General features: G+C 37.1%; 1 protein-coding gene across 1 annotated transcript; it reads right to left on the bottom strand.

Annotated features, from left to right (window-relative positions):
• Positions 1–39,224: 39,224 nt before the first annotated feature.
• Positions 39,225–100,679, bottom strand: LOC145984155 (uncharacterized). Its single transcript, XM_083117634.1, has 3 exons — positions 100,594–100,679; positions 82,760–82,875; positions 39,225–45,410 (listed from the first exon to the last, which is right to left on the bottom strand). The coding sequence occupies exon 3, from the start codon at positions 45,336–45,338 to the stop codon at positions 41,865–41,867; it is 3,474 nt and encodes a 1,157-aa protein (XP_082973760.1). The 5' UTR covers positions 45,339–45,410; positions 82,760–82,875; positions 100,594–100,679; the 3' UTR covers positions 39,225–41,864.
• Positions 100,680–101,829: the final 1,150 nt, after the last annotated feature.

Below are 101,829 nucleotides of genomic sequence, written 5' to 3'. Positions count from 1 at the left end.
CCTGTTTCACTCAACTTTCAGAATTCCAAATGTATGAAAATTCTAGCTCGATCGTTTCAACATTGTCTCCTTGTATTTTTGTGATGCTTCAAACAAAAAAAAATAGAAAATTTGTTACAGATTTTGGTTTCTGAACTTCCATTAATCCAACATGTCAGAAGTTTCGGGGGGGGTTTGAACCCTAGAAACCCCCCCTCTAAATACGGCCATGCCCGTGGCGGAGTGGTTAGCACATCGTGCTACGATGCCAGGTGTGCCGGATTCGAATTCCGGACTGAGCATGGGTGTTTGTTGTGTCCATTGATCAATTTAATCATATCATCACTCATCCCAATCTTCGCAATTAGGCAAATGTGGCAGAAGAGCAAAGTAAAATGAACCAAATCAATCGAAATTTCACTCGCAATGCATGAAAATGAGATCTCAAGCACTCCGTGATCCTACCGGAATCTCACGTTTACAGAAGCTAACTATGAAACCACTTCTCGGATCAAACTGTTCTTCGAACTAGCTGACAGTCATCAATTGTCGACCAATCAACACAGTAGGGCAAAAAGAAGCAGATGTTTCTTGAAAATGAGTGGAAAGTTACCAAGGAAGGATATAAAGTCGATACATTACAAAGGCTTATTATGGCCTTTCCCTACATTGCAGGTTATGAGCACAAGGGTTGAGTGTGGGAATCTGAAGGAACTTCGACATCTTTGTCATTCATCTCCCGCCAGAAAAGGGACAAACAGTAGAATTTTGTCTCTTGCAATTTGAAAAGCCTATGTCCATGCTGAACCATAAAGTAATTAATCCAGAAAGTCCTAGCTACCTGCAGTGCGTTTCGGCGCGGCCGATAACCAGAGCCAGATGAAGAGAAGATTTTGTGGAAGGGGATGACCTGGCTTAGGCCCCCTGGTGTGCATGAAGGGAAAGTGTGTTTTCAAAAGGTCCCCGACTTCCCAGAAAGGGACGGCCCATAAAATCACTGCATTTCCTACCAAATGCACCCGTTTGTCTTCAACCAAAGTGGAGTCTTTTGTCAACATGGTGCCAATCAGAGTTCCTTTCTGCCAAGGTCGTTGCACCTATGAATCGGCTCTTCAGCTTGAGTGGCAAAAGACATGTTGTACGGAGGAAAGTTGCACCGGAAAAATTACCTTCTTAAATACGATGAAACCTGTAAAACATCCACAGATATTTATTTGGGGGTGGTCCCTCTGACAAAACATCAATATTCTCAAAATTCTTCGAACGGACTGTGTAAAACATTGCAATACTCCAAAAACTGAACCTGCTCTGCAACACAAGGAAAATGCCTCATTTAGCAATTAGTGTGCCTTTGTTAAGTTGGTAACTTCAGTATGGCACTACATTTTAAATAATGCTGATGGAATAAATCAATAAAGTTCGTTAAATGACAACGACTCCTTACCACAAGAATATAATTATTCTTTACGGATATCCCCTATAACGGTTGGATGTTCGACGTGCTGACCCCACGTCACCCCATTACTGGTTAAAGATCTCCGCACCTCTAGGTAGGATTGTGGGAGGGAGACTGGCAGTCGGGAGATAGACATAGGCCCTACCAGGGCTGTCGAACCACGTGTTATTATTTATTTATAGATGCTTAAATATATGTGCAACCTCATGTCTTTCCAGTAACTTATTTCAAGGGTTGTACTTGACTCAACAAAATAAGCTTACTATGTGAGGCAGATTCATAGGAACCAAAAATACCCAAAATAATAACAACAACAATAATAATTTACTTCAAAATTACAAAAATGTATTTACTTCTTCTTGTTTAAATTTTCGATTCTTCGAAAAGTTTGTTAAGGAGTTGAGTTGAGTTGGTGTTTTTAAGTCCATTTTATGCACAGTAAGGCTAATCGGGACTGGACCTACAGTTTAAAGTAAGATCCGGACCACTGTGTACCTCCACCCATGTATCGAACCCGGGACCCCTCGATTACAAGGCAACAACGCTATCACTGTGCCATCGGGGAGGCATCGTTTGTTAAGAAGAATTCTGAAAATCGGTCTTCACGATATCGAGAAAAATATGCGACTCGAGAAATCGTACAGTTTGTGAAGATAATTACTTTTAACACGTTGCGTGTTTTAGACTGTTTCAATAGTAGAATAGATATTTGATGCGAATAATACCCGGAGATATGAGGCATCCTGCCACCATTATACTTATTTAGAGTGTATTGCACTCTGATTCGGGACCAGTTGTAACTGTTTGCATATATATGGTTTACCGCTGCACAAGCGGTCGTTCTTCAATCTACTCAAGCTTAAAACATTGTTTGGACGCAACGGCAACACTCAGCGCCCAACCCTGCCTGTTGTTGACCTGCGACTGCTAGGGGTGAAAAGACCTCTCCCTCAAAATTCCGAGAAAGGACGAAGTTCTAGGTTCCTACACTGACATCCACTATAGCTAGAACCAGGAAAACGAGAAAGAAATGTGATTTTGGGTTCGTGACACTCAAATTAAGAACAGTGTTTCTAACTGAAAGAAAAAATTACTGAAAAACTATTTTGCAATATTTGTCATGAAAGTAAAATTTCAGCAAATGTAGAACAGTTTGCCGGGGCCACGTGAACGTTTCGGGGGGCCAGTGGCCCCCGGGCCCCCCTAACGACGTCCTTGACTGCTGCTCACGTGCTTCGTGCGTGTTTTCATCAAGTCACGAGAAAACTATTGCTTGTAAAATTGGTTACTGACCAAGTTTTCTAAAATATATTTTAAACTTATATTTATCGAAATTTACCATAAACCATGTAGTGCAAAATAAGAATTTTCACATTCTTCACTTTACTTATAACGCCTATTTTTACTTTATTTTCCATAAAGCAATTTCAGTCTGTGTTTCATTTCTGTTACGCAAATTATGATAAAATATTTTTGTGCAGATAAGAGAAAATACACTGAGAAGATTACATCAGTTGCACAGTACATTTCATATCACATACTGAAATATATTTTGAATTTTGTACTGCGAAAAAAGCTGCGCCATCTCTTGGTTCACAACCTCATCACTAGGGATCCTATCGAGACGAGACATGGCAGTCTTGGTTTCGTTCTCGTTGAGAGTTGTAAATGTCTGTCTCGCGTTTATTTGTAAATGCCTCGTTGACAGTCTCGTCTCGGTTTCGGAGGGCAATTCTCGTTCTTGTCTCAAATCTCGAAAAAGATAAAATTGACAACTTATGCAAAGGCTTATCGTACAAACTTTCACAGTGCATAGTGACCATAAAGACAAAACAAGTTTTCTTAATTTTTTTTTGTTTGTTTGACTCCTCGTTTCAACGCTACGAGCCTTCTAAAACTTGATATTATCCTGCTTATACGTGTATATGCAAACCAAACTGCCGATTTAGAATTACCACGAATGAACTGGCGTTGTAATTATTATACACAAAATTCATAATTTAACTGAGGTACTCACATGTTCCAGGTTTGACTCGAGCTGGGCATGACTGTTCCTTTGTGAATGTCCTTTCATTGAAGTGGAAGTTCGTTTGGTGGAAGGGGGGGGGGGGGTTGCTCGAGCCTTTGGGGACAGTTGGCCTAAGGGGATACTTCTATTGTTAACGTTAGTGTTGCTCACGAGACGAGACATTTCCCGTCTCATCTCATAAAAGGAGACTGGAAAAGAGAATGTTTCGAAATGAGACGGCACAGACCAAAGTTTCGTCTCGTCTTGAGGGCAGGTTGGGTAATACTTAGATTGTGCTGGTTGGTGTTGGTGGCAGTTGGGGGTGGGAGAGTTTCTCCTGCCCCCCCCCCCCCCGACTTCGAATACTGCTCGTAGTCATTGTCGCGATTACCCAAAAGAGGGAAGAAATGTAACATTAGAGAAGATACATACTAACCATTAAACAATATGACGGAAAAGCGACGTAAAAGTATGAAAAATACATAAATTTGCCATGTATATATTAACTGAAGAAAACTGTCGTTTACTGTAGGAAATTAAAAAACTCCGCGTACTTTTTTTTTTTCACCATATCACCTCTTATATTGAAGAAATTGGCGTGTAGACCCGAGTGCTCTAAACGCAGGGTGCGAAATCCAGGGGGCCAATCCCCCCCCCCAACCATTGATCTTGTCCTGAAATTTCCCCCACCAATCTCTTCCGGGGAGGAGAGTTTTTGTTTTAACAAGAAACATAAAAAAATAATTTGGGATTCGAATATATTTGACTGGAATAATATCGAAAACGTACAAAAGGAACGGACATCAAAGAGCCTCATCTCTAAGGACACTGAACACAGCTATCCCCAGAACACAGAAATAAGACCGACTTGTTATTTCTTCAGTTCTCATCGGCTTTCGTAACAACCGCGAAGTACAGGGTCCTCCGTTCAGCCTTAGGAGCCTTGCCGGCGGCACGCTTAACATCCGCCCGGACGCCAACTCCCGTCAAATCGCGTGCGATATCTCCGCTATGGAAACAGCTAGCTCCGAAATAACTTCAAGTTCTCAGAATTATAGTTACAATTACATTCGAAATAAGCACGTTAATTGTCACAGGGTATGTTGGAAATGTTGTCCTCGTGCATCACTCGTTTTTCGCACGGTTTTAGGAAATTTGTGGGCTGTTCCCGGAGATTTGTTTTAAATTTTATGCAATAATAGGCTAACAATTTGCCATAAAATGCCTTTTCTTGTTCCTTGGCCAGATAATGTAGGGGTTTATGTTTAAAAATCTCTCGTGACATTTCTGAGTGGTATTTATTGATTGATTAATTGAGTTGGTGTTTTAAGTTCACTTTATGCACAGTAAGGCTAATCGGGACTGGACCTACAGTTTAAAGTGGGATCCGAACCACTGTGCCTCCACTGGGTATGGAGCCCGGGACCCCTTGATCACAAGGCGACGATGTAACCACTACACCATCGAGGAGGAGCGTAGAGGTAACGTCGTCGCATTGTAATCAAGGGGTCCCGGGTTCGATACCCGGTAGAGGCACAGTGGTTCGGATCCACTTTAAAAACAGTAGGTCCAGTCCCGATTAGCCTTACTGTGCATAAAGTGGACTTAAAACAACAAATCAATCAATCAATCAAAAACCATCGAGGAGGCACAAAAGTTGTAAAACAAAGAATGCATTGGCGTCCCGTGAAGTTATTTGTGTCTTATTAAATCAATATTGAATACAGCCTGGAAAAAAATTGGCTCCCAACATTTTCTTGCTCGCGTCATTGTTCTCTGTAATGCATTGTAAATTACCAGAACCACTATGTGCCTGAATGAGTGGTATTCATGTTTCACAGGTATAGTGTTATTTTGTGACTGTTTTAGTCACAAGTGCTTCTTTCGAAGATTACAGCTTTTTTCAGTGTTTAATCCATGAAAATAATGAAAAATGTTCAGCACGTTTAATTGGATTTGATTTAATTTATTTTACTTCGTGTTTTGTGCCACTTTTTGCTAATTTGCGACGTGAGTGATGTGATGAAATTGATGAATGAACAGTCACAAACATCCATGCCCAGGCCAGGGATCGAACCTGGGACCCCTGGCGTCGTAGCGCGATGTGCAGAATGATTAGTACCTATTTTATATTTTGTTCTTATTTGCCTGCTTATTTTGCGAGTTTTTAGTGCCTATCAATCCTCATCCTGTTTATAAGCCCTTATTTAACCTCCCTTAGATTTGTAACAGTGATGACCGTGGATGGTGTAAATAATATAGGACACTGAAAAGTCTCATGTAAAAATTATGTAACATTTTGAAAAAAAAGGTTAGTAATTAAACTTGCGAGAATTCTTTCAGTCTTTAATGATGAAAACTTTTCTTAATCGCAGAGACTTTATTTCTAAAAAAAAAAAGAAGGAAATATAACAGGCAAATTAATGTGTGGGTTCGAGCTCCACAAGCTCATTTAAGTTGACGCCACTGGCACTGTCCCCTATTTTTGTTTCATTAAACTACAATAATTTCTTTACGCTGGGTGTACTTCTGCCTTCATGGCAATAGTGGTGTCGAAAGCGTAGGGACGGGAGGGCACGGCCCTTAATAATTAAGAAAAAATATTTTGGAAGTTGGCAGATCGGACTCTCAGAGATGCCAATTTTTACTGTTATGACCTACTATGTTACGATAATTATTGCAAATTCATTCCTGCAACAAATACAGTTACAATCATTAAAGTGTCAGTTACAATTATAATCAAAATAAGCACGTACCTTGTCACAAGAGATGCTGCAAATGTTGTCATGATGCATCCACACGGTTTTGGCATGTTTTTATTCATTTACACGCAACAGTCCAGCTTCCGAAATTGCTACAGTTTCTCTCCTGATATTCTTCTTCTGCATTGACTTTATTTTACAATTTCCCCCATATATAAACATCTTACTAACGCTAACCGGTAAGTCAGGGTGACAAAAGAGGAACGGGACAAGAAGCCACGTTAGTTTAGGCATTGAGATGTCGCGGGTTCGAGTTACGAGATGAGCGCGAAACACTTACGTCCATGTAGCCATGCACACTGAATCGGTTGATTTCGCTAAATTTGGCGGGAAACTGGGAAATGGCACAACATGCGATAAAAATGTGAGAGAAACATTGCAGAAATGCGAGATTGTTAAAGAAAGTTAAATTTAAACAAGGCTGCAAATCTGAAACTTAGAAAGTACAACAATGGAACAAAAGCTCTCTCTCTCATTGATTTGAATTTTTTTGAATTTTGAATTTGATTTTAAAATTGTGGGAGCGTCAGCACTTAGGCTATTTTGCTCCCGTCACATTATACGGGGTCCAGCCCCTTATCATTACAAAGAACAACTCTAATGTTGCAGAATTAAAAATCTTAACATGTTCTGACTTCTGTTAAAAGCTGAGGCTGTAAGCGGGCACTCAGCACACATAAGGACAACAGGACAATACAAACAAAATTATACTGGCCATGGGGCCAGTCGCCAGAGCCTCGTTAGTCTTCAGTCCAGGGTGTACTAACGTGGAAGTGAGGTTGACATTTGGGTGTACTTCGTGGAAGGTCACCCCTTACACCCCTCTCTCTCATTGATGAAAAACGACAGATGAAGGAAGACACTTCTTGTGATCAAAATGTGATAAAAGTATTGTAGGCCAGTGAGTTATTTTCTAAGAAAATTAAATTTGGAAAAGGCTAGATATCCATTTTCATAACGAGTTCAACAATGAACGAACGGTTCCATTGTTGCTGGGAAAGGAGAGTTAAAGTCACAGTGTGTGATCAAAATATGATAAAAATATTGCAGGATAGTGAGGTTTTATTTAAAGGAAAATTAAATTTAGAAAAGACTAGATAGCTTTTTTTCAAAACGAGTTAAATAATGGACGATAGGTCCCATTTCTGCTCGAAAAGGAGAGATAAAGTCACAATTGTTTTATCAAAATGTGATGAAAGAATAGTTTCTTTTCAAATAAAATTAAATTTAGAAAGATAGGCTAGATATTCTTATTCAAAATGATTTCACAACGGAAGTAAGGTTGTTCCCTGTAAATGGAACCTTGCTTTGTTAGAGAAGAATATTAATCGTGGATCAATTACCCCACCACTAACATTCCCCTTAATTCATTTACAGAAATTTAACCGACTCTCGTTCTCAATTTGTTCACAAGATTTCGCACGGTATTTCTGTGTGGAACAGGCACACCTGGGAATTCTGTTGAAAATAGTCTACGAAGAATTTGTAATCAGATACGAATCGTACATAAAAACGTTTCGTTGCATTGGTTGATTGAGTTGATGTTTTAAATCCACTTAAAGGCTAATCGGTACTGGACCTACAGCTTAAAGTGGTATCCGAACCAGTATGCGCCTCCACCGGGAATCGAACCCGGGATCCTTTGATTACAAGGCACCATCGGGGAGGCCCTACATTTTGTTGTAATGTGTGCGTGTGTGCCATTATTAAAACTATAGCAAGACACAAATAACACTTGGAACACTATATGCTTAATAAACACTGTATAAAACAATAGAAAATCGCCAGAACACTTGTAACACGTACCCACTTTCAAAATACGACTGAACTGAGATCGCAAAGTTACTGGAATGGGGCTAAGAAAGAAATCCACAAGTTATGCTCAAAGCCATGTGTTTCAGTTGGCACTCTGGCGCCACGAGGTGTTAGGAAACTAAGTTCCCTTTTAGCGTGTCTTGTTACCAAAGCTACGCGAAATTTCCTAAAAAACATGCCAAAAACGAGTGGATGCACGAGAACAACATTTTCAACATCCCCCGTGACAATTAACGTGCTTATTTCGAATGTAATTGTAACTATAATTGTGAGAACTTGAAATCATTTCGAAGCTATCGGCTTTCATGGCGGAGATATTGTAGGGGATTTGACGGGAGTTGGCGTCCGGGCGGCCGTTAAGCGTACACCGTCAAGGCGCTCAAGGCTGAACGGAGGACCCTGTATATAAATATATTAATAAAACACAAAACACGTATTAGCATTTATATGTGGATTTTATACAGGAAACTATTATCTTCTCTTAATGTCTCTTAATTTTTGTCCCTCCGTCCTTAGGCAAATCATTGTTCATAGCATCAGTAGTAGCTACATTAAAATCTTCAATTCGCAATTACTTTTGAATGAAGGACTGTCGATATAATATATTGTATAATTTAATTTCATTATTTAATAATTGACACTTATATAATGACATTATACAGGGTGCTCGGAAATTTCCCTTACAAACATCTAGGGCTAGTAGAAGGGACTGAGTAGACAATATTTGGAATAGGGACCCATGTCCGGAAACGTACCGTTTCCGTGCTACAACCATGACAATGTGTCGGATGTGGATGTGCCTGTGTTGGACGACAAACGAGCTCTCCCTAAGTCGTGTCGTATTAATATGGCGGGGCGTGTTTTCAGCGCAACGCTAGCCACGCAACTTTGAAAGTCTCGTTTTTGCCTTAAACTGGAGGCAGAGAAACGCGAAAACTTGAAGGGGCCATTTTTCCAGGGTGTAGTTTTTAAAATTGTTGTAAAAGAATTGAGTGGAAATGTCCATTGTGATGTGTGTAACTTCTAAACATTTCTTGACATTATCGTTGGATAAAATTTATGTTAATTGGAGGGGTAAGGAAATCTGACGCGAGTGGTTGTTTTATACACAGGTACTGCCTGAGCAGCTAGCAACAGCTATAGCAGCTTGGTGTTACATGCTAAAAGCATCAAACCTACTTGCATATGCATCTGATAGCAGAAATAAACATCTGAAAATGTTAGACTGGTTAAATTTGATTAATTTCTCCTCTCAGATGCAAGTGTGAGTAGGTTAGGTATGTCAGGGTTTGGTGCTTTTAGCATACTCTAAGTTGCTGTCGCTAGCTGCTCGTAGATAATGCTTTTTTTTTTGTGCCAAGTCGTGGCAATACTAGTCTATCTTCTTGGCAACAGACAATGAATGACTGTCTGCTGAGAAATCCATACATAACATGGGACATGAAAATCGTTCTGAAAGAAGTCACAAGTAAGCCTATCTTTTATGTTTCCATGGTATGTGCATTCAGTCAGAAATCAAATTCATATGTACAAATGTAACATGAAAATATTTTATTTATCAATTAGAAGTTGGGCCAAGTTCAAGCAATTTTTGAGCACAAAAACATTCAAAAGTTTATTCTAATAATTACTTTAACATATTGGCTGTAAATATAAATTGTCATTCCCCTTGATAAACGATTTGTTTTCATATCTACTTGAAAATCTAAACACAGTAGATGTTTCAAACCACCCATCCACCTGCTGGAAAAAGTAGACAGAATTTTCAGCAGGGCTACTTGTGCATAAAATGGAGTAAAAAGAAACAGTTGGAAGGGGGTTAAGAAAATATAATGCCAAGCAACTAAAAATGGGACATTTGTGAAAGAAGAAAATTGAGTTTTCATGAGATATTCAGCGGGTGGATAAATTAATGCTTTCTTACTCCCTGCATTATAGATAATGGCAAACCCAGGCAAGGGTCTGTTGTAAGAGCGGCCCTCGAGGTCGAAGCACACCCGCTCTACCAGATATGATTTTATTATTTTCAATTTTAAATTTTGGGTGCGTCAGCACTAAGGCTATTTTGCACCCATCACACAATACGGCGTCCAGCCCCTTGCCATAACTAAAATAGCATAACTGTAATGCCGTGTTGTAACTAAAATCTTAAAATTTTGTGACTGGTTAAAAGCTGAGGCTGTAAAGGACTCAGCACACATAAGGACAAAAAAACAGGACAACACACACAAAATTATACTGGCCAAAGTGCCAGTCGCCAGAGCCTCGTTCGTCTGCAAAATGCAGTCCAGGGTATATTGCGTGGAAGTGAGGTTGACTTTTGGGCACCTATGTGGAAGGTACCCCTTACACCCCATATGATTTTTTTATTATTGTTATTATTATTATTTATTACCAAAAGTATTACTTTGATTATATTGCATATCCAGCCTAAGCTTTGCTTGCATAATGATCATATTGGGTTTTTTATACCATTCTTGATTACAGCATACCTTCTGTTTAATTTCAATCTGCTGTATATTTCACTCTCAAGCCAAGTATCTCAAATTCTGAATCCAAAGTTAACAAAATTATTGGTACACACTGATTCTTGTAATATATAATACAGATATACTGTATACAACCTTCAAGTATCTGTTTGTATGTGCCATAAGTTGATATTTTCTTAAAAAGATACATGCAATGTATTTTTGTGATTTGAATTTTAAGGTTTTTAAACTTTTTATTTCAGTATCAGATTCAGGAAGAATTGCATTTGCACCACACCATACTAGTTGGGCTACAACTCTACAAAGAAGTGTTTGGAAGATATTTTTTTTTATCATGTTTTAAGATTGGTTGTAGGAATTTTTTGAATTGTAATAAATGTTCATGATTCTTGAATGAAAGGATGCATTTGATTATTGTTCAGAGCAGAATGACATGTATATATAAGTGTAGACCTGGAATCCCTAAGGAAATATATGCATGAGTTAAGAAAGACCTTTTCTGTTCCATATAAAGTTGGTCCTGGTGTTATTATTACAATTTCATCTACAGGTGGCTAGTAGAGCTCAGGGAAACATTTTCTGATTAAGAAATAAGTTATTACAATGTGTTGCAATGTATCTGTTTCTGGAATATTCAAATTTCTGAATACATTGTTACATACAATGGCTACATACAGTGGAACATTGATAACTCGAACTTGAGGGGGAAAAAAATCGAGGTATCAAGGATTTCGACTTACCAAGGTTCGAGTTATGGAGAGACAAAATTGCCGACTTTGAGTTTACTACACTTGGAATTATTGAGGTCTGTGGGACTAAAACTTCGAGTTATAGAGGTGATTAGAATTTAACTTCGACTCATAGAGGTTTTCCATAGTCTACCTTCGAGTTATTGAGCTCGAACGGCATCCCATAAAATTTGTCTTATCAAGGTTTCATTCGAGTTGTTGAGGTTCGAGTTATCAAGGTTCCTGTATTACAAAATTCACGACTATTCCAGAAAGAATTGGAGCTGATTTTTCATGTGTATGGCATGAAGCTGACATGCCTTTTGAAGGGTTGCAAAAAGTCTGAACTTTTTTTTTTTAACTTTATGTATTAATTAATTATGCATAAAAAAAAATAGTAATAGTTTGATTATGGCTATGAAACATATGAAATAAATCTTAAATTAGTTGTCAACTGCTGGATCTAATGAACGTCAGGGCAATGTCTAATGAATACTTAGTCACAGGAGCAGCTTGATGCAAGGCACACTCAGTAAGAACGTAATTAATATTTTTTTTAATAATGACAAATGCACATAGTTTCAACAAACTTCTCAATTACGTACTGTTTCATTCACAAGTTCACTACACATTACTAAGAATGAATGACAGCACAGTAGATTATAATTTAAGCAAAAGGGAAAAGAATGATGTGCACTTTTTTACAAAAGTTCAATTATAAACATCAACGTCATTAAATTTTCTCACATATAAGAATATAATTTCCAAGAACCCTTGGTTAGAGGGGGTTTCACTGTATAGTTTAAAGTAATTTACATTTCATGTGCTATATCCCCAAGCAGGTCTAAGTTTGTGTTTGGCTGCTTTGGTGCCCTAATAGATTGGGTTGTCGACTGATCATCTTGTCACCAAACGTTCGTAACATGGCACCACAAACGTAAATCCAGAGAATTGGAGCCACGAATTAGTAACACACTGCTATTTCCACCAGCTAGACAGTAGGAAGCAGGAGTTCTCACCCAGGGATTGCATTAAGACGAATCTCAATCCTTCAGAAGTGAAATAGGGAGGCAGACACCTACTGACAGAATAAAAATTATAGATACTCGAGTTTGGACTCCAATTAAAAATTAACCAGTAGACATAAAAACAAGTTGCAGAAAAATTTAGCTTTATCGATTCTGCATTATTCTATGCTAACAGTTTTGTTTAGAAGGCCTTTGATTTTTAATCATTGTGAGAGCAAAAACGTGCCTTTGTTTTGTTTGTTTTACAAATGATTGCTGTATTGTATGTAGGTCTACTGAATAATTTTTAAATGGAGTCCAAACTGGAGTATCTATAATTTTTATTCCGACAATAATTGTACACGTCAATCCAAATTAAATTAAAATGTCCAAAAATTTAATATTGGTTCAGACACATTACATACAAATTTGCACGAAATGAAAATCATATTGGTGGGTCTTGCTCGCTCCTGGCAGTGATAAGTAAAACATTTCATGACAATACGTGCACTGCCTTTACTTTAATGAGTGAGATTGGCTCATATGGCGGTTGTAACAGGTTCTTGCTTCAAATCCTAGCAGGCTATAGACGTTATTTACATGACTAGCCAACAGTGTTGAAAAGCAATAAAAAATATGCTACATTTAAGTTGTTTTTATTATTATGTGGAAGCTGCTCATTTTAATAAATATTATAATGGTTGTTACATATGTTTGAAGGAAGACGATCTTTAAAAATATTCATTACTCAATAAAATAATGACGGAATTTCTTGTAAAGATGGAAATGACTTTTTAATGAGATATCTATCTAATTGTGCAATACTAGCAATGGGGATGGTAGGAAAGGTTTTGCTTGATTGATTGATTTAGTTTATTTTACTTCGCGTTTTGTGCCTCTTGTCTAATTTGCGAAGATGGGGATGAGTGATGAAATGATGAAATTGATGAATGGACATTCACAAACAACCAAGCCCGACCGGGATTCGAACCCGGGACCCTTGGCGTCACAGCGCGATGTGCTAACCACTCGGCCACAGGGTCGGGCAGGTAGGAAAGGATTATGAACTGAAATTAAGTGTTCTTTTCTCATACGACAACCATGCATATGTATTGCTGCCACAACACTCTGTTTCAGAAGTGATTTGAATGAGCTGCCATAAATTGCTGCCACAACACTTCGTTGCAAGAGTGGTTTGAATGAATTGCTGCCACAACAGTTTGTTGCTGAAAAACCTTCGCCGCTTCATTTCTCGTGAAATTCTAGCCTGATTTGATATATCACATCACCCCCTTTCCTTTGAAATGTTTGCGTTGAATTCAATATGGCGGTCAACAATATGCCGGACCTGTGCTTGACACACACAGCTAGGGATCTCCCTGTGCCTAACCTATTTCTTTCATGACCAGGATAACTCCTTTACATTTTGTAGGGAGTGTTAAGGGACTTTTGACTCGTCATAGTTCATGTAATGAGGCTTTTATCAGTCACAAAGTTACACATATTATCTTCTGATCCTATTGCAGTCCCAGAATGATTTTTTGATGTGTTTTAGAGTGTGGCATGAGGTAGCAAATATATTTTTTTTCACTATTTTTGGTGATGACATGTTTTGAGATATTCAAGGTCAAAGGTCAAGGTCACGTGACAAAATTATATTTTTATCTAAAGGTAGGCTTGTGATATATTACCGGAAAGCTTGTTCAATTCCCTGTACAATAAGCTTTATTTGAGCTTCCTAGGCGAAATAGGGACGGTGTTACAGCACATTTAGTATAGCTAAGCGGGCTCAAAAAGGAGAATTTATGCGAATTTTGACCTTGAATAATTTAACAATTACAAGACGCACGAGACTCAAAATTTTCATAGTTACTAAGTTCCATACATAGTTTTAACTCCCCAAATTTCATGAAACTCGGAGATGGTCAGGTTTGAAATTGCACATATCTGTGTTGATTTGGCATGGAATGACTCCACAGCTACTGAGGGGGGACTGAAAGGCAGTCGCACCGAGCGCAAGAAACAAGTTTGTAGTGTTCTTTGAAAATATTGTGCATAATTTTTCATAATAATGTCGAATACAAGATACCAAGTAACGACTAACGAATGATAACATGCCTAGAGGATACCCTCCCCAATGGCACAGTGGCAGCGTTGTGGCCTTGTAATCAAGGGTCCCAGGTTCGATACCCGGTGGAGGCACATGGTGGTTCAGATCCCACTTTAAACTGTAGGTCCAGTCCCTATTAGCCTTCCTGTGCATAAAGTGGACTTAAAACACCAAATCAATCATTCCTAGAGGAGTTTTAAAATTTGGGAAAAGTGATATGAAGTATTACTAGACATAAATATATTCTCAGTGTTAAATAATAATGCTATTATATTATCCACTATTTGGTAGTGCATTTTATTTCAAGCACACAGTCGACCTTCGTGGCGGAGTGGTAATCACACCGCGATACGACGCCAGAGGTCCCGGGTTCGAATCAAGCCTGGTCTTGGGTGTTTGCTGTGAGTGCCCCATGACCCAGGCCCATACCCAGGATTTTTAGAGGGGGGCAAGCCCGAAACCGTGGTGATGATTATATATATATATATATATATATATATATATTGTAAATAACATGAAATTTGTTCTGAACCTGTAAAAATTATTATTGATTATAAGAAAATATATTGAAGTGTGACTCAATTTATAACTAGGGAATCTTAGATTCACAAGGGATGTAACTAATTTGAGCAATGCGAGAGCTTTCATTTTATAATGTCAAATTGCCTTATTTGTCAAGAAGAGAGGAAAGAAGAGGATGACAGAGCTAATTGCTCTCCACACTTATCTAGATCCGATCGAGATGTTGTTATTCCAAGTACGTATTGTCCTTGGCAGTGACGTGCGGTGATGTCGACACTTGAGGTAGCAATCACTGGTGTGCCCAAGGGAAGTTGGTGTGGGTCATAATCCCCCTCCCCTCTTTTGGGCCCAGTATTCCTAAAAATAGAACGTCAAAGAAAGGAAAGGATTGCAAAATGAGGAAGGACTACTGAAAAGAAGCACACGTTAATCCCACCCACTTTCGAAAATCCAAAACATGTTGATTTGACTATTAAGCCAGAGATCCCGGATTCGAACCCCGACCTGGGCATGGGTGTTATTTGTGTTTGTCCCTTCATCAATTTTATCGTATCATCTTGATGATTAGCCAAAAGTGTAGGAAAAGCGAAGTGAAACAAACCAAATGAAACAATCAATCAATGATTTGATTTATGCTATTTAGCGTCGCTGTCATATTTGGTTAATCGCGAAGATGGTACAATACAATTAATGAAGAGACAAACACAAAAAAACACCAATGCCGAGGTCGGGGTTCGAACCCGGAACTCCTGGTGTCATAGCGTGGAGTGATAACCACTACCCCGCGGTTGGTTGATTTGGTGTTTAAGTCCACTTTATGTACATAAAAGCTAATCGGGGCTGGACCCACAGTTTAAAGTTGAATAAAAAACACTATGTGCGTTCACCTAGTACCGATCCGGGGGTACTTGCACTCCCCCACGGAGGTCGGCCGACAACAAAGATGAGTGGAAAGCTCTAACTATTCGGATACGTGGGTATCGGTAAAGAAAACTGCGTATTTACTCAGTGGTATGTAAATTTCAATTGGATTTTTGAAACACCATATTTGCATATGATTAACGTTTTTACCCGTTTTTATTGGAGGCCAAATTATTAGTATATTTAAATAAAACACTACTAAAACGAGAGCGAGAGAGAGTGTGAGCAAATATTTGTTATTTAATCATTATATATTCCATATTTGAAAAAAGGAAAAGAAACCATAACATTTTTGTCTGCACATAATACAAGTACGTTCCCATTTATATACAAATAAAACTACATCCCATATTATACATACATATTGTACAACGTTTAAAAGGTTGTGTAAATACAGAGAACATAAGTACTGCAGAAAATTTTCCCCTGAGTTCTTTAGAAGATTTACAAAGGAATCGAAGGGAAACCTATCCCTATCTGTCCTATAGGAGATAGACTGGAGGACCTTAAACCACGGGCTTTCAACCATGGGAGCGGGGGGTGAGGGGGCAAGGGAGGTACAGGAAGAAATCTTCCCTTTCCCTTCGGGCGGTTGTCTATACCTGGATCTGGTAAGGCGGAAATAGAGCCAGCTAGGGTATTCAGCCATGCCAGCTGATCACATCGAGAGGCGAGAAGCGCGTGGAAAGAAATGTTGCATATGAACTGAGGCTTCAAGATAATAAATTTTTGAAAATAATTAGAGACGTGAGATTGATTGATCTATCTCTGCTAGATTAGCTACTCCTCAGTGCACGTCACTGGTCCTTGGTACGAGGTGCAACCTACTGAGGTGTCTCGCACCTTAGGTTATTCGTGTCTCGACACGATCCCGCACTCACTTTACTGTACGAATTCTTAATCCCAACTGAGGCCGAGTTTGACCTTGTACGATGTTTTATACTCATTTCTTAACCTTTGTTCTTACCTTTCAATGAAAGGACAAAAGCCTCTATCCTGAGTGGAAAATCCCTACAGGATGTGGCGAGGCCAGAATTACATACTCAGCGGTATGCAGCTTTGTCAGTGAATAATCGGATCTTAGGTTAGAAGTGGAGAGATGGAAAAGAATAACTTTTACAGATTCGGCTCTGTCTCTTCTTCAATATATATAATAAGCCGGCATAGCACATACACTGTACAACACGAACATAATTGAAGACTACGTGTAAAATTGGTAAACGCTGTAAGTGCCACAATTCAAACACCGTTTTCCACGTTAAACTGTGAAATGTGCAATGCTTTTTAAAGTGGTAAACGTGAAATGTGGCTGGTAGCCATCTAAGTAGTTCAAAAGGCGTGTGAAGAGGTCGCTAGTGTGCACGTTCTTACGGGATGTGCGGAACGATGTGATTTTCCAACACTTTCGGTTTTGGCACTTAGAACGTTTACCACTTCTAGTCCTCAATTAATGAGTAACCTTTATGTAACTTATGGCCATAAGTAAATGTTTGTCGGGATCCCTTACCTTTTGTCGTCACTTATGCGGTGCACTTCCTCACATACACTGTTCCTATTTTAGATTGAAGGGGTGGTTGTGGTCCGTTGTTGGAGGGAATAAAGGGGGCACTGGTCACTTCTCCAGGTCTCGGATTATTTTTACTTCCCTTAGGCTGGCTGACGTTCCGGCTACATGGTGTGATTTGTTTTATTATTGTTCAGTAAACACACGGAAGTAGTTCAATTTACACAAGATCAAAACACAGCTCCTCTCGCTGTACGGTGCTGTCATCTGTCCACCAATCGCACTTCACCTACTTTGGTGGCTGATGTTTCTGTACGCACATACACAGAGTTTTCCCAGACCTTCTCTACTAGGTGGAGGGACAGAAAATGAGATACTTTAAGAAGACATTAGTTTTCTACGAAATTAACATGCTATGTTTTATTCCCGACAAAAGGAGGTGAGAAATGGAGGAGAAATACCAGTTCGGTATAATTTCTATGTTCCAGGTGTCTAGGGTGACAATGACCTTCGCAGCTACGGCTCAATTTCCTACTAGTCAAATTTAATATAATTTTAAAATCTTATCAATGACTGTAGAAGTACGTTTTTACCCCATGCTGTTACCAGCCCTAAAGAGAGAAAAGAGAGAGAGAGAGAGAGAGAGAGAGAGAGAATAAGAGATCTATTCAACATTCACAGACATACAGAAATCATTCTTTGTTCTTTCTTCTTCGTATGTGTTTATGATATTATTCTTAGTATAGAATGTTTGAAGTCAAAACTAATTGCTTATCTTTGTTGTTATAACACAAACTCTTACCCTCAGAAAATTTTGATGGGGGAAAATTTTAATAGAACAAGATCTTTGGGGGAAAGGTGGGAGATCCCCCTTCCGTCGTGGGAATTCGTACCCTGTAACCACCAACGCTATGGCATGATCCTTATAGTGAAGAACATGTCTGAATGTGAATGAACCAAAAAAAAGGGCATTTCCTCATCAAGACTGCAGTTCGAAAGAAAGTCAGAACAGGGAGTAAAAATGGTGAACTGTCCCTACCAAATTGGGACGTTTGGTACCTTTGCATAAATGGTATTAAACTAAAATTAATAAATATAGGAGACTGTAACCTCGTCCGTGTTATTTTTGTAGGTTTTTATAGGTTCACATTAAAATATTTCATGTCTCGAGAGGGGCATGGCGCCCTTGCCCCCCCCTACTTGGGTACGGGCCTGCCTTCACCAATTTCATCATATCATCACTCACTCTCATCTTAGAGATTAGCCTTCATCTTCTTCTTCTTATGGCGCTACAGTCCACTGATGAACCTTGGCCTCCTCTGTGATTTGTCTCCATCTATCTCTACCTTTTGCCACAACTTTCCAATTTCTATGCTGGAGCTTCCGAACATCCTCATCCACTCCATCCACCCATCTTAATTTAGGCCTTCCTCGCTTCCTTTGTCCACCTGGGCTATCCAACATCACTCTCTTTGCAGGGTCACTATCACTCATGCGTATCACATGACCTGCCCATCTTAATCCAGCAGCCTTTATTACACCAATAACTGTTGGTTCTTGATATAAGTCGTAGAGCTCCTTATTAAATCGCTTTCTCCATTTTCCATTCTCACATACTGGTCCCAATATTCTTCGTAATATCTTTCTTTCAAAGGTCTCTACCAGCTGTTCATCTTTCCTTGAACTGGTCCAAGTTTCCGCAGCATAGATCAATACAGGTCTTATCAGTGTCTTGTAAAGTGTTAACTTAGTTCTTCTGGACAATATGGTGCTCTTAAAATGTCTCTGTAGTCCATAATAGGCCCTATTCGCTGCTATAAGTCGTGCCTTTACTTCCTCCTGTGAACCATTTTCATGTGTCACAACAGAACCCAGGTAGATAAAGGCATCCACTCTATCAAAGGTATAATTAGCCATTGTTATGGTCGGTGATGGATTATATCCGTGTGCTTTGCCTGCTGCCATGTACTTAGTCTTCCCTTCATTCACCACCAATCCCATCTTCTTTCCTTCCCTTTCTATGGCCAGAAATGCTTCTTGTACTGCATGTAGAGATCTTCCTACTATGTCCACATCATCTGCATATGCAAGTATCTGGATTGACTTATAATATATGGTACCCCTAATTTGCACCCGAGCTTCCCGTATAACCTTCTCTAAGGCAATGTTAAACAACAAACAGGACAGCACATCGCCTTGTCTTAGTCCATTTTCTATTTCAACAGGTTCTGAGAGTTGTCCTCCTACTCTTATATTACTATTGGAGCCCTCCATAGTTATCCTCACCATTCTTATTAATCCTATTGGAATTCCAAGATCTTTCATTGCCAGATATAGTTGGGTCCTGTTTATACTATCGTATGCAGATTTAAAATCAAGAAATAGATGGTGCGTTCCTATCCCAAACTCCAGAGTTTTCTCCAGTATTTGCCTTAAGGTGAATATCTGGTTAATTGTAGATTTTCCTGGCCTGAACCCACATTGATATGGTCCAATGCACTTTTCTACATATGGCAGTAGTCTTTTATATATAATTCTTGCAAATACTTTATATGCAACGTTCAACAATGTAATTCCACGATAGTTTGCACACTCCATCATGTCCCCTTTCTTGTGGATAGGTACTATGATACCAGTCCTCCATTCACTTGGCATCTGTCCCTTTTTCCAGATTATGTTTATTATTTCCTTCAAGCCACTAATGACACTCTCGCCTCCATGCTTAAGGAGCTCTGCTTGCAAGTTATCTATACCAGGTGCTTTACTATTTTTCAATATCTTGACTGCCTCCCATACTTCATCTAACTTTGGACTTTCTATGCCCTCTTCTCCTTCCTCTTCTTCATTTAACACTTCTTCGAGCATATCTGCACTGCCATTCAATACATCATTAAAATGCCTTCTCCATCTTTCTAAAATTTCACTACTGTCACTAATTATATCGCCTGTTTCATTTCTACAGACTGTTGTCCTTGGTTTAAAAACATCTTTTGTATTATTTACCAGCTTATACATCTGTGTTTATGATATTATTCTTAGTATAGAATGTTTGAAGTCAAAACTAATTGCTTATCTTTGTTGTTATAACACAAACTCTTACACTCAGAAAATTTTGATGGGGGAAAATTTTAATAGAACAAGATCTTTGGGGGAAAGGTGGGAGATCCCCCTTCCTTCGTGGGAATTCGTACCCTGTAACCACCAACGCTATGGCATGATCCTTATAGTGAAGAACATGTCTGAATGTGAATGAACCAAAAAAAAAAGGGCATTTCCTCATCAAGACTGCAGTTCGAAAGAAAGTCAGAACAGGGAGTAAAAATGGTGAACTGTCCCTACCAAATTGGGACGTTCGGTACCTTCGCATAAATGGTATTAAACTAAAATTAATAAATATAGGAGACTGTAACCTCGACCGTGTTATTTTTGTAGGTTTTTATAGGTTCACATTAAAATATTTCATGTCTCGAGAGGGGCCATGGCGCCCTTGCCCCCCCCCCCCTACTTGGGTACGGGCCTGCCTTCACCAATTTCATCATATCATCACTCACTCTCATCTTAGAGATTAGCCAAAAGTGGCAAAAAAACAAAGTAAAATGAACAAAATCAATCAATTAAAGCACACGTAATTTTTGTAATATTTTCTTTAGAAATATCATTCACGGTATACTCTAACATAATAATTACCCTCAATAGTCTACATACAGAAACACATTGTAAATTACCCAGAGAAAAGGAAAGAAATAATGACAACTGCACATTTGGTTTGAAAGAGAAAGAAGAGATCTGTTGTTGCGGTAGGAGCTTTTCAATCCACGAGAATTACATTTGTATCAAGCACGGAAAGCGCCAAAGGCTATTTCTACGGCTCAGACTGAGCGAATCCTTGTCACTCAAATTAATTTCCCCCTCATATGAACTGCTAAAATCATCAGTATTTTCTGTCATTCCGTACTGCTGTATACAGAATGGAAAACATTTTTACGTACACAGTAATATGTGGAGCATTGTTATTATGTAGTAAAAAAATATTAAAGTTTACATATACTAGTACTATTTAAATGCACATTTGATTTTAGAACAACTTAGGATACGAAATGTAATCATTACATTCACATGTAAGAGTGCTGGCAATGGTTAGGTGGCAGAACACCTCCAGGCTCAACCTCGCCTGCTCAATAAAGACAATTCATTATTATTATTATACTAGCTGATTACCCGGCCTTGCCCGGGTATTTATTTATCCTAATCTTGTATTAGACAGGAAAATAATGAATTCCAACTATAGTGTAAAATGTAACTAATTTTAATGTGTTCGTGAATGTCACCAATTAGCTTAGCGACTCCGAAAACTATGGATTCGACACTAGCCTAGGTTATTTTTGACATTTTTTTCTCCCCCTCTCACCCCACATGCCGATAGGTGATGAACTTGGAGTTGAATCGCATTGAAAACTATGGATTCCATTTGCAACACAGCCTGAATGTTAGACAACCCGAGAAACACTATCCTTGTGCGGATTGCATAGTCACGGATGTCAGTTTGTGCGGAATTTAATATCGGTGGTTCTCGATTATTTATACATGTCACCCACCCCACCCCTAGGGATGCCAGGGGTGTCTTGCCCCAAAATATTATTTCCAGATTGCAAGTGATACGTGTACCAAGTTTGGTTGAAATTGCTCCAGGCGTTCGAGAGTTATGCCGGAACAAACAAATATACACACCCACGAAAAAAAACCACACATACACATACATACATTTTTATATATATAGATGGTTGAAATTGATCCAGGCGTTCGAGAGTTATGCCGGTTGCTATCATAAAAAAATTTAGACAAGATTGAACACTAGAAAGAAAAAAATCGAACATGTTTATAAGAAGTAAGTACTCTATCCCCCGGAAATTCTACCATAGCCGACCTATGATATTTCGTCCCCCTCCAAATTCATAGATAAGATTGTCTACAGGGACGTCTGATCTTATCTTGGAGTGGGGGGGCAGGTTTTCAAATCTATCAATCAGTTTTTAAAATCTCATATACGTATATATATATATATATATATATATATATATATATATATATATATTATTAAACAGCTATATTTATATATAAATAATAAATATATACTTATTGAATGAATATACGTATGAATATCCACAGTGACGAAGCCTCATAAGAGAAGGCCCAGAGACCTCTATTACGGAATATTTTATTACTTATAATTCCATTAAACGGCGCTTAAGACATGAAAACTGAAATTTTAGGTCTTACGATATTTACCGAAAATTTCCACCCCAGCCTAGTACTCAATCTTTGCATGCAGTGAAGCATGATGATATTGAGGCGTTCCTTTAATGATTAGTAACATAACTGAAAACGCACTACTTTTAAAAGGGTGCGAAGTACACGTGCAAACGTATTGAGAAAATCCATGTTTCTGAAGCTTTCTGATCGATGTGTTGCAAAGAAAGTTACCCGTGACAGTGTTCTCATTTACCATTTCATCATTTTATAAATCTTAGTATAATTTTAACAAAAACGTCGCATACTAAAGAAGAATTACATGAATGAAAGAGTTAAAAGGAAATAATTTAATGATAACTTTACTTTATTTTACTTCACTTTTCTACCATTTTTGGCTGATCGCGAAGGCAGTCGATGAGATTGGGGCAATATGGTATATTTTATTTGGTAAGCGCTATATTTTTCATATTTCAACATATAAAACATTTCAGATTCTAAAATGGCGTAACAAAACGATTCTTTCACCTTTTACTAATATTTTCAAATCCCAGACTGCTATGCAGAGATTAAGATAAAGAAATAAAACTATCAGTAATTTTAGAGTATTGATCTGTAATTATCGTAGCAGCTAGGTACTTTGTATTGCGTTTGAATGAAATCAGTTTGAGCTTTACATGTCTTTTCAGATCAATGGCCCCTCTTAGATGTTTCAGATTTGAGAGAAGAACCTAAGACTGAAGGCGATAACCCCCCCCACACACACACACACTAACCCCCAGCCCCGAGATGTCTAAAATATCGATCGTTCCTCGACCTTGCCACCTAAAACTAACCTTCCAACATAAAAATATATCACCCGTGAACATAAGAACGAACGGTGTAACCTCTCTCCGAGGTCTAAAACTAAGCCATCAGCCCTAAACATGACGTTTAAAATAATACAGTAAACTTTTAATAAATCTAAATGACTAAGAAATAAAACTTCCCCCCTTCCCACGAGAGGGTATGGTTCATACACTCCAAAGTTTGCAGCGTTAAAGCCCAAAAGGGCAGAGAACTAATGGTGCTTCGGAACGATACTTGTCTGTCTCTAGTCTCGTCTTTTTATGTTCTTTCACACAGAAAATATAAATTAGTAAAGAAAACGTAAGGAGAGAAGTAAAACTTACCAATCTCTTGATTCTACAAGTATATCAGGCGACTGATTGCAGTGCACTGATGCGCGATCTTGCAGTCGGTCTACTTTCTGCAAATGATTTAAATGTATATAAACTATATATACACAGTTATATCGCTTGGTGTGGAAGGAAATCCAAACTCATCACTACAATTTGCAGAGTAAATGCCGAAACACGTCTTCCGCAGTTATTCTACTCTGAACAATGACCGGGTCGTCTGACCAAGTCAAAATTTGGAAAGGGAAGGGGAGATTAGCTTATATTCCTTTCCCGGATTCTCTGGAGTAAGAGAACGCGAACGCGTTCTCTGCGCATGTTGAAGGGTGTGCGCCTCGTCCAATGAACGCGCGGATGGGAGGGGCATCCACGGGAGGGGGCGACTCGACTGCTCATTCGCGGGCCAGTAGTTCTGTAGTAAACATGTCAGCTCGTAAGTCTACGGGAACTCTGCATTCAGGAGAGTGCCTCATAGTGTTGAATGTGTTCGAGAACAACTTGTTTGAAAAGTTTAAAACACTTGGCTTTGTTTTTTTACAAATGTTTAAAACAAAGTGTTTTAAACATGTTTTTCAGACTTGTTTAAAACACATTTTGATACATGATGTTTCATAGTTTGTGGTTATTTGCATGTTTTTTGAAAATGTACTTTTTAATTTTTTTCTGTTCTTCGTAGCATCAAAAGACAAATAAATGTGCAATATTATTTGTTATTTGTGTAAATCAATATACTGGCCATTGTTAAGAATAAAAAATGAAATTGGCATCAGAAAGCGTTTTGCTTTACGGCCGTTACACCGCGTAGCACTTCATTGCTTTCATCAGGCACCCTTCCCCACCTAGTCTGGCTCCGCCCACAAGCTTTCCCCTCTGCGCGTCGCTACTCCAGAGAATCCGGAAAAGCAGTATAGGTTTGAATTTCCAAGAACTTACAAGGTGCTCCTTTTCTCATGGCCAATGACCTTTTTGACAGTAAGGGGTCTCTAAAGAAAGATCGTGTTCGGAAAGCGCACCGGAAGATTTAAAGTTAAGCTGTCCTCTGTGCCCCTCCCCGGTGCATTGTTATATGCAAGCGCACTTGTATGTACAAAACATGGCAGGGTTCAAACAAAATTGGAAACAGAAGCAGTGAATTCCTACGGGGATACTTAATTTGCAGAGACCTGACTGCGATGTCACGTGCTTCTTGCTGTTAACGGAAACTTGAGTGCACGTTCACAAATCTAGTGCAAAAATATTTTTCCAAATATTCTTCACAACCAAGATAAGTTGAAATATGACTTTATCCCCCGGAAATTCTACCATAGCCAACCTATGGTATTTCGTCCCCCCTCCAAATTCATATATAAGCTTGTCTATCGGTAGGGGGGACGTTTTACATCAGTATACTTTATCCCCCCCGGAAATTCTACCATAGCCGACCTATGGTATTTCGTCCCCCTCCAAATTCATAGATACGCTTGTCTATCGGTAGGGGGACGTTTTACATCAGTGTACTCTATCCCCCCGGAAATTCTACCATAACGGACCTATGATATTTCTTCCCCCCTCCAAATTCATATATAAGCTTGTCTATCGGTAGAGGGGACGTTTTACATCAGTATACTTTATCCCCCCCGGTAATTCTACCATAGCCGACCTATGGTATTTCGTCCCCCCTCCAAATTCATAGATATGCTTGTCTATCGGTAGGGGGGACGTTTTACATCAGTGTGGAGCAGACACAGGCCCGTAGCCAGGCAGGAGGGCTCAGCCCCCCTGACATCATCATCAGCCCCCCCTGGCATCGTCGTCAGCAGCGGCGTATACTCTGGGTCATCTAGGTAATCGGAGATGACCCGGCTATAATTCGAAAAAAGTTGTGTTTTTTTTCTTCCCAATATTCTTCCGAACCAATCTTTGATTTATACAAATGTTTTCAACCGTTTGCCGCTGAATGTCCGGGAGGCTTTCTCCAGCTGGTGGAATCTTGGCAGGGTGAGATTCCACCGGCTCCCTTTAAATCCCTTGGAGGCAGGGAGGGAAGAGGGGGAGGAAACACTGCTTTTAAGGCGCGGTGATTCGGCGGCCAGGGTAACCTTCTTCTGGAGAGAGTCCTCCAGTCCCACTCTCCACCCCCAGAACCTTTGCCCTTCCTTCGACTGGCGCCCTCTTCTGCATATTCTTCCCCGATGGTCTTTGTATTGTAGGAGCTCTGTTGTTTACAGCAGAGAAATTACTCGGGAACGGGAATTCTGGGTTCACAAATTACGTACTGAAAAGGGAAGTAGGGAAAATATATCTGAAAGTGCGCGAGAAACAGGGAAATCTGAATATCATTTGCAAACCAATTCCATGCTAATTCTCATTTTACATTTGCTTCTGTCTTCCTCATCTCTGCTATTTCAACAGAATTTGTCAAAGGGAAAAAGCTTAATTATTGAAGATGAAGATAATTAATTAAATAAATTTAAATTTCAAGGAATTACACCGACCTCCGTGGTGGAGTGCTTAGCACAGCTCCCTACAACGTCAGAGGTCCAGGGTTCGAATACCGGCCTTTGTAAATGTTCCTTCATCAATTTCATCATATCATCACTCATCACGATTGGATCCCACTTTAAACCATAGGTCCAGTCCCGATTAGCCTTACTGTGCATAAAGTGGACTTAAAACACCAACTCAAACCAAACTCATCATGATTAGCCAAAAGTGGCAGAAAAGCGAGGTAAAATAACCTAACTCAATCAATCCAACAGCATGGATTATTTCACTAGCACATTCCTTTCATATTGTGTGTTACAGGTTGTTTCTTTATAGGTTTTTTACACTTTCTTGTTTTATTATTTGAAATTCTAAATGTAGATTAACTGCAATGACAACAATTAATCGATAGTGGTTGCAACAATAAGGTAAACTTTTCCACACATATGTTAGGTGACTGTAATGCACAGATTGGCAAAGAAGAGACATTTAAACCAACGATTGGTAAAGAAAGTCTTCATGAATTAAGTAATGATAATGGTATAAGATTGATTACTTTTGCAACCTCAAAGAATTTAATTATGAAAAGTACCACTTTTAAAAATAAAGATATCCATAAATATACCTGGTCTTCTCCAGATGGTAAAACTCATAATCAGATAGATCATATTCTCATTGATAAGATAAGGAATACTAGTATAATTGATGTTCGTACACATAGAGGTGATGACTGTGCCAGTGACCATTATTTAGTAATTGCTAAATTAAAAGAAAGACTCCCAGTGATAAATCATAAGCAACAAAATCTAAAAGTTATAAAATTTAATATAGGAAAATTTGCTGATGAAAGAATTAAGAAAGATTACCAAATTAAACTGTCAATAGATTTGATGTTTTGCAGGATTTAAATGATGATGAAAATACAAATAAAACAGATGTAAATAAGAATTGGGAGCACATACGTAACGCAATAGAATCAGCAGCTAAAGAAAGTATAGGATACCATAAACCAAAGAAAAGTAAGCCATGGTTTGATAATGAATGTCATAATCTAATAGAAATAAGAAATCAGGCTAGACTTAGGTGGTTAAATAACTCTGATGATACAAATCTAAGCAATTATAATAGAATAAAGCGAGAAGTTAACCACACGTTTAGAAGTAAAACAAGAGATTACTCGAAAAGCAAAATTAACGAAATTGAAACAAACAGCAAAAACAAAAATATCAGATATTTATATAAAGGTGTAAATGAGTTTAGAAAGGGGTGGCAACCTAAAGTAAACTTGATAAAATTTAAAGATGATGATTTTCTAGCTGACCCAAGCGATATTCTAAATAGATGGAAGAACTACTTTAATGACCTTTTAAATGTTCATGTAGGAGATAAATCAGAAATAAATGAAGTGCACACAGCAGAACCTTTAGTTCCAGAACCTAACTTCACTGAAGTTACAGATGCTATTAAAAGGTTAAATAATAACAAAACACCTGGCATTGATTTAATACCATCTGAGTTAATTAAATATGGTGGAAATTCGTTAATATGTCAAATTCATAAATTAATTTGTTTAATATGGAATAAAGAAGAAATCCCTCAACAGTGGAAAGAATCCATAATTGTTCCTGTGTTTAAAAAAGGTGATAAAATGAACTGCAATAATTACCGTGGAATTTCTCTACTCTCAACAAAATATAAAATATTATGTAACATTCTTTTAACAAGAATAACCCCATATGCTAATGAAATTATAGGTGATTATCAATGTGGATTTAAACGTAACTTATCAACTACAGATCAAATTTTTAACATTAGACAGACACTTGAAAAAAGTGGGAATATAATCAAAATGTCCATCAGCTATTCATTGATTTCAAAAAAGCATATGATTCGGTCAAAAGAGATAAATTATATAATGTATTAGTTGAGTTTGGAATACCTAAGAAGCTTGTTAATATGATAAAAGTATGCACCAGTGAAACAGAAAGTAAAATTCTTGTGGGTATTAATGTGTCTGATACAAGTCATGATGGGTTAAACAAGGAGATGCATTATCTCCATTGCTCTTTAATTTTGCCTTAGAATATGCTGTTAGGAAGGTAAAAGAAACTAAGGAAGGACTAAAATTAAATGGTGTGACTCAGTTGTTAGCATATGCAGATGATGTAGACTTATTAGGGGATGATATAAATACAATTAAGAATAATGCTAAAATGTTTTTCAAACCTGCTAAAGAGATAGGTTTGGAAGTTAACAAAAAGAAAACTAAATATATGCTTACAGGCCGAAACAAAGTGTTAGGTAATAATCAAAATCTAATTATTGATAACAACTTGTTTGAACCAGTTTCCAAATTCAAATACTTAGGAATAATATTAACAAATGGAAATTATATTAAAGAGGAAATAAAAAGTAGGCTTAATTCAGGAAATGCATGTTACTTCTCTCTTCATAAACTTTTATCTTCTCGTTTAATATCTAAGAAACTAAAAGTTAAAATATACAAAACAGTAATTTTGCCTGTAGGATTATATGGGTGTGAAACTTGGTCCCTTACATTGAAAGAGGAACATAAATTGAGAGTATTTGAAAACAAGATCCTTAGGAAAATATTTGGACCTAAAAGGGATGAGGAGGCAGGTGAGTGGAGAAGGTTGCATAATTTAGAACTACATAATTTGTATTCATGACCAGATATTATTAGAATAATTAAATCAAGAATGTGGCATGAATGGGAGAAGAAAGAGGTGTTTACAGGATTCTTGTTGGGAAACCTGATGGTAAGAGACCTGTAGGAAGGCCAAGAGGAAGATGGAGGGACAACGTTGAGATAGACCTAAAGGAAATCGGTAGGGATGGGAAAGTGTATATAAATCTTGCTCAAGATAAGGACAGATGGAAGGCCTATGTTGCTGCAGCCATGAACCTTTGGGTTTAAGAAGGCTAGAGAGTTAGTTAGTTTTCCACACATATATTCATAAATCCTGTCTGGATGCTGAGGTAAATTTGCAGGGAGACTTCAGGAGTGGGTGGATGAATCAAGGGTCGGAGGTTACCCACTCGTTAAAACCAGTATACGCCACTGGTCATCAGCCCCCCCCCCCCCCTGGCATCATCGTTAGGTAAAATTATTGTATAATTTGTTTGTAGTGACAAATGAAAATGTAAACAGCGGATATTTTGTGGTCATAACTTGATGAAAGGACAAATTCACAGAACGAAGATCAGCTATCACATTCCTTCATCTTGTTTATGAACTGAAGTCTTAGTAGTAGGAAGTACAGGGTGTCTACAAATGATCGATAGCAGTTTCATGATGTTACTGTACATGTATTATTGAACGTATCACGAAGTAACTTTGCAGTTTTGTAGAGAAACTCAACAAGTTTTGTGACACATTACAAGTCATGGGAGTTTTCTGTTCGCCGTGGTGCCATTGAGCATATTTGTGACTTTCCGGAACTCAATGCTTTTTGTGCAATCTCAAAATTTAGTTTACAGTCCCTTCTTCTTCAGTGAACAACCTTTACGTATCTTGACATGTTAGAAAATTTGCTCATGTCACAGTTGTAGACAGGCAGAGAACTTTATCCACCAGTTGGATGTTGCTCTGCCCCAGTTGTATTACGATGTTCACAAAATCTTAACCACCAGAGTATCAAACCGATGAGTCAGTCATTGTGGAAATGATGATCAACAACTTCTGTCATTGCCTCACGGTTACTTTATTGTGTGTGGGGTTATGTGAAGGATCTAGTGTTTGTGCCTCCATTACAGAGTGATCTAGCAATGCTTCATCACGTTTGGGAAGAACTTGATTATTTTATGTCTGCAGAATCACGAAGAGGGGGCATATCGAACACTTGTAATGTGTCACAAAACTAGGGTTACCAGACGTCCAGTTTATTTCGGACATGTCCTACATTTTAGCCTTATGTCCGGCGTCTGGGAGGAATTTGAAAAATATTATAAATGTCCAACATTTTGAGCATCACATAATATTAATTAGGAAAATATATAACAGAAGAAAATCATGCAAGTTACAAGTCTATGGACTGCGCTTCCAAACTCAAAAGTGAAATTTATTTTGATTCAGTCATTGCCTAAAAGGAAAAAAGTTTGTCCTGCTATTAAACAAATGGGAAAATGGAAGCAATTAATGAACAACATTTTGGGACCACTTTCTGATAACGTCACTGTTCAATGCCTGAGCAGAATTTCTTGCCTTAGGGTTTATACTGACGGAATAAGGTGTTGTCCATTCTTATTCAATATAATTTGATTGTAATGGAGGGGTATAGAGAACAAAGTTATTCAGGGTGTCTGCCAGTCAAAGTCATGGAAGTCAAGTAAAAGTAAAGAAATCAACAAGAAGTCAATAAAAAGGCAATAAATTATTCTTGTGGTCAAGAATATTTGCTATCATAATGACTGATTGGTTGATTTAGTTTATTTTACTTCACTTTGGCTAATCGCGAAGATGAGGATGAATGGTGGTAAGGTAAGATGGATCAAGGGACAGTCGCAAACATATAGGGACAACCAAAACAAGCCCCACATAAGATTACACAGGCTGTGAGTCCAGATGCCAAAGCCTCACTTGTCTGCCAAAAACAGTTCAGGATGCATTAATACGAGAAAGCAGATGTAATTATCTTCTTAAATTCAGCTTCAGTTTTTATCTTAACTGGCCCTTTGGTACGGGTTTTCATTAAATAAATATTTATTTTCTTAATTACTAATTTCCAATTTTATCTAAGTAGGGGTCGAATAAATAAACATTAAGAAAAACTTAAAAAGATCTAGAAAAGTCCAGAATTCTGGATGTGTTATTTTGGTAAACACCCTGTTATTGAACTAAAAACTATCCAAGATGAAACTTCTGGAAACATTTTAAATTACGGTAATTGCTGAATATTTGTTTGCCATTACAGGTCATAACACAACAGACTCGCAAGAGAAATTATTTTTTTCATAAAGTCTGTAAAATGTTTGATACTGGTCCCTATAATTTCAAAGAGTTTGACTCTCCTCTAACATAAATATATGTAGTTTGACTAAACCTGAATTTTTGAGAAAAATTGTCTCCTGAGCGTACCACCACTTAAATCATGTAGTAAGAGGTGCATTGATTAGTATAATTGCAAGTTTTGAAATTTTGCATTTAAAAATTCATTAAGAATTCATTTTTTAAAAAACTGAAAAATGTCATTTTTCAACTACTTTCTAATGTGTTCTGTAGAAATATGTATTATTTATTGAGAATGTTTTGTGTTGTACATTTTGGGACAGCATGTCCTACATTTCCCTTACAGCGATCTGGTAACCCTACACACAACTTGTTGAGTTTCTTTGCAAAACTGTAAAGATACTTCACAATATGTTCAATAGTACACATATAGCAACACCGTGAAACTGCTTCAATCATTTGTAGACACCCTGAATTTAGTAGGTTGTATAGTTTAAAAAGTTCTTGCATAGCAGGGGCGTAGCCAGGCTGAGGTCCCCCTTGACATTAGGTAAAATATTTTGTATAATTTGTTTGCAGTGAAGAGTGAAAATGTAGACAGCAGAGATTATTTTGCTCACAGCTTGGTGAAGGATAAATTCACAGAACATAAACTACTTCATCTTGTTTATGAGCTGAAGTCGAAGTAGCAGCAAGTATTTAGAAGATTCTCTAGACTATAGAATGACCATTCACAGAGGAGCTTCTTTATCCGTACCTTTGCTGGCCCTGTTGCGGTCTCCCGTTTAGACAGAATGGACTTGGTTTACAGAGCCACCCCCCCACCTCCCACCTGGAGATCAATTCTAGCTACGGGCCTGAGCAGACACCATGGGTTCAATTTCTTACTCCTACCTCATTTCTGTTCAGTCACTTCCCATAAAGTTGCGCGTCTAAGTTACTGAAAAAAGGAATGATTTAGAGTTACCGTTACATTGTTTTCAGCCGACCTCCGTGACGGAGTCATTAGCACAGTGCGCTATGATTGCAGGGGTCCCTGGTTTGTATCCCGGCCTAGGTGTTGTCTCCCCCTTCAACAATTTCATCAAATTTACTCATCCTCATTGTCGCGATTAGCTAAAAGTGGCAGAAAAGGGACATAAAATAACCTAATTCAATAAACTTTGTTTCCAAAAGTAAAGCGTAACAGTTACAGTTAGGTGCAGTGAAGTTTTCTGTGCACCTCTCCCTTTTTTCTGCAAGCAAAATATTCGGGGCCTTTAGTGAAAAAAAAATTATCGAGAACACTATAATGTGTACAAGTGGTGATGATACCATTCTACCTTGCCTTCCCATTAATTATTTATCTGTGATGGATAACCGGAAGAGAAAAATTGGAAAGATTTTCTTTTGCTGAACAGAATTCTTTCATGTGGTCAAATTTTTAGTACATCATCTTTTTAATTTTTTGATTTTTGATATTTGGATAGTTGTATTTTTTGATCACGGTGATTTTTTTCATGTTCAAGTACATGAAAAATGAATAATGTGCACCTGAAAAAAAAAATTCCCCTCCTGCAGGAAATGTTGAAGTTCAAGGTCATACCACCCCCATTTTTCATGAAAATAAATATGGTTAAGTTTGGAGTGCTGTATCTGTAGAAAGCAACATTATTCCAAACTTTTGTTTTTCGATACTGCTAATATAAGACTGTTTATAGATATTAAGTGTTTTGATGGGTCATTGTTGCTTTCCATTGTTATGCGGCAATAAAGTGTGTCCAAAATGCAGTTTTTACCTGTTTTCTGCCCTTTTCATCTTCGTAAAGCAACAGTACAACAAAGATTTGTTTACTGGGCATGAAAGCTCACCATTAGAAGACTGACATAGTACAGGGTGAGCATAAAGTCTTTCCCCGATTACAAACTATGCTAGATACAGATATGCGGTTTGTTGGAAATGGTAGCTAAACTCATAATGTTTTATCAGTATGCTTCAGTGCATTTTGACATGTGCTCCTTTTGTTGCCCTTAGAACGTCTAGGCGATACTCAATTTCTCTCCATGTCTTTGCCAACATCTCTTCCGTCACAGTCTCTATAGCATCCTGTATTCGTGTCTGAAGAGTTTACATATCAGGAACTGGTGAACTAAACACTGTGTGCTTAACGTAAGCCCATAAAAAAAAAGTCAAGAGGGGTTATGTCCGGCGAACTGGTGGCCATGATATGGGAATCAAAATAAGAATCAGAAAAAACAAAGAAATGGAAAAAAACTTGATGTATTGCACTACTTATTGCCATAGGTTTCACTTGCCTATCTACCGTGGAAGTTGAGATATAATTATTCATAATCAGGGAAAGACTTTACGCTCACCCTGTACATTACTTGGATATTGATGCTACTAGCAGATATAACCTGTGAAATACTAAAAAATTGCAAAATCCACAAGTTTAAAAATAGGCTTCTCTAAAAATAAAAAGCATCACATCAGAAATAATCTAAATGCCGAATCACAAGAAACTGGATATCCAGTAGAAATGCCCTAGTTGTCACTGGAGTGGCTACCTGACTGGTTTTGATGACTAGACCATGTTCTATTTGCAACTGGCTTTCTCTGCTAGATTCCGTGGAACAGCCAATCAGAGCGAAATTCAGGGAATAGTTTTTTGTGGGGAGTTTCTGAGTGGTGGTTGTTTATGTTCACTGCTCCACGAGAGAAAAAGAATAGAGATCGTGTTCATTAATATTTAGGAATTTATCCACAGCGATGAGATTTATACATGACAAATGTGATTAGCCAATAATCGAACTCCTCATTATTACCAGTGTATTAAATGTTTGACATATTTAGTTGAACAAAATATTTTTTTTGAATAAATCCTTAGAATCTCATGTATGAAGAATATACATACCAGAGTTCATTGAAAATCTTGTTGAGTACACCTGGATTACCATATTTTCTTTCAAGCCAATTTCTAACACACACTTTTCATTCTTTAAATTTCTAACAGCAGTAGTAGCGTAACTATTCTCCTACAACATTCTTCAAAATGCTCGTACATCTTGTTAGCTTGTCAGCTCTGTGCAATGCTTTGTGGGAACAAAAGTGTACCAACAAGTATCGTGCAAGGCAAAAACTAGCATATGAGTCAGTACCACACAACTAGCATATGTCCAACTGGAAAATCCAGCAGGAAATCTAGCCTCGTGTGATTCATGCATAAATTTTGTTTAATTCGAACATGAGTTAACTCTACTTTATGTAGAAATGTTTGATGGATGTCGTAGTGGTAACATAGTCACCTTGTAATAGAGGTATCCTGGGTTTGATACCCAGTAGAGGCACAAGTGGTTCGGACTCCAATTTAATCTGCAAGTCTCATCACGATTAGCCTTCCTGTGCATAAAGGGGACTTAAAATTGAACTGTATATCTATTTTAACGTAATTCATATAAGAATATGTCAAAGATTCTATATTTTTTGTACATGAAAGGAATATTATTCTCCATAAAAGCGGCTCAGGAGTAAAACTTGATAATCAACAAAAGTGTGATACCAAGAAAATGGCAGGTGAAAGTTTGTCCATTGCATTGTGCTTATGGGTTACCCAGATGATGGTTTCTTCCAAGTCCTTTGTCATATTCATGTTGTTCTCGTCATTAATTAAGGTGGAAATGGTTTGCAGTTTTTTTATTTTGCCGGTAGTGATTTTATACTGGGTGCCCCATTTATTTATTTCCAGACGTTCTTCGATGAAGAATGAAGAATCTCATACCAGATGACAAACCTGAAAACAACAGCGATGAAAATAAGAATACAAGAAAAATCTATCACCAGCCATATCCAGAATCACCAATATTACCTTTCACTACCCAGAAAGTAGAAAACGAAATAAGCAGCATGAAGAGGAAGAAGTCCCCGGGACCAGACGGAATTCCTGTGGAAATAATACAAGAAATCACCCCAGTACTTACGCCTTACATTACTCAACAATTTAATGAGTGCCTTATTCAGAAGATATTCCCAGAAACCTGGAAGGAAGCAAACTTAATAATCATCAAGAAACATCCAAATAAAGATGAAACCAGGGTCAATTCATACAGACCAATATGTCTTCTCAACATTTTGGGAAAACTCTTCGAGAAACTTGTGGTGGCCCAGCCTTTTTCAAACACTTAAAAACATGAACTGCCCAGGTACACTCTTCCTACTTCTGAAAAGTTAGCATCAAATATCCGGATCTACAAATGAGTAAGATTACGTCAAAAGGTTGACCTCAGGGTTCCATTCTGGGACCAGAGCTTTGGAATACTAACTTGGAGCCTGCGCTTATGAAACTACAAGATCATCCAGACATAGAACAGATCATAGCTTATGCGGATGACATTATCATGCTCACTTCCAGTAACTCAAGAAGGGAAATCGAAGATAAAGCATCTACTGCAATCAATATGCTATCCGATTGGTGTGATCATGCTAAACTCAAAATAGCTTCCGAAAAGACTCATTATATTATCCTTAAGGGGAAGTTACAAAGAAACCCTCAAATCAAACTCAGAGGAAGAAACTTAAAAAGAGTAAGAGAAGCTAAATACCTTGGTATTATTCTTCAAGAGAAGATGTTTTTTAACAGACACATAGCCCGGGCAACAACCCAGGCCAAAACAACTATAAACAGTCTAGCCACATTGAGTTCTGCAAACTACAACCTTCCACTATCACACATAAAAACATATCTCATTACCATATATAATGCTATTATTTCCTATGGCTCACCCCTGTGGGCTATGGAAACCAGTAAACAATACATTAAAAACAGATTGAGATCTTCACAACGCAAAGTGATTCTTCGCCTTACGGGTGCATTCAGAACAACCTCAACCCTGGCTCTTCTCATGATAGTGGGCCTACAGCCTATTGAAATTGTCATTGAAACTAGAGCATCAAAATATTACTTTAGAAATGGACAAGAGGACGAAATCTATAAACTAATTGGAATACGCCCTGCCACGGTACCAGAAATTTACCACCACTTGTTTAGCATCTGGCAACAGGAATGGACACAAGCTACACAAGGAAGGAGACTTCACAGCTTCCTTCCAAACATAAAAGAACGACTTTCGATGGACCATTTCCATTCCATGAGAGGTCTCATACATTTCCTAATGGGACACTGTCGCTATGGTCAACACCTAAATAAGCACAACCTAAGACAGACTGATATGATAAATGCCTGAAATGTACAACTGAGACGGACACACTGGAACATAAAGCCTTCTTTTGCCACACATCGAACAAACAAATCAAAGATTTAAGACTAAAGCTACCAAACTTCAACACGTAGCAGTTAATAAGAAATCCCGAGCACTTTACGTTACTAAACGACTTAACAAACCTGGTGTCGAAAGAGGAACATTCCCTCTTCAAATCCAGCATCACTCACCTCCCCATTCAACCCCTACCTCCGGAATGTAATATACCCCCCAGAAGATCACAAAGAATCCACCTTCGACAAACTCAACAACAGGACATCCCTCCTTCGGACTAAGATCACCAAGAGGATAATGAAGCAGAACCTCCCACAGGAACATCAAGAAGGACACACTAATACACAAGACAGTGATACGCCAAAACGAAAAAAAAGGTTACGCCTCCCCGGAGGAAGGTAAAGGATAACACTGCAAGGATTCGACCCAGGAACCAACCGAATTTAACCCAGATTTTTCTTTTTTGTTTCTTTCTTAAACTGTAATCTTACACCCCCTTCTTTATTCTCGTTACTAAACACTCTGCAAACTTCTCTCACTGATTCTTGACAATTCTCCATATTTCCACTACCGAACGTACTAATGTACCCGATACTTCCCAGGAAATCTCCCTACTTCTTTCCTTCCTGATGATGTCCCGGGTACCAACCGTCGTACCGATGTTCATCCCAGTTCGACGAACTCTTGCTGGTCTCCCGCAAGTCTCCTTGCATCAAGCACCACTCGCTCTTTCATATCCCTTCCTAGTATTAATACTTACATCTCAAAGCCAAAAATATTCTCACTATCTCAAACATAACATACTAGAACATAGACCCTGCTTAACATTCATAGAATCGTGTTAATGTCTATTCCTCATCTCATCCATCAACACTAATGCACACGACACACAATAAAACTTCTCCTAAGAAAACATTACCCACCCAATTACACACTTATGTAATTTCGTATCTGTGATCATAAATAATATTAATGTTAAACACTAACACTTATTTACTTCCTACTATTTCTAACCTTTATCTTAATCTTCTTACCTTGTAGAATGATGTAAAACCAACTTTGTTCAGGAAAACCGAACAAATTTGGTTCTTCACACTGCAGCATTCTTGCCAATGTCACAGTGAATTATTGTAATAAAAAACGGTAAATAAAGGATGAATCAAAGAAAAGCAGGGGAATCCATAGAAAATTTGTGGAACTGATGCCCTGGGTTAATTTTCAGGTACCAGGGTATAAGCGCATACCTCCGAAAGTAGTTTGACTACTTTTATCCGTATACATAAAATAATAATCGTTCTATGTAACCATATCTTGTATACTGTTTAGGAAAATAAAATTATTTGTTTCCAAAGTATTACCCAGATGATGCCGAGTTTCTGACCATGGCTACTGAAGAAACTTCATTCACTATTGTACAGCAACTACATCTAACATGAACTCTATTTTGAATGCTGTGGGGGTTGTCAAGTTTTACTTCTGAGCTGCAAATACTAAAAATATAATTAGTGTGCATTATCACCATCATTGCCATTGTTCTAAAGACATTTTAAAATATCATACAAAAATTTCTCACATATTAAATTTATATTTTGAGGCCCTTCACCATTCGAACGTTAACAGATTACTCCAGATGTGCTTGGAATTCTTTGAATTGTGGTGTGCAAAAGCCATCAAAAAGCAATTCTCAAAGTGTGCTCCATGGAGCCCTGAGGCTCTGCAAGAACTCTGGGGTGCTTTCCATGAAAAATCAAACTTTCATATTTAGCCAACATATTCACAAGAATGAACGAATTCAAGCTAGGTCTGCAAAGCTTGCTACTGTTTTCATGGCATGACAAAATTCATGATCTAAACAGAAAGGCGCACTTCTGGGTTGAATGTTTTCGAAAGCATGAGCTCGATAGTTTCCCAGCAGTCAATGACTTTCTGGAAGAGCTCAAAGGAAGCATCGAGAGAATCTCATCAGATTTTTTAAGAATTAATTTTGCACCTGCAAGAAATAAGTAATGCACTCTTGAAGCACTCCCCAAATGCAATGCACGAGAACATAAAAAAATATTCATGGGTAATAGATCCGTTTGCAGTTAAAGACAAGCCTCACAGCCTAACTGCATGTTAATATGAAAATCTTATTGATTTGACACCTCACTTCTGAAAATACCATGTTTGATAAACTATTGTTCGGTGAATATTGGTGCACTGATATAAGACTCTAACTCTCCTTCATAGAGCGGGATTTAAAAGAATTTTGTAAGAAACAAGCACACTCATCAAAATGAGATCAGTAATTAAAACACTTTTTTCTTATCTAATACCCAAATCTTCATTGGCTGTAAAAATATAATTTTGCTCCGACAGGCACAGAAAAAATGTTGGGGCTCTGCAGCCTTGTCTTTGGGTGAAAAGGGCTCACGGTTTGAAAAGTTTGAGAACCACTGAACTAAACTGACAATAAAATTATAGTTTATTATTATTATTCAATATAATATCAACAGCCTGACCCACACATAAACATGTCTGGCAATGCCCATGATTTCAGTTTGTATCTTGGGCACATAATTTTCAAACTTCTGTTTATTGTAGTAAGAATAAAGCAGAACAAAAACAAATTTTGTGTAATTTATCAAAACCTCTGTATTACTAGCCTTTGCAGTTTCAGACATCAAAAACAACAAATGGTTGTTAATTGGGAATATGAATAAAAGAAATATTTTAAAACCTTTCAAATTCCCTAAAGATAAGTTTAGTTTACAAACCACTTTATGAATATACCTAAAATAAATTTACACTGTACAGAAAACATACTAAAGGCCACATCAAAAAGAAACACAATTTATTTCAATCTGAGCAGTAACTTACATTGACAATATTATAAACATATTGACTTTTCCCATATATACATATACATACAAACACACTCACATTGTAAACAAGGAGTTTCCTGCATGTGGCAAGAAGTCAAGAAACCTGTCTGCAATAGCCTCTGACACTGATCTTGTACAAAATTATATTTGTAAACTTATAACAAATTAGATACATGACATAAGAGTACAGAAATATGTGTCATAAATATTTATTACTGTTGCATATATAACTTCATAATATTATCCGTTATGAGTTTATTTCTATTATCTTTTTTAAAATTCATTATACACTAAAAATATTTAACTCATTGATTCCTGACAAACTACATATTTTTTCTTAAGTCATTCAAAGCTGCTCAAGAACTTGAACAACTGCAAAGAATACTATAGGAAAAACATTTACTTAAAGTAATACAAAACATAATACTGTCTACTGTTTTTATTGAACATAATTTTCTAATTTCTATTATGCATTTCATTCATGTTCTTTCTTGGTTAATAAAAATAACATGTATATAAAATTCAACAACTATCGTCGCACATGGTCATTTTAAAATCATATTACATTACAGTTTGTCATAATTGTCATGTGTTTTCAAGGAAGTCATTTTTACATAAAAAACACACTCGTCTGCTAAAAATAGTCTTTTACTAATTTTGAAGTATTTCATACAGTATCTTGCTTATAGTATGGTTTCGTGTTCTGTGATTTTACAAGCTATTCTGGTTAATATTTGTACATTAGTTAAACAAACACAAATTTTCTGTTGAAAACAAGAATTTGCATGTTGATTCATATATGATACATTTGATTAAGGATTTATATGGCATATAAAATTATTGTTTATCTATTATGCTTTTGGAAGGTACTAAAAATGTTCAGTAAATACATTACCACATAACAAAGATGTACAATACTTCAACACTATGAATATGTATATGTATGTATGTATATACGTGTATTTGTGTTTGTGTGTGTTTGTGAAGAGTTCACATAATTAAAAGTCAAGTATTTCACTAACAGAAATGTGGGAATTAATTTGATACTTACATGATACACAGCATGACCTTATTTGTTTTGTATTAGGCTTCTACATTATGAACTGTAATATCAACTACCACTAACTTTAATTTACTGTTCAATTCTGAAGAATGTTCCACTTGCATTTTCAATTATTTCCTGATAAGCACAGATATAATACTGGTAATTACTTACATCTAATTTCATTGTGTGTACTAACAGAGTAAATCTAAATGCTAGTGAAAAATTAGGCATCAAAATACTACATTTTATAATTTCTTATAATACTAAAATTTTTGTAAGCTAAGAATGCAGGTAATACTAATTTTGGAAACCTCACACAGTATTCATTTTATGACCCCCCATTTTAAATGTTTCACAAGTTTTTATTTTTTCATAAAGATTTTGTGTTTAAGAAAACATGAAATTTTAATGTAACAATTTCCTCAGTGGGCAATATGAACTCTTTCATTCAATTTATTTCATAGATTATCATTGACCCCTGATTGAAGTTACACAGAAACCTATAGAAAAGCACTTATACAAGAATCACTAAATTGCATACCTAACAACTGTAATTCACGAATGAACAGGAAAACATAATTATATATTTTTCAACTACAAAGCAAGGAAGGTCAAACCTAACTGTCTATCCTGATTACAAAGTACAACAGAAGATATACAATTTACTTTGGGAGGGAGAAGAAATTATAGTGCCCAACTTAACAGAACTAATCAACAAAATAAAGAAAACAACAAAAAATCTCATCAGCAATATCTAGTGATGAATGGTAGGTTTATAGTCCTAAAGAGCAAAATATGGTGAAAAATACTTTCAAGCATATTACTTACTATAGCTCAGTGGTATAGCTCTATGGTATTCACGACAGCTATTCTTTTAAAGTAAGAATTTTGAAAAAAATATATAAATACAAAAATTTACACGGAGATGGTAGTATACTGTTACTCTAACATATTCATAAACATGCACACACAAGTACACACACACGCGTAAAAGAAAAGGCAATACATTATTCATGAATACTAAGTAACATTATTCACTCTAAATATTGAAACATTGATTTCATAAATGTAACTAAACAAAAATGAAAACTTTCAGAAACAAAACATAATAAAAATCAACTAATAAAGAAAAATATAACAACTGGATAACCATTTTGGACATGCACACATAATAAAGAATATAGAACTAGAAAAAGGAGTAGCTGTCTCCTGTGCTATGAAAACAACATACAGAGGTTGATTGATCATGACTACAGATAGAGTTGACAAAATCAGCATTACAGTCAGACAAAAAGTGTAACAGCTACACAGACAGGTTTCATATTTTGTCACACACACACATTCATTCAACAGACAAGAAGAAAGAAGGAACATCAAACAATTATTAATTCAAGTAACAAAACAAGAATTTCAACACAGAGACATTTGTGTTATTTCTAAATTTAACTTTTTAATCATTTCTAAGAATATTGTAAGGCACAAAGATTTACAGAATTTGCCTTAGAAAATAATGACTTCAGCTATACATATCACAAACACTCTGTTGTTTAATCTCGAGAATGGCTTCTTCTTTGTTTGCTTTTCTTTTTTGTTGAGCTTTTATCTTTGGAAATTCTTTTTGTTTCATCTATCTTAGTGGTTTCTTTCAAATTAGTTTTAAAATCTTCATGATATTTCCTGCTGGTATAATATTCTCGTCTATATTTGTCATCCTTTCTATATCTTTCCACTTCTCTCTCATCTTTTTCCTTGTACTTTTCCTTAATCTTGTGTTTGTTCTGTTTTTCATCTGTTGTCTTCTTTTCATGATCCTTATTCCTCTTGTCAGTTTTCTTATTAAGTTCCAACTTTGTTTCACCACCTTGAATTACTTTCTTTGCTTTTTCATCATTTTTGACTTGAGAAACATCTGTCTCTTTAACTTCCATATTTCCACTGGTTACTTTATTAATGTCTTCCAGAAGTTTTAAGTTAAATTCAACACTAATAGGTAAAGGAGTTTTAGTAACACTTATTGCAACTTTCATTTTCTCCTCTTCTCTCATGATTTCTTCAATAGCCAAAATTTTTCGTTCTTGCTTCTTCCTCTTCTTTATTTCTTTCTTTTCATCATCTTCACTTTCTTTACTTGGAGCAGCATCTGGTATTATTTTATTCACCTTTGCACTTACTTTGCCTGGTCCTCCTTGTTTTGCCATCGAGAATGACAAAAGGCGTTTCTTGGCCTGCAATTTGCCTAAAAGGGTAGTTTTGGGCTGTGCAACTGCTGTATCAGGCTCAGGAGTAAGTTCTACTGTTGATTCCAGCATAGTGTTTTCTTCAATTTCTTCATTTTTGTTGGTGTCTTCTTTGCTATGTATTACATCACCAGGCTGAACTTCAACATTCATGCTTCCAATTGAAATATCTGCAGTAGTTTCAGGAGCACCATCTTGGACAGTTGGTTGCTGATCGCCAAAACATGTACCTTCAACTTGGTCGGTAGTTACTGGTGAAATAAGCTGACTCTCTTGAGCAGACTGTACATTTGGTGGACTGGCCAGCGAATTTGCAAATGCTGGACCAGAATGAGAATTTGTGGAATTTGAAGGAACAGCATTATCTGTTTGAGAAATATTCTGAACAGGCCTATAAAAATCTGGCATTGATAATGGAGGTTGAGGTGGAGGATATGATGCTTGAGATGGAGACAGAAAGAATTCTGGCTGTCCTTGGGCTGGAGAAACACCAGGAACTTTCTGCGTAGCACTAACAGTTGGAGGAGGAGGAAACATATGAGGTGAAAAAGTTTGATCTGCTGGTGGCTGGCATGGAAAAGAAGGTGGATAAGGTTGAAAATTTGGAATTGGTGGAGGTGGCCTGCACATAAAATTAGGAGGTAGTCTTGGAGGAGGTGCATTGCTAAAATTCACTGGGGGTGGGAAAGCATTAAAATTTGGTGGTGGTTTTGAAAAATCAATGTTACCCACAAATGCAGGAATAGGACTGAAACAAGATGGTGGTGGCACAGCAAAGGATGGAGGTGCTGGAGGTGGAGGGATAGGTGGCACAGGTTGACTGTTTTTTGGTGGAGGGAATTCGTTGGAATTGGCTGTTAATTCCATAGGCAATGATCTATTAGGTGTAATACTATGGAATTCCAGTCTATTAAAACTAGATTCAACTGCATGTCCTGAATCTTCATCTAATTTTCCACATGCGTCTTGTGCAGAGCTGGCCATTGTCAACAACAGAGTTTTATTTTCTCTACATTCCAAATCATCAAAAAACTGGCCATGCTTTTCTTTCAGATTATCTTCTATGTTTCTAGATGCATCTTCCATGAAATCTGTATTCTCTTGGAATGATATTGATTCTTCTTCTTGAGAACATGAAAGTTTCTTACTAAAAGGTAACTCACGAATGTTCACTTGGTTCTCACTACGATCGTCAGGTACATCATTTTCTTCTGAATCACTATAGTCACATGTAAAATCAATCTCTTCACAACCACTTCTAGAAATCACTTCAGGTGGGTCTCTATACACTTCACGGATGGAATGACGAGAATTCCAATCCCTGTGAGCAAATGTGTTTTTTATCTTATGCTCATCAACACTTCTGCCTTTTTCTTGAGTCACATTTGAACAGTGTATCACTGAAGGACTGGAAGATTTCTGACCCACTCTTAAGTCCTCATCATATACACCTTCACAATTTTCTTCATTAAAACTGAACTTAAATATAGTATTTTTACCTTCCCTTAAGTCCACATCATGAGCTGCACTATTTCCTATGTTCAAACTCGAGTTTTGTATCATTGAAGAACTACTGTGATTAGAAGGGTCACTGGCATATAAATTTTCTTCAGCTTCAGGGGATAGAATAGACCTCTGATTACTGTGCTCATGTCCACCGGCAGTATATGGTCTCTTTTCACTACTACGATGATCTACATCTCGTTTCCATGGAAAATGTTCATAAAATTTTTCAGTGCGTTCAAAATGATCTAGATTTTCATTTGAACTTCGACAATGACTAGTTTCACTAACAAGATTCTTTCTGTCTTCAGAAGGTATAGGAAAATTTGGTCGTTTACTGACATGTTGCATTAGGCTTGAATGAGAACTGGTTGGTAAAGGTGAACGAAAATTATGAGAAGTATTGTTATTTTGAGCAAACTGAACAGCACCATGGGCATGCAAAAATGAATTGCTCTTAGAATTAGAATCTTGAGAGTGTGCATTAGAATTATGCTGCATAGGATTACTATTAGAAACATGTGAATTGCTCAAGCTAAAAGATGCATGTCTAGGTACTGACTGCAAAGACCTTCGTTGCCCATGACTTAAATTCATTGACAAATTTTCACGAGAACGTGGTTGAATGTGAAGATGCTGACTTTCATCAGACATTTTTTCTGACAAATCATGAGCTGAGTTTTCTCTTGAATATTTACGAAAATTTCTGGTGGATTTTTCATCATGTAATGGGCTTCCATCACGTGAGGAATCATGATGAGTACTTTCATATTGCTGTCCAGAGTATGATGTAAGTCGATCAGACCATGAACTTCTATTATTTCTTGGAGAATGCTGAGGAACTTCTGAATAGTTGAATGTAGCTTGTGAGGATTTTTGATCAAAATGAAAATGATCATTACCTTTTTTACGGGAACTTGTATCAGCCCTTGAAATTCTTTGTGCAGAATAGGGCCACATATTACTTTTAATGACACTGTCATGTAGAGGTGCATGTTGATTTTTCAAAGCTTCATTATCTGAATAAAGGAGAGCAGGATTTTTTGATTGCTCTTGGTTAGAATGAAAAGGTTCTCGATCAAGTTGACTATCCCTATAATTATGCTTAGAGCTTTTATGTCCTACATTATGCAAAAATTTATTTGATGGGTGTGATGACATTAACTGCATTGGGTTTCTTCTGTCTGAACTACCCTGATATTCAACAGAAGTGTCTCCAATGAGTGGTGGAGGCTTCATATTACCTTTCACATGAGGCTGGATAGTTTTTGAAATATTCATCTTTCCTGGAGAAAAGAGTGATTGGCAACTTCTTCTAAGTACTTGTTTGGATAACAACAAATTATGCAATTACTGTAAAGAAAGAGAAAATTAAATTAAATTTTATATTATGAAGAGAAAATTCTTATCACTAGAATAATTTCACTTTATAACTTAAATTTAATAATAGTAATAATAATTATTTATAACTTTTTGAAAACTAATCACAGTCGTTAGCCACAAAATGCTTCTAAATCATGCACATAATATTAAAATGCTAATCATTCACGGAGAATTAATTTCTACGCACAAAATATTTCAGATTTTAAGTTGTTTTTCTTCTGTCACCAGAAACAGATATGTCACCTGATGTTATTGGAAATCTAACTGCAAATTCCTGAATACAGTTATAGTATTTTTCTTTTGAAAATTATAATGAATAAAGAAATGGTGAAAACTAAAATAAAAAAAATGTTGAAGAAATAACTCAACATAATGCAGCATGTTGCCAATGTTACCTTGAAGTGAACTTATGTTTTTGCATCAGATGTTTCATTCAGGAATCCTATTTAAAATGTTCAAATTGGGTTTCATGATTTGATATGATTTTGATAATTTTATTGACATTTTATTGACTTCTTGACAAAGGGTCTACTTTCATCATATGGCTTGGAATTACTACCACTATTGATAACAGTGATCCAATAACACTGTTGTAAAACCAACCATTAATGCATTTCTTTGAAAGGTTAGCTTTTAAGCTGATATTTTAATATAAGTTCAAATTTTGTTTTATTCTGTTTGATAAATTGTGTTCCTCTAAATACTTCAATTTAAAAGAGAACATGGAAACAGGCTGCTGAAGGTGTAAGCAAAACAAATAATAGAATTCTAAGCAATGTAAAGCAAAAAGTGTTTTTAAATATTTTCAATCCTCTATCTCTAAACATCTGTACAGAAACACACACTTAAGAATAGCAGTGTATTCAAGTAACTCATACTGCAAACAGTATAAAAAAATTTCACTGGCACAGTTTTTTGTGTTACAGATAACCATAAAAAACATAAATTGTTATATTTATTATGTTCACCATGTACATCACAAGTCTTATTATATTTTATGCATTATAATAATCCTTTGCGCAACAGCTCTAAAGGGCCTTGGCTTACCTACCGACTGCCAGTCTCCCTCCCACGCTTTTCAAAAAAAAAAAAAAAAAAAAAATCTGATGTGCAAACAATTCTAAGATAGAATTTTGATATTTGTCACACAGCCTGATTTTTTGCAATAAAAAAGTAAAAAAGTAAAGTGCTCCCCTGTGCTTTGCACCATGCCATAAAGTAGGGGTTGTGGAGTTAGGGCCCACACTTTCTTGATCACGGCTGAAGGTGGGGGTGATGTGATCAGCACTACGCCCCTGGCCACCTTTACCCCCAAGAGTTTCGTCAAGGTACTCACTTTATATGATGCTGGGTGGGTGTCGAAGCCACTTGAACAGGTGGAAAAAAATCCTGGTTCTCCAACTCTGGAGATCAAACCTGGTTCTCTCCCAAGGTAGTCAGATGCCCTAACGACTGAGCTACTGAGGATTTTTGCAATAGGTACAATTATTTTCATAAAATTTATCAGTAATTTCACAATGATCTAGATTTTCATTTGAACTTCGGCTGTTATATGCAATAAAATTCCAATGGAAGAGGGGGTGGGGGACAAGATGGTTGATAAATAAACTAATAAATAACAACCCATGGCGCAACAGCCCTTGAGGGCCAGGGCCTACATACCAACTGCCTCACTCCCACATGTCACAGCAGAGGTGGGCGATCATCCAACCAGTTACAGGGTGATGTGTGGTCAGCATGACGAACCTCCAGTCATTGATGTAGGTTTTCCACGACCAGGTTATGCTACTCATTCCTAGCTCTCCAATTTCCTCATGATGGTGGGTGCCCACCGGTCCCATACACTGGCCAAAATCTCAGGAGAAAAGAAAGTTGCTACGCTTCCCCCTAGGAGACTCGTGTACCAGCATGCATTGTGTAGCCTGAGCTGGAAACCTTAAGACCACATGGCCACGGTGAGATAATCATCTACACTTGTATATCCTGTCAATTCCATGGCTGATTGCACTGTGATTGAAACATATAAATCTTGCTGCTGAAAATTCCAACATTCAAGACCTGGTGTGGGCATGAATGTTTCTGTGTGCCACTTCACAAATTTCATTACAATTACAATCCTCATAACTGGGATTACCAAAAGTATCAAGAATGAGGTGCAAAATAAATATACAAATACATAAATACTTGTGTATTGTTGAGTGTTTTGTTTTCAATAACAGGGTGGCTACAGACAAGCAGAAATGAAATTCCCTGACTTTTCCAGGTTTTCCAGGACAAAATCTAAATATTTCCCTGACAATTATAAACTAAATTCATGTTTTTGCAAATAGAAATAAGAATGTCATACAGATTCAGGTATATTAAGTACCTATATTAGCTTCCATGAAATTGACTTCATTTCTCTATGATTTGCATTCAAACTGCAAAATAGTGAATTTGGAAAATTATTACTATTCACAAACTAGAGACGAATTATGGGATTTTTTCATATGCAGCCTTTCAATAAAATATTTGACTATTTTTAAAGTTATGACTAAATGAGATTAGAGTGAAGTGATTGATGCAAAAATAAATTTTGTAATTTTCAATCTCTCTAGCCTTTCTCGTTATTATATGTTGATATTTCCATTGAGGTTTGGAACACACTGCTTGCAAGAACCATGAGTGCAGACTCAATTTTCAATGCACGAACCTCCTTCTCTTTTCTATGTAAAGCAAACAACTTAACCCTTGCACACAAGTGAAACAATTGAATCATACAAAACAAAGTGTCACATTTCCTTACATTATCAATGGGATGTCTCCTTTAGTACGAACATTCACAGTATATCCAAGTGAAATACCGTGAAACTGCCATTATTACTGGTGAAAAGGGTATATATGTATTAAAAATTAAATGCAAGCAATTTATGAAAGGGGAATCTACTGCATTGTAAAGGTGCCTGATTTTGCTAATCAAACATTAAAACAGGAACACGATGTTGATAACAGCTTCCAAATTTTATGTACTAGGGGGTTCCAGGAAAAAGTTCCAATGGCACCTGTACATGGCACTAGTGGTCGGAACGCAACATGCATATGCAGGCAGGAAGAAGTGTCATCTGGCTATAATCTGATGCATTTACAATGCAGCCATTTTAGGACAGTTCTAGGTTAACACATTGGGGTCTCACAATGGGCATAGCCCGCAGTTAGGGTGACCAGACGTACTCTTTTATCCGGACATGTCCTCCTTTTTAGGTGTCTGTCCGGCGTCCGGGCAGATTTTTTATAAAATCGCTAAATGTCCTCCTTTTTCGTAAGGATTGATTGATCCATTGAGTTGGTGTTTTAAGTCCACTGATGAACAGTAAGGCTAATTGGGACTGGACCTACAGTTTAAAGTGAGATCCGAACCATTATGCGTCTCCTCCAGGTATCGAACCCACGACCCCTTTATTACAATGAAACGACACTACCACTGCCTCATCGGAGAGGCCCCGTTTTTGGGAAAAGTGCAGCATCAACTATAGCGAATGTGCTGCACAGGGAATGTATCAATGCTAACGATCATAATTTGCTATTTTACATGGAGCGCATGATCACTTTTTCTGAACGTGTCATCAGTATTATATTTCTAACTTGTTGCTTCTCCTTCTGAGGGAGCCCCAGATTGTCTGCGGGAACGCATTCGTACAGTCTCTGCACTTCTGTTTCGAGTCATACATATGCAATACAGAAATGCATAGTGAGAATTTTGATTGTTGAGTAATATTTACTTTTACGAGAGTATAAATTCAACAATGAAAGCATGAAAATATTAACGTTTTAACGATGGAAGAATCAAATATGAGGCAGTGTGTAAAATAGGCGAAAGCAGGATTTTGTTTCGGAGGGGGCTGCAATTGCTTTCTGGTGGGACGGAACAGGATATAATATAAAATATATATCATAATTGCAGTTTTTAACTTTTGTTTTAAAAGTTGTGCAAGTGCAAAATTTGTAATCGGGGCTCATTTTCAAAGGTGTTTGCATTTACGTCTTTGATTCTTCACAAGTCCATTGCTGCTTTTATTTGAAAACTTTGATCTTCTCAATATTTGTGGAGGGGCTGCAGCCACATCAGCCCCCTTCCCATCTGTGTCAGTGGCTGTCACATTTCCCTGTTGATGAAAGAGTGCCAGAAATGTTCGCATCATTAAAATGTTTCTTGTTCAAACCTAAACTACATAAAATTTTAATTCAGTTTCTTTCGGAAATAGGTTAAGCGAAACTTACTTGTTTCATTTGCATTCACATATGGGGATATTCATTCAAAAATACAAGAATTTGAAAAGGAACAAAAAGATGAATTTGTTAAAGAGGTAGAACAATATATGTTGCTTGTGAGTCATGTATTGAATACAAAGTTTTGATGAATTTGAATGTTTTAAGTGAAAGAATATAACAAATCGGAAATACAGTGATGTTAAAAAATGCATGAAATATCTATGGTTTAAATTAAAGGAATTTATATTGATGATGTTAAAGTTTTTACTAATTTTGCATCGTAAAGCAGGTTTTTGGTGGTAATACTGAATTAGAAAATGCAAATGAGAAATAGACTAAATATTTCAATTCAAGTAAGTCTGTCGAATGTCATTCAGAACTACTCAAAATATAGCAAAATATTTATTTAAATATTTATTTTCTGTGCCGCGACAACTTAATACAAATGTTGAGAGAATTTTCTCACAAATATCAACAAATTGTTGGAGAACGTCAGATCATCTGTAAGCAAATGCGGTACGAGAAACTTACTTACCTGAGGGGGTTCAAAAGCCCATACTTTGTTTTTATCACTAAAATTCAAGAAACCGTCACTGCTTGTTTTGTTGTTTATATAAATACAGATGCCAGCGGAGTGGTTAACACATCACACTACGTGCATCCATTCCTCAATTTCATCATATCATCACTCATCTCCATCTTCGCAAATTAGCCAAAAGTGGCACAAAATGAAGAAAATCAAACAAAATCAATCAACATAAGTACAGTTATTTCATAATTGTAATAATTACAAAAATTAACATCATAAATGAGAAAAATAACCACTTGTTGTATGATTGTCACACACACATTTTATACACTGAACCTCACAAAAACAATATTATTTATCCATCAAAGTTTTTTTTTTGTGTGTTTATGTAGTTGCTGTTAATTACCAACGTTACCAACGATTTGTACACTGCCATTATCAATGGCACGAATAACATGCATCCAAAAAAAGGTGGGGTTGCCTGATAGCCCAACGAAGTGAATTTTCCCTTTACGTTGCATTTTATGTCTTTATGAACAAATGTAATACCAAAATATTTGAACTCTCTAGGGAACAATGTAATTTATTTTCAATTTTTTTTTCTAAAAATATTCAGTTGAAAAATGTAAGAAGTAGACAGCCCCCCCCCCCCCCCCCCTTGGATAAGCTAAGGTTAAGGGTAGGTGTCCTCTTTTTTTGGGCTTTGTCCTCCTTTTTAGCCATGCTCTGTCCTCTTTTTTTAATGTATGTGTCTGGTCACCCTACCCGCAGTGCACTTAAAGTCAATGTGGACGAACGACAGGCGTAGCCCGTCCTGTGGTATGCAATCGCTTTGTCGATTGAACAACAGGCTATGTTCATACTTTGTCTCATGTGCGTGTTCATTCAAGCCCCTCTGTTGAAATTCCAACTGCTAGGTGACTTATGTGCTATTTTTATCTCGCACCTGCGACTGTTTGTTGTCGGGTTGATGTAAGTTGCATTGTTTAGAATGGCGTGGTTAGATCCAGACTGCATAGCGGAAATTCTGCATGAGGATTCCACCTCAGAGTTTGAAGTTAGCGACGATTTTGATGATGCAGATGAATTTGAAGATTTGGAACGTGGGTTATATTCGTAATAATTAATTGTTGATAATATAAACAGTGTTGCAAACTCTAGTATTTTATGAATGAAGTGAGAAGAGGTAATTTTTTGGGGTCTATTCATCTCGCCTCTTGCTTGATTCTCCTACATGTACTGATGTATTTTTATTTTTTCCATTTATTATTTTGTATAGTGTATGTCAAATGAAAATTTATTTTATTTATTTAGTTTATTTGTTTAATTTTTACAGATGACGCAGAACCAACTGGTACATCGTCTGGTCCTGTCCTGCAGCCACTTTTTCATACAAAAGCTAATTACCTGTAATTTGTAATTATTTTTGTAATTATTTTTTGTTATGTGCACATATGAAGTATTCTTATGCAAGATTCAAAAGATGTATTGATAGTTTATGTAGTTAATTATTGAAATTTCCAGATTACGAACTTAAAATATCTCTATATTAACAAATGTTACAATGTTGTACTTTTTTTCACAAAACATTGCTGAAAAAAATATTCAAAAATGTCTGAAAATGAAAAGAAAATTTAACAAATTTTTGTTCATTGAAAAGAGGAAGTTTTGTAGATTTAAGAAATGTGTGGTAAATAAAAACAAATTAAAAATATACAACCAAAAACCGCAGACCAGAGGTAAAAATGCTGTATTATGAGGCCAGACCCGAATGTGTTAAAGGTTGCAGCTCTCATACAGTCTTCCATTGACTGCGAGGTATGTGTGGTAATTCGATTTTTTGGACAATCAGAATCAGGCATAGAGCCACCAGCAATCATGTGAGGTGTACAGACCAGACATCATGAGCGATAGTATGATCAGACGATGAAGGCCAATCCAATGTGCACGACCCCATACAGCTAAGTACATACAGGCTCTTTTACATCATTTCAAGTGAGAGATCTTGGACCACAGCCCTGGCCTCTCATATACCCACTTTAATCATCGGCTGGACCTTTCTCTCAACAGCTGAAAACAACTTCTCTTTCTATTGAAAAAATCTCCCAACATATGCTTCCAATTTCGGTGATACTCTGCAAGGCTTTTCTAGAAGGATACACGAAGATGTAGATTGTAAAAAATCAATTTGGGGTTCTAGTTTGAAGTACAAAAAATAGTAAAGCAGTATTAATGGGATGTGAAAAGCAGCTTTAAATTGGGCATTTGAAGAGTTTTAAAATTTTATACCGTTTAGGTTCAATATTGTGGATCTTACTGTCATGAATTTATATAGATAATTCCAAGCGTTTGCACAATATTTTCAACAGAAATTACCATAATTTTATGACAAAAAATACAAGTATTTAGTTCCCACAGCTTCTGAAAGTTCGGGGATTTTCCGCTTGTAGCGCTGCTGTCATTTTTCAACAAGCAACCCTCCTCATGCGGTTCTCACGTCTGTGGGATGTGCCTGCGCAGCGGGGGGAGGTTTCACCCACCAGTTTGTAAGCTTATCTTTTTTTGCCATCTGGGTTTGTGTTGTTCAGGCAGAGACATTTATGAAATCAGGGAACTGCATTACTTCAGTGGCTCCTTTCAAAAAACAAGACGGACAGTTTTCGAAGTCGAAACAGTGAATCGTCAGAATTATCAGTCACACAAATTACACCAGTTTATGAGTCTGATCCGAAGGAAGAAGGCAAGTTACATCGTTCAATTATTCTGTGATTAAAACTCTTCGCTTTTGTTTCTATATATTTACTTTAAGCACAATAATGGGAATAAATATACGCAGTAATCGAATTGAATAAAATGTAGAAAAGAAGGGAGAGATATTCCTATTTTGACATTTTAATTTTTTTACTTCATATAGTTATAAATACTTAGAAAGTTCAGAACTCATAGAATCTTTTCAGGCAGGAAGGTTTCAAACATTCGTACCGATTTATATTAATTTATTGAAACTCAAATTAAATAATAAAATATTCTTTTACTTGTATAAAACATTCTATTTTTAGTTCGAAGACAATCAACGCGTGCGTGCGTGCGTGTGCGGGTATGCCCACACATTCTCGATCTCAGACATTTTGGAGGTGATGTGTTCAGCACCACCCTCTGGCTATCTTTGCCCCCCAACACCAGGGAACATTTCATTTGGGGCTGGGTGAGCCCCTGAGCCATTTCATGTTTTTGTTTTTTTAGCCTTAAACAGGTCTCTACATTGCTTACTTTAGTATAAATACACAAGAATTTCCGCCTTCCCAAAAATATGTAAATGGTGTAGTCTTGTAGTGTACAATTCATAGTGTATAACCAGGCCTGTAACCAGGAATTCTTTGTAGGGGGAGCGAAGTCGATCCTAGAGGGGGCAAATTTTTAATATATTGTGTCGCATTGGCAGATATGGCAGGGTACACAGAGGCACTTGCCCCCTCCCCCAAAAGAGATAAGTAACAGAAACTGCAACAAACAAAAAAAAAACTTCGAGCAAAATCAAATAGCAATATTTCGATAATGACCTTTCCAGATTGCCAAAGAATATAACGTTTAACATAAATAGGCTAATAGGGATTGTACCGACTTGATATTTACAGGTCGATAATGTTAATAGATGATTAATATGTACCAACAGCTTTGAGCCTCTATGCAGAACTGATTAAGGGAGTCCTTTATAATCGTGCTTCATAATGATTCCCTCTTAGTTTCCAGTATGCACGATTTTTATGCACAAAGGAATCTAACGAGAATCCAACAACACCATTGTGTTGTGTTATGCAAGAAAAATCGAATTAATTAAATAATAATGGTTACATATTATCTACACTATGATGACTTGTGTAAAAATTTGTAATACGTTTTTCTTACTTGATAAAACATTAAAACATGGGTCCCTTAGTCCCCCACAGACTCTATTTCTTTCAAAGGGGAGACTCTTGCATCACTACAGACAATGTTTGCCTACTGGTTATGTTAACCATTTTGCAAAATATTGCGTGAAATATTATAGTTGAAATATATGTTTTGACACCTGACAAACAAATAGGAATCCCTTGATTGATCAATGACTCCTTGGATTACAGTGTCATCATTAATATTTCATATTAAGTTCATAGAAAGAAATTGTTTTAATAGGGTGCAGATAATTTTACGGGATGCCATGGCATTCTCTTTAACATTTTTTTTTTCATATAGATTGTTCGGCTCCCAGGACTGATTCCCGCCGCCCCATAGCTATGGCTCTGAATTGTACTATAAGAATAGCAGAGATTGCGAGCGAAGCAAGCAAGAAAATTTTACGAAATGTATTTTTATTTGTATAAAATTTGAAATTGAGGGGGGGCAATTGCTCTCTATGCCCCTTGCAAGTACAATTGGCCGTCTGGAAGAAAAATGCAAGGAACACATAAAAAACTAATTCCATCATGAGTACCCAATTGTCCTGCTATTCTTAGATTCTCCTAGTCTTGTTTTTTTTTTAGTTTAATGTTTCCTTCCCCTAGAATGGACTTCTGTCCAAGGTCGGTGGGGGGGTGAGCAATGCCCCCTGTGGTTGCGGCACTGTTTATGAGTATCTCTTCATCAATTTCACGTCATCACTCATTGTTACGATATGCTAGAAGTGGCAGAAAAGCAACGCTAAGTAACAAAAAACAAATATCCACTCCCTCTTTCTGCCACATGAATCACTATTACGAAAAGGTAGATTGGGGCAACAAAAAATTAAGCAGTTTCAAGTTCATAGCAACACATCCAAGAAAAACATCCAAAGGCATTAGGTACCATTAATACAAAGACTACTCAAAATGTCACAACTGTTCTAAAAAAAAAAAAGTAAAGTGCTCCCCTGTGATTAGAACCATGCCATGAAGGCGTATAGGGGGTATGGGGGTAACGCCCCACACTTTCTTGATCCGGTCGTGAGTGGGGGTGATGTGATCAGCATCGCACTCCTGACTGCCTTTACCCCCAGGGTTTCCCCCAGGTACCCAAGTTATTCGACGCTGGGTGGGCGCCGGGGCCGCTTCCAACGTTAGAAAAGTTTAGCATAGTAGTCAGACGCATTACCACAACTGTTCTAGATACTGAAAATTGTAAAATCATTTCCAAGTCTGAATCCATACACCCTAATATTTGTTATGTTCCTAGAATAACACATGATATAATATTCCAGGTAGGAATGTGTTCTGTATTTTTCACAGGAAGGAAAGCAGGCTCTCGGGGGGGGGGGGGGGGGGTTAGTTTCCCATCCCTCTAGCTATGGGCCTGTGTATAACATTCTCAGTTTTGTGTCCTGGTGGTCTGCTATCTAGGGACCTCCCCTTTTTGTTGCCCAAATTTTTACTCCTGTACTACTATTAAATGTCATTGCTTTACGGGTACTTCCTTATCGCCCTTCCCTAGAAATGTTCTATATACCACACTGTTACGTGTGTCCATCCATTCTGGACACTTATCGATATCTCAAACTACTGGAATGTTAGATACAAAAATACGAATAATCGTGAACTGATTCACAAAGTGGGTATCGTTTTGAACGAGGATAGTTGGGACCAATGTTTTGGGAGGGGGGCATAATCGAACTTGGGACTTAAGTTGGAGGGGGAAGAGAATCAAAAAGTTGTCCATCTCATTGAAAAAAAAAAAAAACATCCAGAGCTATTTAACTAAATAACTGTTACATTTAATAAATTATGAAAGCTCTTGTTTTTTTTCATTGCTCCTTACATCGCAGGAGATTATCAAAAATATCCTTAACTTGTAAATTTTAAACTTTTAATAGACTGAAAATTTGGGGTGCAATTTATCCCCCAACCCCTTGTCCTCACCAAGTTACACCTGGGAACTTCAAACCTAAAACAAGTTGGAAAAACTTTCTCGAGAACGTCGAAGAAAATATACTTCAGGCACATCTGTGACCACGACCATTCAATCCTCACTACCCCCTCCTCTTCCTTTCCTTCCCTTCGCTACCAGATCGTTAAACCTGCGGTACAAGGTGCTGTAGTCGTGGGGCCAATTTGCTGGAAGGGTATGGTTCAACACACCAAATTCGAACACCATCTTGGTCACACACCGTATTTCATCTTCTGACGAAAGCGCGGAATGCTTTTGTAGTTAGGGAGACTTGTTAGTTTAAATCTCTCAGCATAAGTACACTCTAACAACAAAAACATTTGACCTGGCCTCGTAACACGAAATACGGAGCTAGACCAAGAAGGGGTTTGAATTTAGTGCGATAAGTGAGACCAGTTGCAGAAAGTCGGCAGCGAAGATGGGAAAAGTCTGATAGGGACAGAGGGAAATTCGTAGACAGCGATGTCAATGCCTCCCTCGCACTTCTTCGTACTATTGTTAGGAAAGGGACTAATGACATTCTCGAAATCGTGATTCCTTTCAACATGCAGCCGAGGCTTAATCTCTTTGTTCAGATGAAGAGATTTCTGGCAGGACAAGGCTTTGACAGCTACACTGCAGTACAGATAGTTCCAGTCTTTCCTGTCACACACATATGCCATGGGAACACAAAATTTATTGTCATGCCAGAACACCAGTGGTGATATGCCAAAAATTAGATTAGGATTCACTGTAACTAATGCTTTTAATTACTACTGACAGTCTTGTTTTATGTATGCCTAATTGGTAGGGACCTTGATTTTTTATTATTTTTCTTCCAAATTGGTGTTATTCTTTTTTTATTTTATTTATTTTTACTATTCAGTATTATTTTTCCCAAAATTCACATTTTCATTTTAGCGCATTTTGTGGTGAATATACCTAAAATTATACCTTCATGGTGTTTTTATACTATTGCTTTAAATTGTAGGTCACATGGACTACGACTGTTGAGAGAGTTTGATACATTGAAAGTTATTTTCCCCATATATACTGAAGGGTGCAAAAATGCAGCCAAAAATTTTAAATCAATCAATCAATCTCATGTGACAGATACCGATATAAATGTCTTTTGGCACCAAAAATTGGCATTATCTTTTTTCCCAAAATTCAAGTTTTTATTTTAGAACATTTTTCTGCCAAATCTACCAAAACTCATACTTCCATTGTGCTTTTAAACTACTGATTTAAATTGTAGGTCAAGTGGTGTATGTATTTTCATGACAGTTTGATATGTTGGAACCGATGTTTGTGGAAGTTATTTTCCATTATTTTTTGCTCGACAAATGCTGAAGTTACGACTCCCGTGTGGCGTAGGTGAGCACTCAATCTCCACCAAAATCGCACCACTTAGCTCGGTGATTCAAAACACTTCTCGTGTGACAAATACTGATGTTGCAGCTTCTGTGTGAACCCTGCCACTTTGCTCTGTGGTGTGAATTGTTCTGATAGAAATTGAGAAAATCCTGGGAAATATTTGATTGAACGTGGCTGTCGGAATTATTCCACGTACAACATGCGTTATAGTTTTCTCTTGGATAAAATGTTGGAAAACTTGTGTGTTCTAGATACACAAATATGGCACATTTTATTTCCTTAAGTCGAAAAAAAAACAAGAATGTTGAATTTCGAGGTATTTTTCGTTGTTTAAGCACATTTTTAAAATTCGCAAAAAATGCCAATAATTCACATTTTAGTATGCCAAATTCTCATTATTTCAAACGGGTGAAAAATGTGTCCACACATCACTGCACATTCATAAACACTATCTCGCAGCAATTGACATTTTTCACTATTATTGCGTTTGTGAAAAATCAAGGTCCCTACTAATTGGAACTTACTTTCTGGATGCCCCTCATATAAATCAGTAGACGAAAAGTCAAAATTGATCAGATCTGGTCGATAAAAGTCAATTACTGAAGAAAAAGAAATGCTTTTCAGATTGAATGTTTCGAGTAATTATGATATTAAAATATTTATGTATTTATTATTATATTTTTTTCATAACATTGGACATTCCACGAGTTAAACAGGACCAAAACGAGTGTTGCAGAAAAGTTGAAGGTGGGAGCATCATGCACTTGTCAAATTTATATGATGTTTACCAATGCAGATTTCTGTTTTACTATTTTGTGACATTATTCAACATCCCAATTTGTTGAATGTCCAACAAAATGCCATGCTACGATGTCCAACAACTATCGAACAATGCCACAGTGGTAATGCCCCTCCCCTCCATCTGTTGGCTGTTCTGCCCCCTTACTACTTCCATACAGACAAGAAAAATGATAATTTAATGCATTTTCCAGGTGATATTTAGAGGCTTATGAAATATTTCTGCCCCTCTGGAAATTTCTCTCTCCCTCCCCACCTCCTACAACTGGTTTCTGTTCTGGCACTGTGATTGTGTTGTGCATAAAAGGGGCCTAACAGTTGAGGCCGATATTTAGCAACAAGATTTTTTGTTCCCATGCAGCACTCCATAACGACATCTTTCAAAGCAAATGCCTGGCACATTCATTCCATCGCATCAAATAAAAGAAATGTCAATAAAGACAAAATTCCCTGACCTTTTTTTTTGACCTCTCAAATTCCCTGACTTTTCCCTGTTTTCCAGGTCTGTTGCCACCCTGAATAAGGACCCATGCTTTTACCTGCAAAAGGAGGGGTACAGACCACTGCAGACCATTAGTATGCACAGTCATCATGTTGAAGAAGCTCATCTTCTTTTTTTACTGCCCTTACATGTCAAGAAAGTACAGGGTGGTTATAAAGTCACTATACATTTCTGCATGAACAGGATTTAATGGACAAAATACAATATGTACTGAAACATACATCACAGTAGGACATAAAATCAGTATAACTCAATGTGACCACCCCTCAAGTCTAGGTACAGATCACAGCAATCCATATAATTTGCGACTTTTTCAGAATAAAACATTCATTGTTGATGCATTTACTTAGACCACAGCCCGAAACACATTCTCCAACATAGCTGGTGTAATCTCAAGAACTGCAGCCATAATTCGTTATTTCAGCTGGCCAACACTGTGGATCTTCACCACATACACCTTAGACTTGATAAACCCAGAAATGAAAAAGTCGAAGGAGATCAGGTCAAGGGGGAGGGTGCAACTCCCTGTTGCGATGTACAACCAATCCATCTACTGGTGAAAACTTCGTTTAGGTGATCATGAATGATGAAGACAAAGAGGGGTGGTGCCCCATCCTGTTGATGCATATTAGGGAGATTGGTATCCCCCAATCCACCATGCTATAGTAGCTGATGGGATTATGGATACTGAGCCTCCCAGGATGTTCTTCATCCACAACACTACCGGTTCACTTGAATTTGTTGGCCAGGTTCTTGTGAGACCTGGTTTTCTGAATTTCCAGGTGAAGTCTGTCTGCACCTGTTCATATGTCATTCCATGCAGATGAACACAAACAATGGCTGTTCTTTCTTCTACGGTTAGCATTGCTTCACATAACATGCAAAATAAATGTATTTTGTCCCGATATCACTAAAATGTATAGAGACTTTATATCCACCCTGTATAATATTGTTTTATGTTTGTATAGTGCAGACATGCAGTGTCTCCCAATTGATTGATCTTTACTGCTTTTCATCATCATCCTTCACCATTTTGTGCCTCTGGCTGGGTCGGCATAGAAGTCAAGCCTCTCCATTTTTCCAAGTCTTCAACAACTCCTCTTTTTCCACGGTGTTCCAATCTTGTCCTCCTAACACTCTCCACCATCTGCTCTTTCCACCAACATCTTGGTCTCCAGTTTGGCCTTATTACCACTAATTGTGCATTGTAAGCTCTTACTGGTAGTCTTTCTGCATCCATCCTCTTCATGTGGTCCAACCATCTCACTTGTGCCTGATCTATCCTGTCCTGAAGCTTCACCACCCACACTGTCTGTCGGATATCCTCATTCCTTATTCTATCCCTTCTAGTCTTCCAAAATATACTTCTTAAAAATTTAATTTATTTATTTATTTATTAATGCCTTGTTTTAAATGGCGGAGTTAAGGCCGTACAAAGCCTTTTCTTCCACTCAACCATACATTTTCTTTTGTCTCTCTGTCGTTGTCCAAGTCTCTGCTCCATAAGTAATTATTGCCACATAGTATGCGTTATATATTACCTTCTTGCTTTTCATGGGTACATCCCTGTTCCATATTAATCTTCGAATACTTTGATATATTCCACCACCCATTTGTCCTCTTCTCTTTACCGTCCTCATCTATTCTTCCACTTCTCTCAATTATGCTTCCTAGATCTTTGAAGCTCTCCATTACCCCCAACGCTTCCCTGTTCATCTTTACTCTTGGTTCATTTCTGGCCCTGTTTCTTGTTGTTATTAGCACCTCTCGCTTTTCTGCACTGAATTTCATTCCTGCTCCTCTGATTTCCTCATTCCAACTATCAAGCTGTCTCTGTACTACTTCTTCCCCGTTTCCCCATATTACTAATGTAATTCATCAGCAAACAACAGGGCCTTCATCTCTTCCTCTCCTATCTTCTTCCCCACCTCTTCATTAATTGCATCCATTGTAATTATGAAGAGCAGTGGGGAAAGAGCATTTCTCTGTTTTAGTCCATTACTTATACTGAACCACTCTGTTGTTCCCACTGGTGTCTTCACACAGCTCTGGCTAGCCTTGTATGTACTCTCTACACACTATGTCTTCCTCAACTCCTTTACTGTTTTTATTGCATTTAATTAAGACCAACTAGCAATTAGGTATAAGAATTAATTAACATGTTATTATATGTGAACACCATTATACATGTATGTTCTTATTTGATTGTTGTGCATTGCTGAGTGTTAGATTTCCCTATACTAAACTCCCCCTCTCTCATGAAAAAGAAGAAGAAAATAAGGTTCCTTGCAATGGAAAATTCCAGGTCTGTGAGGAGGAACTTCCACTGACAACTGAGCTCCTACAAAAGCATCAGTTTTATGTAACTGAGACAGCAAATCAGACCTAATTTTATGAGGACAAGGAAGATCTTTGTGAGCAAAAGCAATCACTGGTCAATGGGCAGAGTTTCTCTCTCAAATCTTTGGTGTTTAGATCCTTAATGGCCGACTAAACTGACTGATTGAGATAAAAATGTAGCATTTGGTGTAAGGCAACCCTTGTTGAAATTTCCAGTTTTCCATGAAAAAATATTTTTGCACATATGAATTATTCCGAGAAAGCATCATAATGCCTAGCGGGCTAAAGAGAAAGATGATGTAGCATAAGGAGAAGCACTAGAATGTTTCTTCCTAGTTCTGCTAGGAATATCTTAAGTTCAAGGTAGGCCCACAGAGATAGTTATGATAATTGTGAATCCTGTGGATCAATTGTAAATTGTCAATAGAAGCAGAATATAACAAGCCATATATTAACCACCTTCAGAGATACTGTTTTATATCGACGATGAACTCCCTAATCAAGGTACATGCCATTTTGAGTTTACCATTCATATTCTGTATTTCTGTACTTGTTTCAACCTAGGGTCGGGAAAAAATGTCATATGTTTGACCCCTTTATAAAGTTCCAGCAATATCAATCTGCTCTCAAGGCAGCATGGAAAAAAGTGTGATAGGAGAGAGATTAAAGGAAACAGGAAGCAAATGGCCAGTCAAGAAGGAAGGAAGGGTCAAAACTGAGACCTAGTTTATTAAAAAACATAACATTTGAAACATCTTAAATCTAGAAAGAAACTGTTTACATATGTGCAACAATATGTCCTAATAATGTTTTTGAAGGTTACAAAATTGCAAAATAACATGAATTTGATATTTGTGCAATTTCTGTAGTTTTTTGGTAAATTTCAACACTTTTTGCACTTTAAAAGCAAAAAGATACTGTGAAAATAAAAAAAAATATAGTTGAAGGAGCATGAAGTCATGCATTTTTAACATTATAAGAACAAATTAAAAGGTTTTCAGAAGGGATGCTATGCTGACATGCAAAAAGGAAGGCAAAGCATCACATGCAACCCCCTTGAACATCTTACCCTTCTGAAGATTTCATCAATGAAGTCAGTGGTATAAAAAATACCTAGAAATGCAATTACACCACCTGGCAGCTTTTGAGTTCAAGAAAAATGGTCTTCATAATAGAAATCCAAAAACTCTTATGAACAGCTTGTTTTTGACAGTAAAACAACGAAGGACAGAATTAAGTTCATTCATACATAAAACTTTGGGAATGTTTCTGATGGTAAATATTGCACTGAAGAAGCTAGAAAAACAAATTCATGTTTATACTAGGGCTGAGCCGATACCGATGCTGAGGTATCACTACTGGCTGATACCAGTGGTTCAGTTAGATTTTATTTACCAATAACAATACCGATACTCTTCAGGTGTTTTGATCATTCACAGAGTCAGCAAAAATGCCACATGACACTTCCAAGGAGTCTAATTATCCTGGAAGTTATGCAAAATTTGATTTTGTACCAATATTATGTGAAAAACTGCATTCTGTGATCACATAACAGGTATTTTTATGTGTATTCTGATGTATTTTTTTAATATTTTAAAGCAAAACTCTGGTAAATTGTTGTTTATAATCGGAGTGGAATACCCATTCATCAATATTAATCAATATTTTGAACAACTTTTAATTGTTTCAATTTTCAAGCATCAGTATTGGTATCTGTGGGAATTGGTAAAGAGTATCAGAATGAGTATTGGTTTGAAGTGGTATCATCTCAGCCCTGGTTTACATATTTTTGTTTCTAAACTTATGTTTATCTATTAGCATAGAGCCGCTGTCGGTAGCTCAGTTGTTCGAGCATCTGACTACCATGCGAGAGACCTGGGTTCGATCTGCCGGGGGGATTTTATGCACATGTTTAAGCAGCTCCTGCATCCACCATATAAAGTGGGTACCTGGAGGAACTCTGGGGGTTAAAGGCAGCCAGGGGCATGGTGCTGATCACATCACCCTCACCTTCGGCCATGATCAAGAAAGAGTGGGGCCCTAACTCCACACCCTCTATATGCCTTTATGGCATAGTGCAAAGCACAGGGGAGCACTTTTTTTTATTAGCGTAGTGCAAACTGAATGTGTTCTTGTTAATTAGTCAAGAAAAATTAAAAATGATCATGCAACAGAAGAATTGGAAGTTACATGACGTTACTATTATTATATTACACAATTTTCAATGCACAGATAGTGATGCAATATTTTGTTGTGGATATCTCAGTTAATAAGAAGATCACTCAAAAACCCTGGTGAGATGTGCCATAACTAATGGAAACTTCATGCCAATTAACACACAAGAACCTTGGAGTAAAGATACCCAATAAAATTCTGTATGATTTCCATGGGGTAGCACTGCATGAACGCCCTACACCTTTTGTTCCTAGGTGAGACAGGCGAGAGGAAGGTCATGTGTTAGTGAGTAGTCTGCTGGTTGTGGTCGTCAGAGTTCAACATGAACGTCAGTGAGAGCCGGTCAAAGATGGAAACCCCAAACAGCATTATACATGTCTGTATGCTTTAAGACTTTATTTATTTATTTCCTTCTTTATTTCTTCCTTTCTTTTTTCTCTCTCTCTTTTTTTTGGAGGGGGGTAAACTTTTGAACAAACGCTAGCAAAACGGGAAAGTAATGCCAGGCATTTGGTAAATGAGTGGACAGTACAGTGGTGGTTTAACAAATTTAAGAAAAGCAATGAATCTCTCCAGGATGCACAAGCCATAGAAAATGAGGCACTAAAGATGGCCACACTGGTGACTCATGACTTTTTCGGAGTGTAGAAAGAGGTTATGGTAAACCGAGGAAGGTTTGAAAAATGCATTCAATTCATACGTATTGCTTGTACTATCCATTGTATTTAGAATGCAAGCTGCAGGCAAATGCTCTAGGTATGGCAAGGGGCCATTGCTCCTCACTTTGAACTATGAAATATTTAAACGTGAACCTATAAAAACCGATCAAAATGACATTGACGATATTTCAGATTTTGCAAGAATTTCAATTTTCTTCCCCCTCCCTGCCATCATGTGGATTGACGATAATAAAAAAGTACTGCTTAAACTTCGAAATTATGCTAAATGCTTCTAAATTGTGCTAGGAGCTAGGATTTATTATTATTTATATTTTTCAGATAATTGTTTTCTAGAGTTTTGAACTTGCAATACTTATTTATAACAGTTATGTAATAGTGTAAATTTCCCCCCCAAATTGATTAAAATCGTGCAACAAACGACATGGGTTCAACATAGGAACTTTAAAATGTTTGAGAAAATTATTCACTCCCAATTTTCTACGGATTTCCTACCATAAAATCTTCTGATCAACTAAATCGGTGAGGATGAAGAAAAGATAGAGGATGGATCATGGCAAGATTGTAGAAAAGCTTGCTGCTGGATCGGCATACTCCCTTTCATTTGAAACATGTCCGCTGGTGAAGTAGAAATGAGATTTAGACATAATTTTATTTCCATTTCCTGAAAACATATTCCTTTGAATTCGATTTCCCTCTCCCAGGGACTGGTGTTTGCAGATCATGTTAGATTTTACCATTATGCCAAAAGCAGGGTGCTAAGTGCCAACAAAGATCAAACTGTGCTTGGTTTAGTACCACTTTGCTGGGGTTGGCATCACTGATTGAAGAAAAACTTGCTGGTTCCTCGGCCCTTGCCGATCTTTGCAACCCCCCTCTCTTTACTCTCCCTTCCACTCCTCACCCATCTGTCTGTAGGATGACTGCCAATGTTCCTCAGCAAGCAACAGAAAAGCCTGTGACCATCGTCTTTGGGCTGCTGCTGGAGTGAGCAAGAGCAGTCAACTCTTGACAGTAGCTAACCTAGGCAATTATAGGTATGTACATTGCGCTCATAATTTTATAACATGCATTAAACTCCTAAAAAGTGGAGAACTGGAAATAAGTACAAATGAACTGTAGGAAGCTCACTTCCTACATGGAGGAATCACCCCTGGGTAGCCACTGTGGCTGATAATGGCCAAACATGTCAGGCATGGGGAGAAGCATTCAACTGCAGCACAGAAACCATTCACAAACACTTTCATCAGCTTGGAAAAATGGCATAAAGTGAGACTATGGGTACCACATGAGTTCATTGAGGCTCAGAAAGCAACAAGAGCTAATGCCTGGGTTTCTTTGGTGTTTCGTCAGGAGAAGGATCTGTTTCTGAACTGAGTGCTGATGTGCAGTTAGAAGTGGGTTCTTCTTTATGATAGTTCATTGTGCCATCATCATTGGTTGGCACCCCCCTCCCAAACAACCAAAGCCACCACTGCATCAACAAAAGGATATGCTCTGCATCTGGTGGCCTGCTCGGGGTATCATGCATCGCAAACTACTGCAACCAGGCCAGACCATCAATGCACCTGTGTACTTGCACCAACTGAAACTTGTGCATGAAAAACTGAAATCTGTGGAGCCAAAGTTTGTGAATCACAGGGGTGTTATTGTGCTTCAAGACAATGCTAGGTCTCATGTTGCTAAGGTCACCCGTGATACCATTATCTGACATGGTTGGGAAACACTATACGGCATAGGGTTTTAGAAGTGCTATCGGGCAGGGCTATGCAGAGCGTGTCCGTGGCGACCAGCCTATGGCAGGAGTGCAACATTGTACAGTTAGGAAACTGCGGTGCGCAGGCTAAATGCTGTGTTCTGTATTTTCTTGTGCACAAGTATAAAACTTGCCACTTTAAGGTTCATCACAAGATGGGACAAGATATTTTGAACCTGACTGTCCAAGTCCCATAAATTTCAGTCGCCTACAGCCAGAGTTATTGTTTCTTGAAGAAACCTTGGGAAACAACATGTTTCAACACACACACACACAAGGACCCTTTCATTTTCCTACAGTAGTTTTTTTTTGCCACCATGTTGACAAAGCCGAGTGAGTTATTGTGTATTGATAAAATTCATTTCAATATACACAATGACTCTTCATTGTCATGGGTGTTCTCCAACATAGCAAGTCTGAGTCAGTTTGAGTTTTTATATGCTGTACTGCAGCAGCTGCAGTGATATGATATTATAATCCTGTGTAGAAATATTCACTATATTATTTCACTGTACTCATATATACTGTGTATGAAAAAAAAAAGTAGTTCAATATTGGACCAGGGTGGCTACAAACAAGCAAAAATAAAATTCCCTGACTTTTCCAGGTTTTCCAGGACAAAATTTACATTTTCCCCTGACAATTACAAACTAAACTAATTCGATGTTTTTGCAAATGGAAATAAACTCATACAGATCCAGGTATGGATTTGATAAGTACCAATATTATCTTCTATGAAATTGACTTAATTTCTCTATTCTCTATGATTTGAATTCAAAGTGCAAAATAGTAAGTTTAAAATAAAATACTTGATTATTTTTAAAATTACGACTAAATGAGATACGATTGAAGAGTGAATGATTAAGAAATACAATTTGTAATTTATCAGTCTCCTAATAAATTCTCGGTATTATATGTTGATATTTCCACTGAGGTTTGGAACCCTCTGCTTTCAAGAACCATGAGTGCGGACTCAGTTTTCAATGCATAAAGTTACTTCTCTCTTCTCTGTAAAGCAAACAACTCTTGCATATAAGTGAAACAATTGAATCGAACAAAATAAAGTGTCATATTTCCTTACATTATCAATGGGCTATCTGCTTAAGTACAGTATATCCAAGTGAAGTACTGTGAAACTGACAACATGGAGTTATACCATTAATGCTGGCGAAAAGGGTATGAATGTATTATAAATTTAACGCAAGGAATTTATAGAATTGCATTGTATAGGTACCTGATTTAGCTAACCACACATTAAAACAGGAAAACACTAATAATAAAAGCTTCTGAAGTTCATATACGAGGGGTATCCTGAAAAAAGCTCCAATCGTGCCTATACGCAGCACTAGTGGTCGGAGAGGGACACACACACATGCAGGCAGGAAGAAGTGGCATGTAACACGCTCAGAATTTGGCACAGAGCCACCAGCAATCGTGTGAGGTGTGCAGACCGGACGTCGTGAGTGATAGTATGGTCAGACGATGATGCAGACAATTCACGGAAGGCCAATGGAATGTGCACAACCCCATACAGCTGAGTACACATGGGCCCTTTGCATCACTTCAGGTGAGAGATCTTAGACCACTCCCTGTACAGCCCTGGCCTTGAATGTACCGACTTTCATCTCTTTGTTTAACTGAAGAGGTTTCTGGCAGGGCCAGGATTTGACAGCTACACTGCGGTAGAGATAGTTCCAGTCTTTGCTGTCAGACACATATACCATGGGCATACAAAATTTAGTGCCATGCTACGACAAATGCCAGAACAATGGTGGTGATTATGCCGAAAATTAGGTTAGGACACACTGTTACTAATGTAATAAATTACAACTGATATTCTTGTTTTATTTATGCCTAATCGGTAGGGACCTTGATTTTTTTGTTATTGTTTTTTCAAATTGGTGTATTTTTTATTTTTTACAATTCGGTGTTATTTTTCCCAAAATTCACATTTTCATTTTAGTGCATTATCTGGCAAATATCTGAAATTATACCTTCATGGTGTTTTTAAACTACTGTTTCAAATTGTAAGTCACATGGCTTACGCCTCTTTGTGAGAGTTTGATAATTTGATTTTTTTTTTTTTTTTGGGAAAGTTATTTTCCATACCCCTTTTTTAATTTTAAGGTAAGGATCAGATAATGGAATTTTCCCCGTATATTCTGAAGGGTGCATAATGACCATAATCACCCAAAAAAATAAAAACCAATCAATCACACCTGACAGATACCGATATATTATGGCACCAAAAATTGGCATTATCTTTTTTTGACTTGTTAGTGTTACGTTTCCCAAAATTCGCGTTTTTGTTTTAGAACATTTATCTGCCAAATATACCGAAACGTAATACTCCATTGTGCTTTTAAACTATTATTTTAAATTGTAGGTCACATGGTCTACGTATTTTCGTGACAGTTTGATATGTTGGAACAGATTTTTGAGGAAGTAAAAGTAAAGTGCTCCCCTGCACTTTTCCATGAAGGTGTATAGGGGTGATGTGATCAGCACCACGCTCCATGCTACCTTTATTCCTCAAAGTTAACTCAAGGTACCAGCTTCATATGATGCTGGGTGGAGGCCGGAGCAGTTTGAATAGGTGGAAAACATCCCGGTTCTCCCCCGCAGGAGATCGACCCTGGGTCTCTCGCATAGTAGTCAGACGCCCTAATGACTGAGTTCCATTATTACTCGCTCGACAAATGCCGATGGTGCGCACTTAGCTTGGTAATTCAAAACATATCTCGTGCGACAAATACGAAGATGTGGCTCCCATATGACGGTAGATACGCACTCGATCTCCTGTTAGAACCCTGCCACTTTGCTCTGTGATGTAAATGGTTTTGATAGAAGTTGAAAAAATCGTGGGAAATACATGATTTAATGTGGCTGTCAGAATTATTCCATGTACGTATAACTCTATAGTTTACTCTTGAGTAAAATGTTGGAAAACTTGCATGTTCTATGTAAACAAACATGTTTGTTTTAGAACATTTCTTTTAAAAAATCGCTAAAAACGCCAACAATTCGCATTTTATGCCAAATTTCAATATTTCGAACGGGCGAAAAATGTGTCCAGACATCACTGCACATTCCTAAACATAGCTTCGCAGAAATGACCATTTTCACGGTTTTGGCATTTGCAAAAAATCAATGTCCCTACTAATTGGAAATTACTTTCTGGCCACCCCTCGTATAAATCAGTAGATGGAAAGTGAAAATTTAGCAGGACTGGCAGAGAAAAGTCAATTCTTGAAGAAAGTGATTTGCTTTTATGATTGAATGATTTGAGTAAATATGATATTAACATATTTACGTATTTATTATTAGTATTTTATTTCATAATATTGGACATTAACCTTACTCAGCGAGAGATTTAAGACCATCTCTCATGAGTTTAAACAGACAGGACAGAGAGTGGTGTTAATTTCATTGCAATACTAGTGTTGCAGTAAATTTGAGGTTGGGAGCAAGCACTTGCCAATTTTTATAACGTTCACCAATGCAGATTTATGTTTCACTTTTTCGTGATAGTATTCAATATATATCCCATTTGGTTGGATTCTTCTTGATATCTAAGAATAGTGCGATGTCATTGTAAACGTATGATAACTTGTGCGAAACCAGTAATACGTCAGGATGATGAAAGAAAACCTTCGTAAGCACTGCTACATTAAATAAGGTGAAGTGAGCCAGAAGAGTAATAAAATTCCAGCAGCATATTTGCAGTCTAAAGCTCTTCTTGTTTATGCATTCGATTTTTGTTGGATGTTGCATCCATGCAATTTCTGTCGCATGTTGTAGTGAGGTACTTTGTCGGGTAGCGATATTCGACAAAAAACGGCGCCACCCGCTCTTATCCCCTCCATCTGTTGACAAGTCCCCTTGCTACTCCCAAAAGGACAAGAAAAAAAAATGATAATTCAATGCTTTTTCCACGTAATATTTAGAGGCTTAACATTTACTCCGCCGATGATACCATATGGTATCATCAGTGTAAGGTCGTACTCGCCCGATGATACCATATGGTATCATGGTGCTGATTACGAAATGAATGTGCTTTTTGGACCTTCATACACTTATGGTTGGGTGGAAACTCTGACACAGGTCTGGAGCAAGCCTGGGAAATTCATATTGATGACCAACCTCCCTCTTCTCTGCAACATATCCATGCCACATTTCCGAACAGAGTTCCACATTTTGGCTCATTATTCAACTTGTATGGCACCCAGGAACATGAAATATGTTTCAATCTCTTTGGAAACGTCATTTCTTTGAAGAGAATAATAAGGTTTGCGCCTTCTCCCCAAAATAGCGGCAGAAGAGGGGGCAAAGTCGAGATTTTTTTTTTTTAAGGAAATTCGGTGGTCGCGGCCCCAAACCCGCCTTCCTCGGTTCGGCATTCTGAATTATACACGGTTGCATGCTATGATGATTTAGCTGCAAAACAAAAATTATCCGAAGTAGATTGCTCCTATAGTGCCCGAGTTATAACAATTTTCCTCCAAAAATGCAAATTACCTATTTTTTGTAAAAAAAAAAAAATCACATTTTGGCTTATTATTCAACGTGTATGGCACCCAAGAACATGAAACATATTACGTTCTCTTCAGAAATGTCCATTCTTTGAAAAGAACACTAAAGTTCGCGCCTTCTTCCAAAATAGCGGGGAAGAGGGGGCAAACTCCAGATTCTTATGGTTTCTTCATTGAAATTCGGGGGCTGCGCCCCCAAACCCCCTTTCCTCGGTTCAGCGTTCTAAGTTGTACACGGTTGCATGCTCTGATGTTTTAGCTGCAAATTAAAACTTATCCGAAGTAGATTGCTCGCATAGTGCCCGAGTTATAACAATTTTCTGAGCAATATGCAAATTACCTATTTTTAGTAAAAAAAAAACAGTGTTTCACATTTTGGCTTATGGCACCCAAGAACGTGAAACATATTTCATTCTCTTTGGAAACGTCCATTCTTTGAAGAGAATACTAAGGTTTGCGCCTTATCCCCAAAATAGCGGAAGAAGGGGCAAACTTCAGATTTTTATGTCTTTTTCATTGAAATTCGGGGGTCCGGTTCCCCCAAACCCCCTTCCTCGTTCCGGCGTTCTGAATTGTATTTGGTTGCATGCTATGATGTTTTATCTGAAAAACAAAATTTATCTGAAGTAGATTGCTCCCATAGTGCCCGAGTTATAACAATTTTCCTCCAAAAAAGAAAGTTACATATTTTTCGTAAAAATAAAAAATCACATTTTGACTTATTATTCTACTTGTATGGCACCCAAGAACATGAAACATATTACGTTATCTTCAGAAATGTCCATTCTTTGAAAAGAACACTAAAGTTCGCGCCTTCTTCCAAAATAGCGGGGAAGAGGGGGCAAACTCCAGATTCTTATGGTTTCTTCATTGAAATTCGGGGGCTGCGCCCCCAAACCGCCTTTCCTCGGTTCAGCGTTCTAAATTGTACACGGTTGCATGCAATGATGTTTTAGCTGCAAATTAAAACTTATCCGAAGTAGATTGCTTGAATAATGCCCGAGTTATAACAATTTTCTGAGCAATATGCAAATTACCTATTTTTAGTAAAAAAACAACAGTGTTTCACATTTTGGCTTATGGCACCCAAGAACGTGAAACATATTTCATTCTCTTTGGAAACGTCCATTCTTTGAAGAGAATACTAAGGTTTGCGCCTTATCCCCAAAATAGCGGGAGAAGAAGGGGCAAACTTCAGATTTTTGTCTTTTTCATTGAAATTCGGGGGTCCGGTTCCCCCAAACCCCCTTCCTCGTTCCGGCGTTCTGAATTGTATTTGGTTGCATGCTATGATGTTTTATCTGAAAAACAAAATTTATCTGAAGTAGATTGCTCCCATAGTGCCCGAGTTATAACAATTTTCCTCCAAAAAAGAAAGTTACATATTTTTCGTAAAAATAAAAAATCACATTTTGACTTATTATTCTACTTGTATGGCACCCAAGAACATGAAACATGTTTCATTCTCTTGAGAAATGTCCATTATTTGAAAATAATACTAAAGTTCGTGCCTTCTTCCCAAAATAGTGGGAGAAGAGGGGGCAAACTTCAGATTTTTGTTTCTTTCTATTGAAATGTGGGGTTCGCGCCCCCAAACCCCCTTCCTCGGTCCGGCGTTCTGAATTGTACACGGTTGCATGCAATGATGTTTTAGCTGCAAAACAAAACTTATCCGAAGTAGATTGCTCCTATAATGCCCGAGTTATAACAATTTTCCTCCAAAAATGCAAATTACCTATTTTTTGTAAAAAAAAATAATCATATTTTGGCTTATTATTCAACGTGTATGGCACCCAAGAACATGAAACATATTACGTTCTCTTCAGAAATGTCCATTCTTTGAAAAGAAGACTAAAGTTCGCGCCTTCTTCCAAAATAGCGGGGAAGAGGGGGCAAACTCCAGATTCTTATGGTTTCTTCATTGAAATTCGGGGGCTGCGCCCCCAAACCCCCTTTCCTCGGTTCAGCGTTCTAAGTTGTACACGGTTGCATGCTCTGATGTTTTAGCTGCAAATTAAAACTTATCCGAAGTAGATTGCTCGCATAGTGCCCGAGTTATAACAATTTTCTGAGCAATATGCAAATTACCTATTTTTAGTAAAAAAAAACAGTGTTTCACATTTTGGCTTATGGCACCCAAGAACGTGAAACATATTTCATTCTCTTTGGAAACGTCCATTCTTTGAAGAGAATACTAAGGTTTGCGCCTTATCCCCAAAATAGCGGGAGAAGAAGGGGCAAACTTCAGATTTTTATGTCTTTTTCATTGAAATTCGGGGGTCCGGTTCCCCCAAACGCCCTTCCTCGTTCCGGCGTTCTGAATTGTATTTGTTTGCATGCTATGATGTTTTATCTGAAAAACAAAATTTATCTGAAGTAGATTGCTCCCATAGTGCCCGAGTTATAACAATTTTCCTCCAAAAAAGAAAGTTACATATTTTTCGTAAAAATAAAAAATCACATTTTGACTTATTATTCTACTTGTATGGCACCCAAGAACATGAAACATGTTTCATTCTCTTGAGAAATGTCCATTATTTGAAAATAATACTAAAGTTCGTGCCTTCTTCCCAAAATAGTGGGAGAAGAGGGGGCAAACTTCAGATTTTTGTTTCTTTCTATTGAAATGTGGGGTTCGCGCCCCCAAACCCCCTTCCTCGGTCCGGCGTTCTGAATTGTACACGGTTGCATGCAATGATGTTTTAGCTGCAAAACAAAACTTATCCGAAGTAGATTGCTCCCATAGTGCCCGAGTTATAACAATTTTCTGTTCCCGTGCAGAGTTCCATAACGATATCTTTAAATTAAATAAAAAAAAGTCAATGAAGACGAAATTCCCTGACATTTCCCTGACTATTTTTGACATCTCAAATTCCCTGACTTTTCCCGGTTTTCCAGGTCTGTCGCCACCCTGTGGACACAGCAAATTCTCTGCCTTCTGCTTCTGCTAGCAGTTAGTTTGGCAACAGCGTAATAGCACTGGCAGCGTATTGGATAAACTCATGTTCCTTCTAAAAGTGTACACCGTGTAATGCAACTTCCATGTTCCCTGCATTGCACAGTGGATTCTGAACCCTTGGTGAGGTGAACCATGCACTGGACTACTTCCTTGGTTTGCGTTCTGCCGAGTTTTATCACCATGGGATCCATGGTCTGCACAAATGAAGGAGACAGGTTATTGCTGCTATTGGAAACGTATTTCCGATTTTCCATGTAACCTTATTTGATTGATTGATTTATTTAGTTTATTTTACGAGGGTGGTTTGAAAAGTTCTCGGAATGGAATAGAAAGAAACGACTTACAACAGTGATTTTTTTTATTTTTCAATGTAGTCTCCCTGTACACTAATGCACTTGGTCCAGCGATGTTCCAATGCCTTGATCCCATCTCGAAAATTAGATTCCTCCAGGCCTGTGAAATACGTGCCAACTTCGGCTATTAGTTCTTCCTTTGAAGAGAATCTCCGTCCACCGAGGAAACTTTTGAGTTTGGGGAAAAAATGGAAGTCTGAGGGAGCCAAATCAGGCGAATAAGGCGGATGTGGCAACAATTCGTAACCAAGTTCATGAATTTTTGCCATGGCAACGACACTTGTGTGAGGGCGCGCATTGTCCTGATACAAGATGATTTTCTTTCTTGCCAAACCTGGTCTCTTTTCCCGTATCTTATGCTTTCGTTGGTCGAGGAGATTAGCGTAGTATTGTCCCGTAATTGTTTGACTAGTGGGAAGATAATCGATCAACAGAATCCCTTTCGCATCCCAAAACACTGACGCCATTACCTTTCCGGCCGACCGTATTGCCTTTGCTTTCTTTGGTGGTGGTGAATCAACATGTTTCCACTGCTTTGACTGTTGTTTTGTCTCTGGGTATAGTAGTGGACCCACGTTTCATCTGTCGTCACAATCCGGCGCAAAAAAATCTGTTTGGTTTCTCTTAAAACGAGTCAAACATTGTTCGGAAATGTCCACTCTGATGCGTTTATGGTCCTGTGTTAAAAGTCGCGGCACCCATCTTGCAGATGATTTTCTCATATCCAATTCAACTGTTAAAATGTGATACGCCCGTTCGGATGACATTCCTATAGCTTCAGCAATTTCACGCACTTTCAGTCGGCGATCATCCATGACCAATTTATGCACTTTTTCAATAATTTCTGGGGTAGTAGCACATTTTGGGTGACCACTACGTGGATCATCTTCTAAGCTGTCCCGACCAAATTTAAACTCATTTGTCCACTTTGCAACAGTTGAATATGAAGGAGCAGAGTCCCCCAGTGTGTTCAGAAAATCGGCATGAATTTCCATTGCTTTCGTACCTTTCTTTACGAAGTACTTAATCACCGCTCGAATCTCGAATTTTTTCATCTTCACAAAGCACTGCACGGGAACAACTACAAAGTGACGTCTGCACCACAGATCTCTACCCAGAACACTGACACGCCACGTATTTATTAATAAAGGATGGCCTATTACTATGCGGGAACCTCATTGTCCTAGCACTGACATCTGGTGGTGATTCCGAGAACTTTTCAAACCACCCTCGTACTTCGTGTTTTGTGCCTCTTGGCTAATTCGCGAAGATGGGGATGAGTGATGAAATTGATGAATGGACATTCACGAACAACCAAACCCAAGCGGGATTCGAACCTGGGACCCTTGGCGTCGACACCTTACTTGATGTTCTCACCTTTCTTTGCAGGGGTCAAAATCTGAACTTTATTGAGTACCTTAAAGTTGTATTTATAAATGTGATCAATTCATAATAGTACAAGAGTTAAGACTGATATACTTGTTTGAGTTTGTTTTGAAGACCCTTTCATGCACAGAAAGGCTAATCGGAACTGGACCTACAGTTCAAAGTGGGATCTGAACCACTATGTGTCCCCACTGGGTATTGAACCCTGGACCCCTTGATTACAAAGTAACGATGTTACCACTATGCCATAAGGGAGGCCCCCCAAGACTGATGTAGAAAAGCATAGTCTGTGAATGTATATTTTCTTCACTTCACTGGACAAAACTTTCTATATGGGTGAAGCACAATTTCATGCACTTCAGTCCATTTGAAAAAAAAATCAGCATTTGGAGTGACATTTCCCATAGGAGAATTCTGAGATCATTGTTTCATTGAAAGAACTGTTGAACGAAATTGGGATTCAGAAATATGCTGCTACCTGCCCTACCGCAAATGAAATGATGAACATGCATACACTCTCTCTCTATGTAGAATAACTTAAGGGTGCAATTCTAACATCAATACAGATGCTAACTTCTCAAATGTTCTGATTTTAATTGCATAATGTGGCAAAGCATGTAATATCTTACATACAAAATAAAAACTCTCATGAACCGAGTCGATATATATATATATATATATATATATGTGTGTGTGTGTGTGTGTGTGTGTGTGTGTGTGTAAAGTACATAAACCTGTAATGCATTTGTACTGTTTCTCCCCCTTCTATAAATTTTCCTAAATTTAGTTTCTCAGAACATAGGCATATTCAAAAATATGTTTGTGTGTTGCAAAATTTGTCTATGTACTTCTGAAAATATAAAGATCATCAACTGAAAATGGTAACTTTTGTATTTTTACATTGCTTCCCTGCCAATTTGGCTATCATAATGATGAGGATCAGTGATGATTAGATGCCCTGGGCACGATTTGAACCCATGAACTTCGGTGGCAAGACCACAATGCACTTGACTGGGAACTTTTAGGACACAACACACCTCATCCACTATATTTGATTTTTAGTTGACAATAAAATTTAGCATCATTTGTCTCCTCATATTGCCATAACTAGGGTGCAGATTTTTGCCTATTTTATTCCTTTGTAGTAAAATGTAGGCTTTAATGTTTAAAGTTTGTTTTATGGTGTTTCTAGTTCAAAAATGCATTTTTATAGCGCCTATAAATGTCTATTTTGAGGGTTAATGCCTATCGTAGCATTGTTGTTAAGTTCAGACTTGAGTCCACTATTTAAATAGAAACTGGATTCGACTTGCTTCCTTTCCATAAACATCTATCAATTTGTTGAACAGTTGTACTTTTTCAAGACATACACATCAGAGACCAAAACCTCACCAATGGGCAGTGGTAACATTGTGGCCTTGTAATCAACAGGTCTCGGTTAGACCCGGTGAAGTCACATAGTGTTTCATATCCCACTTTAAACTGTAGGCTCAGTCCCGGTTAGCTTATCTGTGCATAAAGTGAACTTAAAACTAAAACCAAACATTACAGACCACTTAATCTGCTGTCTTTCATGCAGGCGCGGCTCGTGCATAATTTTCTTGGGGGTTCACCAAAATTATGCAAAGTGGACTTATCTAAACCTTTTGAGACACTACACGCTTTGGTTCGTGGAGATAGTACTGGGAAAATTTCAAATTTTGGCCGGTAGATTACTGACAAAGTTAATTTGCTTTAGTTCAGATAACAGTGACAGCACCAAGGAGTGTGTGTGTAGGGGGTGATCATTTTAATTTAAGATTTTCGTATGGTATTGTATTTAGGGGTATCTCAGAATTAAGAAAATATTCTCGCCTCAATTTTGCCTCTTCCACTTTTGCCAACTCTTTTCTGGTCCCACCAATGTCAAATAGACTACGTATATTATTGGAACTGGATCCTGAACCTACAGTTAAAAATACAAATCTCTGCCTGCTAAAATGAGTATGTATCAGTAATCGAAACCAAGACCCCTTGATTACAAGATAATTCTTATATAACTATTCGAAAGTATATCGCTAAATCAAAGCGATTCTATTCTATTCTATGCAATATGTTAACTTCTCACACAGCAACATTCGGATAATCGAGATATTCAAAAATCCGATAATCCATATACGCGAATTGCTATTTACTTTTTCAAGTTCATTAAGTTATTATAGTAAGAATATTTTTCATTAAAAGACATAGAGTATAACTGATCGCACAAAACCCAAACAACTTTTTGGTTGTCTTCTGACGTAAGTGCGAAATGCCTTCATTGTTAGATTAGGCTTGAATAAAGTGTAAATACCACATTTTTCGTCAAGCACGGTAAAGCCCCGAAAAATTGCAGTGTATATATTCTAAGACAACTAAACCTAAAAAGCCTAACATGTCAACAAAATGGGAATGCCAAATGAATTCAAATTGAAACACACAATGCAACACTGGAAGAGAGAAGAGTGTGGTTCACTCCAGCTCACTGGTGATACTACGAACTGCGCATGTCCGTCTTGATGCGACGACCTTCCTAGAGTATCCGACTGCATGTATTTTTGCCATATGTACGCGTCAAGCTTCCGCTAGCCGTCCTATGCTTTTAGCATTGTAGGGGTTGCCTTGCTGAGGTTCAGCGGAGACTTTGCACAAAACTGAACTAGAGGCAAGCTGAGTGGCTCTGGCCCGCAGTTTCTCCTTCTCAGAGAGAATTTGGCACTCTACGCTTATGAACATCTCAGTTATTGTTGTTTTGTATATTACTGGGGGATCACTGCACATTTGAGCTATACAGCCAACCGTGCCTCGTCCATGTTTTCACGCTACAATTTCAATATTCAAATTGTATGAAGTGTTCTAGTAGAGCAAATATTCCTGGCCCCCTCTGTTTACAAAATACAAATTTTGAAATGAGGAAATAGATAAAAAGCTCATTAAAATAAATAATAATATAGGTTATATATATATTTAGAGATTCTTATTTTCCATTTCTGATAAAAAAACAATTTAGCATAATTTGGGAATATTTCAGTTTATGTTTCAGTGTCTGAAGAACATCTTTAAAAACATACGTACTATTACTACTTCTTTGGGAAACAGAAAATTCCAGCAGTGTGTTATCAGATTATACCTGTGCCAAATGTAAATTTCTCTGTGGTATATTCAGACATTTTTTTAAATTTAAAAAAATCTTTGAATGGCACCCTTTAGCACCCCTTGCCTATCTTTCGCTATGGGCCTGCTACCCGGTATTGCCTTGTAATGAAAGACTCCTGGGGTTCAATTGCCACTGAGATCACTGTGTAGTATGTAGTTCAAATTCTGCTCTGAACTATATTTCCAGTCCCAATTTATTTCATAGGATGGTAAAATGTGTTCTGTTATTTGTATTTCACTCAATTTTCATCGCTTTCAGGTATTTTAAGGCCAATTGTGACGATCTTCTTGAATGATGATTGGATGAAATTATTTAAGGACACAGATCTTCATTGTTAGTCTGTCACTAAGTGCACTGAGCTAACGAGGCGAATGGGACTAAGGGTGGCCACAAATTGAGAATAACAGGAATCCGGATATCAAATTATCCAATATCTGTTTTGGATGGAATGGATAATCTGGATATCTGAATATGAGGACAATTCGGATTTCCGAACATGAGGATAATTCAGATATCTGAATATCCAGATGGTAGGATATCTGAATATCTAGATCATATGGATAATCAGAATATCCAACATTCGGATAATCGAGATATTCAAAAATCCGATAATCCATATACGCGAATTGCTATTTACTTTTTCAAGTTCATTAAGTTATTATAGTAAGAATATTTTTCATTAAAAGACATAATTTAGTAATAAAACATTGTTAATTACTACTGAAATGATATTTTTCAACATGTTTCATTGGTCAATTATAGCTGTACATAATGTAGCGCAAGGCAGAAGTAAGTATACACAGCCAAATACATATTTTATGGGATTGCAAGTACGACTTTCTGGGAATATCCCTGTCCCTGTATACTCTTAACATAGTAGACATAAATAAGTTGTCAAATTAAAATCTCAATTGTAGAGATTTTATTTTTTCGTAAAATCCATCTGTTATTTGGACCAATAGTCAATTGAGAATGTTGTTGTTGGTCAAATTTGTGTTGCTTTAAAAAAAAAAAATCTAAAAGAACTAAAACTACAAGGAAAATTAATCTGAGATGAGCGCAGGAGATACTGAATTCTGTTTGTTTCCACCCCAGGTGTAGAACTCTCTAACAATGGCTCTGCGTGCGTGCGTGTTCAATGTTGCAGTTCAAACTAGAAATAGCACGTTATATACGTTTTATTATAATAATAATGAATTATGGTTTCTGACTGCAACCAGTCACCTTCAAAAAGTTGAATCAGTTCAAAAACTTTTTATCAGGTTATTATGCACAAAGTTTAAAAAAAAATAGTATGACCAACATTACTCTGAATGGTTAACACAGTTGAATATGTTTACCTTAGAAGAAAGAAGAAAAATGAAAAGGATAAATTTTGTAGAGAAGATATTAATTTTCCAAGTTGACAGTGAATCCTTTTTGAATAATATAGCTTATAAAATTCCCAGATATTCCCATAAGTATATCTCAATTCTCACATGCCTAAACAAGGCCAGAGGTTTAGTAGCTGATCTTGTTTAAACCTACAATTTGAATTTATGTTGATGTATAAGATTGTAGGATCCACCGTTTTATTTTATAATTATGTATTCAATTTTTTAATTTTGTATAACCAATTTTGACATAGTGATATACCTGGTTGTTTAATCATTATCATCACTTAAATAAATATGATTATAATAAAAATATTACATTATTAATTTTAAGCCTCAAGAAATGGAAATAAATCAATACGTACATTTGACACCCTCCCCTCGGAAAAAATTCTGAGTGAGCCTTGGACTTCCTAAGTAATTATAATTGTATGAGGTGAAAAAAGTTCACATGTGAAAATTGGAATCTCTGCCCCCCCTCCTTTTCTACATTTTCTTCAATTCGAATACTGGGTATATTCATTCCCATTATCATGCTTATACTAGACATGTATAAACAGAAGAAGATTTTAAATCAAAGAATAAGTGAAAGAAGTAACCAGTCTTCTTGTTTCAAATCAGACTCGTAAACTGACGTAATTTGTATAAACTACAATAATTGTCGACAATTCACTACTTTGAATTGCAACACTGTGTCTTCTATTTTGAAAGGAGCCACTGAAAGAATGCAGTTCCCTGTCCCAAGCCCTTTGCCTGGGCAATACAAAAACATGAAAAAGCAAGGTTACAAGTTGCAGGGTGAAACCTCCCATCCCCTCCCTCCCTGCTGCAAGTGACACATGGCCGCTTTTGCAGTAAAATAGTGTAATTTCCTTGGAAAACATTGAAAAAACAATTGGAGTTTCCTATATAATTTCACGACACGCAGATCCACAGCATTTTAAAATTACATATACTTGTGTATCCTTCTAGAAAAGCTTTGCAGAGTATCAAAGTTATTTAATGTTATGAGATTTTTTCAAATAAAGTGGAAATCGTTTTCAGCTGTTGAGATAAAGGTCCAGCCGAGCGTTAATGCTAAGTTTTCTCCACCAAGAAAAGCAAACTGTCCTCCCCACCCCCTCCCAGTTTTAGCACCGAATTGACGATACTACTTGACAGAACAGTAATTTTCTGTCAAACTTGTATGAAGTAGATAGGTTTAACTGTTAAATTGCTTTACAAATATATATTCCTTTCCCACATGGAAAATTCTCTAATGTACATAGATACATATGTAGTTTTATAGCTACTGACGTAATTTCACACTCGTCCGATACCCGGTTGTGGCCCCTCTGAAAATGTTTTTCTACCTCTCGCATTATTCGAAACAATGATAAATAGTGAACAATGCACACCATGTCGAGCCATGATATTACATTACCTCAGTTCAGAATACAATAATGCTAACTTACGCGAAACATTTAGTTTAGTGGCCTTGTGTTGCATTAGAGAATTACACTATTAAGCAGTGCTGGAGAGATGTTTGGTCGAGCCTTGGAGTTAGCTGAGGGAATACCCTTATGGTTTAACATGGTGACAATGAGAGAGCTGCGGGGATCACACCCTCCCGAATCCCTCTTCACGTCAAGCACTGACACTAGGTCAAACAATATAATTTAATCTAAAATTTCATGCACATACACAGATAAATAGCTCATATACTCATACAAAAAATATGCAGGTGTTTTAAACGGTTTGATTTGTTGTTTCAAATCCACTTTGTACACAGAATGCTAATCGAGACTAGACCTACAGTTTAATGTGAGATCTGAACCACTGTGCCATGTGCCTCCAGTGAGTATTGAACCCAGGACCACTTGATTACAATGCAAAGGTGCTTCAAATTAACCAGGTTGTGTTATCCTAGCTTTCCTACAAATGAGGATTTGTTTCAAACTATTGTCAATTGATTGTGAAACATTTGTTCGCAATTAGTACAATGGTAACACAGTTTTATTTCTTCAGAGACATTTTAATTGGAACATCCTTCAAAATGTATATTTTCTTTTCATAGTGCAATTTTTTTTCATCACTTGCTAACAATTATGCATGCAACACATGTTAGCACAAGTTCTTCTTGTGAGAGTTACTGATGATTCCCCGCAAATGTGAATTTCAATCAAAATAGTATTAATAGTTTGTGAATCATTAGCATACTTACTTTCATGTATAAACTGTAATGCTAATACAGTATAACTGTGAATTGCAAGAGGAAAATTTAAATAAGTTCAAGTTCAATCCCTATTCTAATGTATTTTTTTTAATTTAGGGTGCCTTTTAAGTGCCTATTTGAGAGGTTTTTAGTGCCTATAAATCTGCATCCTAGCCATAACACTAAAGGTTCTAACAATGCAAGTAAGGAATAGATGAAAAATCCACACAAGATTTCTAATCTCATGCTTTAGAACATACAGGAGACGTACGTTGCAGAAATTTAAGCAAAAAATGGAGGCTGAACTAGGATGAACTGAGGTAGCTCAATTGCTAAAGTAATGTGGCATACCAAACCCAGCTTTGAGTTATGGTCAAACCTGCATTTTTTGTTAAATTTCTATGTAGAACCTATCTCTCATGTCTGTGACAAATCACAAGATAATATACAGCTCCACACTGGGAGATACTAGACACTGTTGAAGTCACCGAGAGATACTAGACACTGTTGAAGTCATTGAGAGATACTAGACACTGTTGAAGTCATCGAGAGATACTAGACACTGTTGAAGTCATTGAGAGATACTAGACACTGTTGAAGTCGTCATATTTTTGCTGTTATCACTGACACATGTAAAAGAAGCAACAGCAAAAACGCAAACCAGGATTGGCTTGGTTGCTCAATTGATAGAGAAATGGCATGCCAGATACTCTGGTTCAAGTCCTGGTTGAGTCTGTAGTTTTCACTTAAATATCTTCAAAGTATTTCTAAATATCCAAAAATATACCACGCATCCAAAATAACATAGTGCATTAAAATTAACTATTAAGTAAACACTGCTCCAGCAAATGCTCAAATCTTGAAATTATGAAGATGCATTACAACTAGTAACTACAATGGGGTTAATTCTTAACCCCCCTTTCCAAAACAACAATTGCCCACTTCTGACACACAACTGCAAGAGAAGGAGACTGACTCAAAGAGCATCCAGAAGTTATGAATCTTTTACCTTTTACACACACACACACATGTCCATATACATAATAACAACACATGGATTTCACTACATACCGTTGTATTTGGTCCATTCATGATTATGCACAATAGCTTCTATGTAGAATAGAATAAAAACACAATCCCAATTTCCTCTACATGGTTGCACAAAGGGTTGATTTGCAATAAATTTCCTGCAAGAAAATAAAATAAATGGTTCAAGTTGTTAGTTTTATGTTTAATTTGACACAATTGGTTAAATTATATAAAGCTGCCACTTTCTTTGCTAAGATATTACTAATTTGTAATGGAGGTCATTGCATTGTAACTTCTAGAGGGCAACTGGGACAGCACTTATCCCAGCAGCTGTAAATCCTTGAGGATGGCTGTGCCTGTATTGACATGGAACATTGACACAATTAGAAGAAAAAGAATGGGTAATTTACATGTAGATAAAATAAAATACATGTTAGATATTTTAGTAAAATATTCACGATGCTGTATTTTAAAAAGATTGTTGAAGTTACTTGAATAAACTTTCTAAGCCAACAATGGGCATGTGTAAGATATACCTAAAGAACTTGCAATTACCGCAGAGAATTTTTTCGACCTTCGGAATGCCAGAAAGCTATGAGGCACGCAGAGGAAAAGTGATTCAATGTGTACAGAGGACAAAAGACCAAGCATAATCATTCGAAACACTAGCTGGTGCCATGGTTGCCATATCTTTATTTTTTAAATTTATTTTCTATTTTCAAGACAGAAACTTGAAAACCAATATCCTGGTTATATATGCTACTTTGAATTTAGTTAAAGTAATTGGAAATGTCAATTTTAACCTTTCAGTTTTTCAAGACAGAAATTTGAAGATCATAATGCTGGTTATTTATGCTACCGTGAATACAGCCAAATAGGAAAGTTTTTAATAATTGGAAATGCTGGGTTGTCATATCTAACTTTATCATTTTTAAACAAGTAAGTTGAAAATCTGTATGCTGGATATTAATGCTACTGCATATATGAGTAAATAGGGATGTTTTACAACACCAAAAATGTAGGGCTGACAAATTTTGTTTTAACTTTTGATGGAATAAATTTGAAAAGCGGTATGCTGGTTATAGGTCTATATCCAAATTGGAATACAGCCGATTTTGAAAATTTTAAATGATATATCATGTTATTTTTATATTTTTAAAGCTATGAAGTAAAATGAGTATTTAATGGTTATTTATGCTACTGCAGAAATGATTTATTCATTGAATGTTATTTTGATTCACTTTTCTGCCACTTGTGGCTAATCACGATGATGAGGATGTGTAATGACATGATGAAGGAACAATTACAAAGAATATCCATGCCCAGGCCAGGATTCGAACCCATGACCCCTAATGTCATATCACGCTGTTATATCTACTCCGCAACGGAGACGAAAGCAATGAAATAGCAAAGCTAAAAATACAGAAATGCCGGGATGCCATATTTAACATTTTCATTTTTGAAGCAGAAACCTGGAAATCGATATGCTGCTTATTTATGGTAACATGGTTTTAAGAAAGTTGGGGCAATTTGGAAAAGACAAATACAACTTTCTGAATCCAGGAAACTGGAAACAGCATACTGCTTAGCTATCAGAAACATAACCATATTGTGAAATATTAAAAAAGAAAATTGGTATGGTGGTTATGACTATCTTACTTGAAAATAAGCCAAAATATGTGTGTTGCGAGAATATGGCCTCCCTGATAGCGAAGTGGTAAGGTAAGGTCGTCGCCTTGTAATCAAGGGGTCACGGGTTTGATACCCGATCAAGGCACAGTGGTTTGGATTTCACTTAAAACTGTAGGTCCAGTACCGATTAAACTAGCTGTGCATAAAGTGGACTTTTAACAAAAACTCAAACATGAACAGGAAAAGTCAAATTGAAAGGTATACTTAGATGAACAGACAATTGATCAATGTTAATTACAATTACACGCAGAAACAAAATATTTGATTTTGTTTTACACATTTTTTGTAATTCGTTTTTCTGTACTTCTCCATTCTCTTCTTGAAGAGGTGTAAATGAAAATGATTTCCTTCATTTAATTATTTCTATTATAAAACTTCCATGATTTCCAACATTTTTTATACACGGAACTAACGTGAGGACTTTATGTACTTGTACATTGTTTACAATAATTCTAGACAGCATGTAATTCAGATTAACCAAGAGTGGTTCGAAATTATTTCTCCATTCGTTTTATTTTTTTTCAAATCTTTGAATTCTCATATGTCAGAGCTCACAAGCATGCACAATATGGATATATCTATGTAAGAACACATCTTTTAAAATACTTCTTGTCATGACAGAAAGAACGAAACAGCACACATAAGTTTAAAAATGAACACCCTAGCCAGAGTTGGTATACCATACTTCAAATACAATTGGCAACACTGGATCTGATTGAAAATGCAACGATTTGCCTGTAAGGATGATAGATCATGATGGGGTGTAATACACATTGCCACGCAGCGAACCTTGCTTGCGATTGCCAGACATTCCACACTTCCTCCACCTTCTCTCTTGCAAGCAGCACAACACCAATCTGCTAGACGATAGCATTGACGTCAGTAACTTACAAGCAACAGATCATGAAACAAACCAGCGATCGTGTGGGCGAGGTATGAAAATGGTCAACCTCGTCATTCAGGAAAACTGATTTCTTGAACTGGTTCACATTCTATTCCACACCGATCAAACCCGAACTAAATGTGCTGTGTTTAATTACATGAAGACTGAAACTATAACCTGAATCTAAACATTTCGGTACTCCCAAACTAAATCTTCCTCTCAAAAATTTCATTACAGTGAACTGTTAATGTGTCTCACAGTAAACCAGTTCGAGTACCGAAACTGAAATTATGTAGAAGTCAAATCCAGTTCGAACCAAAATTAAACCAAAATTCCGCGCTCACTTGTGCGAGACAAAAACTTGCCTCTGCCATTTTAGTTCAGGTTCAGGAAATCTGAAAGTACATCGGAATCAGTCTTTTTATTTTGGTTCGATTTCAGTCGCGATCCCTGACGACTGAGTGTTGAAGCAAGCTAGTCTAATAATTTTTTGTATGCCACCAACATTTTGGTACCTATTTTAGGAAATTTAGAGATATGTGATTTCATGGAAATGAGAAAGAACCATCTATGCCGTTGGGTACCCGAGCTGGATCCAAATTTAAATTCACGATATCCATACACACACATTTTAATTTATCATTGACAACTCCTCTGATCAATAAAATTTCTAAAAAAAATGGTGCAATCGCCAATTTTTAGTAATCATATTCATTATATTAATTATACAGGGTGAGTCAAAAGTCAGGAACCATAGGACTAATGTGTGTTTCAGATGCCGAACAAAGACGAGTGTGTTGAAGTGGTACTGCTGGCTGGCAGTTGCAGTGCAAGAGATACTGCTACAAAATTCAACTGTCTACACCCCGATAGACACCCAATCACGCATAGTGCAGTTGTGAAGTTGCTCCAATCCTTCAAGAATACTGGCAGTGTGTATGATCTTTCTCAGATAGATCCTAGATGGCAACCAACAAGGAGATGTCAACTGCAATTTTAGCTCAAAGGGAGAATTCACACAGAAGCAACACAAGTTTCACACCGAAGATACAAGATGCACGCCACATGCAACACCTGTTTCTTTACACAGTTCGCATGATGCTATCGATAAAAAACGTAACAAGATACATTGTGACATGTAAATCGCGTTTTAAAATGTGTGCAAATTATTGAAACTCAGGAGAAGCATGTTGTGCATGAGAATCGGAGAAAAAATATGCACTGACCTCAAACTGTATACACTACACTTTCCAGCCAGGATAAAGCAAAGACATAAACACTAGAGAAATGGTTCAACATTCGTGAAACCATGTCCTGTTTTTTTTTGTTTTGTTTTTTAAGTCAATGCCCTTAGGCCAAGAATTTTCTTCATAAATACCTTTCCAGCATTCAAGATTTTATGCATGAATTATCATGTGACTATGAAATGAAATATTGATAAATAAATTCTGGCATAATCAAAAAGAGTAATAATACATAGTTGGATTACGTGTAGGATTGTTGACAAATATAAAAATATGAATGATGTAGCGGTAACGTTGTCTCCTTGTAATTAAGTGATCCTGGGTTCGATACCCAGGGGAGGCACATAGTAGCTTGGGTCCCACTTTAAAACTGGAGGTCCCGTCCTGATTAGTCTATTTCTGCATAAAATGGGCTTAAAAAACAAAAACTCACAACTCAAATGTGATATAAGGATTGTGTTATTTGTCAACCACTTTCATCAGAATCTTCGCAGCTCCGGATAATTGATACGAGGGCCCAGCGCTAAAGAAACAATGCACTAGAGCACTTTACCACATTGACTGATCTATTTTGGACTAACATACCTGCATGTGCTGGCTTTTAAAATAAATAAAATGGGCAAAACACGGCCTCTTTACACAATGTTGAAGGCAAATTACAGCCGAAAACTGCATCAAAAAACTTGATAAAGCAAAAAAGAACGTTGTGTTTAAATCTTAAAACATTGTACATATTGATACTTTATTACATCAACCAATTAGAGGTTCAAATATGTTGTAAGGCCTCTGGTTGGGCTCCGAAAATAGTTCATTGGGGTGATGCATTCACTGTGCATAAATAAACAACAAACTGAGGCGACACTATGCACGGTATTGAGAAAACAACACAGTCCGAGCAACCCGAAAGTGACATTAGACACATGCAGCTTGTCGTGTCTCTCTTTGGTGCGAAATCTCCCTAGGAGTCCAACGAAGAGCACAAGGCTACAGAATACACTAAATTTCTAACCATATTTCAATAACACTATGGTTTCTGACTTTTGACTCACCCTGTATTCCTCTCTATCTCCTACCTTTCTTTTTCAAAGGATTATCAAGGCACCTGTGAAAAATATGTCATGAATAACTTATCTATTTGAAACCCACAATTATGAGAAAGTAGAATTAAAGTATTAAATATTCAAAGAGTAGCCTGGAAATTTAATTTGAAAGAGAAGCATAAAAGTCTCTCAAACAAAACAGGCTATGGCATTTGTTCTGCACTTTTATGCATAGCGTGAATCAAAATTTTCTTTTAGAATAAAATAATCAAGCTGAATGAAAACATTAATTTTGAGGACTACCCATTTCTAAAATTTGAAAATATATTTTTTTCACAGTACCCTAATGCGATTTGTTGAGTTGGCAGATGGCCAATTAACAGGTCAAAGCCACAAAAACCTAATGGTTTGTATACTCCTGTTCACATAAAGTGACACACTTTATAGGGTTGAACAATTGAAGAATATGCTACTTTATCTGAACAGGAGTGTACATTCCATTGCGAGCAACTTGTGACAGCTTGTGAAGTCAACCGTGGAATCCAAAACCCCTGCAAGATATGTCTCTCCTTGTATTCAGCACAAGACCCCAAAGCAACAACAGCATCACTCCACCAACACTAGCTGATGTCATTATGCACATTGTTTTCTACAGTACTTTCATTAGGTTACTGTGTTGCTAGGACGCAACCAGTAGCAGCTGGAAACAGGCCGGTTGTTGGCAAAATTGGATGTGACTGACCCCTCAACTGCATAGATATATTTTAATTAAAATATTTCACTAGTAATTACTTTGGGCACAGAAGATGTTGGAAATGTTGTCCCTGTACTGCCACACATTTTTCACATTTTTTGACAAAGTTTGCATTCATACACATTAGTTCATCTGTACAAGTTTGATTTCAAATCATATATAAAAATTCTCTGTTCTAAAGTGTACCTATGTTGCAGCATTATAGCAACACTAATAACTAGGGAGGCAAATTTATGGTAAATAAAAACTGAGGAGAGCGGTAAATAAAATGTTAGATCAGCGGTATATACCAGCAGTGGAAAAAAAAAAATTGGCACACACTTTTTCAATCATGAGAGGAAACAACATACAAAGAGATAAACTACTTCATTTTTATGTACTGTACACATACACAAATACTCAGCTTTCAAAAAATATGTTGTTATAAACATAAAATGGTGTTATAATTAGATTTCAACTGTAATTGCCAGTAGAGGCGATTGGGTGGGGCAAGGATAGTTTACTCTTCTTGCTAGACAAGGCTTAGTATTTAGAGGCCATAGTGCAGGGGCAAAGAAAGCTAGCAAGTTCAATGAAATTGGAAGTTTAGTAGACATTCGGGGGAAGAAAGGAATGCAGCTTGACAGGGAGTGAAGTTTTCGAACTGAGATTATGTGCATGGGAAATCCCAATTTGCAGCATCTTCCTGATGTGATCGAAAATAAAACGTTCTTCAGCTGCAAGTGGTAGGGAACTTTAGGCAAACTTTTCATTACAAATTGACAGTTTGCGCGCACAACCTCGATTGCCGGTTTCTGAGTGTTTTCTACTTAATTTGATGATATTTCACGGTTATTTCGCGAAAAAGCATTCATTTCGTGGAAAAGCACACATTTCGCATTACTTCGTGAATAAAACTCATGCATATTTCATCATTGGGGTTGTAGTTATGTGCAGAATGTTCAAAATTGCACCTTTTTTTCACATTTCGCAATTTCGTGCATCGCGAAAATTCAATGTTCCTGCTAAAAACACTTATTGGTTCACCACTTATCACTTTAGCAAACAACACAGAAGTGAACACAAATCCTTCTATAACATGACACATCCACACATTGACATTCATGGCTCTACAGCATGAATCTGTTCTCAATTAGGAGCGAATTTACAACATAGAGAATGTTTCCAATTTCATTAATATTTGGTATAGTAACTAAATTTGGCCTTCTAATCATGAATCTGTTGTTAAAATGTGGGGGTCACATGTGAAAATCGGGAAAAAACTGATATAAGTGGATTTTTTTAGAGCTGTATCGCATTGTTTTACGAACAAAATTTTAACTAAGCTAGCCTAACCTAACCTTACTAGAAGTGGTTCATGGGGCTATCTGTGAATGGTTTGTGGGGCTATCCATGCATAATGTACTGATCAGAAGGCCAAAATTAGTTAATTTACCAAATATTAATGAAATTCAAGATAATTTCTTACACTAACCTTACAGGAAATGGTTCGTGGGGATACCAGTTAACTGCTTGCCAATGAGCACATATTGTAACAAAATATAAGTTTTGTAGCACTAGCTTCCTCACTGCGCAAGATGCCATTTTTCTAAAAGAACGCTCGAACACCGTTGCCAAACTTACCTCTAATCAAAGTCTGCATTCCACATGCTCTTCTACCTCATTGTTCTCTATTAATGCTCTGCAAGTAACAAAGCAACAGTGTGGCAATGCTGTAGACAGCACAACGAATGCCGAACGTCACTTGTTCATATCATCAAACATGGTTCCTATGTTTCTGTATGGAGAATGATCGCGGTAATGAAGAACGTAAGTGTACAATTTCTACACGTCACCCCCAAATCTTAACTCCAGATACGTTACCAGGACTCCATATTTAGTGAAGGGATATGCATATCCTACCTCACCAGCAAGTGGTGTGCTTCCAGCTGCTACAAAGGGCCACGTTCGAGTGGCACAATAAGCAAATAAAGGCATTGTACATGAATCAAACTGTATACTTCAGTGCCTATCTTTGTGTATTTTACAGCCAGCCTCCAGAGTGGAGTGGTTAGCACATCACACTATGATGCCAGGAGTCCCAGGTTCGAATCCCAGCCTGGGTACGTGTGTGTGTGTGTGTGTGTCCATTCATTAATTTCATCAAATCATCACTCATCCCCATCTTTGCAATGAGCCAAAAATGGCACAAAAGCGAAGTAAAATAAACCAAATAAATCAATCTATATTTTACAAGCATGCTCTGTGTCACCTGATATCTGACTGTCTCTGAATGAACACACTTTTAGATATAAAATGTAAGAAAACTATAACAAAAATTTAGGGTCATTTCATCTCAGATCATACAGGTAATGTCCGCTCACCATAATGGATTTGGCTCCTTTTCTGTTGAATTGTTACTCTTTGTCAAACATTGTCATAGGCTCACTAACACAGTAAAAAAAAAACGCCCAAGTTCCAATTGTTCAATACTGAATTAGTCATAGTACAAAGGCATTCTTTACATACTTCAATTTCTATTCTGTCTGTTAACACATACATCAGCGTCTTAGTATTCAATTAGGGTGCAGGCATTAGTTTTGGCCACTTTGCTGTTCATATTGAATTGAATAGCTACCAGGTGAATTCATATTGAATTGGTAGCTACCAGGTGATCTAAAGCCAATCAGAGTAAAATCTTTCCAATTGGATATGCATGTTTCCTCTTTGTACACTTCGCAACATCTTATTTGACCGCCCCGAAAGAATTCTAAGTCCCGAAATCGTAAACTTAGCAACATTGCACTTCAGCTCCAGGTGAGAGTATCCAACTTTGAGTAGGTCCTTCCACTACACGAAAAATGCTGCGTTGATAGGTTTTCAATTTAACACTTTCCATGAACTTAGAAACTATAAACAGCTATTATAATACACAATCAAACAAAAATAATAAATTGGAAAAATAACCTTGAAGGATATTTACGATTCTGCTTGCTCGACTTGAAATTTGGGGGTTTGAAACACTGAATAGAATTTTTCTCCACTTGGAGGAAATTGCCATCAAGTTTGTGCTGAAAGAAGCAAATTTGTGAGGAGTTTATGCGACAATTTATTTACAATACCTTGCATAATATCGAACAGTTCTCAAAAATATATATTTTACACGACTTATCGAGAAAATGTGCTTGAAACACAGGAAGGTTGGAGTCTTCATAAACGTCAACATGTTTTTAAAGGTATAAAGTCATTAAGTTAACGTAGAGCAGTTGGTTAGGAGCTGCTATCCTTATTTTTCATGAAGCGTGAAAGATCCGGGTTCAAATCCCACCCTCTCCTCTTTCTTTTTTCTTTTTTTTTGTTTGCTGAACAGATACCGTTGATATTAGAATATTTAAAAAATGAATCCGATGCACACTTGAGGGACGTCCCTTCTGCGCATATTTCCCCTTAGAAGTTGGAGATTTCCAGGATTTAAAGTTAAAACTTTTCTTTTTAGTTATTGTTCATATGTTGTGTTAACACACACATCATGATTAATTCACAAATCACATATATGTATTCAGGATGCAAAATGTAATGTTATTTAAGTTATGTATTGTTTGTTCTTCTCTGACACCTAAAATATTGATTATTTGATTTCGATATACTAAAAAAAGATATACAGTTATGTTAAGTAGTGATGTAGTGCAGTACTGTAACGAAGGAGAGCGTTTAATGAGTTCAAATTGCTAAGATTGGTAATTTTATGTCTGTTTCTTCGTAATGACTGTTGTCCATCCCCTCACCACCATCTTACCATGCGTCTAAAACTAATAGTAAATCGCTAATTAACATAAATAAATTGTTATTGCGACGAAGGCCGATTCGATAAGAAAATACTAATAAGTATCTATATAGTGAGTGACAAACAAAAAATTCAAAACCTCATAATGATCGTTAATTCCTCACTGCTTGTATCTAAAATGTTCGTCTTCTTTGAACAGAAAGTACGAGTATCAGATATAACAAACTTTCCGCACTAACTTTGCAATATTCGAAACCACAATTACAGACTTAGCTCTATGTAACTTGATTCTGCGCATTCATCGTGGCATGTGACTTCCTCCTATCATCGAAATAACTTTCTCTTACTATTTCCTTTCCTCTCGTGAAATACAGAGACCAATGCTAACTTCTTAGCACTGTGGATAAACTTTACACCCAACGATATACTCCTGAAAAAATATCCTGCCTAGGTGGAGAATCGAACCTAGGACCTCCCTCGTAAGAATCAAGCACGCTACCTCTTCTCCAGGTAGCTCATGTTAAAATGTGCTACCAGTATGAAGAAACCAATTCACACATAATGTCATATCTATAATTTCCTCATGGCAATTTTCATGAGGAAACAAATTCAGATAAAATCGAGAAACGCTGAAAGGGAAAATGATGAACATGTCTATTGGCGTTTTGTCATATTTTGTAAATTGTGTAAAAATTCCGTGTTTTGAACAAGCAATCGTTTAGTTACGAAGTATTTTGTTGTTTGTTTAAAGTAGGAACAGGAGAGTGAAAAGAAGTCATTTGAACCAGACCATGTTTGACAAGAAACTTCAGCTTTTTTCCAAAGACTGTATAAAAAGAGAGAGGAACGTATGAAATATAAAATATGTGTGAAATTAAAACAATGGAAACCTTGAAAGATAATACCAATGAACTTCAAACTATGAAAAACATATTTTCGTGGTGGAAAACTCCAAGTCATTTTCGAAATATGAACTTGATGTTTTTCTTTATTATGAAGTGGAGATATGGGACCATACGATCCCTCAGCAAGAAAATTTTAAGTAAGCTACGTCCAACTTTTTCAATGGTCATAATTATAATTAGGGTCCGGAAGTTGATGAAAAATCAACTTTTTTTCTGACCCTGATATCATGTCCGTTTCACTTCAGTTAGAGCCTGAAAACACTTTATATTTTAATTATTTTTTTTTGCATTTTTCGGCCTTTAGTTTATTTGTCAGTATTTTTAACAGTTTTTGTTGCATTTTTACTTATTTTTGAGGTTTATTTTTCTCCTCCCCTGTTGTTTCGTGCATTTTAAATGCATTTACTAGTAAAACTTACATATTTAGATTTCTTGACATGGTCCTTTTAGCAAATTCACCATGAATCGAAAATACGGTCAATGGAAAACCATAATAATATTCTTAACTGAAATGTTTGGAAATGGATTAAAATACTTTGTGTGAAGATCTACTTTGAGGTTCTTTTTCTGGACACTATTATCGCTTTAATCTGTAGTTTTAAAGTAAAATTAGTCACAATATTAAATGCAATTACACTCTGGTATACGCGAAGCAGAACTGTATTTTCAGATGCTGGCCGACTACAGTATCATAGAAGGCCCACTCTGAAAGGAGATGAATTGGTTGATTTGGTGTTTTAAGTCAACTTTATGCATAGTAAGGCTAATCGGGACTGGACCTACAGTTTAAAGTGGGATCCAAACCGAGTGCATAAAATAACGTGAACCGTGTGGTGTAGGGGGATCGTTTGCTTATGGAATGGAAGGTCATAGGTTCAAACCTACTTCTTTGCAAAATCTTTTTCGGGAAGTAAACGGCTTTGGACGAGAATGCTTATCTACGTTTCTTGGATATTTCCGTTGATATTTATGCGATTTATGTCCGGCATTTCCGGATGCGGAAAGTTGACATGTAAGTTCTTAATATGTGTTAACTTATAACAGCTGAATGAAAGGAAAAGTATTTCCTAAAATCCTGCCAATCACTGAAAGATTAAAAACAGTAGAAGCATTACTTGAGGCATGCACAGTGGCGACGATTATGGAGTGTGGAGGGGCAGATGACCCAGCACTATGCTAAACATTATCTACCAAGGGAAAGAAACTGTCCTTTCCCTCCCTCTACCTTGCCCCATCAGTTTTGAAATCCAATCGCTGCCACTGAGCGTGCATCGCATAAATATTTACAGTTATATCATACAATATTATATTACGTTATTAGAACACTTCGTACTCGGTAGATAAAAAGGAAAAAATAATAAGGAAAGGGAGGGATTTGAACCTACGATGTTTCGATCTTGACGAAAACAGAAAAAAAAAAGTGCTGTCATCTAACCAACTTCTCCAGGAGATTGCTAACGGAAAGCTCAGTAAAACACGTTAATCTCAGTTGATGCAACATTGTGCCGGAGTTTCGAACCATTTTTCGCCAAGAACCAAAGAAAAGACACACTTTGCAGAATCGTTTGGTGTTGTGCAAGGTATCTTTACTAAACATTTTGCATAAAATCATCATAAATTTGCCTTCTTTCATTCAAATGTGACCGCAATTCTTTCCAGGTGGATGAGAACCTGTTCAGTGTTTCACAATGCACATACATTTTCCTATTTTCAAATTCAGAACGAAGAATCTTGAAATATTTTCAACATTCGTATTTCTACTTAACATTGTTTTGTCTACTCATATATTTTATTACTGCTTTAAGGTATCTTTACTTCATGGAATGTGAAAGAATGAAAAAAAAATCACGAGCGTTTTCATTCAGGAAGAAGAAATGTTGCAAAGTTGGCTACTCTTAGTTGGCTCTGAAGCGCTATGCTGCCAAATTTACGAATTCCGGACTTTGAAATTTTTCAGGGCGGTCAAATAAGATGTTGCGAAGTGTACTTCCAGTAGGAAGTAAGCTTGTTGTAAGGAAGAAGCTGCTTGCTACAGTAGAATTTCTTGAGCATTTTCGTAAGAAAAGAGAGAGCTACAATAATGTTTTCCACAGATGTTAAATATTTCAAGAACAAATAATTTGTTCAGAGTTGCAGTATTTATATCCTGAAATAGAAATAACCACAAAACAGTATGTGTAGACCACATGGCCATTACCAGATGCAGGTTTGTAAAGATTCTTTGATTATGGCCACTGCAGAAAATGATATTTCAACAATAAATGTGAATGACATTATGGGAAAACTGCCAGAGCCTATCCTAATGCAAGAGGGGCGACACTTGATAACAAAATTTTGTTGTTTTGTTTACTACGGAGTAGGGTTACCAGATTGCTGTAAGGGAAATGTAGGACATGCTGTCCCAAAATGTAGGACGCAACACATTCTCAATAAAAAATACATATTTCTATAGAACACGTTAGAAAGTAGTTGAAAAATGACACTTTTCAGTTTTTAAAGTTATTTCCCAACGAATGTTTAAATGCAAAATTTCAAAACTTGATATCATACTAATCAAGGCACCTCTTACTACTTGATTTAAGTGGTACTTCTCAGAGGAGACAATTTTTATCAAAATTTCAGGTTTAGTATAACTATATATTGATGTTAGAGTGGACAGTCGAACTCTTTGAAATTGTAGGGACCAATACCAAACATTTTACAGACTTTATGAAAAAATAATTATCTCGTGAGTCTGTTGTGCTGATGGTAATGAAAGTACTCTCTCATCATTTGAATTATGACCTGTAATGGCAAACAAATATTCAGCAATTACTGTAATTTAAAATGCTTTCATCTTGGGTAGTTTTTAGTTCAATAACAGGGTGTCTACCAAAATAATACACCCAGAAATCTTGACTTTTTCTGGACTTTTCTAGATCCTACTTAGGTAAAGTTGGAAATTAGTAATTAAGAAAACAAATATTTATTTAATGAAAACCTCTACCAGAGGGACAGTTAAGATAAAAACTGAAGCTGAATTTAAGAAGAGAATTACATCTGCTTTCTCGTATTAATGCATCCTGAACTGTGTTTGGCAGACAAGCAAGGCTTTGGCATCTGGAATCACAGCCAGTAGAGGGTGAGTCATAAGTCTCCATACAAATGGTGAAAATGGTGACTAATGTTTATTTTTCCTTTTCAGGCAGGTGAACCAATGAAAAAGAGATGCCACTAACGAAGGAAGAACGGATTGACATCATTCTGTTGGCTGGGAGTGGTGCCACCCATCATGTAGCACGTACATTCAATGCAACCCACAGAATGCAGATAACCCATGACACCTTGGCCAAACTTATCAAGAAATTCAGAAGGACAGGTTCTGTCGCCAACGAATGCAGGTTTGGAAGACCAAAGACAGTAACAGATAAAAGGAGGGTAACGCAGGTGCCACGGGTTATCTGCGTTCTGTGGGTTGCATTGAATGTACGTGCTACATGATGGGTGGCAAGACTCCCAGCCAACAGAATGATGTCAATCCGTTCTTCCTTCACTAGTGGCACCTCTTTTTCATTGGTTCACCTGCCTGAAAAGGAAAAATAAACATTAGTCACAGTTTTCACCATATGTATGGAGACTTATGACTCACCCTGTATAATCTTATGTGGGGCTTGTGTCAGTTGTCCCTATATGTTTGTGACTGTCCCTTCATTCATCTTCATCTTCGCGATTAGCCAAAAGGACAGAAAAAAAGTGAAGTAAAATAAACTAAATCAACCAATCAGTCATTAAGATAGCAAAAATTATTGACCACAAGAATAATTTATTGCATTTTTATTGACTTCTTGATTTCTTGACTACCATGACTCTCTTGACTGACAGACACCCTGAATATCTTTCTTCTCTATACCTTTGCTTTACAATCAAATTATATTGAACATGGAATAACAATGGGCAACACCTTGTTCCATCAGTATAAACCCTAAGGCAAGAAATTCTGCTCAGGCATTGAACAGTGACGTTATCAGAAAGTGGTCCCAAGACTTTGTTCATTAATTGCTTCCGTTTTCCCGTTTGTTTAATAGCATGACAAACTTTATTCTTTTTGTGCAATGACAATCAAAATAAATTTCACTATTGAGTTTGGAGGTGCAGTCCATAGACTTGTAATTTGCATGACTTTTTTCTGTTACATATTTTCCTAATTAATATTATGTGACGCTCAAAATGTAGGACATTTATGATATTTTTCAAATTCTCCCGGATGCCGGACATCAGGCTAAAATGTAGGACATGTCCGGGAAAATCCGGACGTCTGGTAACCATACTACGGAGTGACCTGAGAAGTCTGGAAATGTTAATTTATGTGGTTCAACTACATTTACACTATGTTTATCCATTGAAAACCATGTTATTTACCTTTAACTTATTTTGTTTCATCTGTATTACTTCATTATTTGTTCATAGACAAGGTGGCCATAAGTGGGGAAAATGGGTGGCCATAACAGAAGAATAGTGTCATGTCTGACTAACTTGTTTGTATTTGTTAATGCTTAGTCATAATGTACAGACTCTGTACCAGTGATCATAATTTTTGTAAGCCATAAGTAAAATTAGTATGATGTTAAAAGTTGTATAGTATTGTACATTTTCCTTAAGATGGCCATAACTAGTGCCTCCACCCTACGTCATGTTTTCTGGAGAAGGTTTTTTTATTTCCCTTTTGCAGACTCCTACATGATTCTTCATTTATGAGCAGCCATTCATTTACTCTCATCTTGGATATGGACTGCTGCTGTCTACTGTATGTGCAGTGGTGGGAAGGGTATATCATGCCACTTAATACTTTTGTTGTTAAATTAGGTGGGTTAGGTTTAGGGCTCTCAGTTTTAAAACAACATCTTTAAATACTTCCAACAACTGATCAAGCAACATCTAGTCTTTGGCATGAAACCACTGTTCAAGCCTTGCACTGAGACGACAGTAAACCAAAAATGGCTGTTTGCTGTAGGTGCGGAAGCCAGCGTAAGCTACTTTCAAATCATAATGTATCCAGTAAAAAATATTTAGTGAAACTTTTAACTGTACTAATTGGTTTCTCTAAGCTTTGACTTTAGATCTACAACCATTTCCAGTATTCTAAAGTACTCCCTAATACTCCAATAAACCTTGTGAAAAATCATTAAACATTCAAAAGAGTTTCCAAAACTACGCAAGCAAAACAAATGCACATTACTTCCAAAACATCATTAAGAAACATTTCTGCCCTAACATCTTATGTTATGTGGACAATTCTTTACAAAAAAATGAAATTTGACTTTTAGAAATTATTGTCTCTAACATATCCATCTCAAAATTTCTGAACATTGTACAAAATAGCCTTTGGTTGTTGTATCAGCAGGAGGTAAAATGATATTGGGTATTTTCTGTGTAAAACAACACTTCCAACCATAATGCCACTTCTATGTGCTTATGGTTCATTCCATGTGAAATCACCCAATTCAAAGACAAAAAGTTGCTTCATAGCAATGGATTTGCTTCATTTTTTTTACTGACAGTTACTTGGTCCAATATGACAAATACATAATATTAGACTTGTCCAACAAATATTTTGAAAGTTGCAAATTTCTGAAAATTTGAAGATTTTCAGAACTTGGGTGGACGAACAAATGCACCATGTGACACAAAACATGTTATATCTCAGAAACTATGTAGAGTATTGTGATGATTTAGGTATTGTTGGAGAGGAGGAGGACAGTCCTAGCAGAAAATAACTGTGTTACCACTCTTACCTGCACAGGAAGTAGAAAAATCTTTAAATAAAGTAGCTAATATGTTGTGATGAAAAAGACGCTCAAATTTGGGTAAAAATAATTGTTTGATAGGGAGTCCCAGGTTTTACTACAATGAAAATTGTTACGCAGCATAATCGATACATGTCAAACATAATATTAAAAAATCAGGAAGGCAATATTTTTCATAGTAAAAATATCACAGGTTTCAGTATAGGGTGCATGAACAAAGTTTCCACTATTCTTTTGACAAATGGCCTTAAAACACTCACAAATTACCACTAATATGAGTACACATAATATTGTTAGAAATCTTGAATAAGTGGGAGAAGCATTACTATGATGTTCATCCACTTTTAGTTCACAGAAATTGTACAAAGACCCAAGTTTTTTTCCAGAATGCATACGAGTGAAACCATACCGAATGGTCCAGCACTGGATACTTGACCACTTTTAAAATTTTCAATATTTTTATTGCTCTAACAGCTATGCAGGGGTAGTTCAAAGCAGGGGTAACACTTTACTTTACCAGATACGGATTTCTTCAAATTTACAGGAGAAAGTACTTACGCAAATCATTTTCTGTAGCGTTGTTGATGTTCGGGAATGTAGTTTTGATCCATTTTAATGCGAATGCATGTGGTTTTGTACAAAAATCTATTTCAGCTATTGCTGCTGCCGCCATTTGCTTTCTGCATGAGAGCACAATACGCTCTGTATTGTCCGTATATGCTAAATTGAATGAAAGGACTGCTAATGGAACCTAACCTAACAGGCCTAACCTAACCTAGTAGGCATACCTCGTCCCCGTGATGGTTCGTGGGGCTATCGTGAATTTTTGGGCTAATGTCAATGGTTTTTGGGGCTACCCGTGGATGGTTTGTGGGAAATAAGGAACAACAGTAAGTACTCGTTAATGTAAGAAATAGACATTATTTTCGTTAGAAATTCATTATTTCACCTAAATAAATGTTCCGCAATGCAGAATAGTACGTTAGCAATGTAAAAAATTGCAAAATAAATCATTGATACGTGTCTCTGGTATAGTAAAGTAGTACCAAATATATTATGTATTTTTCGAAAATAAAATTTTTGTTCCTTGAAAGATGTTCAATTCAGTATCTTAATTACTTTAGCCTCTACGAAATTTACACAAACAATTTTGAACAAATTCCAACCCCATAGTGTGCTGCTGCAAAATACATAGTATCATGCAATAATTAGATGGTAACATACAACTACAATGCGTTCATTCACATCGTAAACAAATGATTTGAAAAAAGTTTTGAGATGTGGTGCATTCATGGCAAATGTCCAATTATTTTCCCTGTATCATCGTCATACAGCCTTAATTGAATGAGACGATATTTTCGAAATTAATAGGCACGAAAGTAATGACCAACAAACGGCCTTGCTGTGAAGAAAAAAGAAAACTTTCGACAACAAATATTTTGATGCAATTCTGTCAACAGTCAAAGCAAAATGAAAACGCATGAAAGTGACAGATTCGTTCAGTTCTTATTCTAGTTGCTAACAGTCCAGTTAATTGTGCACCCAAATTACTTTCAGCATCCCCTTTATATTAAACGTTTCTTTTGGTATGTTTTATTAGCATTATTTAATGAAAATCATATTTCACATATCAATATTGAAACGGTCAAAATAAACGAAATAAAAATGTCTTAATGAATTATTTTTTTCAGCTTGACATACATGATATTGTCTTAAATGGGCATTCAATATTCTATTCGCTTGACCATTTATTTAAAGCTGTTGCAAGGTTTATTATTAGCATAACACTGAAAGTAAGTAATACACACGCACCTCTAACACACAAAATCGTCGATGGTAACTAGTGCCGCCATTATTCTTCTGGTAAGACACGACTCTGCAATGTTGCTAAATCGTGCCTGTGCCCATAATGTTCTGCTTCATACGGTGATACGTCTGTGCTCATACCTTTTAGTGCCTCCGCCACATTAACCTTGAAATCTGTTCTGTGAGGATCGTACGCGTGTCGAGGATTTTTGTTTTAGTAGTTACTCTTATATTAGCACCTTTTCTTGCATTTGACTTTTTTTAAAAATTGAATATTGGGCCTAGGGATTAGGGGTGTGTGGGATCCCGAAAAGTCGGGACAGGGATCGGTAAAAAAATTCCCGTCCCGATCCCGACTTTTCGGGATCCTGAGCAGTCGGGAAATACCGAATGGTCATTTTAAAAAGTAGTTAATTCTCGACGTATTCTGCATTGTAAATGTCTGGAACTTGTCGAAAATTGTTAGTTTTTGTACCAGAAAAGCAAAAACAATCACTTAAAGTGAAAATGACGTGTAGAATTCGAGATTTCTAGAGCTTCGGAAAATTTTGAACATTCCCTGTCCCGAAAATTTCCCGACAAGTCGGGAAATTGCGAATTTTCTCCGTTCCGAATGTCGGGATTTAAAAAATGTCCCGTCCCGACCCAAAAAATTCTGTCCCGAACACCCGTACTAGGGGGTATAAGTTCCCCACAAAGTCCTCTTCAAAAGGTCACCACAGAGAAAAATAGGTTCCACGGCCATAAAGAAGGCCGTCCGCACGACTTTCTCTCAGAGAGGGAGGCAGCAGTCCTTAAAGTGTGGGAGTGTGGGCGGAGTAACCCATCCCCACCAGTTGAGAGAATTCTCATAAATCGCCCCCAGCACTAGGATAATTTGCACAGGTATTTAATTCGCTGTCTTTCACCACAGACAAATTTATAGATAGAAGTTGCCTGTGCTTTCACGGCACCCCTCGTCCATATTTTCCCGCAACACTTTCACTTTCACCATTTAAATAATAAAATAATATTAAGTCCTTCCAGATATCTCAGGGAGGGCAAGTGTCCCTGGCACCCTTCTGCGGGTGTCCTTGGTTTCACTATGGATATCCTTCATGAAGAACAATGACGTACCGGTTACGAGGATTCTCTACTCTTGAAATTCTGCATCATTTGAACATGTTTAAAAGAAAGTGCACCGTCAAACATAATTAATATGATTTGGTTGATTTGGTGTTTTAAGTCCACTTTATGCACAGT

Source organism: Lepisma saccharinum, chromosome 2, assembly GCF_977018435.1.
Source record: "Lepisma saccharinum chromosome 2, izLepSacc3.1, whole genome shotgun sequence".
Lineage (NCBI taxonomy): Eukaryota > Metazoa > Arthropoda > Insecta > Zygentoma > Lepismatidae > Lepisma > Lepisma saccharinum.
The sequence above is the reverse complement of the archived record's forward strand: the minus strand, read 5'-3'. Positions and strand labels throughout refer to the sequence as shown.

Excerpts from the sequence above, each read along its gene's own strand:
- LOC145984155 (XM_083117634.1), bottom strand. The coding sequence starts at position 45,338 with ATGAATATTTCAAAAACTATCCAGCCTCATGTGAAAGGTAATATGAAG.